Raw genomic sequence first — 144,179 nt, forward strand, 5'->3', positions numbered from 1 at the left:
TATTTGTGCAGTAAACGTAGATCCTTTCCTTCTTGGAGCATTTGTGGCGACACCTGCCACGAAGATTCCAGCATTTTTGGGTGCCACCTGACACAAAAAAGAAAGAAGAATGGAGACAGCGTCAGTCCCAAGAAGAGGTAGGTTCTAGACTTAAAAGGTCTGTAAAAGGATTAAAACAGATGTGGTAGATGGTCCTCAGTTTCCTTTGACTTTGACCTTGGCTTCTTTTCTCTTTTTTTCTTCCTCTCCCTTTTTGAAAACTGTGGTAAAATACAAATAAGATAAAATTTACCAGTTTAAGCATTTTAAAGTGTACAGTTCGGGCACATTAAGTACATTCACAATGTTGTGTGGCCATCGTCACCATCTAGTTCCAGAAATTTTTAATCATCCGAAACAGAAACCCTGTCCCCATTAAGCATTCTCATTTCTCCCTCCCCCCATCCCTGGGCAACCACCAATTTGTCCTCCTCTACAGATCTGCCTACTCTGGATATCTTATGCCAATGGAATCACATAATATGTCGGCTTTTGTGTCTGGCTTTTTGCACTTAGAATAATGTTTTCAAGGTTCATCCGTATTGGTTTTTTTGGATAACATTCCATCACTTTCTTCATAATTTTATTTTTGTTTTGTTTTGTTTTTGCCAAGGCCTATCATCAAGACAGTGGCTGTACTTAACGTTTTCTTTTTTTTTAAATTATGGTAAAATACACATAACATAAAATTTACCATCTTAATCATTTTTAAATGTATAGTTTGGTGGTATTAAATATATTCACATTTGTTTTTAATCTAGAGCTAAGAATTTATTTATATTTTCCTCCCCAAAGCCCTAGTACATAGTCGTATATTCTAGTTATAAATCCTTCCAGTTCTTCTAGGTGAGCTGCCGCCACAGCACGGCTACTGACAGAGTGGTGTGGTTTTGTGCCTGGGAACTGGTCCCACTGCCAAGCAGAGTGCAACAAACTTTAACCACTAGGCCATCAGGGCTGGCTCACATTCACATTATTTTGCGACCACTGCCACCATCCATCCGCATAACTCTCTTCATCTTGTAAAACTGAAACTCTGTACTCATTAAACAATAACTCCCCATTCTCCCCTTCTCCAGCCCCTGGCAAAACAACCCATCCATATCATTACCTTTTCTGCCCCAGAATTTTGACTAACTGACAAACTACAAGTTTTGCAGCAGTTAAAGAGAAAATCTGTTACTTGAGCCAAACGAGGACTTGTACCCCTCACTTCTCTTTGTTCTATAAAAACTCCAAGCCTGCTCTGACTTGGGTCTTCAGGTGCTCCCTGATGTCCATCAGCTGAGTAAAGCCTGTAACCTCTATTTGTGTCAAACTGTTTTCTTCAGACACTTTGGTGTCATGACTATTATTTCATTAATTTGTAATTAAATCTTGATTATTTCCTCCTTTCTGTTGTAGGTTTAGACAAGGCTTGTTTTGTGATTAGGAACAAGCTTTCTTCGAGATTATGTTTTGGCCAATACGGGGGAGACTATCAGGGAAAGTTTGTGCTTCAATGGAAAACTATGTATTTTCTGGCACAGTGGCTCTCAACTGGGGAGATTTTGCTCCTAAGGGATGTTTGGCAATGAAATATCTGGAGACATTTTTAGTTGTCACAACTGGTGTGGCGTGCTACTGGCAATTAGTGGATGGAGGCCAAAGATTCTGCTAAATATCCTGTATTGCACAGGACACACACAACAAAGAATTAGCCAGCCCAAAATGTCAATAGTGCCAAAATGTCAATAATTGCCAATAGTGTCAATAGTCTCTGGACTAGATAGAGCACAACCTTCAGAGTTATCTGATTCTGATTATGTGGCAGTTATTTTACAACTCTACGAGCTCTTGATAAATGACAGTAATGCAAAAATAATTATTGTCTATATATCTGCAAGCATATCCTGTTCCATAGAGGATCAATTGACTCCCTCCCTTCCCCTGACCCACGGGAAAAAAAGAGCCAGTTTCTGTCTATTTGTAAATTTATATCAATATTCCTTTACTCCATACATACATTTGTGCTTTGAACTAGTTATAAAATCTGCCTCATTCTCTCGTTATAAGTTAAAATCTTCAACACGTATTCATTTTTATATCTGTATGAGAGCCATTAGTTTGCCTAAAAATTTTTTTTTAAAACTTCTCTGGAACCTTGAGCAAGCTGCAATTACAAGCACCAGATTCTGAAAAAACATATATTGAGAGAAATCTAGGTGTTTACTTCAATCAGATTATGGAGACCCTAAGAAGGCTACCTGGTATTTCTGGACTGTCTGAAACGGGGCTTGGTGAAAAATTTGACCCGTCACAGTAAAGAAAACTTAAAAACTATTAAGACAACATTGGTGGGAAGTTTTAATTGGATAACGAGGATAGCTCCAGTATATGTCTCACCTGCCAGTTTCATAACCCTAGAAAACTGTAAAGGTGGGACACAAAAAGGAACCACTGTCTTGGGGACCCTTCATACAACTCCCTAAATCTCAAGGATTTGCATATGTACTTATTATTGTCTGCCTTTTCTGTGAATGACCAGACACCGTTCCTTGCCAGAAGGCAACAGCTCTTCCTGTGGCTGAAAAATGGTTATAGTTTGTCTTTCCTACTTGGGAAACACTATTTACCTTTCTAGTGACACAAGCACTCTTTTTACTAACAATGTTACTAAAAATATTGTCACAATCACTTGACAATTCTAGGAACTCCAGAAAGCTGTTGTCCACCATCAACTGGCATTAGACATCATCCTGCCACGTGACGAGCCACATGTACAGTTGTCGATGATCATTGCCACATGCACATGTCCCAAAACCTCTCTGATTTTTAAAATTTTTTGGTGTGTCAGTGCATCTGTGTAGGCAACCAAAACATTTGTTGAGTGAACAGTATAGTCTGACCTCTGGGACCTATGGATTTGCTTCTGGTGGCTTTTCTTGGATATTACCAACAAGATTCTGGTCCTGGGTGCACACTTTTCTCCAAAGGTTAGTACTCCTTTTTCTTTTTCTCCTGATAGGAATACTACTCAGTAAGTGTGCCCTATCATGTCTAATCAAGACCAGCAATATTGTCCTGACGAAACAGATGATCTAAGCTATAATTAAAGAACAAAATTCCAAAGAACAAACTGCATCTCCAACCCACTAACAGGCTTCTTGACATGGTTCCAAGAATTTACACATCTCTGTAATTTTGTTTTCTCTCCCAACAGATTTGACTGGTGATAAAAAGAGTTCATTTTGGCCAAAAGAAGAGACTATAAAAGGATTAAACAGATATGATAGAGGATCCCTATTTTTCCTTGCCTTTGACTCTTCTCTTATCATTTTTTTCCTTTATCCCATTTTTTGCTACCTACCCTGCTCATGAATCTTAACTAAGTGACAACTCATGACGCTTTCAAAAACCACCCTTGAAAGAACTGTTCTGACAATTATTGGGATGAGATTGCACCAATGATCCTGAGTAAGAAGCATGAAAAATGGAATCAATCTCCAACCATTCCAACCACAGGTTTTGCAGCAATTAAGAGAACATCTGCTACCTGAGGCAAAGCAAATGACACGTATAAAAACTCCAATCCTGCTTTGACTAGAGAGTCACCTTGGTGTGCATCAGCTGAATAAAGCCTTTAACCTCTATTTGAGTCACGTAAGCTTTTTTCCTTGGACAGGTTTGATAGAGGGCCAAAACAGGGAAAAAGTGTTGGGGAATGGAAAGGGCAGGCTTTGTAGGGGTGGTATAGACTCATGTCTTCTCTGGACACCCAGTCCCGATTGTAGATTTTCATGGATATTTCCTCTCAGAGGATCAGTAATGCATAACGGTTAAGAACATGGACTATTAAAGCCCCCAAAGCCTGGATTTGAAACCTGGTCCCACCACATGTAAATTGGGAGATCTTGAGAAAGTTACTCCCATCATTTTTCTCTTTTGGGAAAAAAAAAAGAATAATAGCACCTACTTCATAGAGTTGTTGTGTATACTAAATAAAATAGCATAGAATGCACTAGCAGTAAAAAATTCAGAAATAAGGAGACAGAAATAATTAGGAATAAAATAAAAATATCTTTTTAGAAAAAAGTCTGACCTGGAAAGGCTACAAAAGCAAATAATCTCAACAGATAATGTTTTAAGAGAAATAGAAGATGAAAAAGAGAAAAAAATGTAAAAATTCAAAATAAATGGATTTCCTCCTCAGGCCAAGATGGAGTGACAGGGACCGTATTTACCCTCCTGCTTTAAACAACAATATAATTAGACAAAATGTATTTGAAACAATGGTTTTCAAACATTGGACACAACATGCAGCACAAGACCATGATCCTTGAGAGAAGAGAAACAAACAAGGTGAGTCCTATGTACCAGTTTACTGCCTGGAAGCAGTTTCTGGGATGTAGTGCAGAAAGAGGAACCCAAATGGAGCCTGATGGTCTTACTGAATGGAGGAGGTAGAAATTGAAATTCAAGGAGCCAAGTTAGCTAGGATTTGTTCGTCACAGTGTCAGAGAAGAGGGAGCTACACACACACACACATACACACACACACACACACACACACACACACAGAGCAAGTGAGCTATGGAGATCTGCAGAGGGTACCCCTGTGCATGTGTACTTATCTGTGACTGTGTAAGAGGAAACCACCAAAGGCCTAGGAAAGAACCACCAGAAAGAAGCAGGCAGAACAATTCCCAGCGATCACACAGGGCTGGGAATAGTTTGTGTTCCCACCTGCCTGAGTGGAAAGATCTTGTAAAATCTGCAGTGTCTGGTACTCAGAAGGCTATTGTCTTAGTAGTGGGGCTAAATTAGCCATGAAAGGATGTTCTGTACCCATCCTAAAGAGCTTAAGTGTAAGTCTTGAAAAGATTCATCTGATTCCAACTAACTTACTGCATGCCAGAACAAAATCCAATACTCTTTAAAGGAATAAAACAAAATCCAGCCACCAAAAGTGTAAAAGCTACAGTGCATATCATCCAAATAATTTTCTAGGCATGTAAAAAAAAAAAGCAGGAAAATATGACCCATAACCAGAAAATAATCAATTAACAGACCTAGAACTGACAAAGATGATGGAACTAGCAGGCAAGGACAATAAAACAGCTATTATAAACACAATCAATCTAAGAAGATAGAGGAAAACATGAGCATGATGAAGAGAGAAATAAAGACATAAAAAATATTCACATAGAAATATTTGAGATGAGACATTAAATATTAAATGAAAAACATACTCAGTGATATTAACAACAGAGTAGACGTTGCAGAAGTAAAGGTAATGAACTTGAAGACATAGCAACAGAAGCTATCCAAAATGAAATAGAGAGAAAAAATATTGAAAAAAAGAACAGCATCAGTGACCCATGGGACAATAACCAGCAGTATAACATATATACAATTAGAGCATCAAAAGAAGAGGAAGGGGGAAGGACAGAAAAAATTTTTAAAGAAATAATGGTTGAAAAATTTCAAGTTAGATGAAAACTGTAAACCTATAGAATCAAGAAACTCAGTGAACCCCAAGCAGAGTAAAACCTAAAGAAAACCATGCAAAAGCATATCATAATCAAATTTTTGGTTGGAAAAAAGATAAAAATAGTAGAAGACTTCTTGTCAGAAACTGCACACGAGAAGACAGCATAGAGATATCTTTAAAGCAATGAAAGGAAAAAAGACAATCTAGAATTCTTTACACAGCAAGAATCCTCCAAAAATGGAGAAACGTACTTTTTTCGGATCTTTAAAAACTAAGAAAATTTGAGGAGTAATGTCAGCAAGATGGTGGAATAGGAGGTCCCCACCCCTCGTCCTCCTATAGAAACACCAATTCGACAACCATCCAAATGTGAAGTGTAAATCTTCGAGTAGCCACTAAAATAAAAACAAAGAGGTATAGCTAAAAAGGCAATAGTGGAGACAAACTGGAATCATAAAAACTCAACTAATCCAAAAGAGAGCAAGAAAAGAAGACAAAGTGAACAAAGAAAGGACAGGCAGACAGAAAACAAATAGATGGTAGGTTAAATGCAACTATATTGATAATTATATTAAGCATAAATGATCTGAGCATCTCAATTAAAAGGCAGAGATTGTCAGAGTGGATAAAACAGGAAGACCTAACTATATGCTGTGTATATACATATATGTTCTAAATATAAAGACACAGCTATGTTAAAAATAAAAGGATAAAAAAAATACAGTGAAATCACTAATCAAAAGAAAGCTGGAGTAGTCATGTTAATATTTTAAAAAATAGATTTCAGAACTAAGTAAATTACCAAGTATAAAAAAGGTAATTTCATGGTGATAAAGGCTCAATTTATCAAAAAGATCATTAATCTTAAATATGAATGAATCAAAGAGTTTGAAAATGTGTGAAACAAAAAGCTAGTAGAGCCGTCTATGTAGAAGCTGAAACATAATAATGTACACCTGAAATTTACACAATGTTATAAGCCATATTGAGCCATGTACTGACCTCAATAAAATAATTAAAAAAAAGTAATTAAAAAAAGCTGATAGAACTGAACGGAGAAATAGACAAATTCACAATTATAGTTTCAGATTTCAACATTCCTCTCTCAATAATCGACAGAATAAGTTAATAGAAGAATCAGTAAGGATGTAGAAGATTTGAACATCATCATCAACTTACTTGGCTTAATAGATATTTATATAACACTCTACCCAACAACAAAAAAATCTACATTTTTTTTTCAAGTGCTCACAGAATATTCACCAAGATATACCATATTCTGGGTAATGCAATGTCTCAATAAAAATAAGAGGATTGAAGTCTTACAAAGCAAAGGTCTGTTTTCTGTCCACAGTAGAATTAAACTGAAAACCAGTAATAGAAATGCATCTGGAAAATCCCTAAATATTTGGAAATTGAACAATGTATTTCTAAATAACTAATGGGTGAAAGAGAAATCACAAGAGAAATTAGAAAAGTTTGAAATGACTAAAATTAAAAGGATAATACGTAAAAATATTTGTGGCACCGACATAGACCAGCAATTAGAGGGAGATTTATAGTTTGCTTATTTTAGACAGAATGGTCTTAAATCAATAATCGATACTTATGTCTTAAGCAGCTAGAAAAACCAGAGCAAATTAAACATAAAATAAGTGAAAGGAAGAAAATCATAAAGATTGGAGCAAAAGTAAATGAAATAGGAAATAGAAAAATAATAGACAAAATAAAATCAAAAGCTGGTTCCCTGAAAATATAAAAAAATTGGTAAACTTCTAGCCAGGGCTGATTAGGAAAAAAAAAGACATAAATTATTATTATCAAAAATGAAAAAGAGGATCTCACTGTAGAGTCTATAGATATTACAATGATAATAAGGATATAATATGAACAATTTTATGACTACAAATTTGGCAACCTACATGAAACAGACAAATTACTTGAAAAACACAAACTACTGAAGCTCACTCAAGAATAAATAGATAAATCAAAAAACCCTTTATTTATGAAATAAATTGAATTTGTAGATAAGTACCTTCTCACAAAGAAAACTCTAGGTTTAGATGGCTTCATTGGTGAATTCTACCCAACATTAAGAAAGAAAGAAATAACACCAGTTCTGTTTAAAATCTTCCAGCATTACCTTGACACAGAAACCAAAGACATTCCAAGAAAATAAAACTAGAGACTAACATCCCTCATAAACTAGATGTAAAAATCCTTAACAAAATATAAGTAAACTGAATCCAGAAATGTATAAAAAGGATAATACTTCATAAGTGTGATTTATCCCAGGAATGCAATGTCAGTTCAACGTTTGAAAAGTCAATCAATATAATTCACCACATCAACAGACTAAACTCTGCCCCCCCAATCATATGATCATTTCAACAGATGCAGAAAAAAGCATTTGACAGAATTCATCATTCATTAATGATAAAAACACTCTCAGCTGACTAGGAATAGAAGGAAACTTCCTCAACCTGACTAAGGGCATCTATGAAAATCCTGCAGACACTACCATAGCTACTGACGAGTGACATACAGATTTAAAGGGGAGAAGCAAAACTGTTATTGTTTAAAGACAACATGGTCATCTATGTATAAAATCCCAAGGAATCTACAAAAAAGCTACTAAACCTAATAAGTGAGTTTAGCAAGGTTGCAGGATACAACATTGACACATTGACATATAAAAATCAATTGTATTTCAATATACTAGCAACAAACAATTGAAATTTAAAAAATATCATTTACAACAGCATAACAAACATGTAACAGTGATAACTTTAACAAAAATATATCTGTATTCGTTTCATATTGTAACGCTGCTGTAACAAAATTACCACAAACTTAGTGCCTTAAATCAACACAAATATATTCTGTTTCACTGGGCTAAAGTCAAGGTGCCAGCAGGGCTGGTTCCTCCTGGAGGCTCTGAGGGGAGAAGCTATTACCTTCCCCTTTTCACCTTCTGCTGACCATGTGCATTTCTTGGCTTGTGACCTCTTCCTCACATCACTACAATCTCTTGCTTCCATTATCACATCTCTTGCTCCACAATCTGATCTCCTGCTTCCCTCTTATTGGTCTCTTGTGGTTACATTGGGTCCACCCAGGTAATCTCCCCATTTTAAGGTCCTTAATTTACTCACATCTGCAAAGTCCGTTTTACCATGTAAGATAACATATGCATAGGTTCTGAGGATTAGGACTTGGACATCTTTGGGCATGTCTACTACAATATACAAAATGTTTTAAATACAAACTATAAAACATTTCAGAGAAAAAAAGAAGACATAAAGATATGGATAGAGATACCATGTTCCTGGATTCAAAGTCTCAATATTGATAAGATCTCAATTCTCCTTAGATTGATTAATGCAGTCCCAAGAAAAATTCCAGCAGCCTATTTCGTAGAAATTAACAAGCTGTTTCTAAAATTTATTTGAAAATGCAAAGGACCTAAAATAGCTAAAACAGTTTTTAAAAGAACAAAGTTGGAGGACTTACACTACCTGATTTCAAGGCTTATTTTAAAGCTACAGTAACCAAGACAATGTGGTACTGGCATAAGGATACACATATAGATCAGAGGAATGGCAGAGAGAGTCCATAAATTGATCCCAACCTGTACAGTCAAATGATTTTCAACAAAGGTGCCAAGGTAATTCAAAGGGAGAAAAGAAAACTCTTTTCATCAAATGATGCTAGCACATCCACGTGCAAATAAGTGAATCTCAACCCTTACCTCACACTATACACAAAATTTACCTCGAAATGAATCATAGACCTGAATGTAAGAGCTTAAACAATAAAACTTCTAAAAGAAACCGTAGGAGAAAATATTTCTGACTTTGTGTCAAGCAAGATTTTTTTATGTTGGATACAAAAACCATGGGCACGGGCCGGCCCCGTGGCTTAGCGGTTAAGTGTGTGCGCTCCGCTGCTGGCAGCCTGGGTTCGGATCCCGGGCGCGAACCGACGCACTGCTTCTCCGGCCATGCTGAGGCTGCGTCCCACATACAGCAACTAGAAGGATATGCAGCTATAACATGCAACTATCTACTGGGGCTTTGGGGAAAAAAAAAAATAAACAAAAAGCATGGGCCACAGAAGAGAAAAATGAACACATTGGACTACTTCAAAAATAAAAGTTCTTGCCCTTTAAAAGACACTGTTAAGTAAATCAAAAGGCAATTTACAGACTGGAAGAAAATATTTATAAAGTGTATATCTTTTTTTTGTTATTTTCTTGAGGTCACTTTGATTTATAACTGTGTAAATTTCGGGTGTACATCATTATGTTTTAGCTTCTGTATAAAGTGTATATCTTATACAGAATGTTTACCTAGAATATGTAGAACACACAACTCAACAAAAAACTTGATTAAAAGCAGGCACTTTACCAAAGAAGACATATACATGGCAAATAAGCACATCAAAATATGCTCAATAAGATTAGTCATTAAGTATTTCAGCCATTAGTAAAGCAACAATTAAAACTACACACCCACTAGAATGGCGAAAATTAAAAGACAGACAATACTATGTGTTGACAAAGATGTGGAGCAATTGGAAATCTCTTATTGCTAGTGGGAATGCAAAATGGTATAATCACTCTGGAAAACAGTTTGCAGTTTTTTATATAGTTTACCATAGACTTATCATAGGACCTAGCAATTCCACCCTCAGGTATTTACTCTAGAAAATTCTATTTTCTAGAGTACAAGCCCAACTTGTATTGGGCTATTCACAGCAGCTCTGTTTATAACAGCTAAAAACTGGAAACTTCCCAAATATCTGACAACTAGTGAATTGATAAACAATTGTGGTGTATTCATCCAATGGAATACTACTCAGCCACACAAAGGAACAAGCTACTGATACATGAACAACACGGATGAATCTCAAAAGCATTATGCTTAAACTTAAAGAAGTCAGACACAAAAGCCTTCATGTTGTATCATTGCATTTATATGAAATTCTAAAAAAGGCCAAACTAAAGTGACAGAATGTAGATTAGTGGTTGCTGGTGGCTGGGGGGCAGGGGAGGTGACTGACTGCAAAGGGGCATGAGAGTTTTTTGGGGGCAATGGAAATGTATTATTACCATGATTGTGTTAGTGGTTACATGAATATATACATTTGTTGAAACTCGTATTGTATACTTAAAAGTGGACATTTTATCTTAGGTAAATTATAACTGAATAAAACTGATAAAAAAGAAATAATTAGCAAAAAATTTCAATAGAAAGAGAGAAATATTGAAGATAGGCAAAGGAGATTCAACATAGAGACAAGATGAGCCCCTGAGAAAGAAAACCAGAGCAAGATACTGAAAGAATACTACAAACTGTAATTCAAGAAAACGTTCTTTAAATAAAAGATGACTTGCAAATGCTGAAGGAGTGTACGGTATATCTGAGAACATTGGTGTGGAAGAAAGAAAATACAGAAGTAATATGGAATATTTTAAGTACAAATCCTGTAGTCCTCACCTTGAATAGGAAGTATCAATATGAATTCATGAGGTATTTTATATATATTCAATGTATTGATTTTCCTACCTACTTCTGTCTATTAAAAAGATGTGAAAAGAAGGACCACTTTAGTAGCCTTGAATATTTCTAGCATCTAGATTATAGTTCTGAAATACCATTTTCCTACTAAAAAAATCAGAGCTTCTTGAAGAAATGGCTAATTCAAGATCTGGCACAGGAATTGTACAAGATGAACCTATAGTATCTTGTCACACCAGATAAACAGTTGTGAACCAGTGGAACTGCTCTTGTTACTTAATAAAAGGACAAAGTGCTGAGAAACCTTGTCTTTTCAAACCACACCTATCAGAAACTTTGTATTTGAACTCATATCAGCAAGACTGGAACATTACATTCTTTCCTGAGGAACAGAGTCTTTCAAACAGAAAAGCAGCCCTGATTTCAGAGCCAGGGACGGAGTGTCAAAGAAGGGGTTTTGGGATAGGAAGCTCTGCATCTCTCTTAATTTTGTACTTTCCATGGAAATGGGACCCTGAATCCGTTTCTCAGCCTAAACCTGATGTTAATCCCATCCTGTGGCCCTGCCTTGCCTTGAAGTCTATCAAATACTGCTTCATTTACATTTTACCTAAACTCTGCCCTTCCCCTTAATCCTATAGTAACCCTATCCACTCCTTCATTTGGTGAGATGCCCTACAATTCCTTTGGTATGTGTTTTCCTTTGCTGCAGCAAGTTAGCATATCTAACTTTGTCAGACTGCAGGTGTCTCCTTTGTGGTGCTTATACGATGGACTTTATCAAAAGGAAACTAGCAAAGACTAGCAGGAATATGTCAAATAAGGCTCTTTAACCATGTTAAAGAGGCTCCTGCTAGCCAAAGGTGGGACAATTTGAGTTTCAGTAAGAGTAAAGATCGCAAAGAATGAAAATTCATCAAATATATTTAAATCCATCAGTTTATAATGATATTAAAAACTATTTTGTCACATTTGGGGGATGATAGGAAAATAAAGCATTATCTTGCAGATTCATACATAAAGAAAAATCACCAAGCATTTATTCTGTCCTTCCACGAACTGTACTGCTCAGTAACCAAAAATAGATAATGAGGAGTGTCTTTATTATATGAGTATTCCAGCCCACTAGTGAAAAGCACATAACAGAATATCATCATTTTGCAATGCCCAAAGAATTAATGCATCTAGGCTTTGAGCATCAGTGACTGTAATTGTCACTAAAAGAAAGACAACCAAGATATTATGTGCCTCCTGATGAAAACACATTATCACCACCAAAGTTTTGCCAAAAAGGGTAGAACTTGAGCCTGATCAAGTCCCTGGATCCAGGTACCAATCTGCAGAAAATACAGAGGTCAGAGGAATACGTCGAACTTCACCTTGAGTATGCAATGAGCAACATCCACACTGTGGGAAACTACACGTCAAATGACCTGTCAGATAAATTATAAAGACAAGAAAAGGATGAAGATGTAACCAGTAAATTAAAAAATTAGAAGAATCTTAAGAGACATCCGATTTTAAAAGTGGGCATGACAAGGATAGGGTGTCTAGAGATGCATCCTTAGCAAGGAAACTATAAAGAAATGCAAAGAATTGATTGCTATAAAAGTCAGGACAGTGCTTAATTTGGGGGAGGGAGACAGTTGTGATAGTGGGTAGGTGGAGGGGCTTTTGGGGTGACTGTCAATGTTCTGTTTATTGACCTGGATGGTGGTTACAAGGGCATGGGCATTATAACAATTCATTAAGCTGCACATTTGTTTTATGTGGTTTTCAGTATCTGTACTTCTGTGTTTTATTTTACAAAAAAGATAAGCAAAAACCCACCATTTAACAACGAAATCTCAATTTTTAATTCAAGAGTGTCAAGATGAACTGTTGGTGAGAGTGAGAGAGAAGACGGTCTCATATACTTTGTTTTGGCCTCTCTGGAGGCTACTTAGCAATAACTCACACATTTAAAAATTGTGTACAGTCTTTACCTGGCAATTTCCTTTCTAGATATCTATCCTAGAGAAATACTCACATGTATAGACTGAGAAGCCTATTTACTGGAGATCCAACTATAAACAAGTTAGAGATAGAACACCTGCCCTCAGAGAACTTCCAGTCTAGTAGGGGAAGAAACAGCCGTTAAAGAAATAGCTAACCAGATATTTGACTGACTAGATTTGTGATGCAAGTTATAAAGGGAGAAGTCTGGGTGCTGTGAGGAGGTATAATGGAGAGGTAGGTGACATGCCACCTAAACCTAATATCTGCTGGGTTCTTGGGCTTTACACACATGTCCCGGGTTTCCACCATTAACCTAACTTTAATATTTTGAAAATATTAAAGTGATATATATTTTCATTCCCCCTTAATCATGAGACCCCTTGGTTGCCAAAAAGCAGAATTGGGCAGAGATTCTGGGCTCTGGGGGAATGGTAAACAACAGTTAGAATGACAAAATTCTTGCTCAGCCTAAATGAGATGAGCTGTTTTTTTTTTTAATTTTATTTATTTTTTTTCCCCAAAGCCCAAGTAGATAGTTGTATGTCATAGTTGCACATCCTTCTAGTTGCTGTATGTGGGACGCAGCCTCAGCACGGCCAGAGAAGCGGTGAGTCGGTGCGCTCCAGGGATCCGAACCCGGGCCCCCAGCAGCGGAGTGCGCGCACTTAACCGCTAAGCCACAGGGCTGGCCCGAGATGAGCTGTTTTAGTTCATAGCAAGACAATAATTTTAAGAACCAAAATTTATCAAAAAAGGTCAAGAATTTCCAAATTTCAAAGAGCTCCTTTATATATTATTAGGTGAGCCTGGTGGATTCAAGAAATACCACCTCCCCATAAACTACAGGCGGCAAAGGCAGTCTTCGTTAGCACCACCACCACACCCAACAGGAAGTAGGAGGGAAAGGCTCTTCCTAGGGGGAACTGGGACGCTTAAATTCATTTTCTGTAGCCACAGCGGCAGTAACAGGCCTGGGAGCTCCTCTAGAACCCACACCTCACCTCTGCCAGCCGGGCTGATGGCAGACCCACCAGCAAGCTAGGGACAAAGGCCTTCCACTCTGTCCCCACTAGTGGTCAGCTGTTTATTGAATGTACCAATTAATTGATTAATTAATGACATAAATTACTTTCTCCTAAACCCAGATGCTATCCTGGGAAGGAGGAGGGGGACAGAAACAAGGAGAAATGTTGAAAGACTGAATATTTACTCAAAAGAGACTGAATTATCTTGGAAACTGTTTTAAAGGAGAAAAGATAAGTATTTAACCGTTGAGTTTAGGCACAGACCCTGTGCACCCTCCCCTGGGCCCTCCTCCCAACTGTCCCACCAGCAGGAAGGAAGTTCCTGGGAAAATTCAGATGAGTTGCAGAAAATAAAAAAGCTACATTTTTTTTTGCACACCAAAATTTCAGTGTGTTCCATGTTGTTCCCCCAACCTGACATTACTATACACACGCTATTGTCGTAGCAGTTGGAGAAATGAGGAAATGGAAGCTCTGAGCAGCTGAGCCGCTTGCTGGGGGTCACAGAGTTAGAAAACGGTGGGGCAGTTTCTAATCCGGGTTCTGGGCTTTCCTCTCTACCCCAGGTGAGGGTGTTTCAGGTATTTGCCACAGACAGATGGGAGAACTAAGGACAGCTTGTTTGAGGAAATTCACATGTATCCCGACCCTGTGGAAAGGTTAGATGAAAGCCTTGGGGCGGGCAGAAGCTTCTACCAGTTGAGCAGAAGGGTCCAGGTAGCTCATGCTGGCATTGGTGGAATGGGAAAGTCTGACCATGACCCTTCTCTGCTTAAGCCTTCCCATGGCTCCCTTAACTGGCATTCGTGGCCCATCAAGACCCAGACCTTGATTGTTCCCTCAGCTTTACCCCTTTACGCCCCTGACCCACTCCTCCTTTTTGTACCAGTTCCCTGAAGGCACCATGCTCTCCCACATCTGGACCTTGCATAAGCTGGTCTCTGCCTGGGACACCCTTCCTTCTTCCCCCTCTTTTGCTTCCCCTTCTAATTTCTACACACTTTTCAGGACTCCGGGTATCCCTCCAAGAGGACTCTCCTGGCCCTCAGGCTGGGCTTGTCCCTCCCACGTGCACCCCAGCCCCCAGACTCCCCTCTGTCACAGCTCATGGCACTCAGATTGTAAATGCTATTTATCGTCTCCCCCAAGGCCACGTCATTGATCTCTGTGGTCCTAGCTCCCAAAACAGGGTCTGGCACAGAGACAGCAAGAGTAAATATGAGCTTTTCTCACCCTTTAAGGTGGTTGTGATCTTTACAAAGCCTGGATCATTCTGGGGACTATTTTGCAAGAGAGCCACTATTGCCGGCTCCTCTTCCTGCTTCGCCTGCCCACCCATTCCATTCTTGCTCACACGCTAGGCCACCTGCGCATGCTCCCTGGCAAAGCAGGGATGGGGTTGCTGAGCGAGCAGTTCTGGATGTCGTACTTAGTACCTAAGATCTGGCACCTGCTTCAGGTGAGGGCTCCTCCTCTACGTGGCTCTGAAAGGTGACCTCCTGAGAGCTGGCAGCCCATCCTCCTTGCCCTTGGGATTCCGTGCCCAGGCCTCACTCTCCACACCCTGCCCCTCCCCTGAAGAGGTCCAGGTTACCTGGGGTGAGCTGGGACAAGAGCAGCAGTGCAGCCAGAGCCAGCAAAAGGAGCTTCATGGCTGGAAGTGGCCCAGGGAGAAGCTGCAAGACCGACGCGATGGCAAAGCTAATGGAGAAGAGCTCTGGCCTCCCTGGCTCGCGGTCCCTTTGTTCAACGGGAACAGATGTCACCCACACGTGCCCTCATCTGCCCACGGGTACAGCCCCCGCGCTCCCTGAGCCCACAGTGTGCAGCCGCATACGCTGAGCTGGCACGCCTCAGTTCTCGTTTAGGTCAGCAGGGAGAGGTCAGGGAACAAGGTCCAACGTCCAAGACTCAGTACCCGTCCTTCCACCCAGCCCTAAACCGCCTGAACCAAGGGACCACAAGGGGGCGCCACTCACACGGAATCAGGAAGGTCAGGGAAGACTTCACAAAGGTCACACTGAGCAGTGTTTTGAAGAAGTACCAAAGCACCAGGCAGATGAGCCAAAACGGTGTTCCAGGCGGAGGAAAGCCTGTACAAAGGCTTACGCTGGTCTTGAAAATGAGAAATATGACGTAACTGGAGCTAAAACTGGAGGAGAATGGTCGTAAGAAATGAGTCTCCCAGCTCCCGCCTGACTGTGCCCTCTCAGAAGTACCGGCAGCCTCAGCTCCCTGCCGTCTGAGTACTAACCATGCACTGGACCTTATCCATAGGGTCGTGCCCTCTGGGAACCAGGCTGTGCTCCTTCTCAGAATCCAAGAACCAGCTATTCCGGGTCCGTCCTCTGAACTCTTAAGTTTTGAAAACCCATTCTTTTCCCTTTCATTTCCACAGCTGGAGGGGGGTAGCTGCATGCCATCGTTAATAATATCTGTTTCCTCAGCGTCTTTTTGCTCGTTCAGCCTTCCAACAACAGTGTAACCAATTCCCTATATTAAATATCCTATGTGGCTTCCATTTCCTACTGGACCCTACTTGATACAGAGGTCAAAGATATAAAAGCATATATAGGGACAAGACAAAATAACATTGAAAAGCATTTCTGTAGGGGCAGAAAACTTATTGAGGAGGTTGAAGACTGAAAGGTAAGTGAAAGAGTGAGGTCAGTAAGTGTAAACAACTCTTTCTAAAACCTTTACAATGAAAAGGAGACAGTGGCTAGGAAGGGACTCAGTGTCTGAGCCTCAGAAATACACCATTGTCGTGTTATTCATTTCTGTTAAGGAGGCTCATTTTTTCAAACATGTGTTAGTTAAGGCTAAACCAGGGAAGCAGCAGAACCCTTATCAGTATTACAGAATAAGGAATTTATTATAAGAATTAGACTCTATTCAATTGTGGGAGGAGCTGGGAAAGTAAAGATCTGTCCAGGGCAGTCTTGGGGTGGCTAAGGGAGCTAGTGTAGAAGTCTGTGAAGGTTGTTTGCTCTTCAAGACTACTGCCTGTCTGAGTTCATAGAGAAGTGTTTTGCAGTGGGCCTGGGCCCTGGGGTCACTTTTGTCAGCAGGGCTGGCAGTTGCGAAGAAGAGCTGATGCGTAGCAGGGAACGGTGAGGACAAACTGAAACCTGCCAACACCCTAGATTCTGTCCTCACTACTTCTAACCAATGACAACCTTCAGAGCACAATGATGCTGCTCCATTTCCACCTTCCAAATATCATGCAATAAACAAAAAGTTTGTGGCAAACCCTAACTCGATTCCCTACAGGGAAAGGAACTGTAAAATGTAATGTCATCTTAACTAGAGCTGTCTGAGTACCCTCCAGACTGTGCTACAAAAACATCACAAAATGCATATGTCCAAACTCATCGAATTGTATACATTAAATATGTGCAGTTATTTTGTATATCAATTATACCTCAAAAAAGCTGTAAAAAAAAAACATTGCAAAATGCAGTTTTCTAATCTGGTGGCTAGGGAATGGGGCAGGGAGGATACACATTCTCTCTTAGGGAGAATGTTTCTATTGGATTCTTTTCTCCCTAAGAGAAGAGACTCCACTGCCTAAAATGTCTGGATATATGGAGGATTTTGGTATTGAGAATGGAAGACACAGAGGTGAAAATATCCAGCTACTAGTCCTGACTCTGCCACTAACTTCCTATTTGACATTGGGAGAATCACCAATTTTCTGGGCCTCAGTTTCTTCAATCAAGTATTTGGAGCAGATGAGCAGTAGGGATCAATCATATATAGTTCTCTAGATGCTAAAAAGACGCAAAAAAATGAAATAATACAGTAATCTGTGTTTTCAATGCCAAAACAGGGCAAGGTAATTGGTTTGCACCTGAGGATTCTCGGGCTGCCCCCAAGTCTCTGAAACATTTAGGTCAGAGGATTTTTTCTCTTGACCCAGACTCCCAAATATACTGTGTGGCTCTTGCAAAACCACAGTCTGTCTCTGGGCCTGCTCCTTGCATAGTCAATGTACTCATTTTGCGCTGGTTTTGAAGCCTTTGTTATCCTCCTGAAGACCCCAGAGTAGGTATAATCACAATGGGCTTACAGGGACAAGGGGACAAGGGAGACCGGTGAGGGAGCAGGAGAAGGCTCTGCCACATGTGCTCCTCTAGGCACACCTCAGACATCACAGCCTGTCCCTGGTGAGTCAGAAGGGCCAACTTCTCAACATAACTAGGAATCACAGAAAAACAAATTCAAATGACAGCGAGGTATCATTTCTCCAATCCAATTGGCAAGAATCCTATTTTATTGATAATTCCAGAACTTTGTAGGATACACAGAAAGAGTAATACCTTGATCATGGAAATGCAAACTGGTGCAACTTTTTTGTCAGGTGTTTGCCAATATCAAAATCCTAAAATATGCATGCCCTGCAACCCAGCAGCTTCACCTCTAGGACCTGGTAGTGGCCGCCTGCCTGCTCAGCAGCGATTCCCCTTTCTTTGAGTGACAGCGCCTTGATTTTCCTTTAGGGAAGCATCTCTGCTTAACTCTCATATACAGGTAGGGCTTTTGCTTTTGGACATTCCATTTCTCCACAAGCAGACTCATATTTTAAAAATATAAGTTCGATAATGTTTCTTTATCCAATGGCTATCCTTTGCACTCAGGATAAAATTCAAACTCTTCTCCCGGGCTTACCTGATCTGGTTGCTTCATACCTCTCTGACTTTATCTCATACCCATTCCCTCTCATCTGCCATTCTTCAGCCATGCTGTCCTTTCTTCTTTCCATTGAACACACTAAACCTGTTCCTATCTCAGGGCATTTGTACTTGCTATTTCCTTTACCTGAAATATTCTTCCTGATTTTCTTGTGATTGGCTCTGTGGGGGATCAGAATTGGCCACCCCAAAATGTGTCTCTTTGCCTTGATTATTTTTAAGAACAAAAGACTCTGAAAGTAACTTTGACCTTCCCCCTGACTGCCTAAAAAAATTTAAGATAGAAAGCCTGCACCCAGGACAGTCCACCACCATAGATAACTCTGGGTATCAGTAGACTGCAAGGGTCCTTCCTAAGCCTGTTCTTATCAAAGTTCTGTCTACCAAGCATTTGCATTTCCATTTCCACGTGAATTGCCTTCCTCCCCTTTGAAGCCCCAAACCACTATGCCCCAACATCCTCCTTTGTCTTTAGCTGAAAATGGTATTTGAGGTGGTGGCTTAGGCCATTCTGGCCAGTTGCCCAATCTTCCTGGGTTTCTTCCATGTATATATGTTATAAAGCTTAGTTTGATTTTCTCCTGTTATTCTGTCTCATGTCAATTTTTTTAAAATTTTTTGTTTATTGCAGTAACATTGATTTATAACATTGTAAAAATTTCAGGTGTACATCATTATACTTCTATTTCTGCATAGATTACATCACGTTCACCACCCAAATACTAATTACAACCCATCACCACACACATGTACCGAATTATCCCTTTCACCCTCCTCCCTCCCCCCTTCCCCTCTGGTAACCACCAATCCGGTCTCTGTCTCTATGTGTTTGTTTATTGTTGTTATTATCAACTACTTAATGAAGGAAATCATACGGTATTTGACCTTCTCCCTCTGACTTATTTCACTTTGCATAATACCCTCAATGTCCATCCATGTTGTCACAAATGCCTGGATTTCATCGTTTCTTATGGCTGAGTAGTATTCCATTGTGTATATATACCACATCTTTATCCATTCGTCCTTTGATGGGCACTTAGGTTGCTTCCAAGTCTTGGTTATTGTGAATAACGCTGCGATGAACACAGGGGTGCATGTATCTTTACGCGTTGGTGTTTTCAAGTTCTTTGGATAAATACCCAGCAGTGGAATAGCTGGATCATATAGTAGTTCTAGCCTTGATTTTTTGAGGAATCTCCATACTGTTTTCCATAGTGGCTGCACCAGTTTGCACTCCCACCAGCAGTGTATGAGAGTTCCCTTCTCTCCACATTCTCTCCAACACATGTTGTTTCCTGTCTTGTTAATTATAGCCATTCTGACGGCCATGAGGGGATATCTCATTGTAGTTTTGATTTGCATTTCCCTGATAGTTAATGATTTTGAACATCTTTTCATGTGTCTGTTGGCTATCTGTATATCTTCTTTGGAGAAATGTCTGTTCAGGTCTTTTGCTCGTTTTTTAATTGGGTTGTTAGTTTTTTTGTTGTTGAGATGTATGAGTTCTTTATATATTTTGGAGATTAAGCCCTTATCAGATGTATGGTTTGCAAATATATTCTCCCAATTGTTAGGTTGTCTTTTCGTTTTGTTGATGGTTTCCTTTGCTGTGCAGAAGCTTTTTAGAGTGATGTAGTCCCATTTGTTTATTTTTTCTATTGTTTCTCTTGCCCGGTCAGACATGGTGCTTGAAAATATGTTGCTAAGACTGATGTCGAAGAGCGTACTGCCTATGTTTTCTTCTAGAAGTTTCATAGTTTCAGGTCTTACATTCAAGTCTTTAATCCATTTGGAGTTAATTTTTGTGTATGGTGTAAGGAAAGGGTCTACTTTCATTTTTTTGCATATGGCTATCCAGTTTTCCCAACACCATTTGTTGAAGAGATTTTCTTTTCTCCATTGTATGTTCTTGGCTCCTTTGTCAAAGATTAGCTGTCCATAGATGTGTGGGTTTATTTCTGGGCTTTCGATTCTATTCCATTGATCTGTGTGTCTGTTTTTGTGCCAGTACCATGCTGTTTTGGTTACTATAGCTTTGTAGTATATTTTGAAATCAGGGAGTGTGATACCTCCAGCTTTGTTCTTTTTTCTCAGGATTCCTTTAGCTATTCGGGGTCTTTTGTTGTTCCATATACATTTTAGGATTCTTTGTTCTATTTCTGTGAAAAATGTTGCTGGAACTTTGATAGGGATTGCATTGAATCTATAGATTGCTTTAGGAAGTATGGACATCTTAACTATGTTAATTCTTCCAATCCAAGAGCATGGAATATCTTTCCATTTCTTTGTGTCTTCTTCAATTTCTTTCAGCAATGTTTTATAGTTTTCCGTGTACAGCTCTTTCACCTGTTTGGTTAAGTTTATTCCTAGGTATTTTATTCTTTTTGTTGCCATTGTAAATGGGATGGTATTCTTAATTTCTCTTTCTGCTACTTCATTGTTAGTGTGTAGAAATGCAACTGATTTTTGTATGTTGATTTTGTATCCTGCAACTTTACCGCATTCGTTTATTACTTCTAAAAGTTTTCTGGTGGATTCTTTAGGGTTTTCTATATATAAAATCATGTCATCTGCAAATAGTGACAGTTTCACTTCTTCCTTTCCAATTTGGATCCCTTTTATTTCTTTCTCTTGCCTGATTGCTCTGGCTAGGACTTCCAGTACTAGGTTAAATAGGAGTGGTGACAGTGGGCATCCTTGTCTGGTTCCTGTTCTTAGAGGGATAGCTTTCAGTTTTTCACCATTGAGGATGATATTAGCTGTGGGTTTCTCATATATGGTCTTTATTATGTTGAGGTACTTTCCTTTTATATGCATTTTATTCAGAGTTATTATCATAAATTGATGCTGTATCTTGTCAAAAGCTTTCTCTGCATCTATTGAGATGATCATGTGATTTTTATTCTTCATTTTATTAATGTGGTGTATCACGTTGATTGATTTGCAAATGTTAAACCATCCCTGCATACCTGGAATAAATCCCACTTGATCATGGTGTATAATCTTTTTAACGTATTGTTGTATGCGATTTGCTAGTATTTTGTTGAGGATTTTTGCATCGATGTTCATCAGTGATATTGGCCTGTAATTTTCTTTTTATGTGTTGTCCTTGTCTGGTTTTGGTATCAGGGTAATGTCGGCTTCGTAGAATGAGTTAGGGAGCTTTCCCCCTCCTCAATTTTTTGGAAGAGTTTGAGAAGGATAGGTATTAAGTCTTCTTTGAATATTTGGTAGACCAGGGAAGCCGTCTGGTCCTGGACTTTTATTTTTGGGGAGGTTCTTGATTACTGTTTCAATCTCCTTACTGGTGATTGGTCTATTCAAATTCTCTACTTCTTCTTGATCCAGTTTTGGAAGGTTGTATGATTCTAAGAATTTATCCATTTATTCCAGATTGTTGAATTGGTTGGCATGTAGCTTTTCATAGTATTCTCTTATCATCTTTTGTATTTCTGAGGTGTCTGTTGTAATTTCTCCTCTTTCATTTCTGTTTTTACTTATTTGTGCCTTCTCTCTTTTTTTCTTGGTGAGTCTAGCTAAAGGTTTGTCAATTTGGTTGATCTTTTCAAAGAACCAGCTCTTGGTTTTATTAATTTTTTCTATTGTTTTTTTGGTCTCTATTTGATTTATTTCTGCTCTGATTTTTATTATTTCCCTTCTTCTACTGATTTTGGGCTTGGTTTGTTCTTCTTTTTCCAGTTCCTTTAGGTGCATTGTTAGATTGTTTATTTGAGATTTTTCTTGTTTGTTGAGATAAGCCTGTATTGCTATAAACTTCCCTCTTAGAACCGCTTTTGCTGTACCCCACAAATTCTGGCATGTCGTATTTTCATTTTTATTTGTCTCCAGGTATTTTTTGATTTCTTCTTTGATTTCTTCGTTGGCCCAGTCGTTGTTCAATAGCATTTTGTTTAATCTCCACGTATTTGTGGCTTTTCTGATTTTCTTCCTATAGTTGATTTCTAGTTTCCTACCATTGTGGTCAGAAAAGATGCTTGGTATTATTTCAATCTTCTTAAATTTATGGAGACTTGTTGTGTGGCCTAATATGTGATCAATCCTGGAGAATGTTCCATGTGCATTTGAAAAGAACATGTATTCTTCGGTTTTTGGATGGAACACTCTGTATATATCTACTAGGTCCATCTGTTCTAGTGTATCATTTAAGGCCAATGTTTCCTTATTGATCTTCTGTTTGGATGATCTATCCATTGGTGTAAGTGGAGTGTTAAAGTCCCCTACTATTATTATGTTACTGTCTACTGCTGTTTTTATGTCTGTTAATAATTGCTTTATATATTTAGGTGCACCTACATTGGGTGCATAGATATTTACAAGTGTTATATCCTCTTGTTGGATTGTTCCCTTGATCATTATGTAATGACCTTCTTTGTCTCTTTTTACAGTTTTTGTTTTAAAGTCTATTTTGTCTGATATGAGTACTGCTACCCCAGCTTTCTTTTCATTGCCATTTGCATGGAGTATCTTTTTCCATCCCTTCACTTTCAGTTTGTGAGTGTCTTTAGGTCTGAAGTGTGTCTCTTGTATGCAGCATGTAGATGGGTCTTGTTTTTTTATCCAATCAGCCACCCTATGCCTTTTAATTGGAGCATTTAGTCCATTGACGTTTAAAGTAGCTATTGATACGTATGTACTTACTGCCATTTTTTAACTTTTTTTTCTCAGTGTTTTAGTAGTCCTTCTCTGTTCCTTTCTTCTTCTATACAGAATTGATGGTCTCTTTAGTTTGACCTCTGTCTGAAAGCGCTACTCTTTAACTCTCTTCCTCCCTCCTTTTATGTTTTTGATATCATGTCTAACCTCTTTTTTGTGCATTTGTATCCATTACTGTCTTATCATCGAAATAGATAATTTTTCCTATTTGTGGTCTTCTCTTTTCCCCTTAAATCAGTCCCTTTATCATTTCTTGTAGCACTGGTTTCTTGGTGAGAAACTCCTTTAATTTTTGCTTGTCTGGGCAATTTTTGATCTCTCCTTCCATTTTGAACGATAACCTTGCTGGGTAGAGTATTCTTGGCTGTAAGTTTTTTCCTTTTAGCCCTTTAAATATATCGTGCCATTCTCTTCTAGCCTGTAAGGTTTCTGCTGAGAAGTCAGCTGATAGCCTTATGGGGTTTCCTTTGTATGTAACTTGTCTTTCTCTTGCTCCTTTTAGGATTCTCTCTTTCTCTTTAATTCTGGCCATTTTGATTATGATGTGTCCTGGTGTAGGCCTCTTTGGGTTTATCTTGTTTGGGGCTCTCTGTGCTTCCTGTACCTGGATGTCTGTTTCCTTCCTTAGGTTAGGGAAGTTTTCATCTATTATGTCTTGAAATAGATTCTCTGCCCCTTTGTCTCGCTCTCCTCCTTCTGGGACACCTATAACATGGATGTTAGTGTGCTTGATGTTGTCCCAGTGGTCCCTTAGACTGTCCTCACTCTTTTTAATTCTTTTCTCTTTTACCTGTTCAGCTCGTGTAATTTCTTCTAGTCTTTTGTCCAGCTCACAGATCCATTCTCTGTATCCTCTACTCTGCTTTTGAGTTGCTCCAGTGAATTTTTCATTTCCAGTATTGTATTCTTCATTTCTGATTGGTTCTTTTTTATATCTTCCATTTCTTTGTTGACATTCTCACTGAGTTCATCTATTCTTCTCCCCACATGAGTGAGCATCCTTAACACTCTTTGCTTGAACTCTCTGTCGGGGAGGTTGCTCATTTCTGTTTCACTTAGTTCCTTTTCTGGGGTTTTGTCCTGTTCCCTTACTTGGAATGTATTCCTTTGCCTCCTCATTTTGCCTCTTTCCCTGCTTGTGTCTACGTATTAGGTAGGTCAGCTACATCTCCTGTTCTTGGATAGGTGACCTTATGTAAGTGATGCCTTAGGAGTTCTGCAGCGTGCTTCCCTCAGTTCTCAATGTTCCAGGGGTGACCCCTATGTGGGTTACGTGTGTCCTTCTGTTGTGGCCTGTTTGCTCTCCCTGTAGGCACCCAGGGAGGCCGAGTTATGCTCCTGGCCAGGTGTTGTAATGCTCAGCTGCTTGTAGTTGTTGTGGGCCCTTCAGTCTCTTTATCAGGTGGGGGGAGCCCCAGCACAGTTGGCTGCAAGTTCTAATACCACATTTGTGCTTCAGTATTTCTTTTAAGTGAGTAGGCCCCCAGCGTGGCAGGTTGTTAGGCTCAGGGCCTTACAATTGCTATAAGCCTCCAGCCTTTAGGTCTCTTGTCAGCTCTCTGAGGATTGCAGCTGGGTGCGGCTGGCCTCAGGCACGGAAGCACCCAATTGTTTCAGGCTTTGGAAGGTGGTACAAACCCCCTATGTGGCTCTTGGAGAAGCACAAGTCTTCTGCAGCTGACAAGCCCTGCCGCCCACAGGTCCACACACACAGACAACACAGTCCTGCCCTGTGTGCGCGCCCCGACTTCCCGAAGTGGACCCAGTCTCTCCACTGCGGGAGCCCCACACACTCTACCACCGCTCCACACTCTCCACCCACTCCTTGTGCGTGCCCTGCCCCACTGAAGTGAGCTCAGTTGCCAGGCTGCAGCGAATCCAGTCACCAATCTATGCAGGCCCACAAGTTGCCTGAGGGCTTGTTGTTGGGTGGGGCCAGTCTTTAGGGTGGGCTGCCTGCCCTGGCTGAACTGGATTAAATTGGTGTTCTAGCGGGTAGGGCAGATCCTGGGCTAGCAGGCCTCAGGGATAACTCCAATGGCGTCTGTGTCAGCACGCCCACACCAGGCCACAACAATGACCACTGCCCATGTCCCAGTCCCTGGAGAGGTCTCACCTCTCACTGAGATGCACTCAGGGCCTATTAGGTGAGTCTCTTTTCACCAAAGCACTGTGCACCTTTCTTTCTGGTGATTTTAGGTTGCTTTCTGAAATAAGTGAGTTTGCACATGGGCCCTTTAAGAGCTGGTTTTAATTTCTTTGTAAACCAGCTTCTCTGGGGGTACTCCCCAATGTTTTAGTAGCAGGCAAAGTCAGATATTATGCCACTCGTCTCGATTGTGCTGGGTCCACAAAATGCCCCCAGCAGGGGTGCTCCCTGGCTCAGGGCCCCGCTCCTCCAGGGAGGCTGCGTACCTGTGGGCTGCTCCCGGGCGGCCGTGAGGTGCTGCGGCCTGTGAAGGCGGCATTTTTCCTCTCCAGAAGGGAGTCTCTGCCTGTTCTACCTCAATTAGGATTGTCCGTTGTTGCCGGAGTTCCTCTTATCCAGTTTTCAGTTCTGTCTCAGGGTAATTTTTCCATGTGTAGTTGTAAATTGGCGTGTCCGCGGGAGGAGGTGAGTTCAGAGTCTGCCTACGCTGCCATCCTGACTTCCTCCTCCTAATAACTGTTTTAAAATCCTTGTCTGCTAATTCCAACATCTGAGTCATCCTGGGGTTGCTTTCTGTTGGTTGTTTTTCTCTTGAGAATGGGTAACTTTTTCCTCTTTCTTTGTATCTTGAGTAATTTTGGATTGTATCCTGGACGTTATGAAAGCTATGTAATGGAGATTTTGAATTCTCTGATATCTCCCCAAAGAATGTTGACTTTTTGGGCATATAATTAATTTGGTTGGACTCAAAATGCAAACTCTGTCTCTTGGGTAGCAGTTCAAACCTTAGTTCAGTTCTTTTATTCTTAGCTGGGCTGCCTGAAGTCTGCTCTATACTTGTGAGGTTCAGCCCGAGATCTGGTCCAAGTTTGTAGACAGAAATTGTGCCTCCTTCTATCTTGCTCTCTCCTTTCTGGGATTCCCTCCCTGACTTTACAGTGTCTGTGGTAGTTCCAAACTCTGTCCTCTGTTTTTCAGGCCAGAAAGACTGCAAGTTTTCTATCAGAGTTTTAGCTGTCCCACATGGTGCCAAGTGTGGTCTGCTCTGAGACTAAAAGCTGAAAAAGGTGGAAAACTAACTTCATGCCATCTCCTTCTTTCAAGTGTCAACTCCCTTCCAGAATCTATCTGCTTTTGTTTTGTGTGCAGTTCCTTCAAGTCATATTTTTTTGTATTTTGTTTAGAGTTTATAGTTGTTATTTGTGGGAAGTTAGTTCCAGTAGAAACTTTGTCACATTAGAAGTTCACTTCAAGATACTAACTTTAAACTATTGCAAATTAAGTATGCATGCTAAAATTTCTAGAACAACCCTAAAGAGAATGTTTTTGTTTTTTTAACTGGGGAGTGACAACCAATTAGCATATCTCTGTAACAGTTTTTGTATTTCTGCATAATAAATTACGAGAAATGTAGCAGCTTAAAACAATGTACATTATTATTTTACAGTTTTTGTGGGTCAGGAGTCACCTAGTTAGCCAGATTCTCTGTTTCAGGGTCTCATAAGGGGCAATCCAGGTGTCATCAAAGGCCTCTGTTATATCAATTATTGAATGAGAAGTGTTCAAGTCACTTAGTATAATTGTGGATTTTTCTATTACTCTTTGTAGTTCTATTAGTTTTTGCTTCATATAATTTGAAGATGTATTTTAAGGTAAATAACATTTAGTATTTTATGTCCTTTTGATGAATTGACTCCTCTGTTATTATGAAACTAATAGTAAGGATATAGATAGTTAAAATTGCTATCAGTCAACTTGACCTAATTAATACTAGGTTTGATTTGGGTATTTTTTATACATCTACTTAACATGTTTAATCTTTTCTTTATCTTCTTGAATATATAGAATACAATTATAATAACTATTTTGTTGTCTTTGTTTACTAATTCTGTTATCTGTGTCATTTCTAGGCCTGTTTCTGTTGATTGATTTTTCTCCTCTTTATGTCATATCTTTCTGCTTCTTTATGTGCCTGGTAACTGTTGATTGGATGCGACATTCTGTTTTTTACCTTTTTGGGTCAGGAATATTTTCATATTCTTATAAATATTTCTGAGATTCGTTCTGAATGCAATAAGTTGGATTATTTTGGATCTTTCTTTTAAGCAGATTTCAGTGTACGGTTAATTTCCCCCCAGCACTAAGGCAAAACTCTTCTGAGTACTCTATCTGACATCTGTAAGTTATGAGGTTTACTACTCTGGCTATTTGGAACCAGAGCTATTTCTAGCCCTATGTGAATTCGAGGGATTGTTTCCTTTCAGGTGGCCCAGCCATGGGTGGTTTTCTGGTTTACACATGTATTCTGGTAATTACTGAGCTGAAGACTAGAGGATCCTTGGCAGGTCTCTCGAGATCTCTCTCTTTCTCTGTGCAGCTCTCTCCTCTCTAGTATTCTGCCCTGTGAACTCTATCTGCTTTGATCTCACTGGCTCCCGGTTCTGTTCTCACCAACCCTGGGAGACATCAGGCTCCACCTGGCTTCTCTATTCCTATGTCCTGGCCTGGAATTTCTCTCAGGGCAGTAAGGCGGGTCAATCACAGAGCTCATCTTGTTTATTGATCAGATCTCAAGAATCGCTGTCCTTTGTTACCCAATGTCAAATGTCTTAAAAGCTGTTGATTCATATATTTTGTCTGTTTCGTTGTTTCAGGTGGGAGAGAGTTGTTTTAGGCAGAGTAACAGGAACGGTATTGACTTGCTTCTCTTATAGTTCCTGTTACTCCATCTTGGCCAGAAGTGGAAGTCCCAGTCCTAGATGGTTTACCTGCAAGTTCTATCAAACATTCATGGGACAAATAATAAAATAATAACAACAGAAATTTCAGCTTACACAAATTCTCCTAGAAAAGAAAAAAAGGGAATATTTCCCCATCCATTTTATGGGGTCAGCATAACTTGGCTCCAAAGCCTGAAGAGGACACGATTAGGAAGACCAATTTCACGTAGGAACATAGATGTGCAAATCTAGACACAATGTTGGCACAGCAAATCCAGAAATATGTAAAAATGTTAATACTTTGTCACTAAATTTGGTTTATCCCAGGAATGCAGCTTTGATTTAAAATTAGAAAATCAGTTAATATAATTTGCCATATTAATAGTTTCCGGATGAAAAATAAAATGCAAAAATTAATAGCATTTTTAGGCATCAAAAGTAAAAAAAATATGTAATTTTTAAAAGTATGTTATTGGACTTTTGGGTAAAAATGTTGGGTAAAATACACACATGTTTAGTCATTCACTCTTCAAATCCCACTTAAATTACAGCAACTATGGAGATCTTTTTTAAAAAGTCATAAACTAATAAAGTCATAAACTAATAATGAGGTGCATCGACCATACAAAGAGCAGCCCCAAAGGGGGATTGTGGTTTACCAAGTGCCATATAGCACATTGGACGGAGGTATCAAGGGAACAGGCCTCTGACCCTAGTGTGTAAAGAGGGTTGGAGCCTGATGAGGGCAGCCTTGAGAATCCTTTGGTATAAACTTAATTAGCCTGGCCTGTATTGGTGGTGAAAACATGGAATTCTGCAGCATTCCATTTTCTGTGATTTTTTTTTAGTGTCCAGAGAACCACAGCATATGAGGGTTGGGTTGATCCCTACAGCCCATCTGTTCCAGTCTACTCATTGGTGAGATTGAAGCCCAGAGAAAGAAAGTGACTCTCCTAAGGTTACACAGCAAGTGAGTGGCACAGCCAGTACAAGGAGCTGATTATTTTCAACTCTTCCCTCTCTTACCCTCAATGCCAAAATCTCCCTGACACAGAGCATTTTAGGAAGTGAGGCCTCTTCTCTTAGAGAGAAAATAATCAGATAGACACACTCTTCCCAAGGTCTGAATGAGTGTCTGCCTTTCTCTACTCCTCCGCTCCCAAACTGGAAAATTACATTTGAAAAAAAGGAGCCTGCTTAACTTACATCAAAACCATGACAAGGGTGGATCTCCAGACCAGATGATGCAGGGCTTTGTAGGGCATAGTAAAGACTGCACTTTTTTCTGCATGTGATGTGGAGTCTTGGAGGGTTTAGGTTGAGTTATAACAAGGGCTGACATATATTTAAAAAAAAAAATACTTCTGGCTGTTGTATGATTTCTCCCTACTGGTCCCTAAAAGGAGAAGGTGCACAAAGGGAGGCACGTCAGCTCAGGGGTATGCGGTCCATCTGTGGTGTGGGGGCATGGGGATAGTGACTGAGAAGTCCGAGAGAGGAGGGCTGTTCCAGCGCGGACTGTACCCGTGGGCAGCTGAGGGCACATGTAAGTGATATCGGTCCCAGTTGATAGAGGGAACAGAAAGTCCAGAGCTCTCCTCCATTTGCTTGTCACCTCTCCAGACCTGAGACTGCTCCTGGGGCTACCTGAAGTCATGAAGCCTTGTTTGCTGACTCTGGCTGTGCTGTTGCTCTTGTCCAAGGGCATGCCAGGTAACCTGGACCTCTTCAGGGGAGGAGGAGGGATGGAGAGTGGGTCTTGGTCAGGGCACTCCAGGGCCTGGGAGGATGGGCTGACAGGTGGCAGGTGAAACACCACTCATCTGGGAAAGAGGGGAGAGCCCCCAAATCCTGGGTTAGACCCTGTCCCACCATTTACTAGCTCTGTGATGCCCCCAGCAAACTACTTGGCTCCTCTGAGTTTCAATTTACTCATTTATCAATTTGAAATAATGAATCAGGCTGAAGGATCAACATTGAACACACTGAAATTTTGGTGTGCCACAAATGTAGCTTCTTCATTTTCTGAACCCACATAATAGGGGACCTGGCACCCGGACAGCCATCTTTGCCAGTGGCAGGTGCCAGATCTTAGGCAAGAACGGTAATCCCAGACTTTCCCCTCAGCACCCCCAGACCCTCTCTCTTTGGTCAGCTCCAGGGGTCGGGGCAGGAGGTCTGGTGTGTGAGGAGGATTGGGGGAGGGCAGGGAAAGTGTGAAATAGCAACCCTTTCTCGCAATAGTCCCTGAAATCACTTGGATTTTACGCTATTCACGACTGCCTAAAGGGAGACAGAATCTCATAATTACAGTTGCCTGTCTGTGCTGGCCCCTGCACTAGAGCCATGGAAAGGTTTGAAGTAGAGAAGGGCCCTCATCAAACTTTCCAAGCCCAACGTGCTAGCACATCCCTCCTTCTCATCTGACAGAAGCTTCCACCCCCACCACCCGCCAAGTATCTCTCTAACCTTTCTACAGGGTCAGGACATGAGTGGATTGCTTGAGAACACTCTGGACTCAAACCTGTGTCTGTTGATGGTAGACACGTGCATGAAACACCATCCACCTGGGGAGGAGGGAAGACCCTCCAAATCCCGGGTTAGAATCTGCTCCACCATTTATTAGGTTTGTGAACCCCAGTAAGCCACTTGGCTGCTCTGAGTTCCAATCTTCTCATTTCTCAATGCGAAATAATGTATTAGGTTGAGAGGTCAGCATTGAATACACTGAAATTTTGGTGTGCAACAAATGTAGCTTCTCTATTTTCTATAACTCATTTGAACTTTCCCAGGAACTTCCATCCTGCTGGTAAGAAAGGTGGCGATTGGAAAGGGCACAGGGGCTGTACATAAACTCAGCAGATAATTATATCTATCTTTTCTGGTTTAAAACAGTCTCTTAGATTAATTCATTTTGCTTTGGATAAATGTTTATTTAGTCTTTCAGTGTTTCTTCTTTTACAACCTCCCCTTGTTTTTCCTGTAATGGCAGCTGGATTTAGGGGACAATGGATATATCATTACTTAGTCGAATAATTCATTTATTCAATAAATACTGTTAGTGGATACCATGTGCCAGGCACTGTGATAGGTGCTGGAGACAGAGCAGTGAACCACCCACCCACCCACCAACCAATCAAACAAAATCCCTGTCCTCTCGGATCTTACATTCTATAGGGGGCAGGCAATGAACAGAGTAAGGAGGAAGAGGAGAGCAAATGTCAGGGGAGGTGGGATTGCAATTTAAAAAGGGATGTTAAGGAAATGCCTCACTGAAAAGGTGACATTTGAACAAAGACTTGAAAGAAGTGAGGGGCGAGCCATGCAGATACATTGGGAAGAGCATTCACGTATTAGCTGAGCTACTTATGAAAGAGTTATTTCCCTTCATCTACTGTTTGGTTACCTTAGAGTTTAGAGGGTTCAGAGAAGAAAGGCAGGATAAATGCTTGACTCTACCTTTGCTTATCAGTTTGCAAGATAATGAATTGATAATGTCAACCTCTGAGGTTGAGCAATTAGTTTTTCCTAAATACTATTCTGAACTCATGGTTCTAAGCCACGAGTCCAATCTATTGCAATTATCCCTGAAGAAACACAAATTTTCCTATTCTTGACCAGTGGGAACCTCTTCAATTTGGCTCCTGAGTTTTTGTGTGTGTGTGTGTGTGTGAGGAAGATCAGCCCTGAGCTAACATTCATGCCAATCTTCCTCTTTTTTTTTCTGCTGAAGAAGACTGGCCCTGGGCTAACATCTGTGCCCATCTTCCTCCACTTTATATGGGATGCTGCCACAGCATGGCCTGACAAGCGGTGCATCTGTGCACGCCCGGGATGGAGCCCAGGCTGCCAGCAGTGGAGCACGAGCACTTAACTGCTAAGTCATGGTGCCGGCCCCGGCTCCTAAGTTTTTTGGATGTACCTCTGTTAGTCTTTGATAGCTTCCTTGGTATCTAGTATGGCAGAATACTTCAGGCTCATCTTATAATTTCATTTAATCCACACAACAATGTTCTGAGGCAGGTGCTATATCTTCTTTTTAGAAAAGAGGAAATTGATGACCTGCTCAAGGTCTTCCAGTTGGCTGGTGGTATGGACAGATTTCAAATCCAGGTCTGTGGCTTCCCACAGTCCATGCTCCTAACTCGTATGGCCTACTGAACCTGTGAGAGAGAACATTCAGGAAGGGCTGGGATGGGAGTGGGCTGTCAGAAAGGATGGGAGATACACCACCATCCAATAAATCTAGAGATGACTCCTCCATTTTCTGTGGCCCCTCTTTTCTGCCTGGCTGGTAGTCCTCTCCAGCCAGGACCTATTTCCCCTTGGGACTGATATCGGCTCTCTTCTTTTTTCTCTTTGTATCAGGCAGCACTGAAAAATGCTGGAATCTGCATGGCTCCTGCCGTGACAAATGCGTCAAGAAAGAAAAGGTCTATGTTTTCTGCACGAGTGGTAAACTGTGCTGCGTGAAGCTCAAGTTCCAGCCAGATTTGTCACCGAAGTCAGTTAGCGCTTGAAGCCTGAGGGCACAAAAATGAAGATAACTCTGCCCTGAGTCTGACCTGAGTAGGTTCCTGAGCTTTATTAAAACCCCCCTGGCTGGGCCGGCCCCGTGGCTTAGCGGTTAAGTGCTCGCGCTCCGCGGCTGGCGGCCTGGGTTCGGATCCTGGGCGTGCACCAACGCACCGCTTCTCCAGCCATGCTGAGGCCGCGTCCCACATACAGCAACTAGAAGGATGTGCAACTATGACATACAACTATCTACTGGGGCTTTGGGGGGAAAATAAATAAATAAATAAAATCTTAAAAAAAAAAACACCTTTGGCTGATTTCTGTGTTTTTCTCTTAGTATACCTTACCTAATCAAACTCAAGCAGAAGAGGTGTGGGTAAGGAAGTACATACAGGAGAGGAAACCGGACCTACTAGGTGCTAGGTGCACGTCTATTACCTCAGCTATTCCTTTCAACCAACCTGAGAGGTAGGTACTGTCATCACTTTTATTTTATGTACGGGGAAACTGAGGCTCAGACTGGTGAAGTGATTTACCCAATGCCACTCACATAACTAACATGAGGAGGTAAGGGATTAAATCCTGGTCTGCGTGTAGGCTTGCAAATAGCTCCTTGCCTCCTGGACCATTGATTATATAAACAGAAATGCATCTTGTATTTATTTGAATCTCTCAAGTAAAAAACAGGGGTAGGGCCGGCCCTGTGGCTTAGCAGTTAAGTGTGCGCACTCCGCTACTGGTGGCCCGGGGTTCGGATCCTGGGCGCACACTGACGCACCGCTTCTCCGGCCATGCTGAGGCTGCGTCCCACATACAGCAACTAGAAGGATGTGCAACTATGACATACAGCTATCTACTGGGGCTTTGCGGGGGAAAAAAAAAAGAAGGAGGATTGGCAATAGATGTTAGCTCAGAGCTGGTCTTCCTCAGCAAAAAGAGGAAGATTAGCACGGATGTTAGCTCAGGGCTGACCTTCCTCACAAAAAAAAAAAAAAAAAAAGCAGGGGTAGACAGCATTACAATGGGGTCCCGTTTTCTGGAATTGTTATAGAAGCTGAAGAGTTAAGCAGGAAATTGTTTGTCCTCAAGCCTAATTCTTAGCCCATTGCTTCTCTCTCTATATATTCTTTTAATTTTTTTATATTTAGTTTAAATTTTCCTCAAAACTATACATCCACTTAGTTTTAAGAATCAACTTTGAATAGAAGACCATAATAAAATATAGGAGCCACCTGTTTTCCTTTCTCCATTTCTTGCTCTCCAAAGAAAACCACTTTCACATCTTCTGGTTGTTTCTTTGGATTTTACTTCCATATCTATACATAATATGCTTATTTATATTGTTACTTCTTAATTTTTGTTTTCAGTTTTAGGTATTATCCATTGAATTCCTGGTATGGAAGACGAGAATTTAGCTGTCTTTCTTTTCCTTTGAATATGTTCGGAATCATTAGGGGTTTTATTAGTTTTGTTTTCCTGGAGACCTCTCTCCCTGGGCACTCGGACCTGCTCCACTCTAAGCTAGTTGCCTCTACACCCGGTGACCCACTGCCATCTTGGATCTCCAGTCACATCATTCTGGGGATTCTCTCTGATTTTCTCCTGAGATGAATGCCTTGCTTTCTGGATCCTAGGACTTTCTCGATTTCCTCCTTTATTTTGGCAGAACACCTCCTGGTAGCTTTCTGAAAATGTCTGACCTCAGTGCACTAGTCTCACACTTGGTTAGTAGTTTCGTTGCTCCTTATGTATTGGAAAGATTTTCTCTCAGAATCTTGAAGGCATTGCTCCATTATCTTTCAACATCTAGTGTCACCGTGGAGACATCTGAAGCGCTTCTGAATCTCATCTCTTTGTATGTGATATGTTACGTCTCTCTGCAAGCTTTTACAATTTTCTTTTTAACTACAGGGTGTTGAAATTTCATGATGATGTGCCTAAATATCTTGTAGGATTATTTTAATCAATATTGCTGAGAATTTAATGGGCCCCATCCATTTGGAAACTCATGTCCTTCAATTCAAGGCCATTTTTTTTTCTTGACTTATTTCTTTGAATTTCCTGCCCCTTGTTTTGCCTGTTATCTATTTCTGAAATTCTTATTTTTCAGATGTTGGGTTCCCTGACCGATTCTCTAATTTTCTTATATTTTCTCTACTACTTTTGTCATTTAATCAAATTTCTAGAACTTTCATCTTTGTACTTTTATACTCTAAAATTCTTTCTCATTGTTTATTTGTCTTTCTTTTCTTTTTAAAAATAGCATCCTGTTCTTGTTTCAGGGTTCCAATAGCTTCTCTTATTTTTCTGAGGATTTTGATGATTTTTCTGATATTATCCCCTACCTAATCTATTTCCTTTTATTTGTTTTTTTTCTCTTTGACCTTTTTTTAATGTTAGAAGCTTCCCTCATCTGGTTAGTAGTTCTTGGTTATATGCTTATATTTTGGAGTGGACCTCCACTAACTGGCTTATTTTATCAGGGAACACACAGTGCCTGTGTCTTCATGTCTTTTTCTCTTGGACTGGCCAGATTTCCCTGAGAAGAACCCTCTACAATCTTTATGGCTTGAATGTTTGCATCCCCCTGCCAAATTCATATGTTGAAATTCTAACCCTCAATGTGATAGTATTAAGAGGTGGGGCTTTTGGGAGGTGATTAGGTCATAACACTGGAGCTCTCCTGACTGGGATTAGTGCCCTTATGAAAGAGACCCCAGAGAGCTCTCTCGCCCCTTTTGCCACGTGAAGACACGGTGAGAAGATGGCCGTCTATGAACCAGGAAGCAAGCTCTCATCAGACACTGAATCTGCTGGTGCCTTGATCTTGAACTTCCTAGGCTCCAGAACTGTGAGAAATAAATATTTATTATTTAAGCTGTCCAGTTTATGATAGTTTGTAGCCCAAACAGACTACCACATCAGTATTTGTGTCTTCAGGTTTTTTCTGAGATTGGTCAGATTTCCCTGGGAAGAATCCTCCACAATCCTGCCCAGAGTGTATAAGCCTGCCTGTCCCTGTCCTCAAAGCTGAGACGGGAAAGGAGGCCCAGTCTTAACATCAAATGTGTAAAACTTCACTTAACTCTCCTGTGTTCAATATGATACCCCTGCTTTCAACTGCCATCATGTCCCCTGTCCCCCTATCCAGAGACTCTTTGTGTTAGTCTCCTTAGACAATAAAGCTCTAGCTTTCTGCTGAGATAGGAGAGGGATAGTCATGGGGATCACTGGAGGAATCTGCTGGGCTTGACTGTAGGGGATCAGATAGAGATGGACAAAGGAGGTGGGGCTTACAGCAACCAGTGCTCAGGTCTTGGTGGACCACATTCCTGTTGGCAGCAAAGCCCCGGGAATGATCCCAGTCAGCAGCTCTGCCCCTATGCAGAGCTGAGCTGCTGACCCCCATCTGGCTAGGGAGCTCAGTTGCCCTTCTACCTGATTTGGGTCCCCAGCCAATGAGCGATACCAGCTGTGGAACCCATTCTATGGCCATCCAGGCAGGGAAGCAAACTCGCAGCCCACACAACCGCTGAGTACAGCCTCCAGTCCTGCTGACCAGGAAGCCTGCCAGAGAACCTGGGCAGCCACAGATCCCATCCTACAGCCACGCTTGGGCAGGGAGCCAAGCCAGCAGCCCTGCCCAATTGTTAAGTATAGCCTCTGGGTCTGCATAACCAGAGATCCTGAACAGTGACCCTGCCAGGGAACACAGCCTGAGACCTCGTGCAACCAGAGGTGATTGCAGAGCGCTTCTAGTAGTCCCATCTGACCATGGACCACAGCCAGCAGCCTTGCTTGAATGCAGAGCCCAGCCAGCATGTCCACCCAACCGTGGAGTACAGGCAGAAGCACCTCTCAGACCCCGACCTCAGAGCATATCAAACTCAGTTGTGAAAGGTTGAAAGCTTTCCTTCTAAGAGCAGGAGCAATACAAGGGTGCCCACTTTCACCACTTCCATTCAACATAGTACTGGAAGTCCTAGCCAGAGCAACCTGGCAAGAAAAAGAAATAAAAGACATCCAAATTGGAAAGGAAGAAGTAAAATTTTCTCTGTTTGCAGATGGCATGATCTTATATATAGCAAATCCTAAAGACTCCACTAAAAAACTGTTAGAACTAATAAATGAATTCAGCAAAGTTGCAGGATACAAAACCAACATACAAAAATCAGTTGTGTTTCTATACACTAACAACAAACTGTCTGAAAAAGAAATAAAGACAATCCCAAAAAGCACCAAGAGCAATAAATACTTAGAAATAAATTTAACCAAGGAGATGAAAGATCTGTACACTGGAAACTACAACACTTTTATGAAAGAAGTTGAAGAAGACACAAATAAATGGAAAGATATCTTGTGTTCATGGATCAAGAGAATTAACACTGTAAAAATGTCTGCACTACCCAAAGCCACCTATAGAGTCAATGCAATCCCTCTCAGGATTCCAATGACATTTTTTATAGAAATAGAAAAAATCCTATAATTCGTATGGAACACAAAAGATCCCAAATATCTAGAGCAATCTTGAGAAAGAGGAACAAAGCTGGAGGCATCACACTTCCTGATTTCAAGCTATATTACAAAGCTATAGTAATCAAAATAGTGTGATACTGGCATAAAAATAGACACATAAACCAATGGAACAGAATTGAGAATCCAGAAATAAACCCAAGTTAACTAATATTTTACAGGGGAGCCAAGAATACTCATTGGAGAAAAGATAGTCTGTGTTGGGAAAACCAGATATTCACATGCAAAAGAATGAAACTGGACCTCTATCTTTCACCACTCACAAAAATTAACTCAAAATGGATTAAAGCCTTAAATGTAAGACCCAAACCCATGAAACTCCTTGAAGAAAAACCTAAGGGTAAAGTTCCCTGACATTGGTCTTGGGATTGGTTTTATGGATATGACATTAAAAGCACAAACAACAAAAGCAAAAGTAAACAATTGGGACTACATCAAACTAAGAAACCTCTGCACAGCAAAGAAAACCATTAGCACAATGAAAAGGCAACCTACGGAATGAGAGAGAAGACTGAAGAGAATAATGCTTATCTTAATATCAACAACAATGCTGGAAAGAAAAAACTCTGTTTCTCCTCTGTATAACTCATATCACTTTACCTCTGGTCACCACATTTGTGGGTTTTTCCCCACATCGACCAATTCTCCAACACCAGCTGGTGTCCTACAATTCAACTAAGTTCTGACACTGTCTACATGGAGTTAGCGTCAGACTCCACAAGTTAAAGGCTCAGGCCCAAAAAATTGCCCCCTCTTCAGACACCAATCACAAGTCCCAGGTTGTCATCTGTACTTCTGACCAACCAGCTATAAATTGGTGTTCCCATGACCCCCTCCTTGGGTTTGATAATTTGCTCGAATGGCTCACAGACCTCAGGGAAACACTTATTTATACTTACCAATTTGTTATATAATAAAGGACATAATAAAGGATACAGATGAACAGCCAGATGGAAGAGATACAGAGGGTAAGATCTGGAAGGATCCTGCCTTAGGAGCTTCTGTCTTCATGGAGTTGGGGTGTGCCACCCTCCTGGTGTAACTGCTAATCATGTGTTGCTGATCATTAACCTGTAATGTAACCAGGCTGTTGTGCAAAGGCCACAGGGATGTGTTTTAACACGTTTCTGCAGGTTCTCAAATCTGACATGAAACTTTGCTGACAGTGGAATGAGTTAGTTTTCAGGAACCAAAAGGGATGAGGACACTGTGGAGACTGAAACCTGTTGTTAAGGGAAGAAATAACGTCAGACCCTGCAGGTGGAACAGAAGACGAGAAGTCTGAAGAATGGATGCCAGAAGTAGCCTGACTCCCCTCCCTATTTTCCCCTCCTCCCCATATGACTGCCTCAAGATTTTGTGTTTGATTAATTAAGGTGGTCTTTGGGACATGAGTCCACCATCTTCCGGTTTTGCTAGCTAATCTAATAAATCCCTTTCTTGACCACCAACTCATCTTGCAATTGGTTGGCATCAGGTTGTGGTGAGCAGAACCAGCTCTTGCTTGGTTACACTGGCACGTTGATAAGTTCTTCAACCAGGAAGATCTCCGAACTCTGTATTTTAGGGGTTTATATGGAGGCTTCATCATGCAGGCATGATTGATTATTAACTCAATTTCTAGCCCCTCTCCCCTCCTCAGAGGATGGGCTGAAAGTTCCAAGCTTCTAATTATGGCTTGGTCTTTCTGGTGACCAGCCCTCGTAATGAAACTATCCAGGAGCCCACCAAGAGTTGCCTCATTAGAATAAAAGGCACTCCTACCACCCAGGAAATTCAAAGGAATTTAGGAATTCTGTGTCAGGAACCAGAGTCAATAACCAAATATTAGAACAAAAGATGCTCCTACCATCTTTATTGCTTAGGACATTACAAAGGTTTTAGGAGCTCTGGCCAGGAGATGGGACAAAGAACAAAATATATATTTCTTATTATATCACAAATGTTAACATTTGTTAAGTAATTTCTATGTAACACTCTTTGCCTGTATTGCTTTTCTCAAAGAAAAACCAGACCTGAACAGTAGTTAAAAGGAGTAAAAACAGATTTTATTCAGGACTATCGCAATAGGGGAAAAGAGACCTCAGTGTAGAACTGGGCTCAATTCCAAACACAGCATGGGCGAGTGGGAATTTAAGGCCAAGGAGCAGGGTGTAGTCAGTGAATGGAAAATTACTAAGAGCAAATGTCTTAGTCTGCTCAGGCTGGTATAACAAAAATGCCATAAACAACAAAGGTGGCTTATAAACAACATTTATTTCTCACAGTTCTGGAGGCTGGGAAGTCCAAGATCATGGTACTGGCAGATTCAGTATTGGGCAAAGGCCTGTTTCCAGATATGTGGTTGTCTTTTCTCTATAACTTCACATGACTGAAGGGGCAAGGTAGCTCTGTGGGTTCTCTTTTCTAAAGCACTAATCCCATTCATGAAGCCTCCACCTTCATGACCTAATCACCTCCCAAAGGCCCCACCTCCTAATACCATCACACTGGGCATTAGGATTTCAACATACGAATTTTGAGGGGACACAAACATTCAGTTCAGAGCAGGAAAAATCATGGGTAAGAGGGGATTAGACATCACCTTGGTGGGATGATGAAGGATGAGGAACTTGTAGATATTGAGGATGATCAGGTATGGAGGGTGGGGGAATTCTAGTTAAACCACTTTAGCAGAATTCTTGCTAAAATTGGACAATGCAGAGACAAACACAAAAATCTAAAATTTGAGACCTAGTTGAAAAAGAATTCAAGGGAGCCTGAGTAGAGTTTGGTAAGGAGAGAATCTTTGTTACTGATTATTTGCAATACATACCATTATTTTATTATTAACATTATTGTCAACAGTAGTGGCTGCTGTTGGTGCCTTGACCAAACTCCTTCATGGGACGGGGTACTCATCCCCAGCTGCTGTGGGTCTTGCAGCTGTGGGTCATGGCTGCCCTCTTCTCAGGAGAGTTGCCCTTGGCCAAATGGAATGGGAGCTGCATTGCGCAGAAGGCTGCATCACCCTCCCCTCAGGGGCGTGTAGCCAAGAATGACTGAGACAGGAACGAACAAGGATGGCCTCCTTGCCTCAAGGTAGGACCAACTGTGTGGTGTGATTCACACTCCAGAGTTCCCTGGGGGATCAGGCTGAAGATGGTTTCCACCTGAGACCACATCCTGGCTTAGCTCCTTCCCCTGCCCTGTCCTGTTCCCATACTCCCTTTTTTCCTGAGAATACTCCCTTCAGAAATCACGTGCACCCAAATCCCTGTTTCAGACTCTGTTTCTAGGGAAATACGACCTAAAACCACCTACTTTACCGATCAGAAAACTGAGTTCCAGGGAAGCTAAGTGATTTATTTAAAGTCACCCAATTAATAGGTGATAGACTCAGGATATCACCAGATATGTCTACTCCCAGCACCTATGTTCTCATCCATGACAGAATCCTGTCTTAGGCACATTGATTATCCTAGGTTCCTGGTTAATCGTGGAGGTTCAAATTGAATGACCACATAAGTTACCTCCCAGCCTTTGGACCCAGAATATATTCTAATTTGGAGGGAGGCCTGTGTAATCAAGCTACTGGGCCTTATCCTTCTTAAAATACCTGCTTTCAGGTGTTTGCTGCTTTAAGAAAGAGAGATGAGTATGTTGAAGGATCTCACCAGAATGACAAGAGGACATGTTGCCTACTTTGAGTGTGGGGAGAAGAAACTTGGGATGATTAGCTGGAGAAGAAAACACCAAACAGACCCGTGATAGCTGTCCTCAAGTGTTTGACATGGAACTGTTTTCAGATTCATTGTCGTAGCTGTTAGAGAGCAGGAATTGGGATGATGGGTAAATGTGACAGGAAGGTAAATTCTGGTTCAACGAAAATAACTTCTCAAAAATGAGAGGAGTCCAAGCATGGAAAGTACTATCTTGACATATACTAATTTTTTTTTTTTTAATCACTGGAAGTGTTTTAAGAATGAAGGCAAAGGTCGTTTAGAGAGGATTTTTGTTTTTGATACATAACAGATGAGGCAGCCTCTGAGGCTCAAATTCTAGAAATCTATGCTTAAAAACTAAAAAAACTAAAAAAAAAAAAAGGGCTCCATGTTGCTGACACCAGGGATTTTCAAAAAATTTTTTAAAACAGCAGAAAACTTTTTTTTCTTTTACTTTTTAAAAAATTGAGGTATAATTGACATATAACATTATGTTAGTTTCAGGTGTACAACAAAATGATTCGATATTTGTATACATTGTGAAATGATCATTAGCATAAGTCTAGTTAACATCCATCACCATGCATAGTTATAAAAATTTTTTTTCCTATGATGAGGCCTTTTAAGATCTACTTTCTTAGCAACTAGCAGGAAACTTCTTTAAAACAAAAACTTACATGGAACTCGGTGTATCAAACCGATCAAAATGAAGCTGCTCAGCTTAAAGTGGGAAGAGAGAAGGAAGGAACCAGATCCCTACCTTCTTAGCCTCTCTCAATTCCTTGATTTTGAACAGAGAACCAAGCCTAAGTTTCTTAGATTTGCATTCAGGGACTTGAAAAATCTTATAGCTCTGCAATTCTCCTGCGTTATATGGTGTGTTAAATCTTATAGCTCTGCAATTCTCCTGCATTATATGGTGTGTTAAATTTTATTGCTCTGCAGTTCTCCTGCATTATATGGTGCGTGAACTCCCAGCTGTAGCTATGCAGTATTTTCATTGTTTCCAAATGGCTTACAAGCATCCCCGCCACCACTCCTCTGTTCACACTGCTTCCCAGCCTGGAATACCCTCTCACACCCTCGCCTTCTTCCCCTTTTCTCTGTAAGCCATCTTCCTTCGAGGCTCGGAGATGGTCCTCCATGAAGCCTTCTCTGACCACCCTGGCCTTTGTGATTGTCCCCATGTTGTGTTCTATTGTGATATGTTTTTGATTTTGATTCAGCACAGGCTACTTTGTATTGTTTTTATTCATGTGGCCATTCTGCCCAACCACTGTGATGATATATTTGGAGGTCATTAATGCTACTTATCAACTATATTTCTGGCTCTCTGCATTGTAGGCCCATGGTAGGATTGCACTTCTTGGCCCTCTTGTGGTTGGATGGGGCCATGTCACTGTTGTAGCCAATGAGTTATGAGCTACACATTACTTCCAAGGTCAGGACGTATAAGGGCCGGTTCAGGACCGTCCAGAGCTCTCTTTTCCTCTGCCATGGTGATCAGCAACAATTGAGTGGCTATGCAATCAGTCTGGGTTCCAGAGTGAGAAGATGTGGAGCAGTGTCTCCAGCCAACCTGTGATGGATATGCAGCATAAGTGAAAAGTGAACCTTTGTTCTTATAAGCCATCAAGATTTTTTTGTTACTGCATCATGACCTAGTTTATCCTAACATCATTGGCTATTGGGGGATAGTAGGTTATACTGCTCCAAACTTCTGGTGCTCAGTAGAGTACCCTGTACATAGTAGATGCCTAACAAGATTCAATTTATTTAGCAAACATTTCTTGAGTGTTTTTGGGAGGATAGGAAGTTCATTTAAAAATGCTTGCTTTCCATTTTCCTAAAGAAGCTGTGAGCATTGTGAGGACAGGGATCTTCTTAGACAGTTCTTCTGCCGTCATCTCCCCGGCACCTTAGTCCTCAGTCCACAGGAAACTTAAATGGCCTGAGTAGATTCGGATGGGGGGAGGTTAGAGAGGGGCATTCTAGGAGGGATGAAAACAGGACCTGACATGGAGAGAGCAGTGGTTAGTTCCTGGGAAAGAAGACACATGAAATGACGTATCGAGGGAAAGAGCAGCTTCTGGAAAGGTTTAGGTAACAGGAAAGATAAGAAGCCAGTGAAGACATCCTGGGAAGCACAAGGAGAGCTGGGAACAGGGATAAGCTTGGAAACTTGCACTGATAAAAATTTGGGAACCTTCTTGATCATCTTTCGCCAGAGCTCAAACACAGTTACATTGTACACACTCCAAACACAGAGGAAAGATCTGTCCTTGAGCCTGGATTCTGGGTAAGCACTCAGAGCTTTAGACTTCACACCCAATGTTTTGAAAATTTCGAACTTGATTTGAAAAAGCACAGCGAGCAAAGAGGTCTCTGAATCACTGACAATCCTTGTCTCTTTTATTGAATATTGACTATGTTGACAAGGAGGGAGCCAGGAGAGCTTCAGGGAGGAAAGAGATCAACAGTCAAATGCTCCAAGAAGTCAGGGAAGGTGAGAATTCATAGTAAATAACAATTGCTACCAGTCTTCAGGGGCTTCCTGTATGCCAGGCATTGTTCTATGTGCTTTACAAGTATTCCCTCAATTAATCTTCACAGCAAACCTCTGAGGTCAGTAGTATTGTCTCTGTATTAGAGATGGCAAAACTGAGGTTCAGAGACATTAATTGGCTTGTTCAAAGTCACATGGCTAAGGAGTGGAAAAGTGAGGATTTGAACCCAGAGTTGTCTGGCTCCAAAGCTTATGTTATTTTCATTACCCCACACTGTCCCTGGTGATAGATTGTCAAACATCACTTCAAGTAACTTAAAGAAAAAAGCCCTAGCATATCCACTGCCATAGCTAATTACATGTAGCACCAGGAGCCAGAGAGTTGGAAAGTAATAGAAAGCCAGAAAATCTCCAAGCATTATTTGGACCAGTTGGTTTTGTCTTCTTTCCCTAACACCCTCCAGTGTCTCCCACCCCTAAAGAAGTGAAATGTAGGTGTATTTCCTTTCCTCTGTGGCAGTGCTGGAAGCAGGGAATAACCAGGGGAGGGTGGCAGAAACCTGAGAAGGGAATGGAAGGATCCTGGACAAGATGTGATAAATCACTAGAAGCATAAGAAAGTTCATTTTCTAGGCTAGGCACACTCCAACCAGGGAGGCTCAAGATTTATACTGCGTAAAGCAAGGGTCAATGGCCAGGCAGGGAAGAGATGCAGAGTTTTCTGAATGTCAGACACTACCCTATCTTTCACTAGGCCAGAGATGGCAGAGGTACCCACTTCAAGCTCAGGAAGAGGTAAATGGTGTTGAGTAAAGGACCATAGCACTGCAGGAGCCTATTTAAAGAGTAAAGCACATTTGATTGGCCTCAAGTTACCAAGTACACCTTCGGTATGGAGACTAGGTTCCTGGATGCTTCACAGCAAAGTCCATTCATGAGTGTGAACCCCTTCCTGCTGAAAGCCTCCTACCTTTCCACATCCTCTGATAATCTTCCTAATGGACCACTTAAGACTCCTCTTTTCCAGTTCTGTAATCTTGTCTGGAAAGCACACATTCCTACCAAGATTCCTTCAAATATTGATTCATTTTTTATTTTTCTTGCTTTGCTTCCATAACTTTCTTTGCTCCTTTTCCTTTCTTACTGACAGGCATTTGCCCCACTCATCAAGTGCATATGACTTCATGATTGGCACCAAAGAAAAGGTCACATTTGCAGATATCAGTAAGGGAGGTTGTTCTGTTGTTTCTTGTCCTTTTACAATGGTTTATCTCTATTAGCTAATAAATAGGATTCTTTTTAGCAATCAGAGTATTTTCTTGGAGATCTTTGAATGAGAGCTATGGCAAAATAGTTGGCTATCAGTAGAAGTGAAGAAGTGGAGATGCTGAATCTTAACAATGGTGGACATCCCAGGGATGCAGATGAATACAGCTCAGGTGAGGGGAGTCCCTTCTTAACTTGTGGAACAATCAGGGCATTTTGTCCTGCAGTACGTTGTGCCCGATGGGAAGGGGTCTTTATGAGAGTCTTCTCTACTGCTGAAAACCAGTGTCAATTCTGCTGAATAAGGCACATGATGGATTCAGGTCATCCCTTCATTAAGCCACCTTACTCTGCTAGTCAGCATCCTCAAGAACAAACATGCAGGAATAGGATGGAGTTCTTTATTGGAGGAGAAGTAAGCTCAAAACAGGAGTTCAGTGTAGGGGAAACTCTTTGTCACTAAGGGTTCTTTGGATGTGTGAAGAGGGTCCCTTCTAGACTAAGGCTTCTGCAAGAATGGTGTCCCCATGAGTTGCTCTCTTCTCTCTCCAGTCTTTCAGGACTCTCAGCCCAGTACCCTACCCTTCTAACTAGAAACAATCTCCTTCCTCAAGAGTGGAGTAAGTTGTGCCCTTTAATCTTGCCCTGGGCCTTGTAAACTCACACGGCACTTCAAATTTTTTTTCTGCAGCTCTTTCTGGAAGAAGAGGAAATCAGTTCTAGTCCAGAGAGCTGATTTCCTCACTAATAATTCTTAGAAGTAAGCCCCTTGTCAAAAGAGCACTTTTTTGTTTTTTAGTCCTCTATTGCCGAGGATTGAGTTGTTTATTTATGGCAAATTTGTCATCATTGGTCTTATGCAAAGCCCTGCTCTTGTTTTATTTTACTGATTTGTTGATTTTGTGCATGTGTGTGAGGAAGACCAGCCCTGAGCTAACATCCGTTGCCAATCCTCTTTTTGCTGAGGAAGATTGGTCCTAGGCTAATGTCGGTGTCCATCTTCCTCTACTTTATATGGGACGCCGCCACAGCATGGCTTGACAAATGGTGCGTTAGTTGGTGCCCAGGATCCGAACCTGTAAACCCCGGGCCATGGAAGCGGAGCGCACTAACTTAACAGCTACACTACTGGGCCGGCCCCTGATTTGTTGATTTTTATCCCCATAATCAACTCCCATCCATGTCTTGCATAGGCAACTCTTCTGATGTTTTAATGTACCTTTTTACTGTGTATATATTTTTATTTTCATTTTATTTTCAAAATATTTTGATTTTCATCACCCTAAAAGTTCTCTCACGCCCCATCTCAGTCCTCCCACTGGCTCCAGGCAACCACTGATCTTTTTTGTCACTGTAGATTAGATTTGTCTTTTCTAGAGTTTCATTCAAATGGACTTATTCAGTATATTCTCTTTTTGAATGGCTTCTTTCACTCTGTCGAATGCTTTTTAGATTCATCCATACTGTGTGTAGCATTAGTTAATTCTTCTTTATTGCTGGGCAGTATTCTGTTGTATGGATAGACCACAATTTATTTGTTTACTAGTTGATGGACATTTAGGTTGTTTCCACTTATGATAAATAAATCTGCTATGAAAATTCATGTATAATTTTTGGTGTAGACTTATGTCTTCCTTTATTTTGGATAAATACCTAAGAGTGGAATTGCTGGGTTGTACAGTAAGTGTATGTTTATAAGAAACTGTCAAACTGTTTTCTGAAGTGGCGATGCCATTACAATCAGCACTGGTTTTAAACACCCATCCATATTTGTTTGCATACACTTAATTCTCCACCTTATGATTGCTATATAACACTCCAGGGTGTGCATCCACCACATTTTACCTTTCACCTCCCCCAGTGATGGAGTCCAGGTTGTCTTTAACTCCCTGCCACCGTGAACCTTGCCTTAATAGATATCCTGAGCATATTCCTATATGGATGTGTATGGGGATTTCTCTGGTTCATGTACCCAGGAGTAAAATTTCTGGGTCAGAACAAATGCTTACACTTAATTGGAATAAGTGTCATTAGATTCCTCCCCAGAATGGCTGCCTCTATCTCAGAGGAAGATCTAGGTTTTGTGGGGCCTAATACAATTTTGGGATTTTCTTTAAGAAGAACACAAAATTACAAAATTAGGCCCCAAAGTGAATATTTATTTAGAGTGAGCTAAGAAATTGCAATAGATTACTGGAATCTCTTAAGATAATTTACCTGAAATGCTTACATACTAATGATTTCTGATTGCAACCTGGTTTCCCCTCCTTACCTAGAACATTCTAGAATTCCCAGCACTCACCAGGGTCCAAGCAAGTGAGGGGCCCTGAACCTTCATGAGATTCACAGTCACTCTGCCTCTGATCTACACCCACCAGCAGCACATGAGTATTCCTCTTTCTTCATTTCCCTGCCATCATTTGGCATTATTCAGCTTTCTGATGTTTGCCAGTCCAGATCCAGCCTGCTGCCTGATTTTGTATGGCCCATGAGCTAAGAATGGTTTTTACCTTTTTACATGGTTGAAAAAAATCAAAAGAATAATACTTAGTGACGTGAAAATTATATGAAATTCAAACTTCAGTGTCTATAAATAAAATTTGACTGGAACAGAGCCACACTCATTTGTTTACATGGTGTCTATGGTTGCTTTTCTGCTACAAATGCAATGTTGAGGAGTTGCGACAGAGACTGCTCGGCCTGCAAACCCTGAAGTAGTTACTATCTGGGCTTTACAGAAAAAGTCTGATGACCTTGGTCTAGAGCATTAATTTTTCTTAGACACAACAATCTTATTCCATAGCAGAAAGAAGATTTTCCTCCTCTTGGTATGCCTTTGTTTCTGCCCATTTTGAAATGATAGACCTTGCCATCATTGTGCTAAAAAGTACTTGGCTCTTTTCTGATCTATCTGCTGGCCTTATGTATCAGTAAGCCATTACCGTGTAACATTCTGCTCCAAAACTCAGTGGCTTAAAACCGGAATCCTTTATTACTGCTCGCGTGTCAGCAGGTAAACTGGAGTTTGGCTGGATTGCTCTGCTTGAGGCTGGCATGGCAGGGGCAGCTCTGTTTCTCACTGCAGGTCTGTGGGTCATCTGGGGTGGCTCTGCTCCACGTATCTCTCATTGTCTTTGGACCCCTGGGGCATGGTGATGGCAGAGGCACAAAAGGGCAATGAAAACATTCATCACCCCTTAAAGCCTAGGCTCAGAACTGGCACACTGTCACTTCTGCCCATATATCATTGGCTAAAGCAAGTCACAGAGACAAGACAAAAGTGAAGAGAGAGGGAAGTACATTCTTCCTAGCATGAGACCTTGGCAAATGTGTGGATTCAAGTAGAGGTGAAGAATTGGAGTCAATAATGCAATCTACCAAACCTTATAAGAAATACCACAATAGTAGTAAATGGCTTTTCCTTTGCCATCTAGGAGGATGGTACTTGTTCTTATTACACATGAACTATTAAAAGTAAGATCTGTGGCCTTCCTGCTCATCCTACTCCACAAATGCTGACATTTTAGTTTCCAATAGTGATGGCCATGGACCTATCAAGGTATTTCCCTCTGCTTCTGCCCTTCCTTTAGTATCCTTAAAATGATCCATCAATATATGGGAACATCCTAAGATGTCCTTATTGCTGGAAAGAACCCAAGGAACACAGAAATATCCCTCCTCTTCTGTCTTACTTGCTCTCTCTCTCTCTTTTCATTTATCAGAGATAAATTAATAGTGAAAACATTTTCCCCCTTCTTGGCTCCTAGTTGTATTATAAAACTCTTCAAAGGCAAGGCTGTGTCTTCTCTTTGTTAACTTCTTTTCCCCCCTCCCAGCTTCCTCTGGAAGTGCGGAAGAGGGTGGTGTATCCGATAGCCATTCAACCAGCGTGGTTGATTACCTGCCTGTCTGTCTAATCTTAAGTGACTGTTCCCTTTCTGGTTCACTGATCAGGGCTCTGCGATGCTCTTTGGGGCAATAAATACCAGTCTGGACCGCCCAGAATGGAGACCTCTGCCTGTCTTGCCAGCCCAGAAGCCTCCTATCTCTGCCTGAGCTCTCATAACTCATGAAGCTCCTTCTGGTCTTGACTGTTACCCTGCTCTTGGCCCAGGTCACCCCAGGTAACCAGGATCTCTCCCAAGGGGGAGGGGGTCTGGGAACCTGAGCATATTCAGGGAACTCTGGAGGCTCAAACAGCTTGGGCTGGGAGAACAGCCTGGCAGGCTCCCTGGGAGCCTTTGGATGATCTCTCTAGCCAAGGGGAAGTTCGAGTTCTCTGGTACCAGCTGATCTTTCCAGTGCCATTGCTTGACCACTCTGTCTTTCTTTCTCTGGTTGGCTCTGGAGAAGTTGAACATGATGACCGTGGGGGGAGGGTACATGAAGAAGAGAGACTTTGGCATGGAGTATAGAGAAAATGGGAGTTTTTCCAAAAACATTCCTTAGGGGGATTTGAATTTTGATCTATCGTTGCCTCCATGAAAATGGTTCCCGAATTTCTGATTGTTTGAGGATTCTGATTCCACTGTCTCAGGAAACTTCAATTTATCTGGGCTACTTTAGGTTGTGAGTTCCCAGAGCAGCTGTTCCTAATTATGCTGGCTGGTTAAGACCAACAAAAGGCCCAGGATATTGTGGAGAAGGGAGTGTGACATTCTTGGGAGTTTTACCTTGGGAGTTTCTTCTAGAGTTTTACCCTAGAAGACTTGCAGATGTCCAGATGGGTGTGTTTTAGATTCTTGTCCCCTTGCATTGATATGGTCAAAGAGAGTACCGAAGGGAAAAGGGAAAACATGACTGATTGATACTAGGCACTTGGGTACTTCATAATATGGGGAAGATGAAACCCTGGAGACAGGGGGTCTTCTTGCCTCCCCCAAGGGAGCTGGCCAGTGAGAGGAAGCTGCCTAGTAGGTCCCAGGCCACTGAGTGGGGAGGACTTTGGCTTATGACTAGGGACACAAGTGGGAAAAGAAAGGATAGTGGCCTATAATCTCCTCTAAACCTGGAGGATGCCTTGTGAGGGCTTCTTCCCTACGTGTCTCCTCGTTTCCCTTACTACTGTCTTCTCTACTGGGCCTTGGCCTCTCCTTTCCCCAGCCCTCTGTTTTATTTCAAGACTGACTCTGATCCCTCCTTCCTTTTTAATTTCAGCCACAAAGTGTTGGAGTAAGTTGGGACGTTGCAGAAAAACATGTGAAGAGAGTGAAGTATTCTATATATTATGCAGAACTGAGGCTAAGTGCTGTGTAAATCCCAAGTATGTACCTGTAGAAACTGGATTCTCAAATGAAACTGGAAAACTAGGATTAAATTCTGCGGTCTGACACCTCTCATCCAACCTTGAGTCTAACATCATTGGATCCACAGTTCTATTAAATCAGTTTTGACTGTACCCTGTTTGTGTCTGGCAGTTCCACTTAGCTGTACTTAAAAATAAATAAGGAAGAAAGGAAGGTGTGTGGGGGTATTAGGGAGAACAGGATGGACCAATAGGTGGTGATAAGCTCAGTCTTGCACTTAGCTCCTAGTCTGCTGGGCCATAGCTGGTCCCAGATGATAGAAATAAGGAATGTTCATTCTATCCATTTGATTCTTGTTTTCTAGACCAGCACTGCCAACAGAACTTTCTGCAATGATGGAAATGTTCCGTATCTGTATTGTCCAATATGGTAACTATTAGCCACATTTGGCTACTGAGCACTTGAAATGTGGCTAGTGAGACTGGGGAATTGAATTTTTAATTTAATTTAATCTATACTTAAATTTATATAGCTAAATGTGGCTAGTGGTTATTGCATCGGATGGTATAGCTTTAGAGTCCAGAGATATGTGGCTGAGGCAGGCTATGGGGCTCAATCTCTGTATTTTAGGGAGAGTTAAGGAGGCAATCAAGAATCTGTGATGAACACAAGAATGCCTTGTTAGTCTGCTGCTTCTCTTTCTCTACTTTCACGCCAAAGGCTGCAACTCTCCCCTGATAATACCTGCAAGTCTATCATGTTAGGGACTCCAGGATTGCATCTCATGAATTTTTTTCACCCTGGAGAGAGCTGGCATCAGGCTCCATGTGGATTCCTGCTCCATCTCTTTCCTTTCCCCCTGGTTGGGGCCACATGGTCTGGAACTGCTGGTTAGTCCTTTTCCAGGACTGATCCTTAACTGAGACAACAGGGATTTCACCATCCCCAGACCCATGATTTGCATCATGGTCCCAAGTATTCCCCACCCTTGCTACTTATGTGGCTAATCAAAACGAACTTGATTCTTGTTTTTTTTTGTGAGGAAGATCAGCCCTGAGCTAACATCCATGCTAATCCTCCTCTTTTTGCTGAGGAAGATTGGCTCTAAGCTAACATCTATTGCCAATCCTCCTCCTTTTTTTTTTTCTCCCCCAAAGCTCCAGTAGATAGTTGTGTGTCATAGTTGCACATCCTTCTAGTTGCTGTATGTGGGACGCAGCCTCAGCATGGCTGGAGAAGCGGTGCGTCGGTGCGCGCCCGGGATCCGAACCCAGGTCGCCTGTAGTGAAGCGCGTGCACTTAACCGCTAAGCCACGGGGCCGGCCCGTGAACTTGATTCTTTATCCTGAGTTGGACCGTTCTGTTCAGAGTCACCTGCCTACTATCCAGTCCTTTCATATGAGAGCACTGAACCTGGCCTCAGCCTATGGCTTGACTCAGTCATCCCTAGCACACCTTTTTGATGAAAACCTCCAGCCTCAGTGTCTAAGTACCACCGTGTCAAGGTGTCACAGGGTCAAACGAAGAGCATTGGATTCAGGATCAGAAAATCTGGATTCAAATCCTTGCTTGATCACATATCAGCTGCACAACCCTAGGCTAGCCATTTAATCCTCTCTGCTTTATTTTCTCATCTCTAAAATGAGGATTGATCCTACCCAAGGCTTGTCATGAGGATTAAAGGAAATAACAGATAGGAAAGTGCCCAGTGTAGAGTCTAGCACACATTGGATTCCTGATAAATGTGAGTTGAATCTAGATTAATCTCACTTTCTAATCTTCTCCTTTTAGACGCTGCATAGAAATTCCCTGCCTGTAAAAAATGAAGATCCTCCTTCCCCACTTTTCCTCAACTCCTACTCCCCAGAATTTATCACTCTTAAAACTGAAATGAAGCCCTTCACCCCACTGCTTTTTCACTGATCATCTCAACCTCCTGACTCCACTTCCCTCCAAACTCAGCTTGGATATCGTGATCCAGCCCTATAACAATTCCCCTACAGACATTCTCAACTCCCATGTTCCACACTGCATGGTATCAGTCTGTCAAATTCCCACCTTGGGGGAATGTAACCACCTGTCTGCCTTCTCCATAGGTACACTTTAGCAGCTGATTATTCTTGGAGAATATTGTCTAACTGTCCTCACCAGAAATTCAGGGCCTCAAACCTCAAATAGCACTCAACACTGTCCAGCTAATCTCCTGTTTTCTTCTAAGAAGCTTGATTTCTCACTTTCTGAAATCACTATTCCAGACTTTTTCCTCTCTCCTCAATTTTCTATCCCTTCCTTTCTCTAAAATGTCACTCCTTGCCTCATATTTCTAGAAAATAGAAACCATCAGAAACAACTCCTTCATCTTCTCTTTACTAAGTCTACATATTCTTGCATCCAGTCCTACTCCTGTCTTCCTTTTGTTTACAATGGAAGAATTGTGCCTACTCCTTAGAAACCAACCCCTCCACTTGTCCACAGCCCATCTCTCCTCCCCTTCTCAAGGACTTCGTCTTCTTTTTTTTTTTTTTTTTTGATGTTTAATTTATTTATTTTTACTATTATTATTATTATTATTTTTTTTGAGGAGACCAGCCCTGTGCTAACATCTGCCAATCCTCCTCTTTTTTTGCTGAGGAAGACTGGCCCTGGGCTAACATCTGTGCCCATCTTCCTCCACTTTATATGGGACGCCGCCACAGCATGGCCTAACAAGCAGTGCGTCGGTGCACAACCGGGATCCGAACCGGCGAACCCCGGGCCACTGCAGCGGAGCTCACGCACTTAACCGCTTGCGCCACTGGGCCGGCCCCAGGACTTCGTCTTCAATTATTCTCTTCATTCTCCCCTTCTCTACTGGACCATTTCTATCATTATGCGAAGATGGTGTAGTACCTCCCATCTTAAAACAAAACATAATCCCACATCCCTCCCTGGACAATGCCCCATTCTTTTCAATTCTTCATAGAAAAACTTCTCAAAATGTTGTCTGCCTTCACTTTCCCCATTTTCTCATTTCCCATTCACTTTTTTTTTTTTTAATTTTCTTTTCCTTTTTTTTTTTTTTTTAAGATTTTATTTATTTTATTTTTCCCCTCAAAGCCCCAGTGGATAGTTGTGTGTCGTAGCTGCACATCCTTCTAGTTGCTGTATGTGGGACTCGGCCTCAGGATGAATGGAGAAGTGGTGCCTCGATGCGCACCCGGGATCCGAACCCGGGCCACCAGCACTGCAGCGCGCGCACTTAACCACCAAGCCACAGGGCCGGCCCCTCCCATTCACTTTTCAACTCAGTTCAATCTGGCTTGATTCTCCCATTGAAACTTTTCTTGCGAAGGTCACCAACTATCCCTAATGTTGCTAAACCCAAAAGAGGCATCCCTATTTTCCTCTTATTGACTTTTGAGCAGTATTTGACATAGGGGCCACTACCTCCTCACTGAAATCCTCTCTTCTCTTGACTTCTAAGTTACCAGATTCTCTTAGTTTTCCTCTGATTGGCTAGGCCCTTCCTTTTCAGCCCTCTATCTGGGCTCCTCCTTCCCTTCCCAATCACCAGGGCTTATTTCTAAGCTCTTTCTTCTCTATTCTTTTTCATTAGGTTCTTTGAACACCTTCTATATGCTGATAACTTCCAAATTCATATCTCCAATACAATACTTTCTCAAACCTCTAGAATGTTGTATCCACCTCCTTAAGTGACATCTCTGTTCGGATGCCTGATGTATTTAGAATGGAACTTCTGATGGGGACCTCACTTCACCAAACTTCTTACTATCCTATTATTTGCCTTTTCAGTAAATAGTAACAACATGTACCCAGGTGTTCCAACCCCAGAAGTCACCCTTAGTGCCTCACTTTGCCTCACTCCAGTCAATCTATCAGCAAGTCTTTTGGCTCTACCCTCGAAATACATCTCAAGACCATCTATTTCTTTCCACCTAGTTCAAGCCACTGTCATCTTAATCTGAATTTCTATGATCGTCTCCTAACTGGTTTCTTGTTTGATCCTCTAATTAATTTTCCACATAGCAGCCAAAAGGTAAATTTATCCTTTCACTGCTCTGTCTAACATCAAGCAACGGCTTCCTGTTTCACCAAGAATAAGGTCTAGACTCCTTACCATGGACTGTGAGGCCCTGCCTGACCTGGCCTTGCTTACCTCTGTGGCATCTTCCTTCTTCCTTACACTCAGGTCACTCTGGCCTCCCTTCTGTTCCTTCATATCAACAAGTCCTTCCTTTCTTGCCTTAGGGCCTTGCTACATGCCTCTCCTTCTGCCTAATAAGGCTCTTCCTCTGCTATCTGTATGGTTGTTTTTGTCCCATCCTCCAGGCCTTAGTTAATTAATTAATTAATTATTTTTTTTGTGAGGAAGATCAGCCCTGAGCTAACATCCATGCCAATCCTCCTCTTTTTTTCCCTTTTTCTCCCCAAAGCCCCAGTAGATAGTTGTATGTCATAGTTGCACATCCCTCTAGTTGCTGTATGTGGGACGCTGCCTCAGCATGGCCGGACAAGTGGTGCGTCTGTGCACGCCCGGGATCTGAACCCGGGCCGCCAGTAGCGGAGCGCGTGAACCTAACCGCCAAGCCATGAGGCCGGCCCCTCTCCAGGCCTTAATTTAAATGTCATCCTTGAATATCACATCTAACAAAGTCCTTTCTACCACTCTGCCAACTTCTTTCTTGATACTTCTCAAAAATTAGCAATTATTTTGTTCATTTACTTGTTTCTTGTCTATCTGCCCAGGAGAATTTGGATTTCATGACAGCAGGGTCCTCATCTGTCTTGCTCACCATTCCAACCTTGTTGCCTGAAACACAGTATGAATGCAATAAATATTTGCTAACTTTATGAATATTTAAAACTCAAGAAAGTCACTTTCCCACTCAAACAGGTCTCCCTTCCCAAGTGCTCATGCTTGCCCGTTGTGTGAGATGTAAGACTTTGCATGCTCTCCTCGTCCCTTCTCATATCAACTCAGCCTTCATGGCCCCCTGATTCTTCCCCTGCAATGTCTTTGTACAAACCCCACTTTTCCTCACTGTTTTCAGGGCTGTTCTCTCAGCTCAGTCCCTCATTAGCATCCTCCCCCTTCTTTCCTCATCCTCCAGGCCTTCTACTCTGAGTTTTGCTGTGGGTCCTTTAATTGCCCTGCCAGGTTCAATTGCCCCACCTTCTGGTGTCCAATCTCACAAGGGTTCCTTATTGAATAGAGCAACATTCCCTCAACATATTTGATGAGGAAACACCTTAAATTTGTTATTGGATGTAATGGTTAGAGTTTATCTGAGGTCAACTTAAGCAGAAAGTGCATTTCTTGAAAGGATAACATATAGCTCATAGAATTGACTGGAAGTCTAGATAATTGGGCTTGGAAGGACCAAGAGAGAGTGGGAAGCATAAATAATCTACCAGGATCCCACCACCATTGCCATCCTGGCACTGGACACCAGTGTCACACCTGGACTCTTGCCTGGACTTCTCCCATAGTGGCTTCTGCCTGCTGGCCACCATGTGAGTATTTTGTACCTTCCTTGTGGTTTAGATTTAGTCCTTGAAGACTCAAAGTCCTTTGTTGGAACATCCAGTTGGCTGAGCCTGGGTCATGTGCCTGCCTGCTAACTCCAGGTGGTGCAAAATAGTATTTGCTTTTAGTGCTTTCTGTAGTGGAACTCAGCCCTCCTTTCCATCAAGACACAAAGAACGGAGAATTACTCTCAGATGGAAAGGGGTTCAGATGCTGAGTGTCCAAAAATGCAGCAAATGATCGCTACCAGGGAATATTACCCCAAAGTCTTTCCCTTTACCTGCAGTGTTTTCCCTTCCACTTTGACCTTTCTGATTGCCAGGGCCAGGACTAGGGCAAGGAGAAGGAGGTGGCCAGGGTATAACAAATAAGGAGGCGTACGCTCATAGGATCATGCAAATGCCTCTTAAATGTTGCACCTGAGGCACCTCCTTCACCTTACCCTGGTCCCCGCCTTGCCAGCTGCATCCTGCACTTCTCCTTTGCAGCACCCACCACACCTGTACTTACACTTGTTCATGATAGACTGTAATCTCCATGAAGATAGAGACCATGACTGATTTATTTTCTGCATCCCAGAACAGCATCTGGCACAAATTGGGTATTCAACCAATACTAGTTGAGCAACTGTTTGACTTAGTGAGATATATGTTTGGCTTAAAATAGACAGCAGAAATGGTCTCATAAGAAAATTCCCTCTTTCAGCAGTACATTGAAATAGTATAAATGTCTGATATTCAATACCCAGACTTATTATTCTGGAATGATACTAAAAATACATATTGAAGTTATAAGACTAGACACTTAGAAGGATGAGGGTCACATCATTCATCACTGTGGTGGTCATTGGTCGATGCTTTCATTATTGCTGAGCAGATTGAAAGGCATGCTTTCATGAGTCAGGTGGTATCTTCTCCGAATGTCTGGAGTTCTTGAGGATATCATGCCTTGCCTTAAAAGCAAAATTATTGCATATTAATGAGATCAACAATACATATATATTTAGTATTTTTTAAACAAACGTTGTGGCAGGGTGATATATTAAGAATTTAATGTAGCAATTACCCGATAATTTTTTTCCATTTTACTTGAGCAGGCATCAGCAAAAAAGAGTAAAAAGATAATTATTTTTCTACCCAGTTACTGGAAGGGAAGCCAGGACTTTGTGTTCTGAATTGCGGCCTCCCTTTTCCACGGGGGAATTGAAAATGTGTGTGTGTGTGTATGTGTGTTTGTGTGTGTGTTGTGTGTATGAGTTTCAGGAGCTGCCCTGAACATAACTCTTCCTTTCCCCCAGCCCCATAGTCTTTAGAGATGCCTAGGTTCAAGGAGGGCAGCTAGATTGGATTGTCTCGGGAGGAGTGGGATGAAGATCTTTTGCTTCAAGTTTAAGAGAGCAGTAGCCTGGCATTTGGGGTGTTGAATCTCCATATGATTGGGAGAAGAGATGGGGGTTTGGTTCCAAGGGAGTTCGATAAAGCATTCCAAGGTGACATGTATGGAAGCATGCCAGCATGAAAGGCAACCACTGTGGAGACAGCCCCAATGCCATGGTCCTAGGAGAAGCAGCAAAGGCCTCCATGGTTGGGCCTGTGGTCAGTGGAGAGAGCCATGGTGAGGAATAATTCTCCAGCTGCCCAGAACTGCCCAATGAACAGTTGATGGAGCTCATCAACAATACCCCGAGCATGAGGAGCAAGAGAAATGAAGATCATCATCATGGACTAAGGATCAGATCCTTCCTCATTTCCCAGAACCGTGGGGTTCTAGCAGGATCAAGTGGAGGAAGGCAGGAAACCTCAACAGTAGCTGACATTGGACATCTCACCAGCTTTGCAAGTGATACCTTGGAGCTGAATTTAAAATAAATATAAACAAATAAAGCATTTCCTGGGCCTTGAGTGTGGTGGAGCATTCATAACTGGTATGTGACTATTAATATTATAATGAATTTTAGAAGAAATACTCTCACTAGCAGCTATTTCTTCCATGGAACATTGCTTGAAACAGGACACATTTGGGGACATACTGGTATAGGGATCTCTCTAGCATCCAGCCCCTCTACAATAGCCCCACCACACTTTCATGCAGCCTCGGCCTTCATATCATCTTTCTCTGAGCTGCAGGCCCTCACTTGGATACTTTTCCTACCACACTGCAAAAGTGAAGTGATAACGTGAATGCATGGAAGTCACAGAAGTTTGTAAAAGGCTGTGATTTTATGGTTCTCGTTTCTTTTACCTTCTTGTCATATTATTAACCTCATAGCTTAGAGGGAGGATTGAATGAGATAAAGTGAAAGTGCCTGGCCAGTGTGGGACCCATGCTGGGAACTTGACAACTAGTCCCTTCCCACCTGTTCCCCACCATGGGATTCAGGCTCTAGGGAGTGAGTGGCCCTTCAAGAACTTAAAAATGCAAGTGCACAGATTTCAGGGGGTAGGTGGTGCCGGTCTTAAAGAACTGGCCAGGCCAGGCTGTACCCATGTGGGAGGCATTACAAAGGCTGAGGCTACAGTCTGTTCCAGCCCTGGTGGGTCTCAGGAGATACCACGCAGTAACCAGGGGCCAAGTTGGCTCTCTGACCAAGGCCCTCCTGTTTTCCTATCTCCTGGCCCCTTCTCCCACAGTAGCTTCTGCTTGCTGGCCACCTTGGCAGCCCCTGCTCCCTGCCCCCCTCCCCCCAGCCCCTTCCCTTAGCCTTGGCCCAGATAACAGGCAAATCAGCATGCAACTGTCACATTCCAGAGTCAGAGAATGAAGTGGGTAGAGGAGAACAAAGGAACTGAACTGGACAGAGCTCTAGGCCATGGCATTTGGTGATTCGAGAACAAATTCACATGCACATAGGTACACAAAAATACACAAACACACACCCATACACCAACTACATGTCTACACGAAACTACATGCATGCATGAACATACTTACACATATACATTCAAGTACTGGCACACACAAAGTATATACAAATAACACATGCACACAATATATGCATAAAATACACTAAATTTGAGCACAAACAGCTATGCACAAATTTACACACATATACACAAGTACCTACAAAACAAAATGCAATACAGATATAAACCCAGACACCCAAACACAACTGTCTACAGTAATTACACTATCTTTTTCAATTTCTCATTATCTCAGTCAAGGCCATTCTCTGAATCATCGCAGTGTTCCTTGGGCAACTTGTATATACAATGATTTGTAAGAGGGCTTATGAAATATTGCAAAGAGCTGTAATAAGGAAGGGTCTGGAATCTCCAGGCTGGGAACTTCTGGTCTACTACAATAATATCAGCAGATACTTACGCTGCAGTCACTAAGTGTCAGGTGTTGTTCTAAGTGCTTTATGTGTGTTCATTCATTGATAACCTCATTGACAACCCTATGAAGAAAGTACTGTTATTACCCCACTGTATAGCTGAGGAAACAGGTTCAGAGTTAGTTAAATTTTCCAAGGTAACAAAGCCAGGAGACTAACTTCAGAAGACAGGCTCGTCAGCATTCTGCTATGTTGTCTCATTCAACGCTGAGTCCTTAAGATGCTCGAGGGCCCGTGGTAAGTTGCTCAGTCCCCACCTCTGGACTAGACCACGTACTTGGCCTCTCCATCCCACTGCTGGATACTACCCCCCATACTCCCTCATCCTGATCAGTTCCATTGCACTCCGAGCAAGTTCTCATGAACACTTCTAGAGAGTGACCTTAAACACAGAGAAGTTTACAGTCTTGTCCAAGTAGAATTCAAAATAAAACAACACTCGACTCTGATATAAAATTTTACTTCTGTGAAATGATACAAAACATTCTTGTATGCTGAAATTAAAATGTGTTGTTTAGATTTTCTGACTTTATTTTTGGCCCATGCCTTGCCAGGGTCCTGAGCACGTGCTTAGTTTTCCTCTTGGGCCATCCAGACCCGCTCACAGCTTCACCCTTGCAGCTCTCTGTCCGGTGGTTCTCTTCCGTCAGCTGCAGTGGCCTCTCTAGACTGTCCATTTTCTCCAAGCCCCACCCTCCACCCAGCAGAAGAACTCAGCTCTGCTCTCACTGAGACAGTAGAGGCTGAACCTGCTCAAGGTTCCCATTCCCTTCTCTCTCACCTCAAAACAAAGACATCGTAACTAAAATGCATTGAACACTTACCACCTGCCAGGGCCTGTGCTAAACACTGGAGAGGCATTTTTTATCATGTAAAGGTCACAACAAACCATGAGGCAGATATTATTATTATCTCCAAATTGGTTAAACAACTTTCCCACGGTCACTATATCAATGAGAGTTTTTAGCAAAGGAACCCTCTGGCTGTTTGGCAGCTCAGAGAATGCAGAGAGTCAGGCTTAGAGAATGGGTTGGGAGGTGGGGTAGGTGAAGGCAGAGTGAAAAATCACCCTACGGGCCCCGTTCAGCGAGGACAGAGCTGCCGCTGAACTCCACTGCTTGCGACCCTGAGCTCCACTCCTGCTTGTCCTGCTTGCCTACTGCCCCTGGACGCTGGCTATCACTGTGGGCTCTTTTGTGAAGATAAACCCTCCATGTTCCTGCTTCCTGGAACCAAGAGGACCTGATTCAAAGAACAGAACAGGGGCAGCTGATGGGCTGAGCGTAGGCCACGTGCTCAGAGCCCAGCTGCAAGAGAGGCAGGAAAACAAGTATGTGAACTTTATGACGCAGCACTGCCTGTCCCCAAGACTGCTATGGTGAGGGGATCTCCCCAAAATGGGAAGATGGATACAGATGGTGCATAGAGAAAGCAAAACCAAACCAAACAGGTAAATATATAGGGCAGTCACCCAGGCAGCACGTAGCACAGGCAGGATTTGAATTCAGGTCTGTTTGACATAAAAGCTTGAGGTTTTAGGGCAATGTTATGCAGTCATTCTATGAAACCCCCTTCCTCTCAAAAGAGATCCCCCTCTGTTGAAGTCCACCATTTCCATTTAATTCTTTGATTCTGTCCCTTCCGCTTCCCTTGGATTTTTCTCCATCAACAAACTCCTCTCTCTTTTATATTTTCAATAACTTTGATTATACAGTGTATTTCTCCTCAGCTTAGAAAATGTTACATCTCCCACATCTTTACAAACACATTTCCGCAGGATCTTCTCCTTGATCTGGGCCCCTTTGCTGAGGATCCTGGGTTTGAATCCCAGCCTCCTCAGTGGCCCTGGTTCAGTCGCTTCACCGCTGTGAGCCACGGCTTCCTCCTTAGTCATCCATATCACCTTGTGAGGATTAACCACAGATGATGCCCAATACATAGTCAATGATACTATTATAAACATTAGTTCCATCATGGCTGGGGGTGGGGATGGGTAGTGACTACACATGGGTATGAGGGATGTTTTTGGGGTGATGGAAAGGTTCTAAAAGTGGACTGTAGTGATGGCAGTACAACTGTGTAAATTTACTAAAACTCATTGAATTGTACACTTAATGAGTGGATGGATGTTAGGGTGTAGAAATTATACTTCAGTAAAGCTTTTATAAAATAGTGAAGGCCACAAACAAGTATTTCTCTGATGTCACCCCTACCTTCTCTCTGCAGAGACTCCTCAAATTTTTCAGGCAAGAATCACTAGAGGCTTCTTTCCAACTGGCTTCCTCACTTAGCTGGGACCCCCGCTATCCCAAGTCTGAAGAAACAACAGGAGACAGGGTTGCGAATAGAAGCACCATAAATGAGAACCAGTCAGACCTGGGTTCAAATCCTGGATTCCCCATATGGTCACTCAGGCTAAATGTTTACCCTTCTGAACTTTAGTTTTCAAACCAGTACAGTGGGGCAAAAACTCTATTTGGTTGTTGTGAGGATGAAATGAGATTACACCTGTGAAATACTTGTCATCGGCCTAGCAGAGTCAGTGCTCATTAGCTGATCACTATGGCTACTTCTACAGCTTGGGGGAGAGGGTCTTCTCAGAAGGTTCCAGCTTTCGGTGATGTCTTTCTGCTCTCACACCCTTTATGTTTATGCTCTCTCAGCTACAATGCAAATCTTGTAATTTCTCCTGGGTGAGAAACAGCCTCCTCCTCACCTTCCCTTGCTTGCCTCTGCTCTGGCAACTATCTTCACACAGGCCTTCAGAGTGACTTTTCTAGGTAAAAAAAAATCTGACCATGCCACCACGGTCCTCTCTAAAACATCTTACTATTCCCCCTTGCTTACAGGATGGATTTCAAAGCCTTGAGCGGGGCGTTGAAGGCCCCGCATGATGACTTGGTGTCTGCCTCACCTCCCTCAATGTTCCTCTTCTGTCTCAAACACTCACAGCCACACGTATTGACTGTCATTCGCCTGACCTTCCTCTATAGAAATCTGCTTTCTATTCTCCATTCTGCTCCCCACCTAGGAAGCCCTTGAGCAGTTCACTTCACCTGACTGAGTCTCAATTTTGTCATATGTGAGTTGGAGATTTATGATTTCTGCTTATGAGGATTTTTCTGAGGATAATAATAATGATAAATATGAGGATTACAATAATGAAAAACAACAATAATAATAGGTAATAATTATTCAGCACCTACTACATGTTAGGTACTTGGCTAAGCCACTTGCATAAGTTATCCTGTTTAATTAAATCACATACAGTTACGATTTATATTTTATTATAGGAGGCTCAGAAAATTTACCTTACTCAAGGTCAACAAGCATCAAGTGTCAGGGCCAACACTCAAATCCAAATCTGTGTGAAACCAAAACCTGTTCTCCAATCCTAGTATTCTAGGATTCTAGAATTCTCTTCTTTCTTTGTCTCCCTTCAGAGTCTCTTAAGTTTTGTGTGAGGCCCAGCCCTTATCCAGCTTCTTCAGAAGCTTGGCTGAAAGGACACAGTCCATGTGATTTCTCTATCCTCTGGAAGGACTTGGGTTGTCTCCCCAATTAGATCACTTATCAAAGTCTTACTCAATGTATAAGTTATTTATCAGTCTACAAATATTTATTAAGCACCTGAAATGTGCCAGATGTGTCAGAGATTGCTAGCTGTTCCCCAATGTGTGTCTTCCCCTTCTTCTTAGTAAGGCATCCCCGAATTTTAGCTAGCCGTGGTTTCCCAGAATAAAGAAATTATTTCCAGCCTACCTTGCAGGTAGGGGTGGCTATCTGAAAGAGCTCTGGCCAATGGACTGCAGTGGAATCGGTCTGGAGCAACCCTCTTGGATCATCAAATGAAGATGCCTGTTGAGGATGGCAGAGTATCAACCCAGAAGGAATCTTGCTTCCTGCTGAATTGTGAAGCCATTACCTTGACTGCTTGCCCAGACTTTTACACAAGAAAGAACTCAATGCCTGTCTTTTGGAATCATTGTTTGAGGAGACAATATCTGTTAAGACAGTTGAATTCATATCCTAACTAATACACCAGGTGATGTTATGGGCACTGGGGTTGCAAGGCAAATTTATGACATTCCAATGGGAGAGAGAAAGATTAAACGTGTAAAATAAATTTAAAAAGAACAGATAAATCTATTAAGGTCACAAGACAAGTTATTATGATACAGAGCGACTGCAGGTAGGAGTACTGTTATCTAGGGTGGCCAGGAAAAGCCTCTCCAAGGAGGCACCATTTGAGATGAGGCCGAATGATGAACAGGAGCCAGCCATGGGAAGGTATGAAGGAAGAACTTTACAGGAAGAAAATGACAAGTGCTAAGACCCTGAACTAACACCCTGAGCTGGGAATGAGATGGGCAAGTTCAAGGTTCAGAAAGACATACACATGTGTATCCTTCTGTTAGAAAGCTAAGAATAAGTATTTTTAAAAGTTAAATGTTTCTTGATATATTTATGTATTAATTAAGTAATTTAATTTTTTATTAATTTAATTTAATTAATTCCTTTGTGGGTCTCAAAAGGCCAAATGGCTTTAATTGCCTATCTCCTTACCAGGAGGGAAAGCCATTTTGGCATGGGTGCTGGCCAGTTGCCCACACTCGCATCTTGTGCTTTGCTACAATATCTGCTACACACTGTCCTTTGGCCTGGCTGATCTCATATAAATCCTCTCCTGCTATAATTCACTGCCCACGGCCCTGCCAATAAAAGCGAGACTCATCCCTGCAGCAGAGAGCTCTATTTCCATCTCCTGCAGCACAGCCACCTCCTTCTCCTGTGACCTGCCAGCCATGAAGTTTCTTTTCCTGTTTCTTGCCATCCTTCTGGCCATGGAACCAGTGGTATCAGGTGACTTGGGTCTCTCTCAAGCATTTGGGATCCTGGTCGTGAACTTCTCCCCTTTCCCTCTCCCCTCACCGTGGGCAGCATCTGAAACCTTTCCTCATTTCATGTGGCTTTGGGAGATTTTCCCATGATCATCTCATGTCCACATCTCTCCCTGATTCTTTTTTGCCAAGGTGGTGGGATGAGAGATGTTTGGTGCACCTGGCACTTAAGGGAAGAATGGTATTCCCTGATGGGATCTTGGGAGAGGGCTTAGGAGTAAAGAGTTGGGTGAGGGTTGGGGACTTGTTGGAGGCTTTGGGAGATTCGATTGAAGGCTGGGGGTGAGTTGTGATGGGAGAGGAAGACCTTGGGGTTGGAGTGATAGAGGAAAAATTAGGATGAGCTGGAGATTAGGAGTTGGACTTCCCTGATAGTTTGGGATGGGCTGGAAAGGGGATGGGATTTTGGGTTGAGTGGAGCTGGTGTTGGGGTTTAGACTGGGGCTTGAGGTGAGGCTAGGAGTTGGTTCTGGACGGTGCAGGGTGTTTGACATTCAGCTTAGTGAGGGACTGCTGCTTGGAATTGAGGTTGGTGACTTGATTAGATTGGGATTTGGCTTGGAGTTGGGGCCCAAATGGCATTGAGTTGGGTAAGACTGGGAATTCTAATTAAGATTGGATTGGGTTTTGAGTTGAATTGGGTGAATATGAGGTCAAGGAAGATTGAGTTGTGGCTGGAGCTGGGGCTTGTTAGGCTTAAGTTAGATAGGGTCAGGCTATTGATCAGGAGCCAGGTTTTTGTTGAAATGTGAGTGAATCCCCTCTATCCCCTAATATTACAGATGTTCATTGTCTTTTTTCCATCTTTCCCAAGCTCCATTAGGTGGGACCTTCATTGGCATCAATTGATCTCAAAATTAGGAGTAGGAGGTTGGAGGATAGGAAGACAGAGGGGTGAGATGTTTGAAAAAGGCTTTCCTAAAACCTTTGGAGTTCCAACCTTGGAACAATTGTCTCAGTTCTGGCCCCTCTCTAGATCTCTTCTCTCCTTTCCTGAGACTGGGCACAGCATTACTTACTCAATCCTCTCCTTCCCCTTCTCACCTGTCCTCCCGCTCCTCGTCTGCCCCTCTTGTCTCTCCACTTGAAGGATACTAACATCTGCTTAATGGTTGTTCCTATGCCCAATAGCAGACTGTTGGATGAATGGACAATGCCGGTTGGTGTGCAAAAATGATGAAGACAGCGTCACACGCTGCTCAAATCGTAAGCGATGTTGTGTCCCTAGTCGTTATTTGACAATCCAACCAGTAACAATTGATGGAGAACTCCCCTGGACCACTCCTCATGTGACCAAACATGGGGCCAGACAATAGAGGAAAATAAATGGAAATCATGGATAGAAATGACTTTGCTTCAGGTTCCTTAGTTCCCACATTCCATTAAAACTCACAAATCTGTTTCTTGTGTCTGTCAGTTATAAGGAATGATACTCCAAATGGATTGAGGGTGGGGGGATGGCAGGGTAGGGATTAAGAAGTAGCAGAGAGATGTCACTGGGGCTGGGCCAAAGCAATGGAGTGATGATTACAGTCTTGAAGATAGTTGCTCATCTACCAGCTGCAGGAAAGGCTATTGGGTCAGGAGTGGACTGAGGAGCACATGAGGGAAGCTGAGAGATTTAAAGGCACGGCAAATACCTAGAGAGTGGGAGAATCCTTGGGCTGGGAGAGTGGGTACACCTTGTGGGGGGGCGGTGAATGGACTGGGAGGGGACAGGGACTGAGTAGATCCCAATCTGGGATTTCTAAGGAAGTTGGCTGAGATACCTTTTGATGCTCGAGGGTCTACAACTCCAAGGATCAGAAGGTTTCCAAGTACTGAAAAAAGATAAAGCACATGAATTTACTCATTTATAAATGAATTTGTTTATTATTCATTTTTTACATTCTTTCATGGATTCATTTATTCATTCATTCACCTCAGCTCTGCTACTTACAACTGTCAGACTCTTTGCATATATACCTCTCAGAACTTCAGCTCCCCCATCTGTAAAATTGGAATAACAGAACCTACCTCAGGATTGTGGTAAGAATGAAATGAGACAATGTAGAGCGCAGAGCCCAGTGCACAGTAAGCTCTCAATAAACGTTAGCTGTTGCTATTGTTTATCGATTTATTCAAGCATTTAAGGAATATGTGCTGAGTGCCTTTCAACTGTGTTAGACTCTAAGGGAGAGATAAGCCTGTCTCATTTGAATTAAAAATGTAGGCCGGGAGAAGACTAGCCCATGGGGAACAGTTAAGAACTCTGATTGGGTATCTAGAAGACATGGGTGTCTTCCCGGGCTTTGTTATCTTAAATCCTATTCTCTGGGCCTCATTTATCCAATGCAGTTGGTCACCCCTGAACTGTTCTCTGCAGTGAGGTTGGGGACCGAGAATACTCTGTAGAGCACGGTGCATGACGCAGAGACAGATAGAAGGAGTCACTCTGATCTATGGAGATAATTTTCTCTCAATGCAATATTTCTGCTCTCAGACTCTCATAGGAGAGACGCTTCCTCCCCTGATCCTGGTCCTATTCTGGGCTTCCTCTGACTAAGTCCCTCCCCACAGGGTGAGGAGTTGATGGGGGCAAGGGGCATAGATCCACCTAGAGACTGTGCCCTGCCCCTCACCCTTTCCTAGAACATGCTTTGAGTAGCAGGGCCTGGAATTCCCTGCCCAAAGAACCTTGTGTGTGCTTCCAGGCACTGCATGGGCTTTTTCCCTAGGTCTACCTTTGGAGGGTGGGGCCCACTGTGTGTGAACCCCAGGCAGGAGGAGTGCCAAGGGACACCCCTATGTGCAGGGGCTGTGGGCAGAGCTTGGATGTTCAGGCTGGACTGTCCACATCTGTGCATGTGAGACTCTGTAGAGCATGAGGCAGAGCTGGGGATGGGCGAGAAGAGCGGTGGGCTGTGGGTTGAGCCAGCTCCCCTAGTCCTGTCAAGGAACTCTGAAGAATCCAAGAATTATAAATTCAAATCTGACCTGTCAGGTCATTATGAAGGGACATTTCATAAAGGACATATTTTATTTATCCCATCTGTTAGCTTGATTCATAACTGTTAAATATTCAGACACATGATATATGAGCCTCCATTTATATTCTTGCCCCAGGACCCACAAATGTTAGGGTTGTGCCTAGAATTTAGATCCTGCTCTGGCTCACAACCCATCTCCAAGCCCACTGCAGAGGCAGGAGCTGCGTAACCTGTGTTTTCACAGTCTTGATGCCTGTCTGTGATCTGGGGGCGTTCAGGCTGTGCCCTGAGGCCCTGGGTGAGACCGTCCAAAATACTTCCATGCTGGCCTCCCTGCCTCCAGATTTTCTTTGCATTAGTCTCTATTATCAGAGGGATTCATTTTAGGAAATTCATCTGACTGTGTCGCTCTCCTGCTTGGATATCTTCCTCTTCTCCTCCCTGCCCAGGTCGGGCATTCAAGGCCTTCACATGGTGGCCCAGCTTCATCTCCCACGACTACTGCTCACGGACTTTCTCTTCAGCCACATCAGTCCTCTCACCACCCTCTCCCACCCCTCACATTGCCTCTGTCCATGGTTCCCCTCCACCTTGTCCCCATCACCAGCTTCATCTCTGTGATGAACTCCTTCTCACCCTTCAAAGCCCAGTTGATGCCCCTACCCATGAAAGCCTTAACAGAAGCTCTGTCTCACTATTTCTTAATAATTATAATAATAATAGCTATGGTAATAGTTCTCATTGACACTTCTTGTGTGTCAGGCTTTGTGCTTGGTGTTTATAGGCCTGATATCATTCCATTCTTCCAACAACCCTCTGATTATCCCTATCTTCCTGATGAGGAAACTGAGATCTAGAGAGGTGATGTAAATAGCCAAGGTCACACAACATTAAGGTAGAGCAAGGATTCAAACTAAGTTCTGATTGTCCTCACAAAGTGTCACTCTTAACAATGTATGGCACATATCACATCATTGTGTAATTTTTTCAGTCCCTGCCCCCTTGCCCCCAACTCCCCAAACACTCACATACCAGATGGAAATCCTTAGGAGTTGGGACAACATTTTCTTTACATCTGTGTGCCTGATTTTAAGCCCAGTGCTTGGCACAGATGTGACAGTGAGTGTTTCTTGAGTGAATGAATAGATGAATGATGAATTCATGTGTGAAAACACAGGTGGATTTGGGAGGCATTGCACATTGCTGATGCATCAGGCATGACTCAATGTGGGATCCTTTCTGGGCTAGAGGGATCGGAGGACCACCGCATCAGGTATATTTGGCTCCAGCTGGCAGTGTTAGAAAAGATACAGAGCAGCTCCTGGACCTTCTTCAAGTTAGTTCTTATCCTTCATCAGTTAGTTTGCTCTTAAAACACATAGATTTCACAGTGTGGTAGGTGGTCTGGGGAGAGTCTAAGGATTCCCGATACCTGGGGCCTGATATTAATCTCTCCACACACAGCCATTTGTGCCCGCAGCAAATTAATTCATTATGAGACATTACTTATTCACTTGGTCAACAACATTTATTAAGAACGTTCTCTGTGCTTAACTCGGGGCAGACAGAGACAATCCTGGGGAGGATAGAATGGTGAGGTGAGAAAAGGGCTTGGAACTCACCATTGAGCGTGGTAAGTTTTCAGAAGACACTTAGCCCCGTGTCTGAATCTCTGGACTTGGAATCTGGGCATGTGAAATTTTGAAAATTCCCTCAGATTATTCCTTTGGGAGATAAGGCTCCATCCCCTAGTTCTCCAAACTTGTTTCATTCCTGATAGCCCTCAAACTGAGAGAATCTTTGATCTAGGCAACTTTCACCTCTTCTCATTTCACAGATGGGGAAATTGAGGCCCAAGGAGGAAAAGTGACCTATGTTCATAAGTAGGTTCTGGACAATGCTGGGATTAATAAGCAGGTCTTCTTTGACTTCTGGTGAAAGGGCTGAGGGAACATCGAAGCTGATATTAAGTCGATGTGGGTGATATGGTGAGTGGAGGTGCAGAGCAATATGGGGCCGACAGCAGGGTAGGTGTTAGGAGCTGCAAAGCCCCTTACAAAAACTTTGGGGTTAATTTGGGCACCTTTGAAACCCCTTCCTGGGATGCAGTTGGCCTCTTGCTAGGGGAAAGTTTGGCTTGCCTGCTCCACCATCTAAATGTACAGTTCTGTACCCTCTTCTTTTGGATGCAAATCTCACACTGGCCCTCCTTCTCAAAGAAGATAAATAAGGACCTTATTTCCAGGGGATGTGGCAGAAAAGGTGTGGTTTTTACTCTTGTAAGTCTTCCTTGAATCTCTCTTTTCTTCCTTGTAGGCTGAGGGGTGATGAGAATGGGAAACATTGGCAGTGGGCAGTAAGCCCTTCTGGGGTGAGGGGGTCGTCATGGCAGTTGTAGACCCCCAAGCAAGGATGACTGGGCATCTGCACTGGACCTTTCTTGGGATGGATACACAGGCCTGCTGGTATAGCTGAAGCTCAAGTCAGTCTGTGTTCTGTAGACCAGTACCCATAATCTAAGTTACTTTTGGTACTTAGATGAGGAATTCATCTTTGATTCTTTCTCAAGTTCTACAGGAGTAAATGTGTTTCCTCCTTGTATCTCCTCACCTTTGCTTAGGCAACATATGTTCTCTGGTCAAAATAAAATGGAGTAGATCCCTTTTATTCAATGCAAGGGCTTAGGATATCATTGTGTGTGTGTGTGTGTGTGTGTGCGTGCACATGTGGGCACACATTAGACTTTGTATTAAACCCACTTGGACATAGGGGACCCTATGTGCCTAGCACTAAGTTCAAGGCTTGGCAAAGAGTGGGTGCTGATAACCGTTTGTGGAATGAATGAGAGGTCCTTGAATGCCGGGTTCAGAAGTTTGGGTTTGACATTGAAGACAATAGAGGGCCATGGGTCAAGCTGTCATTATCTAAGAAGGTACCAACCTCTCCCCCAATTTCCACCATATGGAGAAGGTAGCATTGTACATTAGAAAGAGTATAGGCTTAGAGTCATAATGAGTGGAACGTGAGGCCTTGCTCTACTTCTAACAGTTATGGGGCCTTTGCCAGAACAGTGCATCTCTCTGAGCCTCCATTTCATCACGCAAGAAAAGGAAATAGAGACATCTACTTCAGAAGGTTATTGTAAAGATTTAATGAGTTAACATGTATCAAGTGGCTCACAGTGGGTACTCAGCAAATGGTAATGGTTGTTATTTTTATTTTCTGTCAAGCCAAAGGATCATTCCTGTTTTGGGGACCTCAGTCCCAAGGAGGAGTAATAATATGCTAATGGCTAATGTTTATTGAATACTTACTATGGACTAGGAACTGTGTCTCTGGTTCCTATGTGTGCACAGCCTCCAAAAAAATATCTGGCTATCACTGAGGGATTAAAGTCTGTCTAATTTCATGGGACTATTTTCAAACTGTATTCATAGTTGTAGTACAGGCAGGAATGGGTCCTTCAGAAAGGACCTTTGTGTGATAATGAAAACAATAATAGTAGCTAACATTTGTTTAGTTCTAATTTTGTGCCAGTCCCTAATTGCTTTTCATTTATTAAGCTGTTAATCTTCACAACTCCAAGAGTTAGAGACTGAGTCTACACTGCACAGATGAGAAAGGAGTAGAAGAGAGAAATATAGGAATTCGTCTGGTTACACAGCAAGTAAAGCAGGAGCTGGGATTTGAACCCAAGGTTTCTTGATTTCAGATCCTGTTCTTTTAACCACTCTATAGCTCCTTAGGTTATTTTATTTATTTGTATTTTAACTTTTTAAAATTTATTATTTCAGCTTTATTAAGATATAATTGACATATAAAACTGTAATATATCTCAAGTGTACATTGTGATGCTTTGATATACATATATATTGTGAAAGGATTCCCCCTACCTAGTTAATTAACACGTCTATCACCTCATAAATTTATCTTTTTATTTATTTTTTTTGGTGAGAACATTTAAGTTCTACTCTCCTAGCAAATTTCAATTCGAATAAATACAGTGTCATCAACTATAGTCACCATGTTTTACATTAGATCTTCAGACCTTCTTCATCTTATAGCTGAAAGTTTGTACCCTTTTACCAACCTCTCCCTATTTCCCCCACCCCCCAGCTCCTGGCAACCACCATTCTACTCTGCTTCTATGAGTTTGACTTTTTTTTTTTTTTTTTTTAGATTCCAGCTGTAAGTGATACTACACAGTATTTGTCTTTCTCTGTCTGGCTTATTTCACTTAGCATAATGCCTCAAGTTCCACCCATATTGTTGCAAATTTCAGTATTTTCTTCTTTCTCATGGCTGAATAATATTCCATTGTATATTTATACCACATCTTCTTTATCCATTCATCCACCGATGGAAACTTAGGTTGTTTCCATATCTTGGCTGTTGTGAATAAAGCTGTAAAGGATAGGATTGCAGCTATCTCTTTGATATCCTCTTTCATTTCCTCTGTATATATACTCAGACATGGGATTGCTGGATCAAATGGTAGTTCTGTTTTTAATTTTTTTGAGGAACTTCCATGTTGTTTTCCATTGTGGCTGCACCAATTTACATTCCCACCACAGTGCATAAGGGTTTCCTTTTCTCCACATCCTTGTCAAATTTTTATTTTAACTCTTTTTTTTTTTAAATTTTATTTCATTTATTTTTTCCCCCAAAGCCCCAGTAGATAGTTGTATGTCATAGCTGCACATCCTTCTAGTTGCTGTATGTGGGACGCGGCCTCAGCATGGCCGGAGAAGCGGTGCCTCGGTGCGCACCCGGGGTCCGAACCCGGGCCGCCAGCAGCGGAGCGCACGCACTTAACCGCTAAGCCACGGGGCCGGCCCTATTTTAACTCTTTATTTTGAAATAATTATAGAATCTCAGAAAGTTGCTAATATAGTACAGAGAGAGGTCCCATGTACCTTTCGTGCAGTTTCCCCCCAAAGGCTATATTTTACATAACTATAGTACAATATACAAACGAGGAAACTGATATTGGTGCAATGAGTGTGCATACTTCTCTGACATTTTATCACAAGTGTAGAGTTATGTAACCACCACTATGATCAGGACACAGATCTGTTCTACCACCATAAAAATCTCCCCTCTGCTACTCTTTTATAGTGGCACAGACTCTCCTTCTGCCCTCGCTCTCTGTCACTATCCCTAACCCCTGGCAACCACTAATTTGTTTCCCATCTTTATAATTTTGTCATTTTAAGATTGTTGTGTAAATGGAATCATATGTGATCTTTTGAGATTGGCTTTTTTTTCACTCAGCATTACACTCTTGAGATCCATCCAAGTTATGCAGATCAATAGATCGTTCCTTTTAATTTTGAGTAGTTCTAGCCAGTGCATTAAGACAAGAAAAAGAAATGAAAGGCATACAGATTAGAAAGGAAGAAATAAAACAGTCTGTAGTTTCAGACATCATAATGGTTTATGTAGAAAATCCCAAGGAATCTCCAAAAAACATCTAGAACTAATAAATAAATTCAGCATGGTCACAGGGTACAAGATAAACATACAAAAATCAACTGTATTTCTATATACTATCACTGAATATGTGAACACTGAAATTAAAAATACAATACCATTCATAATCACTCCAAAAAGTACAAAATGCTTAGTTGTATATCTAATAAAACGTGTGCAGAAATTGTATGCTGAAAACTATGGAATGCTGAAAAAAGAAATCAAAGATCTAAATAAATGAAGAGACACGCTGTGTTTATAGATTGGAAGATTTAACTAGCAAAGATGTCAATTCCCCTCAAATTGATATACACACTTAACACAATTTATATCAAAATCCCAGTAAGATTTTTTGTGAATGTAAACAAGATTATTCTGTCTATATCTTGTCTGTAGAGAAATCCATAAAAGAACGAGAATAGCTAAAACAAGTTTGAAAAAGAAGAATAAAGTTGGAGAAATCATTCTACCAGATTTCAAGACTTATATAGCTAAAGTAATCAAGACTCTGGGTACTGGTGGAGAGATACATAGATCAATGGAACAGATTAGGAAACCCAGAAACAGCCTCACACGAGTACAACCAACTGATTTTTCACAAATGTGCAAAAGCAATTCAATGGAAGAAAGATATCTTTTTCAACTAATGGTTTCAACTAATGGTTTCAACTAATGGTTCTGGAGCCATTGGACATCTTTTGTCTCTCCCACCCCCAAAAAGAACCTCAAACAAAACCTCACACCTTATACAAAAATTAACTCAAAATGGAGCATAGATTTAAATGTAAAATGTAAAAGTATAAAACTACTAGAAGAAAACATAGAAAAAATTTTCAGACCTAGGGCTAGGTGAAAAGTTCTTAGATATGAAAAGCACAATCTATAAAAGGAAAAAATAAATTGAACTTAATAAAAATTTAAAACTTTCACACTGTGAGAGATAAAGATAGATGAAAAGACAAATTACAGACTGGGAGAAATATTTGCAAACCACATATCTGACAAAGGACTTATATCTAGCATATAGAAACAACTCTCAAAACTCAATAGTAAAAAACAATCTGAATAGAAGAAAGACATGAAAAGACATTTCACTGAAGAGGATATACAGATGGCAAATAAGCACATGAAAAGACATTCAACGTCATTAACAATTAGGGAAATGCAAATTAAGATCACGATGAGATTCCACTACATATCTATTAGAACAGCTAAAATTAAAAATAGTGACAATACCTAATGCTGGCAAGGATGCAGAAAAACTGGATCTTTTACACATTGCTGGTGAGAATGTTAAATGGTACAACCACTCTGGAAAATAGTTTGGCAGTTTCTTTTTAAAAAACTAAATATACACTGACCATACTATCCAGCAAATGCACTCCTGGGCATTTATTCCAGAGAAACAAAAATTTAGTTCCAAAAACTTTAGATGAAAGTTCATAGCAGGTGTATTTATTTTTTAAGGGATTCCTTTTTTTTAGAAAGCCTTAATTGTTTTAGACTGGTTTTAGATTCACAGCAAAATTGGGAAGAAAGTACACAGATTGCCCATCTACCCTCCACCCCTACACAGGAATAGCCCCCCATTATCAACATCTTCCTGCAGAGTGGTACATTTGTTACAATGGATGAACCTACACTGACACATCATTATCACCCACAGTCCATAGTTTACATTAGGCTCACTCTTGGTGTTGTACATTCTGTGGGTTTGTACAAATGTGTAATGACATGTATCCATCATTATGGTTTCATATAGAGTATTTTCACTGCCCCCCAAATGCTCTGTGCTCTGCCTATTCATCTTTCCCCCGACTCCAATCCCTGGCAACCACTGATCTTTTTTTTTTTTGTGAGGACGATCAGCCCTGAGCTAACATCCATGCTAATCCTCCTCTTTTTGCTGAGGAAGACCTGCTCTGAGCTAACATCCATTGCCAATCCTCCTCCTCCTTTTTTTTCCCCAAAGCCTCAGTAGATAGTTGTATGTCACAGTTGCACATCCTTGTAGTTGCTGTATGTGGGACTTGGCCTCAGCCAAGTCGGAGAAGCGGTGCGTCGGTGAGCGCCCTGATAGAACCTGGGCCGCCAGTAGCAGAGTGCACGCACTTAACCGCTAAGCCACAGGGCTGGCCCTGATCTTTTTATTGTCTCCACAGTTTTGCCTTTTCCAGAATGTCATATAGTTGAAATCATACAGTGTGTAGCCTTCTAAGATTGACTTCTTTTACTTAGTAATGTGCATTTAAGCTTCCTCCCTGTCTGTTCATGGCTTGATAGCTCATTTCTCTTTAGTGTTGAATAATATCCCGTTGTCTGGATGGACCACAGTTTATTCATCCATTCACCTACTGAAGGGCATCTTGGTTGCTTCCAAATATTGGCAGTTATGAGTAAATCTACCATAAGCATCTGTGTGTAGATCTTTGTGTGGACATAAGTTTTCAAGTCCTTTGGGTAAATATCAAGGAATGCAATTGCTGGATTGTATGGTAACAGAATGTTTAGGTTTGTAAGAAACTGCCAAACTGTCTTTCAAAGTGGCTGTACCATTTTGCATTCCCACCAATAATGAATGAGAGTTCCTGTTGCTCCACATCCTCACCAGCATTTGGTGTTTCCAGATTTTGGTCATTTTAATAGGTGTGCAGTGGTATCTCATTATTGTTTTAGCCCTTTAGGTTTTTACTGTGCTCCCTGACTGGTCAGACCTATGTTACTGCTAAGTGGAAATTAACTATTTGTATTTTTCTTTGGGCAGGCAAACGCCAAATCCTTCAATGCATGGGTAACATGGGAATCTGTAGAAGCTCTTGCAAAAAGGATGAACAGCCCTACCTCTATTGCAGAAATTACCAATCATGCTGCCTCCAGTCCTACATGAGGATAAACATGCCCAGCAGAGAGTGAAAAAGTGACTGGAGCCAAGAAAACCACTGGCCAAAAATCTCTTGAACGCTGGTGAACACTCAACCTGCTGTCAATACCCCTCATTAAAATTCATGCACCTGCCACCCTTGTCTGTCTTTCATCCATTGGAAATCATTGTGAGATATTGGGTTTTGCATGGTGAGATATCTGTCCCATTCTGGATCCAGTCCTGTGAGACAGAAGCCTAGAAAACTTTAGTGACAAGAAGAGAGAGAATCTAGATAAACCAGTGAAGATGGGGAGAGAATGTACTTGAGTCCACTGAGGGAGGGTTGAAAGGTTTAGGCAGAGCCATGACTTAATCTGTGCCGCGTAGGGCTCAGAGGGGGCCCAGAACTAGTGGGATGGATACATAGGGCAGTGGGTGGAAGTCTTGTAGATAAATATGTCTTAGTCCATGGAAGAACTTCCTAACCAGCCGTTGTAATGTAGAATAGGTTGTCCTGTCAAGGTTCCAAGTTGTGAGGCCGGAGGTGTGTTTGGTGATTATTGTGGAAGGAATTTGAACACTGGATACTGTTGTTCTTTTTGATGATTGTTAAGGTCTTTTAATTCCTGAAAATCTATGAGGCCTGTGCCCCCAATTACAGCCCACACTAGCTTTTTAAGGTAAAATTCTAATTTTACATTTTATGTCTTACCTCCATTAATATCTTACTTCTTTCTCCATCTTTAGTCCCAAATTTTGTCAAAAGGAGAGGAGCTATACTTGCCAATTATCTTTCTTTCTCTGCCTTTCCTCAACTCATCACAATCTGCTTTTGTGCCTGTTGTCCTATTGAACCAGCTCTGGCCAAGGTCACCAATGGACGTCCTTTTCGAAAGTTTCATGGCCGTTGCTCAACTTATACCTCACTCTGCCTCTTGGTAGCATTTCCAACCACGTAGTTCATTCCCTCCTTGAAAACCTTAACTTGGTTGGCTTCTGTGACTTCACTCTTTCTTTGTTTTCCTCCCAACTTTTGGGCTGCTCCTCCTCCGTTATCTTTTGGAGTTCCTCTTGTGTCACTCCTCTGAGGTTTCTCTTCTCTTGTGCGAATAAAAACTGTTCACATTCCTGGAAAAAGACTGACAGTTCTATAGCCATGATCACAAGTTAATACCTTGAAAGGATTTAAACCTTTCTCATTGATCAGTGTCAACTTGCTTCAGTGAACACACTTCTGAAAGCCAAATTCTTAGTGACAGAATCATGCTTTGAAAGTCAGCCAACCAGGGATGGATTCACTTCAGTGTACACATGTCTAAGTTGTCATTAACCCATCCCCACATCTGTGACCAACGTCACTCCCCCCAAATCCTTCCCCCAAATACTATGTAAGTTCAGCACTTTCCTCTGCTTAATGAGCCTATGCCTGATCAGCGTGGTTTTCTTTTATTTAAGAAAGCAATCATTTCAACATTTTGGTTTCAGACATTGAGTGAGTTTCATCCTTTGACAATTATCTTCTTTTCTCCTTCCTTCTGTGCTGCCACCTATCCTCTCAGCACCTGTCCTTGCCACCTATCACAACAACAAAACTCATGATCCAGACCTCTATTTCTGGCAGAATCATGGTCTAAGAACCCAGATTAACTCTCCCATTGAAAATATCTAAAATAACTTATTTAAAACATCCAAAATAGGGGCCGGCCAGGTGGCGCAAGCGGTTAAGTGCACGCGCTCAGCTGCGGTGGCCCGGAGTTCGCTGGTTCGGATCCCGGGCGTGCACCGACACACTGCTTGGCAAGCCATGCTGTGGCGGCACCCCATGTAGAGTGGAGGAAGATGGGCACGGATGTTAGCCCAGGGCCAGTCTTCCCCAGCAAAAAAAAAAAAAAAGAGGATTGGCAGATATTAGCACAGAGCTGATCTTCCTCATAAAAAAAAAAAACCAAAACATCCAAAATAAAATCTTAAGCATCCATGACCTTGCAAAAAAGTAAAGAATATTAAGGTCAAGAGAAACTAAGTGCTTTTCTGAAGGCAGTAACTGAAGCTGGCTGTTGTCTTGAGAGCATTTGCTGAATCAGGTGAACCTGAGCTTTGGTTTCCACGGCTTTGGCCAGGGTAGGGGTAGGCAGGGGAGAAGAGACAGTGCCAAGGGCCTGAAAAAACATGAGTCTAATAGGAGACTTCTACATAAATCTCAGTCCTGAAAGTGTTACATAAGCTGTGTAAGGATAAAGCAGCTACCACGTTCTTTCTCCTTCACAAGATATTTTCAAGGACAATTGCCTGGTCTTGAACCTTAGTACTCAGTATAAAGAAAAAAAATCTCCACTGAGAATTTACAATCTCAAGCTGGCTCTCACAGTCTCTTAGCCTGAACTTGCAGTATAAGGATGGTCTGAAAAAAAATCAAGCTGATGATTTAGCCTAAAGTTGTCCTAAGCTAGTAGTGCCAAAGATGTGTGACAGAAACAAGTGAGGAAGGGGACTTTAAGTCAAGACTCAACTAATTTACTCAAAGTTCCAAGGACAATGCACCGATCAGAGCCCCAAACCAGAAAACACACTAGGAAATAAGGCACCATGAATTAAGGCCAGCAGAAACCACAAACCAGAGATTCAGACTTTCAAATATTAGAATTATTAGTAATAAAAATTTAAATAATTTGAGAAAATAAATTCACAAGATCTGAATTTTCCATCATCTATTGGGTATTATCTGACCCCTGTGAAGGAGCACTCCAATGTTAGGTGAAAATGTTATGTTCAAAACTGAGACTGAGTAGGTCTGGAAAGCATAAATAATCTGCAGGAGCAGGTGGCTCTGATGCCAGTGGTACCTGCTCTATTGTCTCTCCTTCATCACACACTAATGGTGTCATGAGAAATTCCCATGGTTAGCTAACAAAGGATGAAAGAGCAAGGCCAGGTTTGTGGAGTGGTTTACATGATACACTAGCACCAGCCAAAAGTGCTGCATTATAGCCCCATTTAGAGGTGGCCCTGAAATTAGACAGTGAATAAGGGAAAGCCTTTCAGTAGAAGGAGGGATAGTTTAAGGTATGGATCTATGATAATTCATGGACGTTGATGGGTTGACTGGTGTGTTGGTCAGGGTTTTGGGAAGAGCAAGAGACTTGTTAACAATGAGGTGTGTGGTAGTGTTATGTGGATGGACCTCTCTGAAAGGGGACAGTTTATGAAGATATTTTTATGCCACCAGAGGGAGACAAAGCTCTCAGATGGACAAAATGACCCATCTTTTCACTCATAATTAAGGGGCCTTCCCTATCCTTGGATGTCCATGTGTGATCAAGGCTTGGTCAAGGAAATGGGCCTCCGAAGTCAGCCTTTCAACAACTTCTATTTCAACCTGAAGCAACCAGGGCAAAAAAGAGTCTTCATAGCTCACACCTGGGCCAGCCTGTTTCCTACAGTGAGTGATAATACAGTTGGCCCTCCATATCCGTGGGTTCTGCATCTGCGAATTCAACCAACTGCGGATACGGAGGGCCAACTAAGGGACTTGAGCATCCATGGATTTTGGTATCCACGGGGAGTCCTGGAACCAATTCCCCAAGAATACCAAGAGATGACTATATAGGGCTTTAGGACCAAAGTTAGTTAGTAGTAAAATGAATGTTTTCACCTGAAGTATCTGTTATAAAGAAAGCTTTTAGTGTCTTAGAAGCTACTATTATAAATGCAAGAATTTAGACTTTTGATTGTGTTTTTTTGGGGGGGCATTATGATGAGATCTAATTTATTTATTTATTCTGAGTTTTTTTTTTTATTGAGGTAACATTGGTTTATAACATTATATAAATTTCAAGTGTACATTATATTTTGATTTCTGTGTAGACTACCTCATGTTCACCACCCAAAGACTAATTACCATCTATCACCGTATACATGTGCCCTATCACCCCTTTTATCCTCCTCCCTCCCCCCTTCTCCTCTGGTAGTGATGATTTGTACTGCCATCAAGGAGCATCCCATCCCAAAACACTTGTTGAGAAAATGGAAGGACAAATGGAAAGCTAAGTGTTGGAATACTTCAAGCAGTTAAGGCCCTGCATAGGTCACTAGCAAAGACGGGACACTAAAAATGGGTTAAAACTTGTTGGTAAATGATTTGAAATTTCAAGAAAAACACTGAAGAGTTTATCATTGGAAGTATTGGAAATTTTTAGACAGCTGTTTTTATCTAGAATTATACGTCGATGGAGGGCAGGAGTGGGTCACCGGGCTATTTTCAGTGCTTTATCCATATGACTTAGTCCATCAATCTGAGGACAGGGGTGAGTGACAGCTGAGAGGAAGTCATGAGCTTTGATGAACTTCTGGGACAGTGATCAGAGTCCCCAGGACCGGGTCAGAGTTCTCTTCTTCTTTATTCGTGACGATCAAGTCAAAGTTGGTTGTAGTGGGCCTTATTGTTATAAGTACATCAATAATGTTTGACTTAACATCATATGAAGGTGTAGTGATAGGAATTTTCTTGTTAGCGGCCACTTGCCTGTGCCCTTCCTTGACTGAAACACAGCAGGCTTGATGGTTTTTACAGGCTGATTTTACTGCTTCATCAGCTTTGCAGTTTTTCCTGCAGTGTCCTTGGTTGTTCCAGCATTTTTTTCCACCACCATAGGCTGAATGATAAAAGGAAAGACCACTGATTTTGGGTTACTGATGCTTTCAGTTTTACAAACATGACTGTATATTTGCTATCCCATAACAACATCATGGGTCATAACTAGACTATGGCCACAAGTCTCCCAGCTCGGGCCTGGTAAATGCTATGTTTCTAAAAATAGCTGTTCCCCACCTCCTATCTGCCCATTTTTTTAACTTTTCTGAAAGTAAGAGGAATCTTACCACAAACGAAAAGAAACTTGCTAGTCACAGGGAATTGGAGCTAGCGATTATGAAGCTACCCGGGCCTGTGTGAAGCTATCCACATAAAGAAAGTTCATCTTGTTGTTACTGTGATTGACTTATTTGCATTGGTCACACCTCACGTGGTTCAATTTCTTTGAATACATTCTACTGCAAAATATACATTCAAATGAGTATATAAATTATATCTGTGTGGTTTAAAGAATAATAATAAAATGAATATCCGTGTACCCACATTCTGAGTAAGAAATAGGATATTACTAGAACCTTAGAATGGTGTAGATATTCCTACGTGAGATGCTTCGTTTGCTCAGGTATTAGGCCAGTGCTTCTTAAACTTTGTAGTGTGCATATTAATCACATTGAGGTCTTGTTAAATGCAGATTTTGATTCAGTTCATGTGGCAAGGTCTGAGTTTCTGCTTTTCTAACAATCTTCCAGGTGTTGCCAATAGTGTTAGTCCATGGACTGTATTTATGTGGCAAGGTTTCAGGCTATAAAAAACCTCAGTAAATGCCATATGTTCATGTCATACCTTCTATATTTTCCAACCAAATGCAATAAAATTATAATAAAAAATCCCATGTATTTGGAAATTAAATAATATGGTAAAAAATAAAACCGATGAGAAGAGTAGTAATAAAGTCAGAAATAATGAAGTCAGAAGGAATGAAATCAGAAAACTTCTGGAAAGACTGATTAAGAAAAAAAAAAGAGGAAAATAAAAATAACGTCCACAGTGAAATGGTGAAATAAAAACAAACACAGCATATTAAAAATAACAGAAGAGAATTATCAACAACTATACACTAGTAGAATTGAAAACCTAGATGAAATGGGTAAATTCTTAAAAATATTCCAGTTAAGGAGTCGAAGTAGTAGTGAAAAACCTCTTCTTCCAAAAAGTCACAGCCCTAGATGATTTTTAAAATTTTGGTAAAATACTTACAACATAAAATTTACTGTCTTAACCATTTTTAGGCATATAGTTCAGGAGCATTATGTACATTCATGTTATTGTGTTACCATCACCACCATCCATCCATAGAACTCTTTTCATTGCAACACTGAATCTCTGTACCCATTAAAAAATACCCCCCCCATTCCTGTGGTAACCACCATTCTTCTTTCTGTCTCTATGAATCTGACTACTCTAAGTACCTCACATGAGTGGAATCATACAGTGTTTGCCCTTCTGTGACTGGCTTATCTCACTTAGCATTATGTCTTCAAAGGTTATCCACACTGTAGCACGTGTCAGAATTTCCTTCCTTTTTAAGGCTGAATAATATTCCATTGCATGTATATGCCACATTTTGTTTGTCCATTCATCTGTCAATGGACATTTGAGTCGCTTCCACCTTTTGGCTATTGTGAATAATATTGCTATCCTAGATGATTTTAAAGGTGAATTCCACTAATTTCACAGAAGATCCAAGTACTATCTCATATACAGTGTTCCAGAAAATAAGGGAGGGGGAAAAGGGAAAGTTGCCTGGGTCATTTTATGAGGCTATTATAATCTTGATTTTAAAACCAAAAAATTATAGGTCCATTTTCTGTGTAAATATAGATTCAAACATATCCTAAATAAAGTATTAGCCAACTGAATTCAACAGTGTATTAAAAGACATCACGATTAAGTAGAGTTTAACTTCAAATGCAAAATACCATCCAACATTAGAAAATCTATCAATGAAATTCACCACCTTTATAGGGTTAAGCAGAAAAGTAACAGAATTATCTTATTTGACACAGAAAAATGATTTGATGAAGTTCGATGCTTACTTATGATGAAAATTCTAGGCAAAGCAGGAATAGAGGGAATTTCCTTAATTTGGTGAAGGTTGTGTATCAAATTCTACAGCTAACATTATCTAATGGGGAAACTAACTCCCATTGAGGTCAGGAAAACAAAGATACTCCCTATTATTGTTATTATTTAAAATAGTGGTAGACCTGGCCAATGCTTAAAGGAAGAAAAACAAAAATACAACAAAAATATAAGGATTGGAGGGAAAGAGATAAAATTGTCATTCATTCTAGCAGTCATGATTATAATACAAAAGGAACCAACAAATTATTATAATTAGTGATTTCAGTAATTATGTCCAATGCAATATCAACTTACAAGAATCAATAGCACTTCTCTACAGCAACAATTAACTAACTAGAAAATATAATGAAACATATAGCACAGCTATGAAGTACCTTGTTTTAAACGAAGAATACCCAAAACCTCTATGGGATATATTTTAAAACTTGAAGAGAATATGTGATCTTGGATAGAATAACTTAATTATTATAAAGATTCACTTTCCCTTAAATAAATCTGTAAATTTAATGCAATTCTAATCAAAATCCCACTGGGATTGTTGGGAGACTTGATTATTTTACTCTAAAATTTATGATGAAATATAACGCCACTGGCAGCTAAGATCACTTAAAAAAAATGAAGACAAAAGTTTACACTTCTAGACACTGACAGACTATAAAGCCATGGTGTGCAAAAATATAGTATTGTCACAAGAACAAATAGGCCAATAGAACAAAATAGACAGCTGAAATAGTTCCATGCTTAAATGGAGAACTTAATATGCAATAACAATGACACCGTGAATCCGTGAAGAAAGCATGAACTATTTAGCATGCAGTGCCGGGAAAACTGGCTCACTTCATGAGAAAAATAAAAGTGGATTTACACATTCCATCTGGTGTCTTAAAGATCTAAATGCGAAAGGCAAAGCTGAACAGTTATTAGAAAATCATGTCAGAGATTCCCTTTGAAACGTAAGGATGGGGAAGAACTTCTTTGACAAAATCACCAAGCACAACCCACAAGGCAAAAAAATTGTTAAATTTGATTAGACCAGAATTAAGTATTTCTGTTCAATGAAAGACATATCGTGGGCATAGATATGTAGATGACAGATTGGGGGATAATATACCCAGTGACTAAAGCTGACTGGGGAATAATATAAAAAATAGATAAAGAACTCCTGCATATCAACAAGGAAGCATTAACTGCCCAGTAGAAACTATGGGCAAAAGATATAAGCAGGCAATTAACAGACATGGAAAGGGTCATTTGTTTATTTGTTCAACAAATGTTTGTTGAGTATTGACTACATACCAGGCACTGTTCAAGATGCAGGAGGATACATCCATTAACAAAATAAACTAAACTTCCTGCTCTCATGGAGATTTCAGTCTTTTCAAGAGACAGTGAACGAGACAGTAGGAGAGGAAAGTAAAACATTCATGTTAGCATCACAGAGAATAGTGAAGGGTAGGAAGGGTGTGATTGGAAGGCAAGTAGTAAAAGACCTCACTGAGAGGAAATGAGAGAGTGAGCTATGCGACCAACTAGGAGAAAATGTGCCAGGTAGAGGAGCCGCAAGCACAAATGCCCAGAGGCAGGATCTATCCCACCCAAAATAAGGTGGCTATGGTGACTGTAGAATAAGTGAGGTGGAGAGTAATTGGAGAAATATAATGGAGGTTGAGATCACATAGGGTCTTGCAGGTCATTGAAAAGAAGTCATTCACCTGTATATATATATATTGTGTGTGTGTGTGAGGAAGATCAGCCCTGAGCTAACATCCGATGCCAAGCCTCCTTTTTTCACTGAGGAAGATTGGCCCTGGGCTAACATCCATGCCCATCTTCCTCTACTTTATATGGGACGCTGCCACAGCATGGCTTGACAAGCAGTGCGTCGGTGTGCGCCTGGGATCCGTACCTGTGAACCCCGGGCCATTGAAGTGGAACGCGCCACCTAACCACTATGCCACAGGGCCGGCCCCAGCCATTCATATATTTTGATCACAGGATAAGAGAAATGTGAATTAAAACAATAGTGTGATATTACTTTATACCCATCTGACTGGTAGAAATAATGCTGAGTGTTGGAGGGATTATGGTGATATGGTGAACTTCGTGTGCTGTTGGTGAGAGGTATGGGGATTTCCTACTTTCCCTCTAAATGTCACTAAATGATTTCTATTCTTCTTCTTTAAATGTTAGGGCTGTCCAGGATAAAACATGAAGACTTCATGCTTCTTTCATTGTCTCAACTACTCCCTCTAAGGGATGGCTCCAAATTTATATCTCTTACCAGAACATCAGCCTTGGAACCACAGAACATGCAATGTTTCCTTCTCTCCCCGCATGCTCTGAGTTTCCATGATTCATGGATTGCTTTTACCAAATCTTTCACATCTGGCTCTTTCCTAGTCTCAACGCCCCCACCAGAACTCAAAGCAGACACAATTGGTCCCATATGGACCATACAGAATTGTCCCTGATTGTGTCTGGAATTGCAAGTGGAAAATTACTCAACACCCCAAAAGCTGACAACTTCTACAAGCAGTGTCCTGAAAGGTATATAAGGGAGGAATTCATGGAATAAAATATTTTACACTTACCTTTAACCTGGTCATTTGACTTCAAGGAATCTATTCTATATAAATCCCTGTGCAAATATGTAAAGATACTTGTACAAGTATGTTCACTGATGTGTTGTTAGAAAAGTAGGATATTCCCAAATGACTGTACATAAATTATGGCTTATCCTACAGTGGAGAGTTACTACTTTACAAAGAGTAATGCAGATCTTTAGGTGGTGACGTGGAAAGATGATCACAAAATATTATTAATTGACAGAAGAAGGCTGTGTAACTATGTATATAGTGTGCTCTTTTATAAAACAGAAGTATTTAGATTCTTTTTTATATGACTTTGTTCATACATTGAAATGTATCTTGAGAGATATACAACAAAAGAGAAAACAGGGTATTTTGAATAAGAAACTATTCAGGTCCTCTTCAGCAGCAATTTCAAAGTTCTGGTCATGAATACTTAAAAAAACGTAATAATTATCAGAAGCCTAGACTTTCATTGTAGAAGGGAGAAGAAAAATCAGTTTTATTTTTCACATAACAGCTCTGCAGACATTTTCTGACTTGTTTGCCAAATTCCAGAATATGAGATAAACCAAAGGACCTCATCTAAAGCTGTAACAGCACTTTTAGGGCCAAGAAAACGTAAGGAAGTGGGCTTTGGGAATCATTTTCAAGAGCTGGCGCAAGCTGGAAAGAGAACTGAAGTGAGTCAAGTTCTCATCTGGTTCCTTAGGTGGCAACTTGGAATATAAACTGAGGACAACTCTGGATGTTGGGGTTGCCCTGTCTACTGAGGACAACTTGTCCTACCCTCAGGTTCTACCTCTGCCAGGGACGTGGTCCCAATGGGGGGGCCATAGAGCTACCCAAGTTGGGGGGTATAGTGATACACTGGAATTTCCATGGGCCAGAGCCCATTCTACCTTCAGCTTCCCTGGGTTCTGATTACCTGGGATCACTTGTGGTAGGGACACAAGGACAGCAAGAGCCAGGAGCAGGAGTCTCATGGTTCTTGGGAAGTAGGAGGCAGTCAATCCAGGAGTCCAGAACACTTTGTGCAATGTGAATCTCAACTAGAGTTTTATTGGCCTCTCTGGGGTGGGGGCAGAGGGATGGGGCACTGAACTGGACAGATATGTAAAAGCTAATCCATGCAGAACATCAGTCTATTGGCTGATACATCGATCAAGCATCTGATACAGGCACTGGGCGGGCACGCAGAGGACTATAAGTCACAGGCTTTTAGGAAGTGATTGGAGATATGGAGAGGGGGTGCTTGCACACTAGGACATCTTTCCCGGCTTCCTCAGGCCTCTCATCAGGGTCCTGTCTTCTTTGCTTACAGTCCCTCGACTCGAGCATAAGCCTGCTTTTGAACTGTCTGTTTACTTGTGTGTCTAACCCCAGTGGACTGTGAGATTCCTGAGAGTAAGGATTGCATCTCTCATTTTTGAACCCCCAAGGCACAAAGCACATTCTCAGTGAAGGTTTGTGGGAAAAAAAGGTAATGAACACGTGTCAATCTGTGGTCCAAATGCCTCACTTACATATGTGCCCGCCAGGGGAAGTGACTTGCCCAAGATAACAGAGCTGGCTTGCTGCTGAGTTTGGGCGAGACTATTTATAAGAGGACTCAAAGGGGAATGTTACTCAGAAACGCTCCCTACCCAAGGCAGCTCCACAGTAACTTGGGATGTTACTTTTGACAAGGGCAGCCTGGAGGCCGTTGAGGTCTGGGAGTCATCTGTGATGGCCTTGACATTCAGATCTGTCTTTGGGCTGCAGAACCTCGATATGCCCCTAGAGTAGTCTAGACCTGCCTTCTTTTAGCCTCATTTTCACCCTGTATCCATTCTTGCTTCATCTTGTTGACTTGGCCCTAAATGTCCCTGAAAAGCTTTAGAGGAGGTTGCTGATTTCCTCTTCTGGGATTGACGACTATACCTGTGAGAACATTCTGTAGGAATTAGCAGAGCTGTCATGTGGATGAGGAAACTATGCTCTTCTGGATGGCCCCATGTGCAAGGCCCAGGATGCTGATGGACTATTTCCAAACTTTTTATCTATTTTATTTTATTTTATTTTATTTTATTTTATTTTTTTGTGAGGGAGATCAGCTCTGAGCTAACATCGGTGCTAATCCTCCTCTTTTTGCTGAGGAAGACCAGCTCTGAGCTAACATCTATTGCCAATCCTCCTTTTTTTCTTCCCCAAAGCCTCAGTAGATAGTTGTATGTCATAGTTGCACGCCCTTCTAGTTGCTGTATGTGGGACGCAGCCTCAGCATGGCTGGAGAAGCGGTGCGTAGGTGCGTGCCTGGGATCCGAATCCGGGCCACCAGCAGTGGAGCGCGAGCACTTAACCGCTAAGCCACCGGGCCGGCCCTAAACTAATTTTAGATTAATGTGTTCTAACAGGCAGAATTCCCTTACTTGGAAATGACTGTCCAGAGAGGTAGAGGGTATTCTGTAACTGACGTCTCTCAAGCTGAGGCTAGGTGATGGAACAGGAAGAATTTCTGCGCAAGTTAAAGAATAGCTTTTCTGGTTCATTCCAAGCGTAAAAATCTGTGTTTTTAACTTTATGAGTGGTGTCTTTCAACGTCCTGATGATGAGAGAGATCCCTGACCCTTTCCAAATGGAAGAATTTGAGAAAAATAATTTTTTGTCATACTACAGAAAAGTAGGAACATCTGGATGACCCCCACCCCGATTCACAAAGCCTGAGCTAATGTCTGAGATAGTGGTGGTGGGAATGGAGAAGTGTAATTTCTAAAAAAAACATGTCCTGAAGGGGAAGAGCCTATTACAGGGGAGAAGGTAAGTGGGTGTAGTCCATGGTATCACAGCGTGTCCCTGGCCCAGGGCCCACATTCAGCCATTCTTGTCAAGGGATCAAGTGAGGTTCTATCCATTAATAAATATATCTGGAGGATATTACTTAGTTGTTGTTTACTATCTATAGGACTTCCATTTTGCTGAAAGCTGTTCTTATTTTTTAACAGTTTTATTTAGGTATAATTAACAAACAATAAATTGTACCTGTTTAAGGTATACAATTGGATAATCTTGGCATGTATATACTCATGAAGCCGTCATTATAATCAAGATAATTTACAGATCTACTACTCCTCAAAGATTCTTTGTTCCTCGTTGGAATCCCTCTCTCTTGCCTCTCTTTGCCAATTCCCTCCATCCCTAGGAAACCTCTGATATGCTTTTTCTAACCACACATTAGTTTGACTTTTCCGGAATTTTATATAAATTAATCATACAGTATGTACTCTTTTTTAATCTGGCTTCTATAATTTGGTGTAATGATTTTGAGATTCATCTATGTTGTAACATATTTTCACAGTTTATTTTTTTTATTGCTGAGTAGTATTCCACGGTACGAATATACCACAGTTTATTCACTCAGACATTTGGGTTGCTTCTAGTTTCAGCTATTACAAATAAAGATACTATAAACAGTTACGTGCAAGTTTTGTATGAACATATGTTTTCTGTTCTTTTGGGTAAATGTCTGGGAGAAGAATGGCTGGATAACATGGTAGGTGTCAGTTTAACTGATTAGGAAATTGCCATTCTGTTCTCCAAAGTGGTGGTACCATTTTGCATTCCCACCAGCAAGGGATGAGTGTTTCAGTTCCTCAACATCCTCACCAGCACTTGATATGCTCAGTCTTTTTAATTTTAGCCATCGTAGTGGGTGTGCAGTGGTATCTCATTGTGGTCTTCATTTGTAATAACTAATAACTAATAATGCTGAAGATCTTTCCACCTGTGAGGTTGTTTTGGCTATTCTAGATCCTTTGCATTTCCATGTGAATTTTAAAATCAGTTTGTGAATTTCTACAAAAAAATCCTACTAGTATTTTAATTGTGATTGCATTGAATCTATCAATCAATTTGGAGAGAACTGACATCTTAAAGGTAATGAGTTTTCTGACCCATTAACACAATATATCCTTCCAGTTACTTAGGTCTTCTTGAATTGCATTCCATAATGTTTATGGTTTTAATAAACAGGTCTTGCACATCTTTTATTAGATTTACCACTAGGTATTTCATATTTTTGATGCCATTATAAATGGTAATTTTAAAATTTCCGTTGATTGCTTGTTCCTAGTATACAGAAATACAGTTGGTTTTTGTATTTTGAACTTGTAGTCTGCAAATTTGCTAAACTCACTTATTGGTTTTAGCTTTTTGGTGATTTCAGTGGGATTTTCTTCATAGAGGATTATGTCGTCCTGAAACTTGACAAATGTGTGGAATCAGATGAAGCTGAGAATTTTGAAACTCTATTGTCTATGAGTTAGTGGAAGCATCCTTTTTCTGCGTCTGACTAGCTTTCTCTTGTTTGCAGATCCTGTAATAACCTTACCTGAGTCAGCCACCTTGCAAATGGATGCCCAGTCTCTTAAGATCCCCTCCAACTCCTAAAAGAACTGCTGAATTAAACTGGAGTCACATCCCAGCATGCTCAAGAGTGACAATTGCAGAGTCTGACTCAGGAAGGGATAACTTATACTCCAAGAGAATTGCAAGATTTTGCTAATTTATGTAAACATAACTTGAAGAATATGTATGGGGCTGGATTCTAATGTTTTCTCCTATGGTCAAAAACAGGGGTCTTAGATTCAAGAAGTGGGAATGAGAGTGGTTTCTCTTTCTATTACACCTGATAACCTACTCAAAAGACTTTTGTCCTAGGTCCTCGCATCTTAGCTGGTTTAGAGGTCTTATTTCAAACAGGAGGAATGCTTCCATTAGAGCAATGGTTCCATTGAAATAGAATCTGAGATCACTGTCTGGCCATTTTGAATTCTTCCTGCCACTGAAGTAACAGGCAAAGAAGTGGATTATTGTATTGGCTGAAGTGATTGATCCTGGTTACCAAAGGGAAGTTATACTGCTATGTAATGCAGGAGAGAGGACTATGCTTAGAATCTAGGGGATTCTCTGGAGCACCTTCTAGGGCTTCCATGTTTAGTACTAAACTGCAGGAAGCCAAGTAATGTAGTACGCCTGAGGACTCAAAACATTTAGGAATAAAGTTTTGAGTCACCTTACCAGGTAAAGAACTCAAACTAGCTGAGATATTAGCCAAGGACAAAGGGAATAAGCATGCAATGTGTAGTGAAAGAGGAAAGTTATGAATATTAACTATAGTCTCATGACAAATTACAGAAATGAGGCTTATAGCAGTTGTGAACACTATTCTTTGCCTGTTATTTATTTATATCTGCTCGCTCTTTCTCTATCTCTTATCATCATTTTATATGTTAACTAATTCCTTTTACTTTATTCTTCTTCCCTATATATTATTGGTTTACTTTTACAAATTTATTTTTAAGATAAAACTGAATGCAAGAGTATGAAAATGACTATCTCTATTGCCAAAATGGTAAAACGTGCTTTCTCAACCCTCCGTGATGATAGGCATTCCTTGCAAAGAGGAGGAAGTGGACAACTAGCCAGTTAGGATCAGTTCTTTAGGCAAATCCTGAATATGTTTGATTACCATTCTAGCCCCCCTCTAGAAGCAAGTCCCCTGTCAATTTTTCTCTGTAATAATGCATACCAGTCTTCTATGTCTGTCTTCCCTCCATCAAGAATTATGATTGGATTAGAGGATTGGGCTGGGACAGGGAGAGCCTTTGCATTTGGGAGGGGTCCTCAGTCAAAAGGCAAATTCAATTTTAAGATTTAGATAGTACAGAGGCAGAGGACGATTACCATTCTGTTAGGGACTTGGAGAGGGCTGTATCCCTTCCTGGATGCTGCCTGTAGGAGTGACGGTGACAACTGGAACGAGTCCAGGTGAGCTGATGAGGATGGGGAAGAGTCTGGACACCGAGTCCTCTGAGAAAAATGGTTGAAGGACCTAGGCGGGGACATGACGGCTGACTTTGGTCTTGTGCATCAGAGGATTCAGAATGTAGTACCGGAACAGGTGTTTTGGATAGATACAGTTGAAAGTGGGTGAACAGAAGAGGATTTGAGGCACGAAAACACATTCTAGCTGCAGAGGTTTGGGGAAATAGAAGGCCTCGAGGGGTGAGTGGGAGACCATTTGTTCACACTGGTGATGGTGCTTGTGCAGAGGAAATTTTAGCATTGGATAGAGTTGAACTTGATAATCTTTAAGTCCTTTCATCCCTGAAAATGTAGTATCTTTTCTTAAGTCACTGCAAAGTTGTGTAGAATTACTGTATATTACATATTGTACACTATCCCACCCCAGTTGACATCTTTAGCATTTCCCCTCTCATCTCCTTTTTACAGACAAGCTTTTTGAAAGAGTAAGTCTTGTCATCTCCACTTCCTTCTTCTCTCTCTATTCTGCTTACTAAAATTTGTCTTCTGTACTCATCTTGTCACTGTGTGGCCCGGTCACCAATGATCTTTTTAAAACCCTCATGGTTCTGTTTTATTTATAGCTTCCTTTGGCTTTTGGCTGATTTTACTCCATTGCCCATTTTCCCCTTACACCCTTCAAATCTCTCTTGGATTCTATGACCTTATTCTTTCCTGGTTTCTTCCTAGCTTTTGGGCTGCTTCTTCTCAGTCATCTTTGGTGGGGGGGGACGCTGGCTCTTAGTATTCCTCTGGGTTCTTGTCTTTTCTTTCAACAAGCACTCACCCTGTGTTATTACAGCTCCAGTTAAAAAAATGTCAACTTACCTCAACCAATTTTCTAAAGTCACCCCATGAGTGACAATTTCTTCAAATTTATCTATGGTGGTTTCAATAGCATCTTTAACAATAATGTTTTATCTGATTTATCATAGAATGTTTCATTTTGGTTGTTGATAATAAAATATACTTTTAAAAATGCTAACCAGGGTATGTGCCACTCAAAAATTATGCAGAAGAATCATAAAAATCCTAAACATTTGATAAAACATATATATTTATATAGGTGTATCATTTGATACACCTGGAATATCAAAGCAGTGAAGAAAACGTGTTCAATAAATAGATTTGACTATATTAATAAAATATGAAGTTAGATCTTGACTTCATGTACACCAGAATAATTTCCAAATGGATTAAATGATTTAAAGGAAAAAACGCTACAAGTGTACTAGAATATACACACAGCTATTTTGGTAATCTTTCAGTGGGGAAACACTTTCCAAGTATGAAACCCAGACCAGATTTCAAGAAAAAGATAGACCACTTAAGTTTATATTGAAAATTTTATTGCAAAATACACCTAACAGTCAAAATACAAACTGCAAAGATGTTAACTTCCTCTTAAAGATTCCAGGAGGAGTTCTATAGTTCCATTTCTGATGAGCTATGTGTTTTAGAAAGTTCTAAATTTATATCTCTTGCTTCAAATTCTCCTTTGAGCTATTGTCAATTCCACTTCAATTTGTCACAGTTTCTCCGCTAAACCCATTCTACTCGCCCCCACTCCTGTCTTCCCCATTTCAGTAAACGGCGTCGCTGTCCACATTAGTGCTTAAATGTTCAGAGTCACTATTGATCCTGATGTTTCTCTGCCTCATCTCTTCCTACTATATCTAGTCCATTAGCTAGACTATTATCTAGTCCAAACGTGCCTCTAACTCCAAAATAGAAGCCACATTCATATGCTTTTTTTCTACTGTGAATATCCTGGTCAGGCCACCTGAACTCACTCCAAAATGGTCTTTGTTTTTCCACTTTTTCCCAACTGTAATTTATTTATCAGAGTAGCAACACAAGAGAATTTGAATAAAATGAGATTTCTTACCATAGCCTGTATGACACTGTATAATTTGGCTCCATCTACCTCTTGAATCTCTTTCATGTCACTGTCTCCTCTGCTCCAACCACTTAAAAAAGTTCTCCGAGTAGGTCAGACTCTTTCCCACCTGGAGCAGAAATTGTTAGTGCTCACCAAATATTCAAGTGCTCCTCTACATTCCTGAGCTTCGTAGGTAGTTAGAGTGGGACAATTTGGGCTCTGGCCAATAGGATTCTTGTATAAGTGTTGTGAGTCACTTCCAAGTCTGGCACTTAAACACATTCCATGTGTCCATCCAGTCCTTTCTTCCCCTGCTGTGGTGACTTTGGGGGTCTTGTGCTCCATATGTCGTAGCTACAAGTTGGGAATGGGCCACTTGATCCATGTTGGATTTTTTGTTAATGAAAAATAAAACTTTATTTGAGATTTTGGAAGTTTATTTGCTACCATGGTAGAGATTTTCCTGTCCTAACTAATTTAAGAATTGTTATAAGAAATAGGTTGATGCCTTAACCGAAATTTAAAATATTTGCTTTGGCTTAGCAGTCCAGGAGCAGGTAGGGAGAAAATTGATATTGGAAGCCCAAAAGATGGTTTTCCATAGCAGCCATGGCAGAATATTTGGTAAAGCTGTTGCCTATAACTTGGGAGGCAGATCATGTGGCTTCTTATCTTGTAGCTCTAGGGGAAAAGTATGGAGAATGAACACATGTTCTGATGTATGCTGGTTGATAGTGGCTGTGTTTGATATGGTATTCCAAGAAAGAGATGACTTCAAGAAAGAACTGGCCAGTTTGCAAGTAGAAATGATCTGGAATAGAGGGAGTCTAGAAATTGAGGGCCTTGCAGGGTTAGAAAACCAGACCAACCTTGGGTCCCAAATAGTAAGAGACATGATTTGAAAAGGCATTGAGCGACTAAATCCCAGTAAAATATTTCTGTTGGGATGAAGCAAGTAAGAGAAAAGATGACATTAATTATGTGGACTTCTGACCCAAGCCTGAGAACCTCAAGGTAGCTGCTCATGAGGAAAAGAGAGAGAGAGGGAGGGAGAAAAGCACAAAGAAGCACAAAAATAATTTGAGAAGTAATTATAGGAAGGAACATCGGGTTTGGGTAGTTGTAGATGGAACTGACTGGAAGCAAATAGATTAGGAGCCTACTAAATCTTCTAACGTACAATATTGTCAAAGAAACCATTAACTCTAAGCCAACAAAGTCTGCCTGAGTTGAAAAACAATCTTTGGTTCTCCAATCTTCCCTGAAGGAAGGCAGGCTTCAAAGGCAAGTTCCCAAGCACCAATTTCAGATACGGCCAGGAAGAATTATGCATAAGGAAGAAGCTCCAAGGGGATAGATTTGGGGGTCACAGAGAAAAAAGGGCAAGGGAATTCCCCTTAGAGAATGGAATCAGGCCCTCAGCAAGGACTCTCCCCTAAGCATAGGGTGAGGGCTTCACAATTTGGGCCTAATAGCATGTCAGCACTGCTGTGGACCAATGGCTGTTGGTCTTTTCTAGATGAGAATATTTGTTGGAGTTATTTTATTCCTGACCCAGCATTTCATATGATGTGGATCAGCAAATAACTTGTCTTTTTAGTTCATAGGTTGTCAGACTGCAGAGACCCACATCTGGACCTGATGTGAGGGCCATGTCACTCAGGAATACTGAGCTTTGAGCTGGATGGGATTTTAAATTGTATCTCTTGGGAAGGAACTGAGTGTGTTCCATATGCAGGAAGAAGAGATTAAGAGGATATGACCATTTCAGACTGTGGTAGAGTCTGTTAGTGCTCACCAAATATCCATGTGTTTCTTCTTCATTTTCTAGCCTTCCTTGCAGCTAGGTTGGTGTCATGTGATTGGGTTCTGGCCAGTGGGAGTAAGTAGAAAAATGATGTAAGTTTTCCTGCCTTGGCTCTTAAGGACACTTTGCATGATTATCCATCCCACTTTTCCCTTGTTGTGATAATTTTAGATGCCATGTGTTTTAGATGTTGTAACTAACTATAAGGTGGAGAAGGTCTGAGTGATGCACATGCTTTGTATAAGCAAAAATAAGTTGCTATTGTTAAGCCACTGCGATTTCAGGGTTTATTTGCTATTGCAAATATAATCTATCCTATCCTGACTGTATACTACCTATCATATGTTCTTTGTAGCCTCTTCTCAGAATATTTTTCCTATGAATTTTTTTCACGGCTGTTTGCTTCAGGCTTTAGCTTGAATGTCACATTCTCAGAAGGGATTTCTCTGAATACTCCATCTAAAGTAGGCACTCATTCAAGTTGTTATTCAATCTGAGTCCCTTTCTTGTTTCATTTATAGTAGCAATCACAAATTAGTTGTTTTTTCACTTGTTTATTTTACATTTTCTTTGCTAGACAATAAGCTTCATCAGATCAGGCAACAAGCCTGTAATCTTCAACATTGTCGCTCCAATGTCAACCACAATGTCTTTCAATATAGTAGGTATTTAGAAAATATTTGTTGAATAAATTAATGAAATTAACCCTTTTGGACTCAGTTTTCTCATCTATAAAATGTGATAGTACTAGTCTTTTATGTCACAAGATTTTTTTGAGTGCTGCCACGTTTGAGTAGTGATTTATTCTTAGAATTCAAATTTAATTGTTGTTATTAAATTCCCAAGAAGGTAAATAGAGCTCTTGATATTCCAACATCTGAAGTTTGGAGAGAATCACATCAGCAAGGAGTTCATAATTATTTAGTAACAAAAACTGGTTGGATGAAGGCTACTGGGCTAGGACCTTTCTGCAAGACTGTGGCCAGTACTCCTGGGCTTAACCTCACTTGCTGTTATAAGCTCTTCCTATTCAGGACAAGATTTTCTTACAAGTTCCCATAATGTGAGATCATTACACATTCAACCCATGAAGGGAAACTCAAGGCTTCTCACCTTGTTGAGTCTCCAAGAGGATGGAGATGTGCAAAGATCAAAACCAATTTGGAGTTCTTGAAGACTCCTATGTGGTCCTTGGGAATGGATCTCTTTTTTTTTTTTTTTTTTTGTGCTTAGGAAGATTTGCCCTGAGCTAACATCTGTTGCCAATCATTCTCTTTTTGCTTAAGGAAGATTCGCCCTGAGCTAACATCTTGGCCAGTCTTCCTCTATTTTGTATGTGGGTCGCTGCCATAGCATGGCTGCTGCTGATGAATGGTGTAGGTCCATGGCTGGAACTGAAGCCAGGCCACCAGGAAGCAGAGCACGCCGAACTTAACCACTAGGCCACTGGGGCAGGCCCAAGGGAATGGACCTCTTAATGGAGGTGACAAAAAGGTGTAAAATGGAACTGATACTGAGCTCTCTCCTCCCTATGGTGCTTATGCTGGAACATTTATTTGAGCTTTTCTCTTGTTCTTTTCTGGGTCCTCTTCCCCTAATACACATCTTCAGAAAGTCAAGTATTATCATGCAGAGTTCAGCTACTTCCTAAATAGGCCCTTGGATTGCCAAATATGATCAAAGCTTGAGTCAGGAAAATAAGCCCTTGGAACCTGCAAATCAACAAGGTTGTCTTTGTCTTCTAGTCTTTAAGCAAAGGAAGCAGAAGGATTCCACAGTGCATGCCTCTGGCCCAGTCTCATTCTAGGGCAGAACATCAGACAGAAGTCTGTTTGCTTGTTTATTTATTTATGTAGAGAAGTGTTTATTTTTTTAATTGAAATATGTTTGACATATAATATTATGTTGTTGATTTTATACATTTATATATTTTAATATGATGCCATTGTAGTGATATTTAGGACCTCTATTGTGTCACATAATTATCATTTCTTTTTTTGTGGTGGGAATAATTAAGATTTAGTCTCTTATCAAGTTTGATTATTATAATATAATATTGTTGTCTATATTCACTATACTGTGCATTAGATCTCTAGGACTTATTAACTAGTTGCAAGTTTGTACCCTTAAACAATAGCTCTCCTATTCCCCCACCTCCTAGCCCCTGGTAATCATCATTTTATTCTCTGTTTTTATGAGTTTGGCATTCTTTAGATTCCACATACAGGTGATATTATACAGTATTTATTTTTCTCCATCTGACTTATCTCACTTAGCATAATGTCCTCAAGATCCCTCCATGTTGTTGCAAACGTCAGGATTTCCTTCTTTCTCATGGCTGAATAATATTCCATTATATATATGTACCAAATCTTTATCCATTCATCCATTGATGAACACTTAGGTTGTTTCCATACCTTGGCTATTGTGAATAATGCTGCAATAAACATGGGAGTGCATATATCTCTTCAATATCCTGTTTTCATTTCCTTTGGGTATATCCAGCAGTGAAATTGTCGAATTATGGTAGTTCTATTTTTAATTGTTTTTCTTTTTTGGTGAGGAAGATTAGCCCTGAGCTAACATCTGTTGCCAATCCTCCTCTTTTTGCTGAGGAAGATTGGCCCTGGGAAAACATCTGTGCCCATCTTCCTCCACTGGATATGTGGGACACCTGACACAGCATGGCCCGACAAGTGATGAGTAGGTCTGTGTTCGGGATCTGAACCTGTGAACCCTGGGCCACTGAAGTGAAGCACAGGAACTCAACCACTACGCCACTGGGCTGGCTCCTTTATTTATTTTTTTTAAAGATTTTATTTATTTATTTTTTTCCTCCAAAGCCCCAGTAGATAGTTGTATGTCATAGCTGCACATCCTTCCAGTTGCTGTATGTGGGACGCGGCCTCAGCATGGCCGGAGAAGCGGTGCGTCGGTGCGTGCCCAGGATCCGAACCCGGACCACCAGCAGCGGAGCGCACGCACTTAACCGCTAAGCCACGGGGCCGGCCCTAGCTCCTTTATTTTTAACTTTTTGAGGAACCTCTATATTGTTTCCCATAGTGTCTGAACCAATTTGCATTCCCACTAACAGTGCACAAGAGTTCTCTTTTCCCCACATCCTCACCAACCCTTGTTATCTCATCTTCTTGATGATGGCCATTCTAACAGGTATGAGATGATATCTCATTGTGGTTTTGATTTGCATTTCCTCTATGATTAGTGAAGTTGAGCACCTTTTCATGTACCTATTGGTCATTTGTAGATCTTCTTTGGAAAAGTGTCTATTCAAATCCTTTGCCCATTTCTTAATAGAATTATTATTATTATTATATTTGCTGCTGAATTGTATGAGTTCCTTATATATCTTGGATATTAACCTCTTATGAGATATATGATTTGCAAATATTTTCTCCCATTCCATAGGTTGGCTTTTCATTTTGTTGATTGTTTCTTTTGCTGTGCAGAAGCTTTTTAGTTTGATATAGTCCTATTTGTTGGTTTTTGCTTTTGTTGCTTGTGCTTTTTGCAACATAGACAAAAAAATCATTGCCAAGACCAACTTCAAGGAGATTTTCCCTAGGTTTTCTTCTAGAAGTTTTATAGTTTTAGGTCTTATGTTTAAGCCTTTGATCCATTCTGAGTTAATTTTTGTAAATAGTATAAGATAGGGGTCAAATTTCATTTTTCTGCATGTGTTTATCCAGTTTTCCCAAAACCATTTGTTGAGGAGACTATTGTTTCCCCATTGAGTATTCTTGGCTCCCTTGTCAAATATTAGTTGACCGTATATGTGGATGTTTAATTCTGGGCTCTCTATTCTCTTCTATTGTACATGTCAGACAGAAGTTTAGAACAAAATATGAGTCAGTAATATTTATCTGAGGTGTCTTCTATTTTATAAAGAATACTCTTAGTGTCCTGGTAGCTATTGGCCAAAAAATCAAGAAGCTACTTGTGTTGAACAAGAAAGCAGATATAAAACAAGGAATTTCCCAGAGGCTTCCCAAACTTTTTCTGGGAAGGCAGAGGCCCATATGGAGAGAATAGTGCCACTACATGGGACAATAGCAAAGCAGGTGCAAAAGAAATGAAAAAGTGTTTTTCTTGAGTGAACTAATTTGATACTTGATGTTTCAAAAAAATTCTTTCCGGAACTTTTCATGGGAAACCCTGGAAGATTTATGGATTTCCTTCTAACTATTTAATTTTATCCTTGTTTTGTTTGGAATTATATACTGGTGGGGGTGGGACACCATGGCATTTTCAGTGCTTTGGGCATCTCCAGATCTTAATCCAGCCTTGTGAGGACAGAGATGAATAATAGCAGAGAGGAGGTCATGTGCTTTCATGGACCCGTGGAAGAGACACTAGAGTTAACAATTCCTGGCCTGAGAAGCCCCAGATTTTTTCTGCGTTACTCTAAATTCCTTCTGACCCCATGATGATTAATGGTACATATCCCAAAAGGTCATTTACTTTCAAATTATTATCAAAAGTTTGGGAATTCCTGGTAGGTGCTTGGATTGGTCTGTGTGGTTGAGAATCTGTCTTGGTAGGAGTGCAGCAATAGTCACCATTTTTACACGGCCTTTTCACCTGTTCACCAAATTTGCAGTCTTTCCTGCAGTGTCCTTTTATGATCCAGCAAGTTTTTCGGCCCCTGCAGACTGAAAAGAGTAAAGAATGGCAATTATCTCAAGATATTGATTATCATTGTCATAACAATCAGAATGACCATATTTGTAATCTTCACAACAACGCTATGTTCATTAAGGAGATTATATAAGCAAAGCAAGGTTTGGTATTTACCATATTTCTAAGCATCTTATTATCAATGCCAAAGGAACTTGCTAGCCAGCAGGAACTGAGGTTATTTGGTAAGAAGTTGTGTGATTATGTGAAATTATCTGAGCAGAATGGGCTAATTTAATTCCACATCAGCTGAGTTATCTGCATTTGTCATACCATAGGTATAGGAATTTCAACTTGAATTGCATCCACAAATGTCACAAAAATGATTGCTTTAAGAGGCAACAAGGAAACAAAATCAGTGTTTTAGTTGGAGATCTTGGAAACACAACTATAGTAGATTATTACTGATTCTCACACTTGAGCATGCATCACAATTCTCCAGAGGGGTTGTTAAAACACAGATTGCTGGGCCCCAGGCCTGAAGTTTCTGACTCAGTATGTCTTGGATTGGGCCTGAAAATGTGCATTTCTAGAAAACTATAAGACTTTGATGAAAGAAACTGAAGAAGAGCAAATAAATGGAAAGATACCCTGTGTTCAGAGATTAGAAGAATTAATATTGTTAAAATGTCCATACTACCCAAAGCCATCTATAGATTCAATACAGTCCCTATCAAAATTCCAGTGGTGTTTGCCACAGAAATAGAAAAAAAAATCCTAAAATTCGTATGGAATCACAAAAGACTCCAAATAGCCAAAGCAATCCTGAGAAAGAACAAAGCTGGAGGCATCACACTTTCTTATTTCAAACTATATTACAAAGCTATAGTAATCAAAACAGTATGATACCAGCATAAAAACAGAAACATAGACCAATGGAACAGGGCTGAGAGCCCAGAAATAAACCCCTGTGTTTTTGGTCAACAAATATATGACAATGGAGCTAAGAATACTTAATGGGGAAAAGATAGTCTCTTCAACAAATGCCATTGGGAAAACTGGATAGACACAGGCAGAAAAATGGAATTGGTCCCCTATCTCATACCACTCACAAAAATTAACTCAAAATGGATCAAAGACTTAAACATAAGACCTGAAACTGTAAAACTCCTGGGAGAAAACCTATGAAAAAAGCTCCTTGAAGTTGGTCTTGACAATGATTTTTTTGATATGACACCAAAAGCACAAGCAACAAAAGCAAAAACCAACAAATAGGACTACATCAAACTAAAAAGCTTCTGCACAGCAAAAGAAACAATCAACAAAATGAAAAGCCAACTTATGGAATGGGAGACAATATTTGCAAATCATATATCTCATAAGGGGTTAATATCCAAAATATATCAAGAATTCAAACAACTCAATCCAAAAAATAGAAATAAACAACAACAAACAAAACACAAAACAATAATCCAATTAAAAAATGGACAAAGGACCTGAATAGACATTTTTCCAAAGAAGACATACAAATGGCCAACAAGTACATGAAAATGTGCTCAACTTCACTAAGCATTAGGGAAATGCAAATCAAAACCACAATGAGATATCATCTCACACCTGTTGGAATCCATGCTATCAAAAAGATAAGATATAACAAGTACTACAGAGGATGTGGAGAAAAGAGAATCCATGTGCACTGTTGGTGGAATGTAAGTTGGCACAGTCACTATGGAAAACAGTATGCAAGATCCCCCCAAAATTAAAAATAGAACTACCATTGGAACTTGATCCAATACTTAACTAACAATGGCTGAAATTTGCTACTCCATATCACTTCAGTGATACTACGTATCATTTTAAATGAAAAAGGATATTCAGGAATTGGGCTGAATATTGAAACAAAGGATAGAAGAAGGAGAAACTGAAGGCAATCTAGATAAAATTATGTAAAGAATAAATCTAGAAGCTGTAACAAACTTATGCTTGAGTTTTTTAAGTAAATTTTTAATTGAAGTATAACATACTGCCAGAAATGTGCACTAATTATTGGTATGCAACTGGATGAATCACCATAGAGAAAACTACTCATATAACCAACACTAGAAGACCCCTTCATGTCTTCTCAAAGTCATTAACGTTCCTCTTCTCCTCCAAGGTAATCCCACACTGACTTCTTTTTTTTTTTTTAATTTTATTTATTTATTTTTTTCCCCAAAGCCCCAGTAGATAGTTGTATGTCATTGCTGCACATCCTCCTAGTTGCTGTATGTGGGACGCAGCCTCAGCATGGCTGGAGAAGAGGTGCACTGGTGCGCGCCCGGGATTCGAACCCAGGCCGCCAGCAGCGGAGCGCACGCACTTAACTGCTAAGCCACAGGGCTGGCCCAAAGGTAATTTTTTTTTTCTTTCCCCAGAGCCCCAGTAGATAGTTGTATGTCATAGTTGCACATCCCTCTATTTGCTCTGTGTGGGCCACCGCCTCAGCATGGCCGGACAAGCAGTGAGTCGATACACGCCCGAGATCCAAACACGGGCAGCCAGCAGTGGAGTGCGCGCACTTAACCATTAAGCCATGGGGCCGGCCCCCCGACACTGACTTCTAATACCATGTGGTAAGCTGGCTTTAAAAAAGGCCCCAAATTTTCACCCCTTCTTGGATTCACACCCTTTACTGTATAATTTATGATGCTCTCCCATTATGGTTGAGGAGATCTACCCCACTATTTCACTTTGGGTGTATCCATGTGATTTACTTGTTAGTAAATGTGATTTCTTATTTAGGTCAAAGTTTATTGAGCAATGTGTTTTTTAGTTTCCAAATATATGAGTTTTTTGCTATTCTTTTATTATCAATTTCTAATTTTATTGATTTTGTTAGAGAATGTGATCTTTAGACATTATTTGGTTTAATGTAGCTTCCTTTGTGGTCTTACATATGGGATATTTTTGTAAATTTTTGATGTGTGCTCAACAGAATGCTTACTCTCTGTTGAGCATAGATATATCCTCATATAAATATATATATCCAATAGCTTAATCTTATTAAATACATTGGTCAGACCTTCAGTGTCTCATTATTAATCAAGTGTTAAAATTGGGCTAAAAATATCCAATTACTATTGTTGACAACTATTTTTCTCTGAAATGTTGTTATTTGTTGTTTTTCAAATTTGGAAGCTGAAGTTGTAGGTGTTCTTCTATGTTGTTGTACAATATGCCCTTGTAGCTCAATTATTTCTTTTACTCATATATAATCCATCTTTTGGTCAGTTATTATACATTTTGCCTTGAGTTGTTCTTTGTCACATATTAAGATTGCTATTTCAGCTATCTTTTAGTTTATATTTTCCTAGTATGGCATTTCCTTATTTTAATGTTTCCATATCGTATCAAGCATGTCTGTGTCTTCTAGACAATATGTTGTTTGATCTTTCTTTCTCATTTGAGAGCCTAAGTCTTTATTTAGTGATTTTAATCCATTTACATTTATTGTAGTTAAAATTATATTTGGAATTATTTCTGCTATATTATTTTATATTTTCAATTTATTATATATTTCATTTTTTATTTACTATTTTCAATTAGGTAAAGTTTTTTCAGATGGTTTAAAATGTATTCATTTTAATTTTATTCTTATGCTATAATCAATAACATAAGGCTCATGTCCATGATAACTTATCTTTACTGATTTTTGAAACTTATCTGTAATTATGTCTTACTCCTTAACAAGGCAAGTACCTCAGCAGTGCTCTCATATTCCTTGGCCTTCTCTCCACTGAGCTTTGACTATCCCTTCCATAATCACATTGATTATCTAAAATTTATGGGAATTATGAGATAAATTTTCTCTTTGTCTATCCCCCCTCTCTAGCCTAGTTTTTTTTTAATCAACTACAAAATTACAGATTAACTGATAATTCTTACCTCTCAAATCATTTCCAACATTCTTCTGGATTTGTTTCTATTTTTATTTGAGATTTTCTTCCAAGAGTGTTTCCAAAGCGTGTCTTGTGTGGCAAACATTCTGAAGCCCTCTATGCTTGAGAATATTTTTATTATCCTCTTATGTTTAAATAGCAGTGTAAGTTGATATAAGATTCTAAGTTCAGAGTTCTTTTCTTTCACTATTTAAAGCATTTATTTCCCTTTCATATCAGTGTTACAGTTGAGAAGTTGCCATAACCATGATTTTTCTGGGTTTATGTAAAGAATGTTCCTTTGGCTTTTCTAAAGCTCTTTTTCCCTGCAAGTCAAGTGATTTCTTATGGCTATATCTGATCCAAAGGAGACATAGAGAAAGTGCTCATGAAAAACAATATCATGAACTTACTCTACCTAGTAAATTGACCACTAGGAACTTATTTAGAAATTTTTGTCCAAGTAAGTAAAAAGTGCAGAAAGTCAGTTGCATTTTTATTTGTCTTATCAAAGATCTGGAAAGGTTACCTTTTACCCTCAACAGTGATTAAATGTATAAATTATAATCTATCCATATGATGGAATAGTATGTGACTTCTAGAAGCAATGAGGCCAATTTTTATTTTTTTTATTTTTATTTTTTCTGTGAGGAAGATCAGCCCTGAGCTAACATCCATGCCAATCCTCCTCTTTTTCCTGAGGAAGACTGGCCCTGGGCTAACATCTGTGCCCATCTTCCTCCTCTTTATATGGGACGTGGCCACAGCATGGCCTGACAAGCGGTGCATCAGTGCACGCCCAGGATCCGAACCCGGGCCACCAGCAGTAGAGAATGCACACTTAACTGCTATGCCACGGGGCCGGCCCTGAGGCCAATTTTTGTATGCTGTCTACCATATATTGTTGGATAAAATAAACACTTTATGGCAATATAAAGGTACTTTTTTTGGTTAATACATACATATTTATGTGCATTATATGCATTTATATAGGTACATACATATTTATACTCATTATATAGGCATAGAAAATAGGCTTCAAACATCAGACAGATGAAGGGAATGGTACCTTGTCTAAAAATTATTCAGGCCTTCATAAACAGTAGTTTCAAAGCTCTGACCACTTGTCTGTGAAATCTTATTATAAATCATTAACAAAATCACAGACTTTTGTAGTTGGAAAGGAACAGAAAGTACTGTGTTCTCTTTCACATGACTGCTCTGCAGATATTTTCATCACAGACTAGGAGAACTGGAACTTCATATGAAGGGATAATAGAACTTAATGTTTAAGAAAGTCTTTAGGACTCATGATCTGATAGAGAATGGAAAGATAGCTGAAGTCAAGCTATAGCTGCTCAGCTGGGTCCTTGGGACATTGATTGGTACAAAGTACCAAAGGCAATTTTGAATGCTGAGGTTACACTTGAGTATGAGATGGACTTTTTGGAAGATACCCTGCCCTACTTCATGGCTCTAGGGATCCTGGCCAGATACACATTCCCAATATGGGGCCTCAGGTTTGTCCTGGGAGGAGTACATTCTGATAAGGTCAAGAAGATTTCAGGTGCCCCCAAAAACCCTGTCTGTATGGAGGGAAAAATATTAAACCTTTCATGGGCAGTTCCCACCCTAGCTATCTTTTCCTTCTTCCTTGGTTCTGATTACCTGGCAACATCTGGAACAGGACCAAAAATACAGTAAGGGTCAGGAGCAAGAATTTCATGGTCTTTGAGAAGGATGTGGCAGATCTAGGAGTCCGGAACATTCTGCAATGTGCTCTGGACTCAGCTTTTTATTTGCCTCCATGGGGCGGGGCTCAGGGGGTGGGTCATGGGCAATGAAACAAAGAGAGGTATAAAGGCGCATCCATCCTTTGGCCAGTAGCATTAATTGATTGCTCATTACTCAGAGCCGTGTTCTAGGTACTCTGAGGGAATGCAGAAGAATAGAAGAGAAGGTAAAAATATCGTGGAAGTATATAAAATGAGGATCCACACACCAGGAAGTCTTTTTTGTCCCTTATCCCACCCCACTCATGGGAGTGTTGCAGTCTCCCTGCTCATAGTCCCTTCCCCCTTTATCCTAGTCCTCATCACACTGCATTGGGATCAATTGAAAACTCCTAGTGGGCGGAAACCGTTTCTCTCTTTACTATGTTTCCAGGGCCAGGGGCTTAAATTAAGAGGCACTCAGAAAAGAACTGTTAAATGAAGTGAATAAACTTATTTTTATACAATGCATAACATCCTGGAGACTCTTACAATCAGGATTTTTAGAATCAAGCAGGTCAAATGTCCTTATTGTATAGATGGAACACTGAGGTCAAGAGAGGAGGAGTGACTAGCAGGCAGGAGAGCTGGGGAGGGGACTCTTATAACAGGGCCTGACCTAATCAGAAATGCCCTATTCCCAGGATAGATGAACTGTAATGGGGATACTGCTTCTGACATGGGCATCCTGGGAAAGACCACAGGAACTTCTATGAAGACCTCACACACAGAGCTGACATTGGACCCAGCTGACACAGTGGATCCAGCTCAATCTTGTCTCTCTTAGGTTTCATTTTTACCCTGTTATCAGCCCTGGCAGGAATGAGTCATATAACCTATGCCCACATGCCTGCTTGGCCACAGAAGTACCAATAAGTCTTCAGAGGAAGTGCCTAATGTTCTTGTTCTGGATGTTTCCAGGTGGTTTATTTCTTTTGGTCATTTTTTTTGGTGCTTTATTTCTCATCTTAATGGACTATGGTCAAAATCTAGGGCCTGCTGTTCTTTAATTTTGGAACGGTAGTATTTATTTCTTTCTGCCAATGAACCAGGTTCTTTGGTATGATCTGGGACAGTGTCCCCTATTAAACTAAGCTTTTCCACTCTCCTCATCAAATTCCAATATTCTTACTTAATTTCTATTTATATGAACTATGAAATACTCAGATAATTGTATTAAAATTCCCCAAGTGTGATTAACCATTTAATCAAATTCTCAGATTTTACATAGCAAATTAATTTTGTTGCTTTATTTTATGGTGCATCAATTTTTACGACTGTCACAGCTTCTCTGTAGATTGTGACATTTACTTTTACATAATCTTTTTGCCCTTGAATTTCACTTTAACTTTTGTGTTAATGTAGAAATTGTACTCTGGCTGTGAATCTGATTCAGCGTTTGCAGCTCATTCAATAGTCTATAAAAATTATTATACTGTACTTCTAACTTCCAGAATTGCAGATGAGAAGTTTGTTGTTAGTTTGATTCTCTTTCCTTTGTGGATATCTTGTATCTTTTGCCTGGAAGTTTTTGACATTGCCTCTCTATCCCGGAAATGTAGATTTTTCGGTTTTACTGGTTTATGTCTAGACATGTACTTTCTCTCACAGATATGCCTGGGACTTGGTGAATCCTTTCAATGTAAAAACTTACATTTTTCTTCTGTTTTGAGAAATTTCTTTCTATTATGTCCCTATATATAACTTTTACATGTTCCCCATCTAATTCTTGAGCTCATCATTTGGTGAGGTAGCACGGAAGTATTCTTTAAAATACTTTTCCCTCTTGGAGTGTGTAGCAGAAGTCTCGTAAAAGCACAAGGAAATTGCAGGAGGCATCCCCCAAGTAACAATTTTCATTTCATTGTGTTTTGTTTTGCGTTGTGAAATATCTCTTCCATTTCATCAGATAGATCATCAATTCAGTTCTTCTTGTGACCATCCTTTGTTTACTTCCTTTAATACAATTTTAAACTGACCATATTGCTTTGAGTTCTAGAAGGTATTTTTTGTGCTCCATTTTAATTTCCTTGAAAGTTTTCATTATATTAAAAAATTAAATTTTCATCTGATTCTTCTATTAGTTTCACTTCAAAGACAATGTAGTAGGAGTAAACTGTTTTTGTCTGTACACCATGTCCCTTTGGGGAACTGCCTCCCTTGGTGGACCTGCTGATCACAGGACCATAACCTCATATCTACTGGTGAGGGCACCTGAGCTGCAATGGATGAATCAATTTTCTGTGTGGAATTAGGATCTCAAACAGAGAAAACACTGAGACTGGAGGTCACGTGTCCTCATCCAAGAGGGACAGGAAAGCAAAATTGTGACCTTCCCAGCTCCAGAGAGGGAGATGTCCTCTCTCACCTTGTCTCATATGGTAGGAAATTACTCAAATGTAAGTTGGTGCAGATTTTAGGCATCTAAAAGAGATAAATGACCACTAGTGCCCCTAATGTAATAAGTGTCAGAGCCAGATTCAGACCCAAGTCTGTTTGACACCAGAATTTTTGGCCTTAATTACTCTGATATACTTGCTGTAAAACACTCATCCTTTAAAGAGAATGTCCTCTGTGCTGTGCAGAAACTTTTTAGCTGATGTAGTCCCGTTTATTTATGTTTGCTTTTGTTGCCTGTACTTCTGGTGTCAATTCCAAAAAATCATTGCCAGCACCAATGTCAAGGAGTTTTCCTCTATGTTTTCTTCTAGGAGTTTTATGTTTTCAGATCTTACATTTAAGTATTTAATTCATTTTGAGTTAATTTTTGTGAGTGGTGTAAGATAGGGTCTAGTTCCATTCTTTTGCATGTGAATATCCAGTTTTATCAACACGGTTTATTGAAGAGTCTATCTTTTCACCATTAGTAGTCTTGGCTCCCTGTCAAATATTAGTTGGCTATATATGCATGGATTTATTTCTGGGCTCTCAATTCTGTTCCAGTGGTTATGCCAGTATCATACTGGTTTGATTACTATAGCTTTGTAATATAGTTTGAAATCAGGAAATATGATGCCTCCAGCTTTGTTCTTCTTTCTCAGGTTTGTTTTGGCTATTCAGGGCCTTTTGTGTTTCCATATGAGTTTTAGGATTTTTTTTCTATTTCTAAAAAAAATGCCTTTGGAATCTTGATAAGAATTGCATTGACTCTACAGATGGCTTTGGGTAGTATGGATATTTTAACCATATTAATTATTCCAATCCATGAACACAAGAAATTTTTCCATTTATTTTTCTCTTCAATTTCTTTCATCAATGTCGTATAGTTTTCAGAGCAGAGATCTTGCACTTCCTTGGTTAAATCAACTACTTGACTTTTGATTGGAGAGTTTAATTCATTTACATTTAGAGTAATTATTGACAGGTAAGGATTTAATAATGCCATCTTATTAATTATTTTCTGGCTGTTTTGTAGTTCCCTTCTTCCTTTCTTCCTCTCTTCCTATCTTCCTTTGTGTATTGATGATTTTCTTTAGTGGTATGCTTTGATTCCCTTCTCTTTATATTTTATGTATCTACTCTAGGTTTTTGTTTTGTGGTTACCATGAGGCTTACATAAAAATTCTTATAGAAATAACAGTCTATTATAAGCTGATAACTTCAATAGTATACAAAAACTATACCCTTTTACTCTCCTCCATTTTATGTTTTTGATGGAGGTCACAATTTACATCTTTTTATATTTTGTGTCCACTAACAAATCATCGTAGCTACACTCAATACTTTTGTCCTTTAACCTTTATACAAGAGTTAAGTGATTAACACACCACCATATTACAGTATTAGAATATTCTTACTTTGACTATGTACTTATTTTTATCGGTGTGTTGTATATTTTCATATGTTTTTATGTTACTAACTAATGTCCTTTCATTTTAGCTTGAAGAACTCCTTTCAGCTGTTCTAGTAAGACTGGTGATGAACTACGTCAGCTTTTGTTTGTTTGGGAAAATCTATCTCTTCTTCATTTCTGAAGGACAATTTTGCTGGGTAAAGTATTCCTGGTTGGCAATTTTTTTTCTTTCAGTATTCATCCCCATCTCTCCTGGCCTACAAGTTTCTGCTGAGAAATCTGCTAACAGCCTCATAAGGGTTTCCTTTTGAGTGAGGAATTTTCTTTCTCTTGCTGCTTTTAAAATTCTCTCTTTGTCTTTGATTTTAGGCAGTTTGATTTACTGTGTTTTGGAGAAGATCTTTTTGAATTGAAAATTTGGGGAGACTCATGATCTTCATGAACTTGAATGTCCATATCTGTCTCCAGATTTTGGAGATTTTCAGCCATTATTTCTTTAAATAAACTTTCTGCTCTTTTTTCCCTCCTTTCTGCTCAACTCCAATAATGTGTAGATGGTTTCTCTTGGGAGTATCCCTTGGTTCATGCAGGCTTTCTTCACTCTTTTCCATTCTTTTTCCTTTGTTCTCCTCTGGCTGGACAATTTCAAATGACTTGTCTTATATTTCACAGATTTTTTTTCCCTCTGATTCATCAAGTCTGCTGCTGATGTTCTCTATAGCATTTTTCATTTCATTCATTGTATTCTTCATCTCCAGAATTTCTGTTTGGTTCTTTTTTATTATTTCTATCTCTCTGTTAAACTTCCCATTTGGTCATGTATTGTTTTCTTGATTTTGTTGAATTTTCCTTCTGTATTTTCTTGTAGCTCGCTGAATTTCATTAAAACAACTATTTTGAATTCTTTATTGGACAAATCGTGGCTCTCTATTTCTTTGGGGTTGGTTACAAGAAAATTATTGTGTTCCTTTGGTGGTGTCATGTTTACTTGATTTTTCTTGTTCCTTGAAGTCTTGCATGGCTGTCTTTTTATTTGAAGTAACAGTCACCTCCTCCAGTCTTTACTGACTGGCTTTGGGAGAGAAAGACATTGGGAGAGAAAGACATAACCAGTCAGCCTAGCTAGGGACCTTGCCTATGGATGCACCCACTCCACTTCTCTTGTTCACTCTTTGAGTAGTCTTAGGGCTGTGTGCCTTCTCTTGATCTCTCAAAGCCAGGCCGAGTGCTGAATGCCTCCTGTTTATTTCTCCTAGTACATTTCCCTAAAGTATTCAAAGTTATAGGCCTTCACCCAATCCAACAGAATTGAGCCAGCTGAGCATGCTCATGCATGATCTGCAGAGGCTTGTGCGTGCCATCTGTGAGGGAACATGTGACACTGGCTACAGCAGGGGAGGGGTGCATGGAGTGCTGGTGAGGCACCTGGGCTAGTTGGGTGGGTCTACAGGTGATGTGTCATTTGAGCTTCATGGGCAGGCCTCTTGATGGAGTGCATGAGGTTGTTAGTAGAATCCGTGGCCCTTTGTTGAGTTCTGTACCCAGTTGCTGTTAGTCCCCGCCCCTTTTCCTTGCTCTTAGCTGCCACCAGACTGGGCAGTTGTGCTGATCCCCTCAGTGTTCTGGGTAAAGGAAGAAAGAAGTGGGCCTCTTGGATAGTGTTGTGCACAGCCAGGGAAGCTGGATGCTCACTATGCTCTCACTTTCCACACTGGCGAAATCGCTGCCCAAGGTGGTCTCTCTTGGCACTGAGCTGGGACAGGGGTGATATGGGTAACTCAAAACCGTTCTTCTCACCCTTTTCACTGTATTTGTTCTCATATTTTTTGTTCCGGTGGGGTGCTGGGACCTCTCTGCTGGACTCTTGGGCTTCCCGAAAGACACTCTCATCCATGAGTGCTTGTCAAAATCAGTGTTTCTGGGTGTGTGTGAGGGGAATGAGGGCTGAAAACTTGTATTCTGCCATCTTGCTGATATACCTAGATGATTTTCTAAATTTCTCTATCTTCTATTCTTTTTAGTTATCATTTTTCTATAAAGTAAAACTTTCTGTCATCAACTGGGGCTACTTGGCTAACTTGACATACCACTACAATTGAAAAGTAAGGAAAATATGTAATTATTTCTACCCATTTGCCAATTTTCAGAGTAAGGAGTTGGTCAGTAGTCATTTCAAATGGTAATGTCATATTCAAATATTTTTCTGTTTTTTTCTTTTTCCTGAAAAAGATTCACCCTGAGATAGCCTATTGCCAATATTCCTCTTTTTATATGTGAGTCGCCACCACAGCATGGCCACTGATGAATGATGTAGGTCCACACCCAGGAACTGAACCCAGGCTGCTGAAATGCAGTGCACTGAACTTAACCACTAGGCCACTGGGGCTGGCCCTAGTTTTCTGTTTTGAAGATCAATTTGCTGTCATGAATTTTCATTGATTCAATATCTTTTAAAAATATTTATTTTAAAATTTACCTTTAAATAATTCACTCTTTTGGTGTACAGTTCTATGAATATTTTAAAATAAAATTTAGTTTTAATAGAGTTTTAGATTTATAGACAAATTGAGATGATAGTACAGAGTTCTCATATACCCTGCACCTGGGTTTTCTCTATTATTAAGATCTTACATTATTATGGTGCATTTGCTACAATTAATGAACCAATATTGATACATTATCATTAACTAAAGTCCATACTTTATTTATATTTCCTTGGTTTTTACCAAATGTCTTTTTGTGTTCCCAAATTCCATCCAGATACAACATTATGTTTAGTTGTCATATCTGCTTGAGTGAGTTTTGCCATGATAGTTTCTCAGACTTTCCTTGTTTTGATGACTTTGACAATTTTGAGAAGTACTGGTCAGGTGTTTTATAGAATGCCCCTCCAATGGAATTTGCCTATTGTTTTTCTCATGGTTAGACTGAGATTATGGGACCTGAGAGGAGAATCACAAGGGCAAAGTAGCATTCTCATCACATCATATTAAGAATACGTACTATAAATATGACTTATCTTTTGTTGATGTTGTCATTGGTCACCTGGCTGAAGTAATATTCATCAGTTTATTATAAAGTTACTGTTTTTTTTCTTTTTGTTGTGAGAAAGATTGGCCCTGGGCTAACATCCACGCCCATCTTCCTCTACTTTATATGTGGGGAGCCTGCCACAGCATGGCTTGATAAGTGGTGCACAGGTCCATGCCCGGGATCTGAACCCACAAACCCCAAGCTGCTGAAGTGGAGTGCACGAACCCAATCACTACACCACTGGGCTGGCTCCTAAAGTTAGCCTTTTATCACTCTTTCCATACTCTACTTTTTGGAAGGAACCACTATGTACAGCCCACATTTAAGGTGTAGGGAGTTTTGCAGAATATTTGTATAAATTATTTGGAATTTCCCTGCATAAGAGATTTTTCTCTTACTCTCCATTTATTAATTTATTTATACGAGTATAGACTCCTGGATATTTATTTCATACTTTGGTTGTAATTCAATACTTCTTTACTTATTTGTAAATTGTTCTAGCTTTGGACGTTAGAAGCTCTTTTGGTTGACTTCTGTGTCCCTTTGACGTACCCCCATCAAAGAAATTTTTTTTTTTGCGCTTCCTTATATTCTGGCACTACAAGATGCTTCAGGCTCATCTTATATATTTCCTCCCCCAGTCCTAGAAAAAGCCATTTCCCCAAGGAGCCCTGGTCCTTTTGTTGGAGAGTGGTATTAGAAATCAAAGTCTGGGCCCTAGGTGTACCCATTGCTAAAAGGATGTCACTGGTCCTAGACCCTCTCAGCTAAAAGAGCAAAAAATATATGTATGTATATTAGCCCATGTATATATACATGTCCTCATGGGAAATAACTTTATTAACTAGATAATTGTGCTTACATGCAATTCCTTTTGCCTTTAGTCTTAGAGAATCCATTCATTTCCAAACTTATTTAGGTCAGCCCTTATCTTTTCATCCCTCTTAGTGAGGTTGTTTCACACATTTGTAATACAAATTAGCTTCTTTTTTCACAGTCTGCATTCCCTCCTGGGATCCCTTGATTTCCTAAATGATTTTTAAAAATTTGCATACACTTATTTGTATACTTTGTCCTATAAAATTCTATGGGTTTTGACAAATGCGTAATGTCATATATCCACTGCTACAGTGTCATACACCATCCTAAAAAGTCCCCTGCATTTCACCTATCCAACCCTCCTCCTCTCCCTCCAAATCTTTGGCTACCTTGATTGTTTATAGTCTTTGCCTTTTCTAAAATGACATATAATTAGAATCATACAGTATGTAGCCATTTCATACTGACTTTCACTTAGTACTATGCATTTAAAGTTCCTCTGTGTCTTTTCATGGATGATAGCTCATTTCTTTAAATTGCTGAATAATATTCCATTCACTACGCAACCACAATTTGTCTATTCATTCACTTATTTAGAGAGATTTTGGTTGCTTCCAGGTTTTGGCAATTACGGATAAAGCTGCTATAAACATTTCACGTGTGGGTTTTTGTGTGGACATAATTTTCAGATCAGTTGGATAAATACCCAAGAGTGCAATTGCTGGATTGTATAGTAAGACTAGATTTTTCGTTGTAAGTAATTGCCAAAGTATTCTAAAGTGGCTGGACCATTTTGCATTCCTGCCAGCAATCAACAAGAGTCCCTGTTGCTCCACATCCTCATCAGCATTTGGTTTTGTCAATTTTTTGGATTTTAGCCATTCTTCCAGATATGTAGAGGTATCTCATTATTATTTTAATTTGCATTTCTCTAATGACTAATGATGTTCAACATCTTTTTACATGCTTATTTACTGTCCATGTAACTTTTTTGGTGAAGTGTCTGAATCTTTTACTCATGTTTTAAAATTGAATTTTTCATCATTGAGCTTTGAGAGTTCTTTACGTATGCTGGATACAAGTTGTTTGTCAGATATATGATTTGCAAATATTCCTCAGTCTGTGGCTTGTATTTTTATTCTCTTTTGCAGAGTTAAAGTCTTTAATTTTGATGGAGTACCATTTGTGATAGTTTTCTCCTATGGATCATGGTTTTACGTTGTGTCTAAAAAATCTTTGCCTAAGTCACAAAAATTTTCTTCTATGTTTTTCTCTCAGAGTTTTGTAGTTTTACATTATTTCTATGGTCCTTTGTGAGTTCATTTTGATTAAGGTATGAGGTATGGATTGAGGTTCACTTTTTCTTTGCATGTGGACATTCGATTGTTCCAGCATCGTTTGTTGAAAAGACTATTCTTTCTTCACTGAATTGCCCTTTCACCTTTTCCAAAAATGAATTATCCACATTTCCATAGGTCTATTTCAGGACTGTATTCTCTTCCATTGATTTATATGTGTTTTCTTTTGCCAGAACCACACTGTCTTTGTTACTGTAGCTTTATATTCAGCCTTGAAATTATGTAGTTCAAGTCCTACAACTTCATTCTTCCTTTTCAAAGTTAATTTGGTTATTTTATTTTCTTTTCCCTTCTATATAAAACTTAGAATCAATTTTTTTTGATATCTATAAAAAATTCCTCTGCGGTTTTGATTGGGACTGTGTTGAAACTATATTGATGTTTTTATAATATTGAGTCTTCCAATCTGTGTACATAGTATGTCCCTTCATTTATTTGGGTTTTCACTTTTTTGATGCTATTATCAATAGTACTCATTTTAAAAAATTGAATTCCAATTCTTCATTCTAGTATATAGAAATAAATCAACTTTTGTGTATTATTCTTGTAAACTTACTGGGATTTTCTATGTAGACTATTATGTTATCTGCAAATAGAGACAACTTATTTCTTGTATCTAAGCTTTCCAAATTCCTAAATTGAATAACTGTTGATGGATTATTTCTTCAAATATTTTTTTCTGCGCCAATATCTTTCTCCTCACCTTCTTGGATTCCAATGACCTAAACAACTTGAACGTTAGACCTTTATATATTGTCTTACATGTTCATGAGGCTCTGTTCATTTTTTCAGTCTTATTTGTTTCTGTTTTTCAGATTGGATAATTTCTATCGATATACCTTTAAAATCATTGATTCTTTCCTCTGTCCTTTCCATCCTGCTATTGATCTTAACTAATGAATTTCTTACTTCAGATATTGTGTTTTTCATTTCCAAACTGCTCATTTTTTAAAACAGTTTTTATTTCTCGGCTGAGAACTTCTGTCTTTCCATTCATTTCAGAAGTGTTTACCTTTAATTCAAGAGGCATGGTTATAATATCTGCATTAAAGTATTTGCCTGAGAATTCCAACATCTAGGTAATTTAAGGTTGGCATCTGTTGATTTTTTTTCCCCTTGAGAATAAATCACATTTTCCTGGTTCTTTGTATGTAGGGTAATATTGGATTATATTGAAGGTATTTGAATATTATGTTGTGAAACTCTGGATCCTGTTAAAATTCCCTGGAGAATGTTGATCTTATTTTGTTTTAATAGGCAGTCAACTTGGTTAGGTTCAGAATGCTCACTCTATCTTACCTTCTGTGAGTGGGGGCTTCAATGTCAGTTCCGTTTTCAAAGATTTTGCTCTCTTGCTTTGCATCTGTCCTGCATATGCACTTCTCATGGGTTAATCTAGGAAATAGGTAGTGTTTTATATAATAATTCAATTTAAAACCATGTGTTATTCTGCTTTGGGCCTCTGTATATGTTCAGCTTGCAGGTAAGCCTAGGACTTGTTCCATTTCATATGCAGTAGGTGTTTATCCTCTTGTCCTCTGTGAGATTTTCCCTTACATTATCTGGGTCTCAAGAGTCCCTCTGACAGTCTTTTGGCTAGAGAGAGGTTTCTATTGGAGTTTTAGCTATCCTTACTAATGCACAGTTATGTGCCACTTAGGCCATCTTTGGGGAAGAACAGATGAGGGAAAAATATAATGGAGATTTCCTTCACACTTATTGGACCACATGATACCCTTATCCATAGTCTTTTGTTGAGAAAGATGAGTTTTTAAAATCAGATATTGAGCTGCATGCACCTTGTTACCATGGCTGCACTGGAGCTCCACAGCAGGGCTTGTCCTCAGGGCTGGGCAGGAAAAGAAAAAGACACAAAAAAGTGGAGATCCCCAATCCACATATACACATTCTCTGGCTCACAGGGACCCATTTTTCTGGTCCTTTGGTCAGAAAGGCAGCTTCTTCCAAAGGTTTTGCTGCCTGCACCTGCTGTCCAGTTCTGCACTGAGGCTGCCTTTAGGTCAAACCTGGGAGATAAAGAGGGGGGAAAATCCTTGAGAAAATCACCCCATTACGAGCCATTCCTTAGATTTTTGTTCCCATCCCCAATCCACTTACTGTTTTTAACTCTTCACTTTTCTCAGGTAGTTGCTTCTTGTATTTTGTCCAGCATTATAGGTTTTAGTCAGTGGACGAGAGAGGCTGTAGTGGACTTCCTTCAGCCTGCTTAGTACCTGAAGCCTCTATATCCTTTTTTGATGCTCAAATTGTCATCACTTTGGCCAGTGGGTGCCCTTCAAGCTGATTCCTGTGTCCTCTTATTTTGACCCCATTAAATTTTGAAGGTTTCCTTCATAATACTTAAAATGACAACTCTGTTTTATTAATGATATAAATACTGTGATTTTTCTTTGTCATACAGGAGATTATTGACATTTTCTAGTTTTTCATAAGAATGGAGGAAAGAAATGAAATGATTTTGCTGTTTCTTATTTCAACAAAGTTTTAAGAGACTTTAGTCACTTAAATTAATAAATTATGCCATGCAATAGATTGGATAAACCATGCGGAGAATTTGGAGCTGAGAACTATGAGCTGTCAAAAGAGAGGTAAGATTTATTTCCATTTGAGTCTTAAAAACACTTCTAAAGAATCAGTTCTCCAAACTGGATAGCCACATGCAAAAAAATGAAAGTAGACCCTTACCTTACACCATGCACAAAAATTAACTCCAAATGGATTAAAGACTTGAATGTAAGACCTGAAACTATGAAACTTCTAGAAGAAAACATAGGCAGTTCGCTCTTCGACATCGGTCTTAGCAACATCTTTTCAAACACCACATCTGACCGGGCAAGAGAAACAATAGAAAAAATAAACAAATGGGACTACATCAAACTAAAAATCTTCTGCACAGCAAAGGAAACCATCAACAAAACGAAAAGACAACCTAACAATTGGGAGAAGATATTTGCAAACCATACATCTGATAAGGGCTTAATCTCCAAAATATATAAAGAACTCATGCATCTCAACAACAAAAAAACTACCAACCCAATTAAAAAATGGGCAAAAGACCTGAACAGACATTTCTCCAAAGAAGATATACAGATGGCCAACAGACACATGAAAAGATGTTCAAAATCACTAACTATCAGGGAAATGCAAATCAAAACTACAATGAGATATCACCTCACACCCGTCAGAATGGCTATAATTAACAAGACAGGAAACAATATGTGTTGGAGAGGATGTGGAGAAAAGGGAACTCTCATACACTGCTGGTGGGAGTGCAAACTGGTGCAGCCACTATGGAAAAAAGTATGGAGATTCCTCAAAAAATCAAGGATAGAACTACCATATGATCCAGCTATTCCACTGCTGGGTATTTATCCAAAGAACTTGAAAACACCAATTTGCAAAGGTACATGCACCCCTGTGTTCATTGCAGCGTTATTCACAATAGCCAAGACTTGGAAGCAACCTAAGTGCCCATCAAGGGACGAATGGATAAAGAAGCTGTGGTATATATACACAATGGAATACTACTCAGCCATAAGAAACGATGAAATCCAGCCATTTGTGACAACATGGATCGACATTGAGGGTATAATGCAAAGTGAAATAAGTCAGAGGGAGAAGGTCAAATACTGTATGATTTCCTTCATTAAGTAGTAGATAATAACAACAATAAACAAACACATAGGGACAGAGAGTGGATTGGTGGTTACCAGAGGGGAAGGGGGGAGGGAGGAGGGTGAAAGGGATAATTCGGCACATGTGTGTGGTGATGGGTTGTAATTAGTATTTTGGTGGTGAACATGATGTAGTCCATGCAGAAATAGAAGTACAATGATGTACACCTGAAATTTTTACAATGTTATAAACCAATGTTACTGCAATAAACAAAAAATTAAAAAAAAAAAAAAAGAATCAGTTCTCCAAGAATCTATAAAGTCATTGGGAAATTTAAAAAAATGTTTTAGTTCTTTCTGACTGTGGACTTACGGCTTTTGCCCCACGTATGTTCATGGAATATAGGTAGAGTTTTATTTGAGAAGCCATCAGCAATGGTCTCAGAGGAGGGAACCCTGTCTTTGTCCTTCTGTAATGAATGTTTGTAGGTTGGAGTGTTGATTAGTGTAGAATTTTATCTGCTTCCACGCAAATGAGTTTTCTTACTTTGTGAGAATGCGCCTCTACTGTTCAGGAACAAGGATTGGAGTACAGAAGATCTCAGAAACACGACCCGTAACTTGAAATATTGCTTGTCCTCAGTGTCAGGGTACTGCTGCCTCCCGGAGGTCAAGTTTTGATTCACAGGAAACTCAAAGCAGCTAAGTGTGTTTTCTTTTCTGAGTGTATTTTCATTTTCCTTGAAAAATAAAGAATTGCTATACAATCTCAAGCTTGCCCAAGAATTTATAGTTTCTTCTGTTGTTTGTGAGACTTTTTCCTATGTGTGAGACCATGTGACTTGAGATACCCGAGAGTGGAGAATCCAAGAGGATTCTGTAATCCTAGAGTCTCTGTCTGATTGATGCTTTCTGATGCTACCTAAGTACAGTACAGTTGCAGAAGCCACATTCCTTTGAAGGTTGATGTAGATATGATGAGACTGAGAAAAGAAAGGAGTTTGCTTTAAAAGGCATCCCTACAGATAAGTGAGGCCACATAAGGAGGTTATTGGAAAGGGTGTAAACTTAAGGAATTTAGCCATCAATTAAACCTTGTAACATGTGCAAATACTCTAAATAAGTTGAAGAAATCTGTCTTCAGAGGACTGAATCTTATAATGGTATTCAACTTGAAAGGTTCTTTGCAAGTCAAGAAATTAAAGTACTGAATTGTTTAAACTTTTGGTCAAAAAGAATATTATGCTCTATCAGGAATAAAATAAAAAATATAAATAAAAGTGTATAAAGAACCCTGCAAAATCACAAAATTCTTAAAAATGATTTAAATAGTGTTCCTGTGTTCTAATATAAATATTTTCACTTAACAATGTTTTTGGATGAGAAAAGAGAAAATCTAATTTTAGTTAAATGATCACAGTGTTCCTGCTGAGTACAACATCAGGAACAAAAGATATGCAAATTGACTTTAGGCTAATAATGAGTAACCATCAAAAGGCCTTATGAAACCTTCTGTAAAGTTTTTAACATTACGTGGTTGAGAGAGAGATTTTTATAGTTACATCCAGTTCCCATCAACACTCCCAAGCAGGGGAAACATTTTTATTTTTATTTTTTGATGAAGTTTGGGTTAAAAAAAGTTTATACTTATTCTCTCTGATTTTGCCTCAGTGGGAAATAAAAATACAAAAATGATATTTTCAGTTTATCCAAGACTTTTAGTCATTTATTTTATAAAATGATTAAAATAAATGCCTAAATTCCTTATACTTTGTAGAACAGATTAATTTTTATTAATTATAATAATGTTTAAGGATGTGAAATGTAAACCTAGGTCTTCAATTAAATAAGCCACAACTTAAACATATAGTGTTTATATATTGGGTTGTTGTAAACCTCAGATAATATTCCATCTATGTGCATCAATAGTTTCACCATTTTATCTTCTGGATACAGTTTTAGGAGGTCTTTTTTTCTCTGTCAAATTGTTATTATGAACTATGATTTCAATGTCCTTTAAAGTCAAAGGAAGTATATTTTCTGAAATCTGTCATGGAATTAGGAAGGGTCTTTAGAACAAGTCAATATTATGGCAATTGGGTAGAAATCTTTATGTTGATACTTTAAAAAAATTGAAATTTCAGGGCCAGCACGGTGGCATAGTGGTTGTTTGCTCCTTCTCCTTTAGTGGCCCAGGTTTCGCCAGTTTGAATCCTGGGCGCAGACCTACTCATTGCTCATCAAGCCGTGCTGAGGTGGCATCCACGTAGAAGAACTAGAAGGACCTACAACTAGGATATACAACTATGTACTGGGGCTTTGGGGAGGAAAAAAAAAAAGAAAAAGAGAAAGATTGGCAACAGATGTTAGCTCAGGGCCAATCTTCCTCAAAAAAAAATTTTAAAATTTGGAGAGACAGAGAGTATAAGTCTATAGTTACCACATAGTTCTCATTTTTTAAACTTATGTGTTCTTATTGATATAAATTAATTTGTCCTTTAAACCACTCAAGTTCAGGTAGTCATACCAAAGTAGTATATACATTGTCTTAAAATATGCTTGATAAGATATTTTATGTTTTAAACATTAGTGCTTACATTGTCATTTAATCATTGCTTGCTGAAGTATATACTATATATATACACATAGTGACATATCAAGATATATTAAAACTAATGAAAAAAATTTGAATTAAATAGAGGAAAAAGAACTGGTAGATCAGAGACAAGAAAGTTGAACTCAAAATAAGTAGTCCGTTCTCATTATGAGTTAGCAAATATTTCTTTGCTTTCTGTGTATTTTGTATAGGTGGCAGGTCTTCTTCCCTTCGTTAAGTGTGTTTTCTCATATCTCAAAAGAGCATTGACTCTCATTGTAACCATGGGCCTGCTAGGACCAGTTCAACCGACCCCATCTTACCAACAGAGTAATTAAGAGTTGTTTTTCAGGACCTGAGAGTAAACCCCTTGTCCAGTTCAGTCCAGTTGAGATCACCAACCTATCAAGTGGGCCTGTGCAAATGCTTGATAAGTGACCTTTTTGATGTCAAGGGGCTGAAAACTTCACCCTCAGATCATGCCAACACTACCGCTTTACGGTCATGCATCCTAGGAGGAGCCTTAAATCTTGACTATGCTTGCACAGACTATCAATTACCTCACTTCTCCTTACCTCCAATCATCTATCTCCATACTTTAGACCATCTTCATCCCATAAATTTTGCCTCAAGCCCTGGATCAGGGAGACAGTTCTAAGAGCATATACCTCCTATCTCCTTGCAGATCGATCCAGCAATAAAGCTGTTTTCTTTTCCCAAAAGCTGATGCCATAATAATTGGCTTTTTATAGGCATCAGGCAAGAGAACCCCACTTTTGTGTGGTAACGTCATTATGCATTTAGGGTATTTTATGGCTTAGACAATTGTAAAAATAATAAGGATTTCTTCACTTCTGGAGTAACTAAAAATTCTAATGATCCTCTTCTCAACATCTACAGCAGTGATTATAAGATATCATGGCTCCCGTTATCCACACAGGTGAGACTGTGGCCTTCTCCTGATCTCGTGCACCTACGCTTTTATGTTCAACTGACAAACCTCCTATAACAGTGCTCACAGATATTGCCCTTGGCCGAGATCGGGGCCCAAATTTAGACCTTCCGAGACTGACGGGCGTCTTTTGTATGCAGCCCAGCTTTGACGTTCATAGGTAACTGCTTGCTTGCACCAAAGATTTACTCTCTCACTTTGCTTATGTAATCTGTGGCGTGATACACACAGAGAAAGAAAGAATATTTTAGCGCTAATTAGGCTTGATTAGTATGTTTTAGATTCTTTCAGAATTGCTCAACAGTATTGTAAAAGTGGTTTTATTTTTATGGTGTTCAGGTAAAGGAATCAGCTCATACCTACATTTAAAGGCCTATTGTGAATATTTAGACAGATTTTTATACACGTGAAGTGTGGTCCAGATAAATATATATATATATATATATATATATATTTTTTTTTTTTTATTGGACCAAGGTCTCTTTATTAGAACAGCTTCCTTTTTTTTTTATTTTTGTGAGGAAGATGAGCCCTGAGCTAACATCCACTGCCAATCTTCCTCTTTTGCCGAGGAAGATTGGCCCTGGGCTAACATCTGTGCCCATCTTCCTCCACTTTATATGGGACTCCGCCACAGCATGGCTTGACAAGCAGCGTATTGATGCACACCCTGGATCTGAACCCCAGGCTGTGCAGCAGAGCAGTTGCCCTCAACCGCTATACCACCGGGCCAGCCCCAGAACAGCTTTTTTTTTTTCCCGTATTTATTTATTCTATTGAGGAATAATTGACATATAACGTTACCTTGGGTATGGCAGCTCCTTTCAGTAGAGGGCAAGTCTTAGAGAGAGTCTCATTTGCGAGCTTTCAGCAACCAGCACTCCTGACAGCTAGAGGAGTGAAGGCTTCAGTTCTGATAGGGATTCTAGGTGGTGCACCACAGTATTGACAAGAGATTTTCCCATATTGAGGTATATGGGGTAACTATTTGGGGTCACAACTGATTGGACTTAAGAAGCCTGACTTATAGCTTATCAAATATATGTTGTACGTCTGCTTTAACCATTAAAATAAAGGATGTACTCTCTTAAGAATGCATACTTCCGCTCCTATGCCCTATCAGAAACTCTGGTATTAATCTCTTTCCTGACATCAGAGCCATGTTGACCTGTTAATTTGCAACTCAATACCTCTTAGAAACTTTGATGAATATGTATCCTGGCATGTTTAATGTATGTTCTTTTTTCCAAAGGTATCAGACTGTACTGAAAACCACGCTTCTCTGGAACACTTTCCTCCTTTGCAGAAACTGCCTTCCCAGGTTATAATTCTCAGTTTTGGCTCAAGTAAATCTCACCTTCTCTCTCTTATCTATAGAATGGTTATTGGTTATTTTGTGTTGACAGTACACACTGTGAGATGTGTAGTTTGAGACCTTTCTGGACACCTCTTAATGTTGACCAGTTGACTCTAGTGGACACTCTGAAAAAAACTGTGGGTAACCAGAGTGATCAAGACTTGTGCTGTCCAGAGACTGGAAGAAGACTAAGGGCATAAATTGATTCTCAAAGATTAGACTCTATTTTCTTTGTAAATGCATGCAATGATTTATTAAGTCATCATTTGTTGGCTGGACTGACGAGGTATCAGTCTTTCAGATGATAGGTGGCTTTGAAGCCCCAGTTTACAAATCCTCACCCAAAATGGTGTCCTGAAGGAGGATCGAGGCTTGACATTAATTGATCTCTTGTACAAATTCACGTATAAATGAGGGATGTGCAGTGACCCTTATAATCTGATTATGAGACAATTACGAAATTTTCAGAAAGGTTGAGTGTATAAAAGGAAATGTGGAGGAGGAACAGAGAAGTGTGAGGGGCCTTGAGGGGCAGGTCTGGTAAAAGGAAAGTGTATATAGAAGGTTTCTGAGTATTTGGAGACATGAGAAAAAGGAATTAAAAAAAAATCCAACACTTACTCAGCTTGTGTTTTTTTGACTTTAAAATGTACATTATAATAATGGTGCTGGAAGAAAAGTTTATATTTAACAGTGATACTTATGGAATGTTGCTTAATTTGCAGGCTTAACTAATAAATAACAAATGTTCTCACGTGGATATTAAAGAGTAGTGTGTTCTAGAAAAAGAAATCTGGAAAAATGGGGCTAAAGCATCTTCTGTAAACGCAGGTCTCAGGTAGAGTGTTGCTTAATGGCAACAGAGGGAATTGTGAATGTAAAACATTAAATGCTTTTATTTTATTTGTTAACAACTGTGTTTTGTCTCCATCTATAAGTTTTAAACTTGCTTCTCCCTCTCCCTCTTAGGAATCATCGAGATTCCAGCACTTGTCATCGAAACTGTAAATCCTGCTCACTGTTGGTGAAATAAATTTCACCAAGAAGAAAATGTTCCCTCCTCCCATGCAGTCTGCCAGGAAAACAGATAATTCCAGTTTGATGAAACTATTCTTATGAAGATTAATGCTAACAAAGAGGTTTTGTAAACCACCCACACTTCAAAGTTTGTTGCTATGTTCTGTGAAATTAACCTTAACCTCCATGAGGCCTGTAATTCCAACTCGTTGTCATATTTATTATATTTTATCTTTTCTTAAAGATAAAAAGTCAGAAGGGGATCACTGGATCTTCCAACTCCTCTCATAAAATGAAACAAACAGGTTAAATGACCCCACAGGTTTCTTATCTAAACCAAAAGTTGGATATATTTAAATTAATTAAGGCTATTAAGAAAACATTGATTCAACAGCATAATTTTATAAATATCTTCTATTAGCCTCCACTATGCCCTGTCTCTGTGAAGAAAATGCACTTTGTTCAAGACTTCAGTTAAATCTGCATTCTCATCCTAGTTCTCAGGAGGTGACCACCTTGGGAAATTTAACACCCCTCTTTGAACTTCCATTTCCTTACCTGTATTTGTAATTACTGCACATGTTGTTTAGAGCAGAGCCTGACACAAAGTAGTTGCTTGAAAAATATTAATTGATCTTCTTGCCTTCCTCTTTCCTTCTTTTCCTTTTTCCCTCAGTTTTTATTCCCACCTCTCTGCCTTCTTTGTTCCTACGGTGCCTATTGAGTTAGAGATTGGGCTCAACTTGAGGGATAGTGTGAGTGATCAGAACTGAGGATTGGTTTGTAGTTGGGTTGAACCTGGGTCTTGGTTGAGCTTGTCTTAAGTGGATGCATGTAATCAGGGTGGATCTAGGTCTATGGAATGGAATTCAGTTACCTTCTCAGAAAGAAAATCTTTCCCCATAATTTCCTAAATTCCTTGAGTGGGAACTTTGCAGGCACTGAACCGTTCAAATGTAAGAATTTGGAGGTTGAATAGAGGAAGAAATAGGACTGGTATGTTCAGAGGAGGCTCCTCTTGAAGCTTGAGCATTTCCAGGAGAATATCCTGAGAGGCTTCTCACAGCCCTCCACTATTTCAGAGTCAACACAACCATCCTTCTAGCCTTCTCATCTCCCCTCTCCAGGCCCTCTTCTTTCCTATGCTCTTCCTCAACTTTCCCTACTTGTGGGAACTAATCACTGCCCAATGGCTATTTTTTTTTTATGTCCACTAATACTCTTATACTCTGGAGTTTGTTTTGTGAAGAAGATGAAGACAGTGTGAAACTGAGCCCCAGAGAGGCAAATGACCTCTCACAAGGTCCCAGGCAATGCTGACACTAGAAAGCAGATTTCTTCTGATCACCACGCCGAGAACGGAGAAAATATTATAAACAACAATATGTTGATATTGGGGATACAAAGCATGGCGGCCCAGGCAACATGGGAGGACCCTAGAAGCCATGTGGTAATGAGGAGCTGAAAAAATGACTGACATTTGCTTTGGGGGACGCAGCCAGGTCTCTTTATCAAGATGGAAAGAGAGAGGAAAAGACTGCCTTCTTACAACTCTCTCTGTGTCAACATTTTTGTCCATTTTTTGTTATTGGAGCTTAGTTAGTTTCCTTTGGTGGTGTCATGTTCACCTGACTTTTAATGATCTTCGTTTCCTTGCATTGGTACCTGTGCATTTGAGGACATTGTCTACTGTTCCAGACCATACAGGTTCATTTCAGCAGAGAAAGACCTTTGCCAGTCAGCTCAGCATGGGGTATCAGCCGGTGGTGTCTCTGGGCAGGTGGAGCTTGCTAACAAGGTCTCTAGTTGGGAGACACACTGCCCATGCTCTGATGGGGGGCAGGGCGAGATTCCACTGGCTGGGCTCTGGGGTTGGGTACGCCTGCTGTATGCAATAATATATATGATAATCAGAATAAAGAGAGAAATACTTGAATCTACAATTAAAGTGGGAGATTTAAAAACACCCCTTTCAGTAATTGATAGGTATTATAAACAATAAAATTAGTAAGCACTAATTAATAAGATTGCACTAATATACACATGTAGAACACTGCATCCAAATAATACTAATTATTTTCAAATAGAGACAGAACATTTATAAAATATCACCACATACTGAGTCATATGGAAAGTCTCAACACATTTCAAGTGATTAATACCATATGAGTCTCTGTCTTCTGATTATGTTGTAGGCATGAATTAGGGGTAATTTTACTTGCTTTGCTTATTGATGTATATGGCTTTTTGCATCTAAAGATGCAAGTTTCGGTGGCTAAGAAAAATCCAGAAACCTCACAAGCCTTTAAACATAAATCTTTTAGTTTTACCAATTGAAATTACTGTAAGTAACAGCATCCTATTAGCAATGAGCTTAAGTGCCCAGATTTTGGTCTCCAAGTCAACTCTTCACTAAAAGGAATCTGGGCTCTTTAGAGAAATGGCTGAATCTTGGTCTAGTGGTGGGAACTTACAAGGTGGGCATAGGACATTTTTCTTATGCAGAAATTGTGGAAGCTTTAAAAAAGTAATGGGTCATTGCAGCCTTATTTACAGTAGCCAAGACATGAAAACAACCTAAGTGTCCATCAGTGGATGAATGGGTAAAGAAAATGTGGCATATAGAAACAATGGACTATTATTCAGCTATAAAAAAGTAATCATTTTGCAATATATGTGTATATCAAATCATTATGTTGTATACCTTAAACGAATACAGCGTTATATGTCAATTAGATCTCAATAAAACTGGGGGAAAAAAAAGAATATGGCAGCACTAGCTTGCCAAACTAGATTTTTCACTCAGAGACCAAAGCTTTTCCCATTAGCACTTGTTCATAAGTTGAGAGCTATGTACATGAGTGGAGAAATAATATCTTTATTATCACTAATCTCTAACTGAAATTTAAGCATTTCCTTAATTTATGAATGTGGACAAAAAAATTCATTGGTATTAGCTATTCCTCTGATTTTATCACCAATAGAAATGAAAATAATTTTATATCACATTAAAGATGTTGCATATGTCTTGAGACATCATTTATGTTCACCACTATTGTGAAATTACACTATTTATCAGATCCACTGCTTGAACTTACTAAGACACTAATAAATATTTATAGTTTAATTTCAATATAAAAAAAAAGTAATGGGGTCATGTTAAAGCACACAGGATCCAGCTGGAAGAAATTTCTACTTGCTAAAGTTATGACAATTTGAGCATCAATAATAAAACCAAATAGGGGCTGGCCTGGGGATATAGTATTAAGTTCGCGAGCTCTGCTTCGGTGGCCCAGGGTTTGCAGGTTCGGATCCCAGGCGTGGACCTACACACCACTTATCAAGCCATGCTATGGTGGCATCCCATGTATAAGGTAGAGAAAGATGGGCATGGATGTTAGCCCAGGGCCAATCTGCCTCAGCAAAAAGAGGAAGATTGGCAACAGATGTTAGCTCAGGGATAATCTTGCTCACCAAAAAAAAAAAAAAAAAAAAAAGCCAAATATAAATACATTGAATCAATGAAAAGATGTGATTGCTTAATGATATCCAGAGATGGGATAACCAGAAAATCTCATATGTCATCTTTTGAGACAGCCACTAAGTAAACTTTTTACTTTGAAAACCAGTAACTAATTTGAATGAATTAAGTATTTATCCTACCTCGCCAGCAGGAGCTGTATTTCTAGTAACCAAATAACTCTAATTGATAAGGGAAAATTCTATATTACTGAGTTTTATCCTGCAACTCCTAAAAAATTTATTGACTCAGGCAAGGACTATAATTTGAATGTGTGTTAAAACCATCAAGTGTATGATTGACGTGGAACCAGACATCTGTATAGGCAAAAGTAGCATCATATAGATTACTTTGAATATAAAAAGGGAAAACCAGCACTGTTCTATAAAAAGATTAGACAATCATCACTTTAATTCACTTGCGAATATGAATATTAAATGACATTCAGATGTTAAGTGACTCCTGATGAGTTGCAATATAAAGAGCACAGCTTCACCTCTGATGCGTTTTTGCCGAAAATATTAACTTGGATCAATAAAACCATTAGAACTAATCTCCTGTTTATGTGATATATTGGTGAACAAGCTGAAAAAAAGCAGACAAACAGAAGGTGGGTCACTGGAAGAACAGCTGGTCCAGTGTCTTCAACAAGTCAGTGTGTGACAAAATGGGGACTGTGTTAGATTGACAGAGATTGAAGGGATATAAAAATCGCATACAGTGGTGTGGGCATGCCAGCTTTGTAGAACATTTTGCTCTATGATGAGCAAATATGCATAATAAATTTGAAAAATACTTCAAAGGAAAACAATCCATCAAGAGTAGCACTGGAAGAAATGCAAACTCAAATAGATCAACCAAGCATGAAGACATTGAAATGGTGCTGAGAGCCCTCTCCTCCCACTAGGTCCCACACTCATAAAGTATTAGCATTGAGTTCTAGTTTGTTTTGCTCAGAATAGGCCTTGTTCATGCTCTTTTGCCCTGGCATAATTATGAATAATGCTCTCCTTTATTCTCAAATGCATCCTGTTGAGGTTAATTGTGGATGAATTATATGGTCACCTCAGATCTTGCAAACTTTGAGGGGACAGTTAATTCCTGTCTTATACGAGTTGTTCTAGAAAATAGAGGAAATGTAAAAGCTGCCAGGATGATTTTAGGAGGTTAGCATTACCTTGATTTCAAAAACAGATAAGAACAATTAAAACTGAAAACGATAAGACAATATCTCCTGTGCGTGTAAGGGCCAAAATTCCAAATAAAATTGTAGATAGCTGAATTTAATAATGTGTTAAAAATATTCTAGATCAATTAGGATAGATCTAAAAATGCAAGGATGATATAATATCACAAAATCTAACAATGTATTTCTCTACATTAACAGATAAAAGAGGATTATAGAACGATCTTTTTTTTTTAGTTTAAGAAAAAATGCTTTATTCTGATCATGTTCTGATTAAAATTGATAAAATCTCAAGTGTGAGATGTTAATTTATTCTTTTTTTAAATTTTTTGTTTATTGCAATGAACACAGGGGTGCGTGTATCTTTATGCGTTGATGTTTTCAAGTTCTTTGGATAAATACCCAGCAGTGGAATAGCTGGATCATATGGTAGTTCTATCCCTGATTTTTTGAGGAATCTCCATACTGTTTTCCATAGTGGCTGCACCAGTTTGCACTCCCACCAGCAGTGTATGAGAGTTCCCTTCTCTCCACATCCTCTCCAACACATGTTGTTTCCTGTCTTGTTAATTATAGCCATTCTGACGGGCGTGAGGTGATATCTCATTGTAGTTTTGATTTGCATTTCCCAGATAGTTAATGATTTTGAACATCTTTTCATGTGTCTGTTGGCCATTTGTATATCTTCTTTGGAGAAATGTGTGTTCAGGTCTTTTGCCCATTTTTTAATTGGGTTGGTAGTTTTTTTGTTGTTGACATGCATGAGTTCTTTGTATATTTTGGAGATTAAGCCCTTATCAGATGTATGGTTTGCAAATATCTTCTCCCAATTGTTAGGTTGTCTTTTCGTTTTGTTGATGGTTTCCTTTGCTGTGCCGAAGCTTTTTAGTTTGATGTAGTCCCATTTGTTTATTTTTTCTATTATTTCTCTTGCCCGGTCAGACATGGTGCTTGAAAATATGTTGCTAAGACTGATGTCGAAGAGCGTACTACCTATGTTTTCTTCTAGAAGTTTCGTAGTTTCAGGTCTTACATTCAAGTCTTTAATCCATTTGGAGTTAATTTTTGTGTATGGTGTAAGGTAAGGGTCTACTTTCATTTTTTTGCATGTGGCTGTCCAGTTTTCCCAACACCATATGTTGAAGAGACTTTCTTTTCTCCATTGTATGTTCTTGGCTCCTTTGTCAAAGATTAGCTGTCCATAGATGTGTGGGTTTATTTCTGGGCTTTTGATTCTTTTCCATTGATCTGCGTGTCTGTTTTTGTGCCAGTACCATGCTGTTTTGGTTACTATAGCTTTGTAGTATATTTTGAAATCAGGGAGTGTGATACCTCCAGCTTTGTTCTTTTTTCTCAGGATTCCTTTACTTATTCGGGGTCTTTTGTTGTTCCAAATAAATTTTAGGATTCTTTGCTCTATTTCTGTGAAAAATGTTGTTGGAACTTTGAAAGGGATTGCATTGAATCTATAGATGGCTTTAGGAAGTATGGACATCTTAACTATGTTAATTCTTCCAATCCAAGGGCACGGAATATCTTTCCATTTCTTTGTGTCTTCTTCAATTACTTTCAGCAATGTTTTATAGTTTCCCATGTACAGCTCTTTCACCTCTTTGGTTAAGTTTATTCCTGGGTATTTTATTCTTTTTGTTGCAATTGTAAATGGGATGGTATTCTTAATTTCTCTTTCTGCTACTTCGTTGTTAGTGTACAGAAATGCAACTGATTTTTGTATGTTGATTTTGTATCCTGCAACTTTACCATATTCGTTTATTACTTCTAAAAGTTTTCTGGTGGATTCTTTAGGGTTTTCTATATATAAAATCATGTCATCTGCAAATAGTGAGAGTTTCACTTCTTCCTTTCCAATTTGGATCCCTTTTATTTCTTTCTCCTGCCTGATTGCTCTGGCTAGGACTTCCAGTACTATGTTAAATAGGAGTGGTGACAGTGGGCATCCTTGTCTGGTTCTTGTTCTTAGAGGGATAGCTTTCAGTTTTTCACCATTGTGGATGATATTAGCTGTGGGTTTCTCATATATGGTTTTATTATGTTGAGGTAATTTCCTTCTATACCCATTTTATTCAGAGTTTTTATCATAAATGGATGCTGTATCTTGTCAAATGCTTTCTCTGCATCTATTGAGATGATCATGTGATTTTTATTCTTCATTTTATTAATGTGGTGTATTTATATGGGATGCCGCCACAGCATGGCTCGACAAGCAGTGCGTCTGTGCGCGCCCTGGATCCGAACCGGCAAACCCTGGGCCACTGCAGCGGAGCGCGCGCACTTAACCGCTTGCGCCACCGGGCTGGCCCCCAGACTCTGCTTTTTAAAATTCATCTCCGTGATACATACTTGCTAGGGGCAGCAATTCATCCTCCTGAACTACTCAGTCTTCTGACTACATTTAATTTTCTGAGGAGCTGAAGACAATCTAACACTGCAGCCTACATTTCAGTTCACTTTTGAAAGTCGTTCTTTTGAGAGGAGAACAACTCTTGAAACATACTAGTGCTCATTAATTGTTAGCAATCATCATCATTATCCTTATTATCCTCACAACCATCCTGGGAAGTAGGAATTAACTTATACCTACGTGTCTTTATGGAAAATTCAAAAGAATCTATAAGTAAACTATTAGAATTAATAAGAAAGTTTATTAACTTTTCTGGATACAAGGTCAACAACAATCAGAAAATGAAACCAGATCATACAGTAGAAACAGAGAGTAGAGTGGTGGTTGCCAGGAGCTGAGGGTACCGGTGGGGTGGTGGGGAGATGGAGAGATGTTGGTCAAAGGGTACAAACTTCCAGTTGTAAGATGAAATTCTGGGAATCTAATGTACAGCATGGTGATTATAGTTAATAATACTATATTGTATATGTGAAAATTGCTCAGAGAGTAGATCTTAAATGTTCTCATCACAAAAAAGAAATGGTATCTGTGTGAAATGATGGAGGCATTAGCTAATGCTACAGTGGTGATTATTTTGCAATATGTGAGTGTATCAAATCAAAACATTGTACACCTCAAACTTACACAATGTTATATGTCAATTATATCTCAATAAAGCTGGGGAAAAAAGTCATTAGGATTACCTAAGGTATTTTCTCCCTTTTTTAGGAAATGATTTAAGTAAATGCACAAACATGTAAAATTCTACAAAAGAAAAAGAAAGAAAATGAAGGTAAAATAAAGACATATTTACAATGGAGTAAAAAACATAAAATAACTAGGAATAAATCCAAAGAAAGACAAGATTTCTATTTCTAAGAACATTATTGAGATAAATTAAAGAAGAGCTAAACAAATGGAGGATTATATCTTCTACATAATATCAATACTCTCCAAATTCATCTGTGGGTTCAGTGTTATGACAATAAAAATTCCGTGTGTTTTTTCTTTGTGGAAATCAAAAGCTGATTCAAAAACATATAAATATAAATGGGCGAAGAATAGTCAAGATAATCTTGAAGAACAAAACTGTAGGATTTAAATTCCTGGATATTAAGATTTATCATAAAGCCATAGTAATTAAGAAAGTGTGATATTGAGGCAAAGATAAATAAACTAAGGGAACAAAATAGAGTCCAGAGATAGATTTAGTCATACATGGTTACTTGATTTATGAGAAAAGTGGCACAAGAAAATAAAGGAGAAAGGATGGTATTTCCAATAAATGGTTCTCCATCCATTGGATATCAATAGAGAAAAAAATGAAATTTGGTCTATCCCTCACACCATCCACTAAAATCAATTCCATGTGTATTGTAGATATTAATAAGAATGGTAAAACAGTAAAGTTTCTGGGAGGAACATGGGAGAATATGTTTATGACTTTAGCATAAGTAAAGATTTCTTAAACAGGACACAGAATATACTAACTATAAAAGAAAAGAGATAAATTGGATCTCATTAAAATTATGAACATTTGTTGAACAAAAGATGCCATTAAGATACAGAAGAGAAAAGTTATAGAGTTGTGGAAGCTATTTTTAAAACATATAACCAACAAAGATATTGTATCTAGACTATATAAAGAATTCTTATAAATCATTAAGAAAAATTCAGATACATATTGCATGAGAAAAGAAGGCCACAGTCTTGAACAGATATTTCACAAAATGGAATAGCCAAATAACCAATAATCATAAGAAAAGGCTCTCAATTGCACTGGTTATTAAGGGAATGCAAATTAAAACCATAATGAGCTACCGTTACACATACACACCAGAATGGCTAAAACTAATAAAGACTGACAATATCAAATATTGGTAGGGATGTATTAAAATGGTATAACCACTTCAGGAAACTACTTGACTGTAGGCACAAAAGGTCATCACATGCATATCTATGACCTATCAATTTCTCCAACAGAAATGCCTATATGTGCATAAAAAAACATGAACAAGAATATTCGTAGTAGTATTATTCATAATGGCTCCAAACTGGAAAATATCCGATGCCTATCACCATGCGAATCTCACAAACAATGTTAAGTGAAAGAGCCAGACACAAAAGCACACTTATGTATGATTCCATTTATATAAAATTCAAAAACAGGCAAAACCAATTAGGATATCTATCTGGGATAGAACTAGATTCAACAACATGATTAACTTTGGTGAGAGGAGTGTGGGTAGTGATGGGGTAGGAACAAAATCAGGGCTTTTAAGTTGCAAATAATATCCTATTTCTTGACCTAAGAGGTGGTTACACAAGTGTGTTTACCTTGGGATAATTCCTGTGCTGTACACTTTTGATTTGTGCACTTAACGAATGTAGTTTATATACTTCGATAAGATAGTTAATTGAAAAATTTGTGAGCAAATCTGAATGAATGTTAGGTACATAAAACAATAATGTTTATATCATATGATCTTAAACCATAAAAACATGACAAAAATAAGATATAATTTGGGAGAAAAATTTATAGGTTAAATTGTTTTAAAGCTCTTAGATTGTCCAAGAAGTGGTAAACGTACTAGTTCATATCATACTTGAATGTCAAACTTTTATATTTTAAATTCTATTGATACAACTAAGAAAATAATGAATGATTTTTTTTTTCTTTTTGAGGAAGATTAGCCCCAAGCTAACATCTGTTGCCAATCCTCCTCTTTTTTGCTGAGGGAGATTGGCCCTGGGCTAACACCCATGTCCGTCTTCCTCTACTTTATATGGGATGCTGCCACAGCATGGCTTTGAAAAGCAGTGCGTATGTCCGCGCCGGGGATCCGAACCTGCGAGTCCCGGGCCGCCAAATCAGAGCGCGCGAACATAATCACTGTGCCGCCGGCCGGCCTGTGAATTAATTTTTATTGACAAGCTACTAGATGGGTAAATGGAATAATAAAAATACTTAAGCTAAAATATCGTTTACTTTTAGTGAACAGTCAACAGGTATCCAATTTGCATTGGTAGTTACATTGAATTTACTCTCACATTCTGTTTTTTATAATTCCTTATCAGGCTTGCTTTGATGTTCTATTCTTTATCAGTACCCCCTATGGTTGCCCCTGACAGTAGATGTAGCACATAAGATTAGTCTTACCCTTTGACATGCCCCAGTAAGGTTAGATTAAGTTCAGTTTCCCATAATCCTTCTCTCTATTGATACTGTTTTGTAGTAGCAGATTCTCCATACAATTTGCATTATAGTGTTGATTTCACTCTGAGTAGTTATTAATATTCTATATATCCAACAAGCCCAAAGAAGTATACATAATAAAGCCATGATTAATATTATGATGATTTTAAAATTTTAAAAGAATATTGGTTTTAGGTGAATGGCCTTTGAAAATATCGTATTAGTGACATGTACTTAAAGCAGATTCCTGATCAGCTATGCATAAGAATTCTCGTTTATCATATAACAGCTTTACAAATTGTGGATTAGTTTTAGTAGCTTATTTTTCTAAATGCTTTACAATTTGAGAGTTCTTCATCAGCATTCGTCTTAGCTTAACCCGATAGATACTTAATGTATAATCAATACGTGGGGCTTGGTAGTCTAAAGCTTTGTGTAGAAATTTTTCGTGCATGGACAATATATTTTTTGCGAATTTCCATCAATTATGCAAGTTATACTATTCTTACATGTTAAACCACTGCTTATAGAAATACCGTCATGTGCCGCATAACGACATTTCGGTCAAAGACAGACCTCATGTATGTTGGTGGTCCCATAAGATTACTACCATATAGCCTAGGTATATAGTAGGCTATACCATCTAGGTTTGTATAAGTATGTTCTATGATGTTCACACAATGACAGAACTGCCTAACGATGCATTTCTCAGCACATATCCCCTGTAAAGTTAGATTATGAGATGCTCATTGGGGAGTACATATAAAACTACTAAATTGTGAGGAAGTGGGCTCAGTTTGCTCTAAACCTTGGGGACAAACATCCTATCTGCCATTTCTAACATCTGTCAATATCACTAGTAACATTTGAATTATATTACCTGTCTCTCTGTGTGCCTCTGTCCTTGAATGACAGGCAACCATCTAATACATTTGTTGCATGTAGGTATAGGGGAAAATTTACATCTTTTAGTCAAATTAATTATATTGGTTCACTTTTCAGTAGTTTCAATTTGCAAATACCAACTTTCAGCTTTCATATTTATGATCAACCTTTTTACATCATCCTTTAACCTTTCCTAGATAGTACCACACCCAATACCCAATAGTTCCCACAAGTAGGTCAATTCTGTAGTTCAGTACTAGTAACTATACCCTGTAATTGTTGAACAGCTAGTTGTTCAGTTACACAAGTGAGGGCTCATGACAATTCTTTAGCTATATTTTGTTGCAACAGGATTTCATTTCAAGCAGTCCAATTCCAAATTCTTTCTCAATTTCATTCTAATTTTGCTCCTACTGCCAAATCCTGTACTTGGTTATGATTCCATCCTATTTGCCTCTGAATTACATGTTTTTGCAATTGCCCCAAGGTAACAGGTTTTTTTTTTTTTTTTTTGTAGTATTTCTGATAAGAATTTGCAATTCCGGTCCTGGTTCTGATTTTTCCTAACACGGTACTTAATGTCTCTTTCAGTTTGATCACGGCTCTTTTGTTTTGTTTGTTTTAGGGAAAGATTTGCCCTGAGCTAACATCTGATGCCAATCTTCCTCTTTTTTTTTCCCTCCCCAAAGCCCCAGTGCATGGTTGTATATCCTAGTTGTAAGTCCTAGTTCTTCTATATGAGCCACCACCACAGCATGGCAACTGACAGACGGGTGGTGTGGTTCCATAACTGGGAAATGAAGCCTGGCTGCTGAAGCAGTGAGAGCGCCGAACTTTAACCACTAGGCCATGAGGGCTGGCTCAGATCATGGCTCTTTTGACCCCTCTGTAAAAATTTTCCAAAATGGTAAAGTCCGTTGTATACAAGTAAAATCGACTCATATTAACAGCAGTAATATTAAGAGATATAGTTCATTTAATTCTCTTAGTGGCCTTAAACGTGGGAACTGAAGATTGGTAGATTATAAGCAGGGTAAACTCATTTTTATGGGAAGATATATTTTGGACCTTTTGGAACAACCAATCCTATCATTTGGGCTCAGATATTTCTTCCCCATCTTTATATCCATTTTCAGTTTTGTTAAACCAGGCCTCAATGGTTATAAAAGATAATGAGCAGTTGGAGTCCTGTGGAATATGATTTAAGTATACTTATATTCAGCTTGATGAATTAACAATTCCTTCCATTTGGTATATTCAGTAACACAATGGGAGGTGATATTTAAGATTATTTTATTTAATAGTTGGATAATATTGATTTCAGTCTGTGGGAAGATTTGAAATTTTCCATTTCCTTTAAATTTAAATCATCCCATCAGTGGGTCTGAAGTGTTACAGATAAATTAAGGGATTTCTTGAGCCTTTACTCCATATTCAGAACAATTTTTAGTCGGTACAAAATTCCATGAGGTTGGGATACTTACTTTCAAAAGAAAAAGCAATAAAACTGTAAGCTACATGTTTAAATGGCACAAAATAAAACATTAAAATTATAATGGTCAGAGAGGAGAAAGGAAAGTCTCTTCAATAAATGGCATTGGGAAAACTGGACAGCCACATGCAAAAGACCACTATCTTACACCATACACAAAAATTAACTCAAAATGGATTAAATACTTGGATGTAAGACATGAAACCATAAAGCACATAGAAGAAAATGTAGGTGGTAAAATCCTTGACATCAGTCTTAGAGATATTTTTGTGGATTTGACTCCAACAGCAAAGGAAACAAAAGCAAAAATAAACAAATAGGACTACATCAAACTAAAAATCTTCTGCATAGCAAAGGAAACCACCATCAAAATGAAAAAGCAACCTACTGAATGGGAAAAAATACTTGCAAATCATACATCTGATAAGCGGTTGATATACAAAATATGTGAAGAACTCATACAACTCAATAACAAAAAACCCAATCTGATTAAAAAATAGGCAGAGGATCTGAATAGACATTTCATCAAAGAAGACATACAGATGGCCAGCAGGCACATGAAAAGATGTTCATCACCACTAATTATTAGGGAAACGCAAATCAAAACCACAATGAGATATCATCTCACACCTGTTAGAATGGCTATTATCAAAGAGATAAGAAATAACAAGTGTTGGAGAGGATGCGGAGAAAAGGGAGCTCTTGTGCACTGTTGGTGGGAATATAAACCGGTGCAGCCACTATGAAAAACAGTATGGAGATTTCTCAAAAAATTAAGAATAGAACTACCATATGATCCAGATATTCCACTTCTGGGTATTTATCCAAAGAAAATGAAAACATGCACCACTATGTTCACTGCAGCACTATTTACAACAGCTAAGGTATGAAAACAACCTAAGTGTCCATTGACAGATGAATGGATAAAGATGTGATACCTATACACAGTGGAATACTACTGTGTAAAAAAGAATGAAATCTTGCCATTTGCAACAACGTGGATGGACCTTGAGGGTATTATGCTAAGTGAAATAATTCAGATGGAGAAAGACAAATACCATATAATTTCATTCATACATTAAATATAAAAAAATGAACAAAAAAACAAAACAAAACAAAAACAAACTCATAGATACTAGAGAGAACACATTGATGGTTGCCAGAGGGGAAGGGTACTAGGAGGTGGGTGAAATGGGTAAAGGGGGTCTATTATGTGGTGATTAATGGATACTAGACTTTTGGTGGTGATCACGTTATAGTGTATACAGATGCAGAACTATAAAGCAGTACACCTGAAATTTATACGATGTTAAAAACCAATGTTACCTCAATAAAAAAAATTATAATGGTCAAGATAACTGAAAAGAAAGCAACAATAGTCTATCTCTCTTGCCATCAGTCCATTAGAGACTCTTTTTTCCTTCATTTTGCATATTATTGTAAGTTACTGTCTGGAGAATATGATCTTAAGGTCCTTAATGGGAGTTACAACCCATTCAGTCATAGAAGCTGGTCTCCCATGTGAGGTATGTATCCAGCTGTGTTGCTTCTTCACTGGGATAGTGGTGTGAGTTATCAACAACATCTGATAGGGTCCTCCTCAGCATGATGACAATCTACCCTGCCATTAGAACACTTCCATGCAGACTTTGTCTCCTAGTCCATATTGATCACACACTTTCTCAGGGAGACTATTCCATCATCTGGCCACATGATGGTGTAATGAGCCTAGGAAACAAGCAAACTCTTTATATCTGATTGTGAGTGTTTTCCACTGTATTAGGTAAGGGGCTAGGCTTAACTGCTAAATTTATAGAGCTTCCAAGCGTTAACTCAAAGGGAGAAATACTATGCTTTCTAAAGGGAGTTAACCTTAATATTCATAGAATCAATGTAGGGCTGTTGGTCACTGTAAGCCAGTGGCTTGATATAATTTAGCCAAAGAATCTTTAGAGTAAAGTTCATTCATTCCACGTGTCCAGAAAACTGGGGATGATAAGGAGTATGATAAGTTATTGGTGTTTGTAACATTTTATAGAACCCCTGATTTACCATAGAAACAAAGTGACTTTCTCTATCAGATTCTAGATGGTTAAGAATCCCAAAGATTGAGTGATATAATGCAGGAAGACTTGCGTCACCATTTGAGCATCTGCTTTAGCCAATGAGAACACTTCTGGCCATCCACACACACACATACCATTACTAAACGGTACTTCTTACTTTCTGATGGCAGAATCTCTACAATGTTCATTTGCCAGCAGGTCCTAGGTAATGTGGACCTCAGTGGTCTTCCTTGAAGTAACTTAAGTAGTGTTCCCTGTTTTCTGACAAACAGCACATGTTTGTATAATTTACTGAATTATTTGGTTCTTATATGAGAGTGGTATGATTCCAAGATTTTCAGCATTTCATTTTGTTTGAATGATATTGCTGGTTAGATGGAATGAAAAGCCATGTACGTATACAGTTGAGATACAGGAATAATACCATTGGATAATCCCCATATTCCTATGGTGCTCTTCTTTGCTCCTCTTGATTTCCAATTTTCCAATTTTGGGGCAGTTGCATATTTCTGAAACTGTGAATAGGAGTCCCTGGATAGAAATAATGAGACTTCAGTTTTCCCAGTTCAAACTTTAGTGGACATTTTTGTGTAAATTCATTTTCTTTAGATATTTCATCTTGTTGTCCAGTAAGAGTTCTACAATGAAATACATAACTCTGTTTGGGAGATTGCAATGACTCTAATAAATCAGCAATTAGCTTCCATGTGATATGTTAGTTCTCACTGATGTTAGAAAGCCTCTATTCTTCCAAATTTGGTCTGTAGTATGCAGGCCTCACACACATATCTACTATCAGTATGGATATTCACGTTAAGACTGGTGTCTAATTTAAAAGCTCTCATAATAGCTATGAGGGCTGCTGTTTGGCTGATTTTACGTACATGAAAACATAAGCCTCTAAAATCTCATAAGGACTGACTATTGCATAATAAGTAAATATTATATAAATATATATAAAAATTTTTATTTCCTTATGTGTTTCTCATACCTGATCCATTAGCGAACTATATTGTCCGCATTGGGAATAGAAATATCAGATATATTAGGTTTTTCCACTGGTGTTAGGTTGGAGTAGGGTGGGTATTGCCAAATGATTTTCTGTTGTTAGGCCACCCTTTCCCAGTCCTTTGGCTAGGTACAGGATTTTCTTGGAGATTTTTTAGTCTCTGCCTGCAGGAGGTTCTGGATTGGAAAATTCTGTATCACCCTGTCTGGAATACACAGGAGGCAATAAGGAAAGCTAAGGAACTCACTGTTGTTTTCTTCTTCAAGTCCTTTGGTCTCTAGACATTCTGTCTTCTTTTTTTCACCTTCTAGAATTTTTGTATACTTGTTTGTTGTTATATGCAGGGATTTTTAATGGCAGCAGGGATAACCAGATAAGAATGGGGTTCTATGTTGGTGGAAGCAGAAGTGTTACCAGTTGTGTATTTTAAAATTTCCACTTAGTCGGTGCTTTCCTTGATTTCTTTCTTTATTGGTTTATAATTTCATTCTGTTATGGTTAGAGAACATGCTCTATACGATTTGGATCCTTTTATATTTATTGAGACTTGTTTTAAGACCCAGCATATGGCCTATCCTGGTAAATGTTCCATGTGTGTTTGCAAAGAACATGTATTCTGCTGTTGTTGGGTAGAATTTTCTGTGAAAGTCAATTTGGTTGATTGTGTTATTCAAGTATTTTACATCCTTACTGATTGTCTATCTGTCTACTTGTTCTATCCCTTACTGAGAAAGGAGTCTTGAAATATCCAGTCTAAAAGTTAATTTGTGTTTTTTTTTTTTTTGTCCTTTCAGTTCTGTTAGTTTAGGCTTTATCTATTTTGGACTCTTATTATTAGTTCTATATACATTATAATTGTTATTTATTTCTATATCGACTCTTTTATCACTATAAAATGTCACTTTTTGTCTGTAATAATATTCCTTGTCTTACAATCTATTTTGTCTTACTGACATAACTACCCCAACTCTCTTAAGTTACCACTTGCATAGTATATCTTTTTCTATCCATTTCCGTTCAGTCTACCAGTCTTTGAATTTAAAATGTCTCTTATTAAAATGTGCATATATTTGAAACTTGCTAAGAGAATAGATCTTAAAAGTTCTCATCACAAGAAGAAAAATTGTAACTATGTGTGGTGATGGACGTTGACTAAACTTATTGTGGTAATCATTTCACACTATATGCACATCAAATCATTATGTTGTACACCTAAAACTAATACAATGTTATATGTCAATTATATCTCAATGTAAAAAAAGTGTCTCTTGTAGACAACCTACAGTTGGATTTTGCATTTTTAATCTAATATGAAAATCTCTGCTTTTTGATTGATGTGTTTAACCTATTTACGTTTAATGTTTTTATTTATGTGGTCGGTTTTAGGTTAGCCATTTTGCTCTTTGTTTTCTACTTGTCCCATTTCTTTTTTGTTCCTCTGGTCCTTCTTTGCTGTCTTCTTTCGTGATAACCAAATATTTTTTGTATAGCATTTTAATTTGTCTATTGACTTTTTAAACCTTATTTCTTTGACTTTTTTTGGGTAGTAACAACATGCATCTTTAACTTATAACAATCTACTTCAAGTTAATATTGCTTTTCTTCCTATAGAATATGGAAATTTTGTACCGGTACTGTGTCATTTTCCTCACTTCTTTGTGCTTTCATTGTTTTATGTTCATATATTTCTGTTTATTGTAACATATATATTTGTATATTTGTTTATATGCATGTATATCTTTTGTATTTATCCACATTTTTACCATTTTTTGGTGTTCTTTTTTCATTCCTACACATCCAAATTATCATCCTTTGCTATTGCTCTTCAACTGGAAGGACATCTTTCAGCATTAATCTTCTAGCAATGAATTTCCTAAATTTTAATTTTCCTGGAAATGTTTTATTTCACTTTTATTTTTGGAGTATATTTAAAACCTGTGAATTGTCTATTTCTGGAATTTTCCATTTAATATTTGACTACAGGTAACTGAAACTGCGGAAAGTGAAACTGCGGATAAGGGGGGACTACTGTATTTGCTTACAATAGGAGGGTTGGTACAATTCCGTTTACCTTTGAGAGGGCTAGTTCAGTTCCATTTGCCTTGTCATGGCAAGATGTGGAAATCTTATCCTAGACTTTTCAAAAGAGCCTTTTCACACATTTCCAGACTTCCGTTCAAAAGACTGGACCCCAGCCATCTATCTTCCTCATGATTCATTGGAGTAAAAACTCAATGTGGCCTTCTCTAAAAAACACTTTCATTCTCGTTTCTCAAGGGATAAGCCCTGAATTTCTCAGACTGAATTTATTGTCTTGAATAGTGATTACTCTCTGATTTTTAGCAAGTTAATTATGTTTTTGCCTTTTCTCTCGTTTTCTGCCCTTCCGTTCACAGAACGAATGAAAAAATCCCAAAGGTATATGTCGTCAAACAGATTTTGTTTCTAATCTAGGCTCTATCCCTCATTAGATGTGTGGCCTAGGAAGTTGCCTCACCTCTTCAAACCTTCTTGTCCTCATCTGGGAAGAGGAAAACACCACACAACTTCACAGTATTGTAAGTGTTCATATTTATACCATAGTATTTAGTACAGAAACTGACACGATAGACTCATGGTAAATATGAATTGCCGTGCTTTTGCCTCATGTCTTTTCCTTCCTCCATTTATACTTCCTCTTCAGTTTTTCTTCTCCATCTTTTCCTTTGTCATCATTGTTGTTGTTGTCTTTTTTTGTTAGTCTGTGATGCCTAGTACAGGATTGGATATACAGTAAGTACTACTGATAGACGGGGACATTCTACTGTTAGGAGGATAAAGACAAATGTTTAAAAAATGATTCTTTATTTCTTACAGTTACGTATTAGTTTTCTTATTGCTTCCTTGCTTCACTCATTCATTCATTCATTCATTCAAATTTGTCTCACACAAAACGCCAACTGGCTGTAATTTGCCTTTGTTTTTTACTTGGAAGAAAGGCCCACCTTGACATGGGTGCTGCTGGCAAATCTCCCACACTTACACAGAGTGCCCAGCTGAGATATGCGATACACGTTATCCTTCTGTCTGGCTGATCTCAGGTATGTCTCATCTCTTTTAGTTCACTGCTCACAACACTGGCCCATTTCCAAAACTAATAAAGGCAGGGCACTGCTCTGCCTCAACGATCTTTATTATTCAGTCCCCTGCAACACAACCCTCCATTCTCTTGGGACATGTCAATCATGAAGCCCTGTTTAATGACCATTTCTATCCTTCTGATCCTGGTTCATAAGACTCCAGGTAACTCAGGCCTCTTTCAAAGGTTCTGGGGTCTTGCATGTTGTATTGGTATCTTGGTGATCTCTGAGATGTCTCCTACTCACATATAGTAGGCACTACCTAAATCCTTTTTCTGATGTCAGATAGGTTGTGAATGTTACTCTGAAGGTCTATCTTGTGTCAAGATCTCCCTTGGTTCTGCTCTGCAAAGATAAATTTAAGAGGTTATTATTCCTGTTGTTCTTGGGATAGTGGAGAGTCAAAGTGTGAATCATTTTAGATAGTGCTGTCATTGGGATGGCAGCTTGATTCATGGCTTAGTTGTGAAAGATTGGATCCTCCTTTAGAAGGAATCAATGGTAGTTTGGAGTTTGGAGAGTGAATTGTTGTGGGGATGGTATATGACCTTAGAGATAGAGTAATATTGGAAAAATGAGTGGGGATGAGGAGGAGGTGAGCAGTTCTATTTCTAGAATTGGGCCGGACTAATGTTTTGGTGTAGTCTGAAGAGGGAATGGTATTTTTTGTTGAATGGAGCTGGGGGTGGAGTTGGATAGAACTGGGAGTTAGGGTATAGTGAAGTAGTTGGGCTGTGTTTTGGATCGATGTTATGAACTGGGGTTGGGTGGCTTGCCTAGTGTTATGTTTGTGTTAAGTTTTATAATTGAGCCATAGGTGGTTATCAGAAGAGATAGAGCTGGGAGTTGGAGTTACATGTTTGGTTCAAGCTAGGTTAGGTGTCATATTCAAGCAGGGCATATGTGGGGTTTATCTGACAGGGATTGTCTTAGCCTGGATTTGGGGGTGATTAAGCTTGAATAAGATAGTTGAATTCATCATAGCAGAGCTGTTGCTGTTAAAACGGGGAGAACGAATGCTGGATGGAAAATATCTGGTAATGTTTTCAAATTCTTAAAAACGTTTCTTGAGTGTGATTTTCAGGGGCACTGAACAATAGATACAACTGTAGTCAGTGAGGACTTCAGAGTCACCATGCCTAATGTTTTCTCCTCCTCCCCTTTCTCCTCTCTTTCCCTTTTCTCTTCTGCTTCTCCTTCCCTTCCCCATATTCTTCCTACTTCCCATTCTCCTACCCCTTATTTCTCACCCTGTCTCTTCCTCTTTACTTGAGAGACACTTGTTCTCATGTTCAGTAAAACACAGTTCCCGCATTGCAGTAGTGTTAAAAACTGCAGGTGGGTTTGCAAAAAACAACAAGAAAAAGGAAGACAGCACTCTATGCTTCAAAAGTTGTGCATAGTGTTGCTTCCTTAATAACTATTTAATACTTTCACTGGCAGAATTTATGGGCAGGAACTGTTCTGGACAACCTTTCTGGGATGATCAAAGTCATTTTTCCTTTCATCACCCCAGAGACCTGGTGACCCTGAACTTAATCCCAAGAAAGGAGAAATAACCTTGGTTTTCTATAGATCTGAGTTGAGACTACTCCTATGTTTCTCTGTACATGCCAAGGTTTGGTGGGAGACACTTGAGAACATTCCAGCCTCCTGATTTCATTTATCCTCACTGACTACAGTTCTTCAGTGCCCCTGAAAATCACACTCAAGAAACTTTTTAAGGATTTGAAAGATATTTTTCATCTAGTGTTCATTCTCCCTATTTTATATGGAATTAAATTGTTTGAAAGCCAAGACTGTTTTTTAAATCTACATATTCCTGGTTGAGCTGAGTGCTCTGCACAGAGTAGGTTTTAGTAAATGTTTATAGAGTGAATGAATATGTAAATGACTTATTCCTAATAAATATATATGGGTAGGAACAACCTTAGAAGTTGGATGGGGAAGGATCATGTTTGGTGTTCACAGGTGTCAGAGAAATCCTGTATCACATTGGTTTTGGATCTGGATGGAGCTGTTAGAAAGAGTCTAGAGCATATGTTTTGTTTTTTGATTTATGATATTTTAATTTGCTCTTAAAACAAGTCCAATGTGGGAAAATGAACTGTGCAATGTCTATGGGTGAATGCAGAAGGTCAGGCAGGGTTGTGGCTCTCACTTCAAGCAGGAGCCTGTGAGTATTTTCTGGAAAACTCTTGCAAAGCACCCTTCCTCTAGCTCTCCCTAGACTATGGAATCAGAATCTCTAGAGACTTGGTGTGAGCATACTTAAAAATTCCCGTGGTTATTACAAAGTGTGACACACCACATTAACCTCCTCCTTCACAAACACAGTTGAGATTTTCTGATCTGGTGCAAACTCTCCCATTCCCATTTCTCACATGGGGAGCTTAGGTCCAGAGGTCCAGAGGGTCAGAGTCAATGCTGGGAT

At 39.7% G+C, this 144,179-nt stretch overlaps 6 protein-coding genes and 1 pseudogene across 6 annotated transcripts in view; 5 read left to right on the plus strand and 2 right to left on the minus strand.

Moving 5' to 3' along the window:
- DEFB123 (defensin beta 123) overlaps positions 1-15,724 on the minus strand; it is a 15,792-nt gene extending 68 nt beyond the window's left edge. The window contains exons 1-2 of the mRNA XM_014796805.2: positions 15,652-15,724; positions 1-87 (exon numbers count right to left, since the gene is read on the minus strand). The exon at positions 1-87 is cut by the window's left edge and continues 68 nt beyond it. Coding sequence (XP_014652291.1) covers positions 1-87; positions 15,652-15,709 — 145 coding nt within the window. The 5' untranslated portion in view covers positions 15,710-15,724. The remainder of the gene's footprint in view (positions 88-15,651) is intronic.
- A 14,225-nt stretch (positions 15,725-29,949) lies between these two features.
- Positions 29,950-37,377, plus strand: LOC101393774 (beta-defensin 36-like; annotated as a pseudogene).
- An 11,510-nt stretch (positions 37,378-48,887) lies between these two features.
- On the plus strand, positions 48,888-50,148 carry DEFB121 (defensin beta 121). The gene is made up of 2 exons (XM_014796807.2): positions 48,888-48,942; positions 49,976-50,148. Exons 1-2 carry the CDS (start codon positions 48,888-48,890, stop codon positions 50,146-50,148), a joined length of 228 nt encoding a protein of 75 aa, XP_014652293.1.
- A 13,582-nt stretch (positions 50,149-63,730) lies between these two features.
- On the plus strand, positions 63,731-65,142 carry DEFB119 (defensin beta 119). The gene is made up of 2 exons (XM_014796804.2): positions 63,731-63,788; positions 64,958-65,142. The coding sequence occupies exons 1-2, from the start codon at positions 63,731-63,733 to the stop codon at positions 65,140-65,142; spliced, it is 243 nt and encodes an 80-aa protein (XP_014652290.1).
- Positions 65,143-69,957: 4,815 nt separating this feature from the next.
- LOC147914250 (beta-defensin 119-like) lies at positions 69,958-75,225 on the plus strand. Its single transcript, XM_087444853.1, is given in 3 exon segments — positions 69,958-69,994; positions 70,975-70,983; positions 75,032-75,225. Coding segments are annotated over 3 exon segments (240 nt in total).
- A 4,231-nt stretch (positions 75,226-79,456) lies between these two features.
- On the minus strand, positions 79,457-85,440 carry LOC101397383 (defensin beta 118). The gene is made up of 2 exons (XM_004442515.2): positions 85,383-85,440; positions 79,457-79,782 (listed from the first exon to the last, which is right to left on the minus strand). Exons 1-2 carry the CDS (start codon positions 85,438-85,440, stop codon positions 79,457-79,459), a joined length of 384 nt encoding a protein of 127 aa, XP_004442572.2.
- Positions 85,441-141,841: 56,401 nt separating this feature from the next.
- Positions 141,842-144,179, plus strand: part of DEFB116 (defensin beta 116) — a 4,830-nt gene continuing 2,492 nt past the window's right edge. Inside the window, 1 exon segment of the mRNA XM_004442516.3 lies at positions 141,842-141,908. Coding sequence (XP_004442573.3) covers positions 141,842-141,908 — 67 coding nt within the window.

This window comes from Ceratotherium simum, chromosome 21, assembly GCF_057802395.1.
Source record: "Ceratotherium simum simum isolate JZ-2026a chromosome 21, ASM5780239v1, whole genome shotgun sequence".
Taxonomy (NCBI): domain Eukaryota; kingdom Metazoa; phylum Chordata; class Mammalia; order Perissodactyla; family Rhinocerotidae; genus Ceratotherium; species Ceratotherium simum.

What these genes read in the sequence shown, in the direction of transcription:
- DEFB121 (XM_014796807.2), top strand. Translation starts at nt 48,888, where the DNA reads ATGAAGCTCCTTCTGGTCTTGACTGTTACCCTGCTCTTGGCCCAGGTC. An exon ending in CTTGGCCCAGGTCACCCCAG is followed by an intron (nt 48,943 to 49,975) that starts GTAACCAGGATC and finishes TTTTAATTTCAG; the next exon opens with CCACAAAGTGTTGGAGTAAG.
- DEFB119 (XM_014796804.2), top strand. Translation starts at nt 63,731, where the DNA reads ATGAAGTTTCTTTTCCTGTTTCTTGCCATCCTTCTGGCCATGGAACCA. An exon ending in CATGGAACCAGTGGTATCAG is followed by an intron (nt 63,789 to 64,957) that starts GTGACTTGGGTC and finishes TATGCCCAATAG; the next exon opens with CAGACTGTTGGATGAATGGA.
- LOC101397383 (XM_004442515.2), bottom strand. Translation starts at nt 85,440, where the DNA reads ATGAGACTCCTGCTCCTGGCTCTTGCTGTCCTTGTGTCCCTACCACAA. An exon ending in CCTACCACAAGTGATCCCAG is followed by an intron (nt 79,783 to 85,382) that starts GTAATCAGAACC and finishes TTTATCATTCAG; the next exon opens with CCTATGGTGGTGGAAAAAAA.